Genomic DNA, 144,179 nt, shown 5'->3' with positions numbered 1-144,179 from the left:
ATGGTGACTGTCTACCATCTAGACCAGTGACAGACCTGGAAAATGGGATTTTCATGACAAAACACCTGTTGTTTGAGTCAGAAAATGTAATGGCAATAGGAGGACTGCAGTACTTCATGGTTAGGAGCCATTGGACAGACAAGGGTTATTTTGGGATGGGGTTACTCCTTGGGTGTGTTCTGTAGCTTTGATTAGACGTGATCTTGATTTCCTTATTTAGGAATTTTAGCTAGGAATTCTTGTTATCCTTTTAAGTCCATAAACCCTTTGTTGCACATGATCTCTTTTCACAGAAAAAAAGGACAACTATTCAGTCTCCTTCTGGTAGTGAACACCAGAACAATGTCTTGCACAATGCATATGCTGTCAGGAGAATTATATTATATTCTCTCCTGTTGCTTCACTTTGACATGTCTTTGGTTCACCTAGATAACATGATCTTTTTTCCACATATTTCTCCTTCAAGAATTCACTGCTTGTCACACTTAATGATTTATGCACTTGTCAAACTTTTTTTTTAGGTTGATAAATACCCTGAAAAGATAAGGCACTGGCCTTTGAAAATATGGTGCCAGTAATTAAAATGAAGAATGCATTACAGTAAAGGGTAGATATATAGATCTAAAAGCCACACTGGTACTTCTAGTGATGGGAGTAATTGAGAGTTTCATTTTAATAATTCATTATAGCTGAGATTAATAAATGGTATGAGGTAAAACTGGTCTTTGAAGACCAGGGTATAGTTAACAATTTATTTTAGTATATCCTGAAAGATGCTGCTGGAATTAGTGTATAATAACTCAGTGCAGTCTTACAATTTCCAAGTTAGTTTTGTAGGAGGAACACACTTACTGAGTGAGGATTAGGCAAAGTGAGGTGATCCTTCTGGAAAGAAGCCAGAAAGGCCCAGTCCCCAGCCATACCTGCAGTGGGTCAGTTTGCATCCCTCTCAGTTTCTGCACAGAGGGAGCACAGGGGGCTGTGGGGAGGACCAAACACCTGCCCAGCCACACCTGTGGTGATGTCCCTGTTAATGACACAAGTCCCCCAGGGCAGGCCAAAAGGAAATCCTCTCCTTTTTCAGGGGGAGGCCAGTGCAGAGAGTGGGGGAGGAAATCACTGATGTATAGGTGAAATGTGGCTGGCCAGGGGAAAAGTCCCACCTACCATCTCCATCAGCAGGAGCTGCTTGAGGAAGCACTCTGCATGTGCAAAGGTCTGGGTAGGTGCAGTAGTCATGATCACTTTTATCCTCCTTGCTCCATCTCCCAGGAGTTCCAGGAGGTTTCAGGATGGCTTCACCCCATATTGAATAGTTTTTAGGGAATCAGATTAGCTTTCAAATGGAAGGGGTGCTTGTGTCACTGGAGTCCAGCCATGCAAATCTAACTTGCAAACACTGTAAATCCTCTTTCTACCTGTAATCTCATGGGGTTCACTATCTTGTTGTCTTTTCAAGTGCCTTGTCAGAGATCATTTTCCAGTTGGACCCTTTAGTTCTTACCATGTCCCACTCACACAGGAAATCTGCCAGTGTGGAAGCTGTGAGCTTCATCTGTTTAAGTTCCTTGGCTCAGCAAACCTACTTGAAAGGATTAGCTCTGTGTAGACAGCAGAACCACTTGTCATGATCATTTCTTGGGCTTTGTTTTCTTTAAGGATCCTTTAAGCATAATGGCTGCGTTTGATGAGAATTTTTCTCTAGTTTATGAAAAGACTACACCAAATAAATGATCATGCTCTCTGCTTAAGGTGTGAGGCCAAGCAGTGCTGAGCTGTGGCTGGTAGGCAGGCTTGTGGTCTTTTGTTTGACTACAGAATATCTCATGATCAGAAGCTGGCCCTTGACCTGCCAAAAGGTAGAAATCTCCACCAGCTAAGTCCAGTTTAGCTCCTGATGGAGCAAGATGCCTTAAGCATGTGAACAGTTGTCTGGGTTCTTTTTGTTCTGATATTGATAGGGTTAAACTCAACAGCTTTATCTTGTTATACTCGGACTCTGGAAAACCCTTATTTCCTGTCTGTATGTTAGGTGGGTGAGTTGCACTGCAGATGTATGCTGCAGCTGGGTTGCATATGCTGCATTCTGCCTTGACTTTGCAAAGATGATTATACATGTGGAAATTATTCAGTCTTTCTTCTATTTGCTTAGCAAAGTATATTTTGCATACCTTGTGTATACTCCTAACTTACTGTTTACAGCAATTGATGGGCAGAGCCAAGCATTCCATCCACCTTCTGAAGTCATGGAGTGATCCTACAGGAATGGTTAATTGATTCACACATAATGGAAAGTAACAACTTTCTATACTTCTGTTTCTCATTTCAGTTTCTAGGATAACCTGAAATTATATGGGAAGCTTTTAAGGGAGAGCGTTCCCCTCTCTCCTTGAAATGCCAGTTTGCATCACTGGCTGTTGCATTTGGTGGTTTGGTTGGTTATTTTGTCATCTGCCAGAATGTGATTTTATTCCCCTCGTTAGCCTTAGCATTCTGATATCACTAAGAATTTCAAAGCAAATAAGGTTTTTCAACCCAGGTTCAAACATTTCAGCTTTCTCTAAATCAAAATTTGTGGAACACTAAAGGCTATGAACTGAAAACTCTGTAAAACTCAGTTATCAGTTAAGAGGCATGGCAGTATTCTTAAGAGAGTTTTTAATATTTTTTACAGTTTAATACTGTCTAGGTCACCTGATAAACTGAAAGCAGCAAGTACATTAAATATAGTGCAATGACTTATACAGACCAAGGCCAGGGTTTCTGGTTTACTCATTTTATTGGTTTAAATCCCTTGATAGTTCCCCTGATTGCCAGAGCAGGTACCCATAGGCTACACAGTGCTGTCTTAGCTCTTGAGCATGAAAATCACACTGTTCCATTCTGTTCCTGGACTGTGCTGCTGGTGCATTATTCAGATTGGGAGTGAATTACGATCTGATTTGCCCTGGCCTACATTGCACTTCTTGCCAAAACACTGAGTAAGCCAAGGAGGCAGGTAACAGCCTCAAGTGGCCCGCTCTCCTGATCTCAGGATCAATGATCAGCTTTTATTGCTCAGTTCATTGTGTTATCATAGGCTCATTAACCCCAGCTGCAGTGTGCTGGAGCTGTGCAAGCTTGGGACAGAGCTGCCCCCAGGAGTCCCCAGCCTGAGCTCTGTGCAGCGATGCTCTCTCAGCAGAACAGACACTGAGCTCCTCTCTAGGTTTCTTTGCTCTCTGTTAGGCTCACAATATATAGTATAGACAATAACAAGGAGAAGAATGTGCAAGAAAAACAGTGATGCCACTTTTGAAATTAAACTATTTATACCCTGTTTGTACTTGGCAAATAGTGACTCAGCCACTGTTTGTGTGCAGTGCTTCTGGCCCACAGATGGTACCACACACTTTGTTTAGTGTTATGGGCTGATGTTTGGACTGGCTCCTCTCCTTGCTTCCTTGGCATGCAGATCTTAGCCATTCCATTGTACCACTGCAGTCCCTAGTGTAGGTACATATAATTTTGGTTCTCTGCCAAAAAGAGCATTTCGTCTAAATATTGCCACTAAAAAGCCACCTTAAACTTGCAAGCATGCTGTGCTGGATTTGGCTGGGATAGAGTTAATTTTCTTCATAGTAGCTGGCATGGGGCTATGTTTGGATTTGCTGCAAACACTGTTGATAACACAGGGATGGTTTCTTTATTGCTGAGTGCTGCTTACACAGGGCCAAGGCCTTTTCAGTTTCCCACGCTCTGGCAGTGAGTAGAAACACAAGAACTGTGAGGGAGCACAGCAAGGACAGTGGACATCCACACAGAAGGCCATGCTCACTATATAAAGCTGTGGGAAGAAGGAAGGACATGATATCAGGAGTGTCACTGTTTGTCTTCCCAAATAACCATTACATATGACAGAACTCTGCTTTCCTGGAGGTGGATGAGCATTTGCCCATGGGAAGTAGTAAAGCAATTCCTTGTTTTGGTTTGCTTGTGAGCTTAGGTTTTGCTTTGCCTCTTTAACTGTCTTTATCTCAATCCAAAGTTTTCTGATTTTTACCCTTCTGATTCTCATCCCACCAGGGGAGTGAGCAAGCAGCTGTGTGGGGCTGAGTTGTCATTTGGAATTAAACCTCAACACAGACATGGAATGGCAACCCAGTGGAGATTTTCACCACCCCTCTGCATATCTTATGAGCCTCTTTGCTCATTTGATTTCTCAGACCGTTGATTTGAACTCAAATTTATTTCTGTAAAGACCACAAATCAAGTCCTGTCATAACTAGAGAGCATGGTGTGTTATCATTACTGCTTACCTCTGAATGAACCTGAAAAGCAAGGTGATCAATACAGGTATAATTGACAGTGTCACCAATTAATTCTTCCTGAGTGACTGAAGGCCTCTTCAGCTGGCAGCCTGTCAGATTCAGAAATAGCAACAGTCTCAGGAATAGCAATGTAATGTGGCAGACTTTGTGTGGGATGAAAACACCCTTTTGAGCAAATGTTTAATTTTATTGTTTCAATTATTAGCAGTAGGCTCTTCTTTAGCCTGCTTTGCTGCATATTTCAAACTTCCCCATCACTAGATGGGAATGCCCTGTGCAGTCTGTACCTTTCTGTGTATAGCAAGGATCAACCAATCTTGGCTAAGCCCTGCTTCAGCCATTTGCTTAAGCAGGTACTTAGACTAAAGCATGAGATTAAGTCACACTGAATTCAAAATTAGTCAGATACTTAAAGGCTTAATTCAAAAATTACCCAAATAAAATTCATCCTTTCTTAGTTCTTAATCACACAAGTTGTATGGAAATCTCATCCAAGCAGCATCTGGGCTGCTAAAAATTTAACCCATGAAGAGCACAGTATATTATTTGTAGAAGGTTTTAAAATATTTTTGACACATCTTAGAATGAGGGCTGGCCTTAGTAACCATGAAGGTCATTCCAGCTAACTGGAGTTAATTCCAGCAGCAATCTCTGCGTCTTTATCAGTGGAACAATGAAACCAAGAACATAAGGGGCTTTTCAGGAAAGCGGTTTCACAGTAAGCCATGTTGCCCTCTGTAAGTTTTTTAGTTGATTTTGCATTTAGCCTTTATCCCTCATTCCATCTGTTGAACACAAATCATTTGTGGCCAAGGCTTACAGAGAGAAGGTCACTTTTCCATAACATGAGTGTTTTAAAAAACCCTCAAGATTTTGTCATGTGGCTTCAGTTTAAATGTAGTTCCCAACTAATTAGTCTGGTAAAGTATGTATATTTGCAAACAAAGAATAGCTATAATAATATCCCAGGGGAGATCAGCAGAGGAATTTGGGGAATGGAAAGGTTGATAATTGCAGTTCCTGTGCTATAGTTAGCTGGAGCAGACAGATGCTGCCCTTAAAGAGACCTCTCTTGGTGCCAGGAGTGTTACATACAGGACAAAAGGCAGTAGATCCAATTGCAGGATTAAAGGGCAGATTCTGATGTCCTACTTCATTTTATTCAGTCCTTTCTCAGATAAAGTTATTGTGTGGCATTTCCCAAGGAAAAACTAGAAAATTCCCAGGATTCTTAGGCAGATGGAGACCTGGAAATTTAATTCCTTTTCTAAGAGGGCTATAATTCTTATTTCTCACTCTCTTTCTCTCTCTCTCTTTTTTTTTTTTTTTTTTTTTTTTTTTTTTTTTTTTTTTTTACATCTTTGTCTGACTTACTAACTACCAGTATCAGTTATCAGTTAGGTAATTCTGCCTGATGTGCCTGACTACACAGGTATTCCTGTGTGTGCATGTAGGTGCCTTCAGCATCCCCAAGAACTATGCATTTTTTAACAATTGTCATTCCTTGGAAAGTAAAAATAACTTTGCTTCTCTTTAAAAGCAAATAAACATCACTTCCTCCACCAACTCAATCCCACTGATAGACTCGTAACTACCATTTTGGCTTAATTTGCATTGAGCTTTTACTTCATAACACAGATTTTACCAAGCATAGGTCGATTTGTTTGCAAGCCCCAGACAATGAATGGATGAATCAGGTGGACTGATTTCAGATGGGTGTAAAGGCTCCATAGGACTGAAGCAGTAGCAACATCAGAATTACTCAAGAAAATATTTCCAGAACTTGCAAATCCTGAGGCTTTCTTTTTCTATGTGTGTGTGTGTGTGTTTTCTGGCTCTGCATTGAGAACCAGTGTGCTGCTATTGGCTGCAGGCTGGATGTCCAGAGGTGTCAGCTTACAGTTTACTTTGCTCTGAACTCACCAGATGCCTTGACACTGGTGCAAAATTGAAGATGTGTTTGTTCAGGGAGGCAACAAATTAAGTATTCCAGCAGGCAGTCTTGATGACAGAGGTAGAAACAGAGAGAAATACTTCTTGAATAGAGCCAGCAGTAAGCCTTCAATGCAGCTTAAACACAGCTGCCCCCATCATAGTCAATCTAACTTGGCTTTTGCTCTTGCAGTCTGAGTGTGCCTCAACAAGACATTTGTCTCAACCCTGTGCTTCTTAATCATCTATTTTATTGGAATGCAAAAACAGAGCATGTTGGATTTACTTCATACTGTGGTTTCTATAGCAATGGAAGAGGGGTTCTCACTCACTCCCCGGTGCAGCTGAAGCATCCTCACCGGTGCTGATGGCATGTGAGGAGTTCACCACGAGCTCAGTGCCCTTGGCTAAGGCTTTGGATCCTGAATTTGCATTGCTGCAGCACTCACTCGAGTCTGTGTGCACTCCTCCAGCTCCCAGGCACTGTCTGCCCCCTCTCTCCTCCCTCCCTCCTTGCCAGGCCTTGGCTATGACCACAATAGGAAGTGACACTCTCCCGATGGCCACATCAAACCTCTTTAAGCGCTGGAAGCTGAATGTTAGCCAAGAGGGCTCCCCTGCCTGACAGCCTTCACCCCCTTCTTTCATCAAGCCTGAGTAATTAAGTCTTCTGGCAAAACAAAGAGGTTTAAGGATGTAAAACATTCTTTATTTCCTCCTTCCTTAGAAAGTGTTTGGTTGAAGTTGATTTAATGGTACAAATGTAAGGTTCTAGTTATCATATTATTCCTCTACAGGCTTTATACATAAAGGACACCCAAAGCAGGGAAGCATTTGGAGCAGATGAGTGTACATGCAATGTCCCATTTGCTAGTGCTGGTCAACAAGCACTGCTGGATAGTGTTGCTTTCACATACCAGCTCCTGTAAATCAAACTGGCAGGAGCAGGCACAGATAAAGGCTATTTTGTGGCTTCTATGTGGTTGCAGTTTCTGGTGACTTCTGCATGGGCACAGTGAGCAACAAGATGGTTGGGTTTCTGAAGCTGTGGAATGTTTAGCAATGAGAGACGTGACCACGGGCTGACAAAGAAATGTAGTGGTGTGAAAACATGACAAAACTGAACAAGACAACTCTTAACCCAAAAGCAGCATCATGTCTGAGCCCTGTTTGTGCTTGGTGTGCCAGAGGGGGAGAGGGAGAGAGGAGATGAGGCTAAGGCACAGTGATCAGCCTGCCACAAAGAGCTGTACTGGGACATCACAGACTTGTGGGGAGCTTCACTTCTCTGACATCAGCCCCTACTGTATAGCAGGAGACAGGGATGGTTTTGCTTCACAGTTCTTCAAAGCCCAGCTTCTGTCCCAAGCATACCAATGGGTCAGCTGGGGCATCATCCTGCCAGCAGGACCTGCAGCTCCAGCTGCTTTGAAGGAACGTGCAGCTTCCTTAAAGGGACATTTTTCCTACCTCCAGCCTGTGGATGACTTGGAAGCCCTGAAGCCTGAGAGCTGATGAGCCTTGTCATTTTAACTTGGCAGAGCTGCAGATACTGTTCTGAATCACCTCAGAGACATATTTTTGTTTTAAACTTGCCTGCCTGCTTTACCTCCCCGATGGCTGATGGCTCTCACAGGTCACAGAAATCATCTGCTACAGCAGCCAATACCCAGTTTGTGTCTCTAGTGCCTCCAGTGCATCTCGTGCAGCCTGGCAGTGGCTCCCCTCACTCACATCTGCAGTTTGCAGGGCAGGCAGAGAGCTGATCACAGAGGGAGAGCAACAGCAGGCAGAGGAGTCACGCTTGCCTCCACTTCTGTTACAGCCAAGAAGGATGAGAAACATGCTTCTTCCCCTCAGGCAGCTGGAGAAAAAAGAAACCACAGAGGAGCAGAGAGCAGTCCCAGTACAACATCTGTGAGCACTGAGCACCGCCTCTAGTGGACTGGCACACAAGCACATGAAAACCCTGTGAGGCAACTTTGCATCAGTTGCTCTGTGGTTTGCTTTCACATGACAGGAATTAAATGCAAGCTGACACAAGTTTACAGCCAACAAAATTATGTTTTCAAAGGCAGAAAAAAATCCCTCACAGAAACAGAGCGTCTCATAGATGTGTCCCTTCTCACACAGCTCCCACCTCCTTTAATTGCTGGTTCACAAGTATCTTAATTAGTCCTGAAACCACAGGAGTGGTTGTGTTCTTTGGCCTGAATCTGTAGCCAAGGGATGGGGATTCAGCTCTTCACTTATCCTTTCAGTGTCACTGATGCATAAGCACTTCTGTCCTACAGGTGTTTATTTTTCAATGTTCCTGTAGCATTGTGCCTGTGTTAGAGCAGCTTCTTGCTGCAGTTAAATGAGAGCAGCTCTCAAATTCTTTATTAAATGTAACTTCACCTGCTGCTTGAGGGGTTAAATTGTAATATGCCTTAGTACAATCAGTGGTGGGGAGGAGAAGGGGAGCCTGACTGGGCTCCTGCTTTTGTTTGGGATCTGCTCTCCACAGCACATTCACACTGTGCCCAAACAATGCCAGGCACCTCTGGAAGTTCTCCAGAGGCAGCCCGTGTCAAAACTGCAATTCAACAAAAGCCAGGGTACACAGCATGCATGTCTCCTTGGTGAATAAATTCAGCTTTTCCCAAGACTAAACAAAAGTTTAATAATTGCTTCTCCAAAGCTAAGAAATAGGTGGGCCTGAGAGGAGGTTGAGTAACTATTAAATAGTTACTCTTTGAAAGTTGAAATGGGATTTGGACAGGCAAACAAAGTGACACAGTGATGCCAAGTGTCTGAAGGAAAATCTTTGGTCCTTAATATCAGTGCTCAGTGCCTGCCATGCTCCTGGGCTGCCTAACACAGGCCTTACATTTCAGCTGGGAGGCTCTTAAAGCAGCCAAGTATTTGCAGATGGATGTACCCAAAGCAGTGAAGTCCTGAGCTGCCATGAACTGAGCTCACGTGTGAGCCCTGTGGTGCATGGGTGGGTCTGCAGCAGCTGTGGTGCAGCTGTGCACATGGGACTGACCACAGAACAGCAGCACGTGCTGGTGCTGCCACTTCTCTTTTCTATCTTCTCTTTTCTATCTCTTTCTATCTTTTCTATGCTTCTGTTTAGTCTGTTGGTCTCTTTCCTGGAGCAATGAGCTTCCTCTGCTGCTTCCGAAGGACTGACCTGTTCACCTGTAAGACAAATGCTGCAAGCAGCAAACTGGGGGGCATTTCAGTGCAGCTGCTGAGGCTTTGTCCTCTCTTTTGGATCAGGCCATGCATTTCTGAAGGTGTCAAGATGTTATGTTCAGAGTTAATACCTTTGTTCCTTGTGTTTGTAGTCCAAAAACTTTTTTGAGGGCTGGTTTTCTTTCTCTGTCTTCTCCTTAAGAAGCTGCCTACCTACAAATAGTTCTCTTCCACTGACTCTCTGAGAAAGAAACTTGGTTTCAGGGAGGGAGTCCAGGTAGATGAGGTGATGTTTTTGGCTCCAAGACAGGAATTCAGGGTCTTAGCAGCTGGTTGAGTGCCTAAACCAAGCTGAATCACCCACTAAAGCACGAGGAACAGGATTGGGATCCTGCCTGGGAACACATGTATGCCCATCTCCTGCTATTCCAAGTTGCCAAGTATTTAATCCCCTGTGGGCTGGGACTTGAAAAGGTTGTATTTGACCTCCTCTGAATGGGAAATGCTCCTGACAGGGTACAACGGAAGCAAAATCAAGTTCAAAGAAAGACAGGAATGTGGCTTGCTAGAGCTGGGATTAGACTGTGTGGATTTATAAGGATGTATGGCACCCTGCTATTTGATCATTACCATGCTACTATGTGTGGTGAAAAACACCTGGCTATGGTCACCTTTTGCTTCTGCAGCACTGGGGCACCTCCCACCAGTGTGTCAGGAAGCATTACAGTACAAAGGAAAAGAGATCTCAGACTTTTCAGCCTGGATCCATCCTGGTTTAAATTCAAATACTGATGTTTTAAAACTTGAAATTCCCTTATATTTTGGAAAAGTCCACATTTGAATATTGTGCTTCAAGCCCCTTATGCTGCTGCAATGGTCTGAGTGAGGTTAAACAAACAAACCAAAAAACCAACCCAGATTTAAGCAAACAACAACATTGAGCAGACTTCGTGTGCAGTGAGTGGCTTTGTCTTTTCTGTACAGCCAAATGTCACAACTGCAGGTAAAAATATTTATCTCTGTACCATACATGAGGAGACCATGAGGAATCATTGCATCTGCTTGCTGTTCTCTGTTCAGCAGCACTGGGGAGGGTAAATACCCTCAGTGTGCAGATGCCCCAACTCAGGCCATTGAGAGAGAGCCTCCCCTCAGAATATTATCTCCCACCACAAAATTGCATTGTTAACTAATACCAGCTGAGATGTTTCCATAGGGAAATAAATAAATAAGGGCCTTCCTCCCTTTCCCAGCTTGCTGCAGGGAAACCACCCACGATGTGTTTGAGGGGAAAGAAAAGAAACAAGCCCCCTAATGTGCAAATGCAAAGAAACTGAACATGATTGATTCCTGCCTGTTGAGGTATGTTGCTAATAAGGGCTTTGTCTGCCAGCTTTAGAAAAGGCACTGTCTTTAGAGCAAGAATACTTCCCTGTGCCAGAGGGGTTTCAGCAAAGAATAAGGGGGTGAAAGCAGAGCAGCCTAGTTGGGGTTAAGGAAAAGCAGCCAGTGTTCCTCTGTGGCAGAGGGTGAGGCAGGGGATGCTGATGTGGCTCAGGCAGGGCTGAGGAGCTGCCAGAGCTGCCTGCTCACACACCCAGGGAGTGCCATGGCCAGGAGGGCAAGGGTGAACACCCACGGCTGCCGCAGCTCTGTCTGCTGTGTGCAGTCTTGTCCTGGTGTTAATGTGAATTTACAATCTGAACTGGCTCCAAAGCCCTGTTTAATATTAGCAGCCAGGTCCTGTGGGGCACCACTGTGTGTGGCCCTGGAGAGACATGCCAGCAGATGGTTCCTATCCTTGGGAGCTGTGCAGCAAAGAGGCAAAACATCCTAGAGGAGGCACAAAAATCCTGTGTATTTCTAGTCCTTTGTATTTCTACGTGGGGAAACTGAGGCACAAAGCAACAGCCACTGCAAAAGTGTGAGAAACAAATCCTCTGCCTCCACTAGCAAGGAGATAGGGAGTGCAGCCATATGAAGGGACAGGCAGTGGGAAGCAGCAGTCCTTACCTGGGTCTTAGAATCATAGAATAGTTAAGGCTGGGGAAGACCTCTAAGATCATCTGGTCCAGCTGTAAACCCAGCACTGCCACGTTCACCAGTAAACCCTGTCCCCAAGTGCCACATCTCTAAATTTTTTAATATTTCTAGGTATGGTGAGTCAATCATTTCCTTGTTTCAATTCCTGATCATCCTCACAGTGAAGAAACTTTTTCTAGTGTCAAATCTAAACCTGCCCTGGTGCAATTTGAGGCCACTTGCTCTTGTTCTGTCTCTGTTACTTGGGAGAAGAGGTCAGCCCCTGCCTGAGTGCAACCTCCATTCAGGCAGTTGTAGAGGGCAATAAGGTCTCCCCTGAACCTTTTCTCCAGGCTAAACACCCTCAGCTCCCTCAGCTGCTCCTTAAAAGACTTGTGCTCCAGACCCTTCACCAGCTACATTGCCCTTTTCTGGACATGCACCAGCACCTCGATGTTTTTCCTACAGTGAGGGACACAGGACCTGAGGTGTGTCCTCATCAGTGGGAAGTACAGGGAGACAATCACTGCTGTTACTGCTTGGCTCTTTAATCTCATTGTTCTTTACAGTAAATTGTTGTCTCAGCCTGTGATCTGTTTGCTGCTGCCCACCAGAGGGGAGTAAGGAGGAGCAGCTCATGGTTTTCTTTTTAATGGGAGCACTGAATAGGGTGCACCGTTCCTAAACCACAACACAGGGACTTTATTCTACTCCCCATCTCAGTTTTCCAGCTCAGGGGGGATGGTACTCCAGGGTTTCAAGCACCCTGCAGGCAGCTGGGGTCACTCTTGATGCTCACTGCTGGGTCTGGCCAGCTTAGCTGCATCAGCCTGGGCATGCAGCATCTGGGAAGTGTCAGTGTTTAATCCTCATGCCTCAGTCCTAGACATGGCCTCAGTGGTTTACCTGATTCCAGTGTGACTTTTGCTGGTGATGCTGGAGGTGCTGGGTCCCCACTGCATGCAGGCAGGTGGTGAGGGAGACGAGGGACATCTCATGCTGGAACTTTGAGAGCCTACCATGTGCAAGCCAGAGGGGACATGTTTCCCACCTTGCTCCCCACCATCACATTGTTGTTTCCTCATCAGTTTTACTGGAAAGGCCCTGAGGAAGAGGCAAGGCAGAAAGTGCAGCTGAGGACTTATCCTCTCCAATAAAAAAACCCTAGTCCTATGGACCCCTTTAGGGCTGAAAAAACAACTGACATATGAGGTCTGCTGACTCTGATGGATCATCCACTCTGATGGATCCTTACTGGGGGCAGGAAAAGTATCAAAGCCCCTCCCAGAAAGAAGAATCAGCTGCCTGCTTGACTGAAAGCAGGGAAGCTAAGTGGTGGGTGCTGCTGCTCTTCCTGAGGGAGGTACAGCCAAGAAGAGGTGCTCAAAGCACTGGGAGAGCAGGGAGGTGAAAATGGCAGGGTCAGAACAGAGTGACTGTACTGACACTCTCAGCTCCCTCTGCTACAGTGGGACTTGTTCCTTTTCTGAAGTTGCAGTCATTAGTCACCAATCTTGATGGCATCTCATCTCTTATACCGATTTCCTGCCCTAGCTGCTGATCCAGCCTATAATCACTTTGTTTTTTCCCAGGGCCAGGCAAGAAGTAGACTGGAAATGAGTTGAGAGCTGAGGTGAAATGAGGAAGAAGTATGAGCCCCCAAGGAAAAGCATTTCTCAGTTAATGAAGTGTGAACCCAAATAGCAGGGAAGGGATGAAGAGCAGCAAGCCACTCTGAAACATAGTGAGGGCCACAGCCATCCTGGTCAGGATCCACAATGTGGGGCAAAGGGGCAAGCCTGGTGCAGCAAGATCATCAGAGGCATGAAGGTCACATGCCTGCCTGTGTTCCTGTTAACTTCTTTTCCACTTTAAGAAGAGGTGAGATAGGAGAAAAGTTGTCATACAGACTTTTTTTCAGGTGGGAATTGCAATGTCACCGTAGTTAATTGTAGGAGCATTGCTGGGCTGATGGATGAAATCCCAAAGCCACAAATCCCACTGGCAGGCAGCTGAGTGTGTGGGAAGAGGTAAGCTGGCATGCAACTCCTGCCTGGTGTCTGTTGGGTTCAGGGTGTCTTTTGTGGCTTTTCTATCAGGGGTCTGACAGCCACACTCATCACATGCCAGGGCCTAAAAGAAAAATGTGCCACTCATTTTATGGTCAGGGGTAGCCTCTTGATCCAGCACTGCACTCACATATTGTGCATATGCATAATACATATGCATGCAAATGTTGTGCCCCTACTCCTAACAGCAGTAACTGATCTCTTAGTCTTTTTGGAGATAAAGTAAATCATGAGATTAATTTCCTCTCCTTTTTTTGGGATATCCTTGTCAGCAGTAAAGTATATTAAATACATTGTAAGCAAAAGCCCTCATGCTACCCAGGAAAATATATTCATTTAGGGAGACACCATGCCAGCAGGTTTTCAGCATGTCTCTTTATTGCTGGCTGGTTCTTTGTAGGCATAGAGAAAGGTCATGACCATTGGCAAATCACTTGAGCTCCATGGAAAATCTTTTTTCATATAAACAGCATTTTCAGACAGGCAGGATGAACTTGCCATCCTTCTTGAAATGTGGAATGCTCTGGTTGTTGAGCCTGGGACATTGCTAGAGCAGCAGCAGGATCCCAGAGCACCATATTCAACCTGGAACTCCCCACTCTGAGCTCTTGTCCAGGCCAGGGCACCCTTGGGCCAACCTGGAAACCTGCTGACCCCTTCAGTGTAAAGACACATTCTGGGTTTGTCCCAGCCTGTGTTAGTGTGAAACCCTTTCAGCCACCACCACCAGTGTCAGAGGGTCTGGGTCTAGGGAGCAGGGAGTATCCAGCACTCTGGGAAGCTCTGACCCATAAAAACCAAAGCTCCTCAAACTGGTTACAAGCTTTGGCAATGCAGTGGCTCTACTCAGAGCTGGAGTAGAGCAATGTCCCTGATGGGATTTCAAGTGCACATCCCGAGGTTTCATCCACTAAGGTATCTCCCTGCTCCCGCCTCCTACCCAGCCTTTGTCCTGCTTTGATGGCTTTCACAGCCTTTTTGGGATGTGGGGTTCTGCCTGTGGACTTCTGCCACCCCCGGGGTGGGAGAGCCGTGGTGCTGCTCACAGTTTAAAGTGATTATGTCATTCTGAAAGACCAGGGTGAGCAACAGTGAATGATGAGAACCACAAAGGCAAAACCCACGTCTCTGCTGGCTGGGAGTGAAGCAGGGATGAAAGGGGAGTACTGCCAAGATAAACCCTGCTTCCTGCAGGCCCAAGAGCTGTGTGGTACATCCTGTCACATGGACAGCTGTCAGCTTTCAAGAGGGCAGGAGAGGTCATTGGCAACCCTACAGAACACAGGGTAAACCCTTCCCATGCCTCTCTGTTCTGGATCTTGTGGGAACATAGCAGAGGGAGAAATAATACATCAGTCGATTGACAGTTCCTACAGACAAAAAATAGATTTTCCAGTAAGAAGTGTATTTCTGTGGCTTCTTGCCCATTTGCAGAGCAGACAAGACAAATATGACCTAGTTTTCACAGGTGCTGGGCACCCATGAAATCCCACTAGCTTTAGCAGGTGGTGCAGACGCTTGGTTCCTCTCAAAGACAAAAACCAGGTCATAAATCTCCCTGCCTCTACCAGTGTCATCCTCAAACTTTTAAATTAAAAAAACTTTGCCTTCTATTGTTTCTGGAATCTGGAAATTAATTGTCATTAATGCAGTTTAATACAGTTTAATAGTTTAAGGTTCTGTTGCTCAGACTCTTTTGTCCTTCAGGTGAGTCATATGATCAGAAATCTGGAACAGACTGTATCCCTGCTGCCTTAAGGGAAATTAATCTGTTTTTGAAATTCATTTTGCAAGAGTTGTGAGCCTCATTGAGCTCTGCACTGCTGCAGCTCCCCTTTGGTGGCGAGTGGTATTGCTGGTGAGCTGTTGTGTGACTGTATCCACATCACTACTGCTGCTAAAACAAGTCCTGTGAGTAAATGTGTAGAGGGGACAGGGCAAGTGAAATGAGATATATTTTCACTTTGTGAACCTAGATGGAAATTTTCCCAACATTTCACATCCATAGCCATATCTTTCTTTTCCTCTCTTTTTCCTTCTTTTCTTTCCCTGTGTGTGTGTGTGTAATCTACAGCGCTTCCTGCATTGCTTTGCCCCTTCATCTTTGCCTGTCAACACCTCCCAGACAGAGGACTTTCCTGACTTCTTTCCCCCCACAGCTAAGTAACCATGAGGAACCATGGCTGGGCCTCAGGCACTGCTCCCTGAGCCGTGTGTGGTCTGTTTGGTATGTAGCCCTTACAGCCTCCTGCATTTGCTCAAAAGCAGCTGGTGAGCAAAGAGCACAGCAGCACACACTGGGCTGCTGGGCTGTGCCTGTTTCTTGCCTGCTCTTCTGTGTATCATGGGATGGTTTCTTATTTGTATGTTCTTTACTTCCAGCATGTGTGCACAGACATACATGCTTATATGAAAGATAGTCATGTTTAATGCCTTTTCTGCATCTTGATCTGAAATTCAGAAAGCAAAAATCTCAAGAGTAATTTCTCCCTTGGTGTATATTACAGCTTGTCCAGATACAGCTTTTCTTCACCAGCTTTTCCCTGTCACTTTCTTCTGCCATCTTTTATCACTACTGCATTGCTCTGTGCCCTTGCAAAAGGGTACCCTGTTAAGGATGGAGCTATTATTCATTAATAACTAGTATTTTTTGACATTGGTAACATCTGCAGCATGGCAGATGACTTTGATACAGAGAAGAAAAAAGGAGAATTTCCCCATAACCTTTGTAGCCTGCTTCTCTCTCTGGGAAACAGAAAAAAAACTGTCAGGGTTTCTTCTTCACAGTCAAGATTAACACACAAACATCGAATGGCTCAGATTAACAGAGGATGGATTATCATTTCCAGCACCTTGCAGGATCATGTCCACATGTCACATTAAAACACCTGGACTCTTGTAGCAATCTGATATGCACAATCACACCCTTCTTCTAGTCTCTCTGTTGAAATACAGCCCTACCTGCGCTCACATGGTGAGCATTGCTCAGACCATGGACGTCTCTGTCTACCAGGCACAGACTGGCATGGGGAGCCAGGGCAAAAGTGGTACTGATGCTACACAGCTCCATTAGTTTTTGTCTGACATCAAGGCTGTTGAAGAAAAATGCCTAGACTTCAGCAACAGCTTGAAGTGTCATCTATTCATGTAAATTTTCTAAAACACTTACAGGAAAGCAATTATCTTACTCATGATTTATAGGTAACAGCACATAACTCCCAGGAGAGAATTCTGTCAATTTTGAAAGCTACACATTAGTAAGTTTACATGGGAAGTGTATGAGGGAGGGTTACAAAATATGTTTATTTGTAGTTGCAGGAAACTGGCCTTGGTGGTCCATCAAGTCCCTTCCTTACACTGCTGGTAATCTTCAAGAAATTTACCCTGTAGCTAGTGAATGCCCCAGCAGCTTGTGAATGATGAAGAAGAACATTATAGTTGCCTATCTCTGTAGCCAGTGGGAGGTGGCTCTTCTGGGGCCTTGGCTGTGAGGCTCTGAGTTGTGCTTTCTTCTTAGTCTTTACTGCAAATTAAATAACTATACACACATAAATCATAAAAAATGCTTCTAAAGCGGACTACTTTCTTTCCTCTTCATAACTAAAGTGATTGCAAATGAGCAAAATGCAATCCTTGGTTAGGGATACAGCTCAGCTCAAATCAAATCAACCAAGTTGTGAATTGGCAGCATATGAAATGAAGTCAACAGCTGATCAAATCATCAAATAAGCACATACAAGATTTGAGTAATGAAGCCACACAACATATGGTGAATTTTATGAAACAATAAGCACTGCTCCTCCTTACTTCAGTTACACTTGTCACTTTCCCACACATACTTTCTTTCTCTTTGCCTTCCTCAAAATGTTTGGGGTTCTTCTCTTGGAAGTAGCTGAAGAAGGTAACTGTTCAAGTCAGCAAACATCACCTTTTGATGGTGGATATATTTGGGGTGTAACCAGCTGAGGAAATAGTAAGAGTCTGAAAAAAGAGTGGTTGGAGTTACTTCTTGTTATATGCAATATGATAGTTTTATTAGATAAGCTTATTTCACAAGATGGAGGGTCAGAGTAGCTTTGAGAAGCAGGAGAAGAAACCAAGGGAAACTCCCTGTTTCCTCTTCTCAAGAGCTTAGAGATGGTCCTGACCACAATTGCCTAAGACAACTTCTGCCTTGGCTTGGCTCCAACCCCTGAACTGCTCTGGCACACCCAGGGCTGTGTGGGCTGTCCTAGGTGCCATGAAAATATAATTGGCATACACGCTGCAGTTTGACTTGATGTGTTTGGTGTGGGGGTATAATGAGATATCTCATAGTTATTAAGCTAGAGAAAGGAGGTATGTTTCTAAAAGCAAAGATGAGCTGTGTGAATACAACATTAATACAGTACATCCTCAGTTAAATTCTTACTGGCCTAAGAGTGGCTTGCTATGGTAATACCTACTTCCCCACTGAAAATTATATTAGTTGTCTATATATAAAGTTTATTTTCTCATTCAGATGATCAGAACTGCCCTCTGTGTGAGAGAGAGCTCGAGCTCAAGGATTTATGATTTCTCAGGAAATTCAGAAACACAGCATTTTAGATACTGTATCTCCACTGTTGTACTACTTGTGTAGTTTCTAAGCTCTTGCTGTCACAATGAAGAACAGTCTTGCAGAGGCCCCTCAGCAGTCCTAGTGCCACAGAGGTTTCTTACTCCTTCCAATTTGCATGTCCTATTTGCTCAACGTGACATATTTATTACTAGCTTCAGTCTTGCATGGTCAACCTACCTTACAGACTGCGCAGTGCAAAGCAGGAGAGAAAACTTAATGGAGGCAAGTCAGATGGCACAAAATATTCCTCCAGGTTTTTTCTGGGCTGAGGGAGAGACATTGAGTGCAATTTTGCTTCCTGTGCACATGGGCTTGGACCCCACCTGCCAGTATTGCTTGCTGCAGAGATGGGCTGACAGCAGTTTACCAAAAGAGGCTACTGTTATTTATACTACAAGAGGATTGCTCAGATTTGAGACTTCATTGGCTACAAGTGCTTCATTCAGTGGCAGGATAAAGGAATGAAATTCAGGTGAGAAGACAACTCCTGGAAACTTTGTGTGAAAGTAGCATTGCTACACTGAGTTAGACCAGGATTGGCATCAATCCTGGCTCTTACTGCTCCTTCACAACGCTGTCGGTGAGCTCAGGGCTCTGGATTGCTTGTGGTAACCACATGTTAATAGGCAGAGAGCATTTCACTACTGTGTTTGCTGTTAATTAACTGTAGTGGTGCTTCAGTGATGCAGAGAAGCCAGGACTAAGTGGCAGCACATCCTATGGCAACTGCCACCACTTCGAGGCCGCTCCCTCCCAGGCTGCTAATGCTGTCCACTGAGGTGACCCTGGCAGTTCTCTCCACTGACCAAGGAATGCAAGATAACTAACACAGAGCTGCAGTTTTCTTCCTAGTTGCATGAATTAAGAATTTTCCTTTCAAGAAAATTCTGTTTTCTGTTGTATGATTCAAAGGATTTGATTTCTTTCCAGCAGATACAAGATTCTTCAGTGTGTATATTGATAGTTATTTGGTACACTGGGGAGGTGGAACTTCAGGGTAGAAAGGGAAGCTTCTTCCCAAGAAAGTCTGAAGCAGCAATATAATAGAGAACAGTGTGGTATTTTATACCTCACTTGGGAAGCAATTGCTCTCATGACGAAGAGTCACTGTAAAACCCAACTCTGGCTGTGTGGTGTCTTCCCTGTGCAGGTGCTGCTGCTGTCCCTGTGGTGGGGGAAGAAAAAAGCTGAGGCATCAGAGCCTGCCAATGCTTTACTTGAGCAAAATCATCTTTTTGGTTTTCCTGTAGCCTTTCTGTGTGACTCTGGCAGTTTGTTTGGCCCCTGAGTGCTACCCAGATATCAATAGGTGATGTGATGTGGGCAGCACTGCCACCAGGTGAATACCCACGAGGCCAAGGAATTCATTCACCAAAAAGAGGGCTTTCCTTCTGTTCTGCAGAAAATCAGCTAGAAGGTATCTCAGAAGAAAATTTAGTTCCCATGAAACACTTGGGACAAACTATTGCAGTTTTGGAGTCTGCTAGGATCTAGTCAGGGTCTGAGTTTTTACACTGATGAAAAGTGGCTCAGGAAAAAGCAGAACATCTTTCTTCTCTGTCAGCCCAGCACAAACTGTTCTTTGTTTCTCCACCTCTGCTCTTTCCCTGCTGCACAGGTGTCCTGTTCTTGAGCTGCAAAGGAAAAACAAGTTTTGTTTTCTTCTTGCTTTAATTGTGCTTTCCGAGTGTTTGTGTGTAGCCGAAGGGCAACATACACCTGCTTGTACAAACTTCAAATAGACCCATTTGCTCTCATTGTTTAAGCAAGAGATTCGAGGGATGTCAAATGTGGGCATCTGTTTCTCAAAGGGAATAGTGGTGTCAGCTTGTCATAATTCGCTCCTGCTCCTGCATCCTGCGTAGCGAAGCGGCAACCCACGCACAGCTGGAATCCTTGCCAACAAAAGAGCAACAGCAGGCAGGTGAAATCAACACAGTGCCTCATTTGGGTCTTTGAGCTTGGACTCTTAACAGGATTCTGGTGCTCTGTGACCTTTTGCTTGGTTGCCAGACAGAGGTGATTTTTTTCTTTTGTATGAAAACAAACAAAAAAATCACCTTACTTCAATGGATTCACTGTCAAATTGTTTTCCATGTGTGCAATATTCTGTTTATTTGCTTTTGTTTTCTTTTCCCAAGGGGTTAATTAGGACATGTATCCTTCCTGGACTATATTTTTACTGTAGAGAGACTGAAAACACAGATTTGTTTTTAACTATGACATATGTCATATGCCCTGAATTGCCGCTGGCAGAGCCAGAAGCAGCTTAGGAGAGCAGCCAATATATCTCCCTCCTGATGCAAAGTTCCTCCTTGAAGGGCAGTCCTTGTGTTCTAATCAATATGATTTATAAGAACTTCGATTATGTCCCTTGCTAACACCTGTTTCTCTGTTATTCACAAATCCTAGAGTTATCTGGAAACCCTGAAGATTTTGACAGTATTTATAATTTTGGCAGTCCAATGAACTCTGATTCTAGTTGCAATTAATGCATATTAAGACTCATACATTCAGATTTGTTTCACCATTTTGCTTTTAAATGCTGGAAAGGCTGTGCTGCTCTGCCACAACATGTCTGTTGATAAATGAAGGATTATATCCTTTGAGTTTTATCTCATACCATGAGGTTCAATATTTCCTGATTCTGTAGAAATCCATATGTCATCTTGCAGCTTATAGAGATGCTGGTGAGCATCTAAATATCCCTGCCTCAAGGCCCTGGTTAGTGCAAGGGCTTGTGCAATCTGTTGTATTCACTTAGAGCCTTTCTCTTTAAAGAAACAAAACTAAGAACAGCAAAAACAAGAAGTAGGGATTAAAAAAGAGAAATCAAAAAATCTCCAGAAAGGCTGTCAGGTCACAAAGAGGTAGAGGAGGATGAACTTATAGCTGTAGTCTAGATCAGAAAACTCAGTGGGTTTTGGCTCCAGGGCTATATGTAGGGCAAACTGTTTGGCCTCTGCTCCACTGAGGAAAGGATTTGTCTCAAGGCTAATTTGGCTGCCCTCATTTGCAACACAAGGACTGATTTTGTTGCAGCAAACCCAGACTATAAGAACTGTTAAGGTGATGACAAATGGAAGACTATGGAAGAAACCAGAACCATTCCCACTGCCAGCCAGCTCTAGGTCTGGAGATCATCCAGTGGGATGCCATGAGTGTCAGTTACAGTCCTACTAGCCAATGACCTCTTCCTTGCTGGGTCAAGAGATACTTTTTATGCCAAGAGAAGGGGCTGTATTAGGACTGTACATGGGAATGTTTCTTTAAAAAGGGCAAAGGCAGGCTGCCATCAAAGGGAGCCCATTCCATACTGAAATCTTAAAAAGACCCAGCAGAAAGACAATGTCAGTGTAAGGATTTCTGCAGTTCCATATGCAGCCTATAAAGACCACAGGCTCTACTTTCTGGCTCAGTCAGCAACATGGAAGATAAGGGTGTTATATCTCCATTGAAAAGATTAATGTCAAGCATGAGGATTAGTTCTCTACAGCGCAAGAGATTAAGTTTGGATTTTGCAAGCTTTCCCATTATCAGCTTTCTCCCCAGACAGTCCCCATAGGCCTGTACCACCCTCCCTGGACAACACTGAATTTTGGGGAGTGTCTCTCATTCATCTCTATTGCATTTCGCCCCAATTCCACATTAAAGAAACCATTGCACTGAAACTCTTCTTCACTGTACAGATTTACTGGGCCTCTCCCACACCCCATCAAGGATGAAATCTATGTCCTGAATCAGAAAGGGGAAAGGAGCAAGTTTTCTCTGCCAGGTGGAAGGCTAAGGCCACAAGTCCTATTGTCAATCCAACTATGCCAGTAAGAGGTGGTAACTCTTCCTCTGCCTATAGCCGTCACTGTTCATCAGCTCACCTGGCAAACTGGTTTGTGTGAGCACTCCTGGTCCTGTTCCAGGCAAAACCAACCATAATAACGCACAGCAACCTCTTACATTTTTTAAATTAATCCAGGTCATTTTGCCTGAAATGCATTAAGGGGTGCTCTGACTGGGAAGTCAGGGCAGAAATCAACTTCTCACCCTCTCTGAACCAGCTGAAGGAAATGCTTCTCCTGTATCTGCACTACCAAGAGCCAGGAGCAAGACACAGGTGTATGCCAGATGGAGAGCTGAGGGGATGTGACAGGGAAGGATGTGCTGACAGCCTTAAAATATAAAGTGCCTATGGCCTGACTTCACCCAGGAGCGTATGCTCCAGCAGCTGCAGCTGTTTCAGATAAGCCTGGGTTCAGGAGGTTCCTCGATTCTTCTGCTGTTAAGATGGTTTCTAGCAGCGCTTTTTTGCCTCACTGGTTAAATAGCCCCCACTTAAGGCAAGGCTGGGTGCAAACCTGCCCCTTGCTGGCCAGGGTGCAGGGTCCAAGCCCATGGTGCTGTTATCTCCTAGCATTTCAGCATCGCTCTTAGCTTGGCTCTGTTCTTTGTTCTGGGTCTGTGTTCCACTGGCTGAGGGAAGTGCGTAGAGGAATACTTCTTCCTGTTTGTGTTAAGTACTTTAACTTCTTGAGGCAGAGACCCTGAATAGGAGGAGCTCTACCTGTTGGCAAAGCTGTACTTGAAGGAAAATCAGGGCTTTGTTTGTGAATCTTTGAGTTGCTTTGATTGCTTAGTAAGGCTTCATATCATAATAGGATCAAATAGGCTTTGCAGACAGTAAAACCAGAGTCACAGAAGAGAACCAGATGCCTAGGTTTTCACAGGAACACATGCCAATGCAGAGAACATGAATCCCAGTGTAGAAAAGGTCAGGCTCCCAAAATAATAAACCAATTTAATTATCTTTTCATTAATTATGTATTTCTGTGCAAACTTGGGAGCAGTTTTACTCTGCCTTAAATTAACATCTTGGCAAAGGGAAAGTACTTCATGCTGTAAGGTGGGTGGCCAGCTTTGATTCAGTGCCTCTGTTCCATCTGCCTAAGAAAGAGCAAGGGCAGAGTATAGCAGCTGTTCCCACTCCCATCAGGAGGCACCACCATTCCAGGACCCTACTGCCCACGCTTGCCCTCTTTGTCAAAATCCTCTGATTTATCCTCTAAAAACAGAGGGAAGAGAAAGGAGGAGACTTTGTATCTTTATTTATCACACTGGCTTTAGAACACAATATTTTTTAAATCTTTGAATTTATTACATTGTTATTTCCCACAGCAACTCTACATCAAGACCCAGCATTTAGGCTGATGTTAGGCAGCCAGGGACATTAGCATGACTGACCTGTGTCTCCTTTCAAATTACATCACTCTCTTTGCATACTTAGTCTGCAGGACCCCACATATCTGTAACATGACCTGGAGCTGCACTGACAGCATACAGTTTATGCTCTGTCCCCACTGAGCTGATGATGTAGCAATGAAATCTGACAGCTAAGAAAAATGCATCCCAAATTGAATAATCAAGGAGGTGTCAAAGGAAAGGTTCTGTTTTATTATGACCTATAAAATAGTAGGAAAAGGCCCCATGCATTTTTCTCAGTCTTTAATAGATTGCTTAATGGGTTGTGCTGAGATAAATATATGTGTGTATAATGATAGTTTAAAAGTTATTGTGTCCATACAAATGGTCCCTCACAATATAAAAAAAAAAGAGTAATAGATTATATATGAAAATGCAAATATTTCTATATCTTTCTTGTCAGTTTTTATTTTGCACCTTGTGGAAGCTTCATTTAATCTCTAGCAATAACTAATTTCCCCTGGGTTCTTAGCCTTGTCCTTCCTGCCTCTAATACCAGATTGTCAACCCAGTCACAAACAGTTAAAAGCAGTATCATGGGGTGAATATAATAATGGCCAGTAACTGGGCAACTGCCCATTTAATCTGATTACTGGCCTGTGACGCACTGTAGCCCGTTAACCTTGTTTTGATCAGCTTCCTGACACTTGTGGCACAAATGAAGTGTGACATGATTAAATGAGACTGATCAGTTTTGCTCACCATGACAATACCTGGCAGCTGCTGAGCTGAGGATTCACAAAGCACTGAAAGCTTTGAAGTCCCATGATTTAGCTGCTATGATTGCTCTCCTCTGGCTGGAGGGATGGCTGTCCTCTCCAAACACATGTAGTTCAGTGAGGACACGGCCACTTTTCCATGGTGGTTCTCTGTAGATCTCTGCAGGGCCCAGCTCACGTCCCAGAAGCACAACTGCAGAGCAAAGGTGGGTTTGGTACATACCTGATTCAACAAGAAAATGATGAATTTAGCAGATGAGAGAAAAGTGGGACAGTGCAATAGAAGAGAGACAAAAGTAAACACAGCTCTAAGAATATGTTTGGTATTCAAACTATATTTTAATATGTTTTTGGGGTAGTTTTTGGCCAGATGATTTAAAACAGAAAATATTAATCATGTAATTATCCAAGTACTTTGTATTAGGTTATTTCTAAAGGCTTGAGCTGCATTTAGGGGGTAGGCTTTTTGCTCCAAAAGGATTGTTTTCTTTACTTGAAGCCTTGCATATTTTAGGAGCAAAACAACTTTTACAGTCATCCTGATCCTGTGCATAATGTTTTGGACTGTCTCCCCTGGGCACTGGAGGACAGTGCTTTTGCTGAAGAGCACACTGGGTTGCCTGCTGTCGGTGGTGTTGATGCAGTGCTCTGAGCAGCTACAGATGCTACATGTCCAGTAAGTAAATGTGCTGATGTGCCCTTCACATAGTAAAAAACAAAAATCTCAGCTAACCTTGCAAGCTCTCTTGTTTACTGGAAAAGGCTGATAGAGGAAAAGGAAGGAGATGCAAAGAACAGCATTACGTTGAAAAGGAAATAATTACCATGGATGAGATATGAAATCAAGGAAAGTCTTTTCCTCACTGTCATGGCCATTTATTTTCACTAATCCATGTGCATGCAGGCACAGGACATCATGGGAGATGACTAAACACACATGGGAGAACTCGCTGGCAGGCCAGGGGAAATGCCATCTGAGGAGACAGTAACTCACTCTTCAACTTTGGTAATTTTGTGAAAGATTTCAGGGCCAAACACTCACATATTGAGGACTGTCAGCAAACAATGGATTTGAGTGAAGATAAACAAGGCATGTAAGCTGAGTCAGAGACTACTGTCAACTAACCACTTGTCTGACCTTAACTGCTCTCTAATTACAGTGTCTAGGTCCCAGGTGCCTTAGATAAATGCCTATAATAATATAATGCCTGTTAGGGGAGGACTGGCAGGGATTTGTATGTAGTCACATCAGGTGGAGAAGGGGACTAAGGGCAGGCATTAAATCCTCTGAGACAAAGTGCAGCAGGTCTGATGCCTGCTGCCAGCTCCTCCTCCCTGCCCACTGCCCACAGTGACACTGCCACGGGGCCCAGCAGGACTGGGGGGCACCCCAGCCCTTGCTTCCCCTCCTTGCACCCTTCCCCTCTCCCAGTGAATGCTGCCTCAGAAGAAAAAGCCTCAGATGGCCCAGGCATGGACAGGGGCACTTCATTGCTCCCATGACACGTTGTTAGTGGGCTGTGGCAGTGCAGGGAGCAGGCAGCAGGCCACGAGGTTGTTTGGCTTGGCAGCAGCCACCCCACATTATGGCACTTTTAATGTATAAGCACAGGACAGAATCCAGCTGGTGTGTGCCAGGCTGCTATGCACTGCCAACCACAGCATGGAAGGGGTGGCCAGGGAGACTGGGATGGAACCTCTAATCTGTGAAATCCAGTCCCATCTGATGGTCCCTGGTGGGGCATGAAGCCCTGGCAAGATGACACCAGGCACCAGTCTATGCTTCTCTTCTGGAAATACTGTAGGAAAAGAAGCCCTGAATGCACTTTGCTCAGGCTAGAAAAACTAGAGCCGGGGGGCTTCCCAGAGCCTCTGCCCCATGGTCTTTCCATAGGGAATGACTGGTCTCTGCCATGCTGGTAGGCTTTGGCCACCTGAGACCTCACGCTGAACACTGCCTGAGTGCATCAGCTGCCTGCCTCCCCAAAAACAGGGAGGCTGTCTCATCACCTAAGGCAAGTAGCCAGGTGCTGCACCACACTTGAAAGAACATTGTTATAGCAACCTTGTACAGAGGGCACAGTCATGGGTGGTGTCTTCCTTGGGCTGAGTAGGGGCAGCACCCTGGGAAACTTATCCACACAGGCAAAGAGTAGCGGGGAAAAAACTGCAATAAAATGCTGTTGGCTTCCAAAAGGGAACATGGATGACATGGATGGAATAAGATATCTTCTTGGTCAGCTCAAACAACTCACATGCAAATGGATACCAGCACTCTGCTAAGGCAAAGACTTTCTGGGCTGCTTTTGCAGTGTGAATTTTTCCATTCCTGGTGTAAGTCCCCATTCTCTCTTCTGAATGCAGGTTGAATTCAAAGATTAATTGTCTATTTTTAATACTCCCTCTATTTTTTTTCCCGGGGTCTGCTCTTGCATTTCTCTGATGTTTCCCATAGGGATAGTCCTCAGTGATTCCCTACTATGGCACTTATGAAGACACACTGTTAAATAGGAATCACAGATGCTATGAAGAATTCCCAATATCACTGCCAAAAGGGAGCTGGAGGAGGTAAGAGTTAAGGGCAATAAGTTTGTTCCAATCCTACCTGCTGCAAGAAAGAATATTTTAAATGTCATTTTCCAATCTTTTGAGAGTATCTCTTTCCTGAGAGGATTTCTGGGAAGCCCTTAAGTGCCTTTGGTAATTCTTTGCATTCCATTTAGGCCATGCATCTCTGACATGGATAATCTGAGAATTCTATCTCCTTCTTCAGAACAATAGAGCAGATTCTAATCATTGGTTTAACTATTTATCTTCTATTTGGTACAGGATTGATGCAAGATCTGTAATAATATGCCAGACAGAAGTTATCTTGACCTGGAGATGTTAGATTGCCTGATGTTAATAGCTGTTTCTTAGCGTTGCTGTTGCCTGGCTTCCTGTTTACTTACCATTTGCTTTCAAGTATCTTAACAGACTTGATGTGGTATCAATTTATTAACTCCTTCCTCCTCTACACAGAAAAGAAAAAATTGTGTACTACTTCCTTAGATGAAGACAGAAAATTTGCCATGAGAGGCTCATGATAATTGCTATGATCTGTCTCGGTCTTGATGAAATACTTATACAACTTGTGCTGTTCTTTTAGAGTCTCCAACACTGCTTACCATAGGATTCTCCTGATTAGTTTTTCTTTACTTATCCATTTTCTATGCTGTACAGTCTTCACATACTGTACAGAACAAAAACGTATACTCAAATGTGTTTCCAAGCTGGAACTCTTTTTTTTTTCTTCATGAAGAAATTAAGAGTATGGACAGCTATCTTTTAAATTACACCTCTCAGCTTGTTTCAGACCAGCTAAATTTGACTTGCTAAATCTCAGTGTGAGTCACAATTTAGCCATTAAAAAGGTCAAACTTGGAAATAATTGATTGACTAAAAAAAAATTTTGTAAAGAGTGTTCATAAAGATAAATCCTGTTTTCATGCCACTCCAGCTAGTTCAGACACCAGCATTTCAAACAGTTCTGCTCAGGCCTGACTTCTGCTGATGTCTGCAAACTCAGGGAAGCACTCGCTGTGTATATCACTTAATTTTTACAGGCTAACCCAAAAGAATGCCTATATAGTGCTCTAGTCAATATTGAAAGGCTTCTAAAAACACACTAAATAAAAACTCAGCTGCTACCAAATAAATTGATCACCCTTCTGGCCATCTAAGTGCAGGACAAGCTCATGCTAAGGATTTGTGCAACATCTCATGGAAAACTGTAAGTGTAGCACAAAGAGTAATTAAACTATTTCATGGGCATTAGTACCATCTTCTAAAAAATGAACCACTTTGACTTTGGGTCATTTTATTTTCAGATCCAGATTTGCACTGGTTTCATATGAAATTTGAAGACAATGGAAACTTTATTTTGTTTTCAGTTGAAGTTTGATGCACACCTATGAGACAATTGGGTCAGCAAAGCTGATTCAGATTCACCTGGGTCCAGGCAAGGAGATTCACAGATATCTGAGTATGTGCTGCTGAGTGGGGAAACACGAACCTTCTCCCCTGCAGTTTCTTTCCTTTCTCCACAGCCCCTGTTGTTATGCAGCTGCATGTGGAGAAACAGGGATTAGTCTTGTGCTCTGCTACATCTGCTCCTACACCTCCAGTTAGCCTGGTATCTTTACTCCAGCCTTTTGTGCTGAGGTTTGATGGTAAGCCTGCATGATAGAACAGCTTCCCTGATGGTGATTCTGTGGTGTTTCCTATTTCCATGAAGTCTGTTCATTGTCTCTTGAAGTCAGCTGGATAGTCCTTGAGTGGATATTCTCACCATGCCCCTGTGTAAAATGAGCTTCATGTTACCACGTGTGGATGTGTGGCTTTGCAAAGTGCTCTGTTAATTCTGACTGGAGTATGAGAAAAGATGGCTTCTCATCAGCAAGGCTGAAAAGAACATTTCATAAACATAACTATCCTTTACTGTAACTCAAACCTATTCTTTTTGTAGGACAAAGAAAGAGAGGAGAGGGTTTTTTTTTTTTGCTGGGGAAGTCCTGTTGGCCAATGCTGTGCCAGTGGGAACTGCTGGCTGGAGAGTTTCAGGTGAGACTGGAGTTTCTAGGGCTCAAATTCCCATTTTGGTTTTTGGCAAAGTAATTCACTTTGTTCTTGGCCCTGCTGACGTTTCAAGCAGCTTCTGGACCTGAAAAGTCTTTTGTGCTTCTGACAGGTGAAACAAATACCAATGAATGCATGAGAGAGGTCACTTTGGATTTCCATACAGACAAGTTTTCTTTTTTATTTTTTTATTTCTTTAATGAGATTTCAGGAGAGAGTGAGGGAAAGTGAGGGATAGAACATTATGATGGAGCTTGTAATTGCTTATAGAGCTTTCTAATCTACCTGTATTAACAAGAGTGTGATGGAAGAGAGGCAAGGGGCTCGCTACTCTCTGTAGAGTTGTGGGGAAGGGCAGGGATGCATGCAGGGGTAGAGAAAGGCCCTTCTGACATTGCATGCATAATCTAATCTAGGCCATAATAATTTCCTACTGGCTCAGCATCAGTCACATCGTTAGCCTAATGCTGAAATTAGATCTTGTCTGTCACTGACATTTGTTTTCCTATCTGGACCATCTCTGTGCTGCAGTACTTCCTGGCTCAATTCATGTGGGACCAACAATCCCAGTTATGTCGATCCAGACATAGCAGAAAGCTTTTACTGAGCACTCCCTGCAGACAAGAGAAACCATCAAAGTGAGTGTTTCAATATGCCATTGCTCTCTTGTGTAAAATAAGAGCAAATCCCCATTACAACTTGGGGTCTTATTCCCATCCAACACCCTGCACTGGTCGCAAACAAACAGTCAGTAATAAAAATATCACAGAATCATACCCCTTATTGTCCTGGGTTTGGCAGGGATAATTTTCTTCAGAGTAGCTGGCATGGGGCTATGTTTGTATTTGTGGTGGAAACAGTGTTGACAACACAGGGATATTTTCCTTGCTGATGAGCAGTGTTTACAGGGAGCTCTTTTCTGCTCCTCACACCCCACCAGTGAAGAGTCTGGGAGAGCACAGGGAGCCTTGAGGGGACACATCCGGAGCAGCTGAACACAGCTGACCACAGGGATGTTCCAGACCACAGCACCTCACACTCACACACAAAGCTGGGGAAGTACAAGGAAGGGGGTAGATTCAGAGGGATGGTGTTTGTCTTCCCTAGCTCCTGTTATGCAAGACAGAGCCTTGCATTCCAGGGGGTAGCTGAACCTGCCCATGAAAGTGGTGAATTCCTTGCTTTGCTTTGCTTGTGTGCATGGCTTTTGCCTTACATATACAAACTTTATCTCAACAGATAAAGTTTCTCACTTTTACCCTTCTGACTCTCTCCCTCATCCCACCAAGGGAGAGTGAGTAACTGGCTGTGTGGGGCTGAGTTGCAACACAGATCTAAATCCATACCATACCTGTGTCAATACTGTGTGCAGTCAAGCTGAGATGACTGAACTGGTGGGACACATCCATGTTGCTCCTCTTCCTCTAAAGGCTCCTCTCTAGGAAATAGAGATGCACTATTTCTGGCCCCTGCATCAGATCTTGGGTCACACAAGTTTATGCTGTGATCTTATATATTAAACAGGATTTAGCCATTATAATTCTCAGTTAGGAAGTATCCAAGTGTTCAGAAGCTGGGAAATGGAAGATGCACTTTCCTCAAATCAGGGCTGCTAGAACCACCGCACTGAGAATGCTGCATATACTGAAGTTCTCCTTTTTCCCAAAATGGGAATGCACACAAAATTATATTTCATTAAGGGGTTCTTGCAATAACCAGTGAGCTTTTCATCCTTCAGAAAATTAGAGAAACCTGGACAATTTCTTGTGTGGGTCATAAGTTTCTGCTGAGCCTCCTGTTTTTCCCAGGGTGCAAACTTCTTGCTGTACTCACAATGATTGTACCCCAGGGGTGGGAGAAGGGATCTGAGCCCCAGTTTAAGCAGCCCCTCTTGCCCCAGGAGGGCTGCAGCTCACAGGGTGTTGGCTCTGCATCTGTATAAGCTCCAGATATTTCCAATGCAGTTGTTTCCACTGGAGCCAGACATTGTGGGCTTTTTTCACATTTAATTGAGAGAACTAGGCATTTCTGGGAATTTAGCTCATCCTGAAGCAGACATTTAAAAAGCCAGATGAACCCAGAAGTGTTTAAGAGGACTTTATCTGTGAACAGATTAAGGAACATTAGCTACTGAAAAGACTAAATTTTGGACTAACTCGAAATTCCAGATTATCATTTAAAAATAAAACATTTAAATACACATTTAATGTAAAAAAGCCAAACAAAAACAAAAACAAAACAAACAAAAAAAAAAAACCAAACCAAAACAAAAAGAATTTCAATGTACCCTTATTAACAAATATAAATTATTAATTCACAGTTTTTAAAATACCATCCAGGTTCCCACTTAGGAACTGCACACACCATGTAGGTTATCTTCTTCTGACATCTTGTTGCCTTGCATTTCAGGAGAGCTTCGAAGAGATAAGATGCATTCCTTCCTTCACCTCTTACCTAATCACAAAGTAATTTTGTGGTCAAGACCATTTAAAGGAGTCTGATTTAGAACCTCAGGGTTTAATTCCAAAAGAATTAATTTAAGATCTGGCACTCAGAAAATTCAGTTTAGCTTAGGGCTTATTCTCCTATGAAGTTTTTAGGATCCTGGCTACTCCATTGCCTCCCACCTTGTGTTTTTAATTACTTGCCTGCTTCTAGTTACATTTCCTCTACCCTGTATACAAAGGCATCAGTGCAAGATAGCACCAAATATTTTGTGAAAATATTTAGAAAAATATGCACTTAAAAGGCAGCTTTCATGATGTGTTTTTCTTTCTTAAATTTAGCAAAAGACAGGCGCTCTACTTCTAAAATAGACATTAAACCAGAGGCAGGAAAACTTTCAGACCTTCAGGTGACAAAGACACCATGGGAGGTGTAACATTTTACATTAGCAGGGGATTTACATGCATGATGCAGTTTTAGGTCATTTTGCTGCAAATTACAGCAAATTTTCATTATCTAGACAAATAAATTTGACTTCTATTATTAATTTGTTATATTTTCTTTAAGAGACAGCTGGAGCTAAACCACTAGGGGATATGTATTGATCCAGGCATTCACCTATTGATTAGCTATTTTACTGTCAAATAATCCCCCCTGTTTAATTGTCTTCATCTACTTTAGATTCTGGAAGCAGCCTGAAAATTTCACACACTGACCTTTGCCTCAGTGGAAAGTATTGATATGCTGATTGTCCTAGAGGTGATTGGACGACTTGGTACAGCATAATCATCTTGCTGTTCTACATGCTGTCTATGATTACGTCTTTCAAAATCATTGGCTGAAAATATTGACATTTTAGGTAATGAATAAAACTTACATTTTGAATTAAAGCCAGCCATTCCCCCCTTAAATGCAATGGATTTTTAGAGTCCCTCCAGAAAACACAAGTACTCAGAAGATCAAGTATAATGCAGCTGTGACCTGAGTAGGTGAGAGGTGGGGGGTGAGGAGCTTGTAAACAAGAACTATGTCTGGCTTTGTAGCTAGAGGACTGTAACTATAGAATTCCCTAATTCATCCCCACATCTATAAATAGTTGTCTTGGTTTGACCACAGAGAGCAGCCAAGCCCCACACAGCCACTCACTCCATTCTCTCTAGTGGGATGGGGAAAGGAATCAGAAGAGTAAAAGTGGGAAAACTCATGGGTTGAGACACAGACAGTTCAACAGGGAAAGCAAAAGCCGTGCTCATGAGCAAAGTGAAATAAGGATTTTATCCATCACTTCCCAAGAGCAAGCAGGAGTTCAGCCATCCCCAGAAGAACAGGGCCCCCTCACATGTAATGGTGACTTGAGCAGAAAAATGCCATCACTCTGAATGTTCCCCTTCCATCTAGATTTTTATGCCAGCATGATGTTATGTGGTCTGGGCTACCCTGTGTCAGCTGGGGTCAGCTGTTCCAGTCAAGCAACCTCAGCCTCCTTGCTGGTGGGGCAATAGAATATGCAGAAAAGACCTTGACACTGTGCAAGCACTTCTCAGCAATAACAAAAACTTTTTTCTTTGTTATCAATGTTTTCAGCACAAATCCCAGACATAAACCCATGCTATCACTGTGAAGAAAATCACCTCCACCTCATCCAAAACTGCACAACAGGTGAAATAGAAAGGATACAATATGTTGAAAGGTGTTTTTCTTTTGCAATTGATTCTGCAAGTGTAGCCTCCTGTCACTCCACAGAATAGGATTAAAAGATGAAACAGGTATCAGAACTTTCCACCAGCATTTCTGATTTTGAACACTGTCCTTTGTATCAGAGTAGCAGGAATTGGGAATTTACTTGGCTTGAGCAAGTGGTGTGGAATAGTATAGATAGACTGGTGCTGGCAAGTATGGGGAGGTGTGTGTGGGGAGGTGGCTGGAAGAGGGAACGCTGCTCTGAAAGTGACCCAACTGAAATTTAACATAGCTCTCAGTGAAATAAGGATGAGGAAAAACAGCTGTGTGCCATCTGAGTGACAAAAATTAGGGGTGAGATCCTGCACCTTTTGTGATATCAGGGAACACAGAGACATCACCCAGTAGTACTCCCAAATTGCCATCACAGTAGGCAGAGTCGTGAGCTCAGCCCCTTGCCCTGCTGTCAGGAAATGCTGCTGCTGCCAAGGCATTCAACCTCCCACCATGGCTCTGGCAGTGTGGGACACCTTGAGACCAAAGCATTGAACTATCAGTCCTACTTGCTCAGGTTATGGACAAATTGACCTCACAAGACTTTTCATCTCTGTTTTCCGAGTCCCAAACACGGAGTGTTGTTAGAGCTGCAGCTCAGGCCAAACAGGAGCTCTGCAGCAGAGGGCCCTTTGCAGACTGGGCAAAGAAGGAAATGAAAATGAATGGGCCAAAGTTTTGGGACCTCCCCTTTCCATAGCACCAGAGCAGAAAAGAGAGCTATGAGTCTCTAACTTGCTGATCCCAGAGCCTGGCAGGAGAGGAGGAAGAGGGTTCCACACTTAAAATAGTCTCATTCATACTAGCAGAACATCCCAGATTTGGTCCATCATAACATCCTCTTTCTGCAGGCTCATTAAACCCCTTTAGTGCACACAAAGTATGGAGTAGCTCACATCTCTAGAGACCAGAGAATTAACCATGTTAATCATGCCTGAGGAAGCTGTGACAGTGTGCTCCTGGGAGCACAGAGGCAGGCCAAGGAGGTTGGGTGGATCCCTGAATCCAAGCCTGGCACTGCTGGAGCATAAGGGAAGATGCATGAGTGTACCCAGGTGCTTCCTGTCTCTGCAGGCTCTGGAGCCCACGGTATACAGGGGGCAGGAGAGGCTTCTCTCACTCACTCACTTCTTTCTCTCAGCTCCAGCCTAGTTCAACTTGCTTTCTTTGAGAAGGCTGTCAATGTAACTGCACATGTCTGAGAACTGTCTCTTGCTTTTGATTTGATCCTTATGTTTTAAACTGGCACAGTGATGAGGACCACATCCGTGCACACAGTTCATGCCCTTCACATGTCAAGATGAAAGAAGCAAATCAGTCATTTCAGAGAATGCAAATACCTGGAATGACTCCTTTAAAAACTTATCTCCAACCCTGTTTTGCAGAGAGAATATTATTTCAACTGCCAAGAGAACTAGAGATCAGGACATTACAAAGCCCTAATGAAGATGAATTCTAATGGATAGATGGATATAGGCTGATATGCTAATATACCTGTTTAACCTGATAGATGTTAATGCTGATGACAAGTTCATAAATATATTGGATCTATATTATCATTTTGCTGCAGTGTGTTAAAATTTTGATTATTATTATATTGAATCCTTCAAAAAGCTGTTGCTAACCACAGCTTCAAACTCCCAGACTTGCTAAGTGGTCAGTTCTGTCATATACAAAATATTGCAATATATTATTATAAATTTTATCCTTAATTACAACAGTCCGACTTTTCATCATTATCAATCCTGTCACTGGGCATGACACATATAAATTACTAGTATTAATTTGTTCAGAGTCCTATTTACAGATTGAAGTCAGCAAATTTAGATTGCACCTAGAGACATTGAATTTTTTGCCTCAAACCAATGTCAACCCCCTAAAAAATCAACTTCTACCTTATAAGAATGATTGTGAAATTAAATATGTGTTGTATACTGAGCTGATTAGAAATGATAAATGAAAATCTGAGCTTCAGCTTACAACATGATGAGCATTGGTACTTCCCAGAGAGGCCAGGTTCTCTTGGGGATGCAGATCCCCTGCAATGTACTTAGGAATAATAATTTTTCCCCCTTGATAAGAGCTGGCAGGTATGCCAATGTAAATTGGAGACACTCCATGACCTACAAAAGAACGATTTTATACTCAGGCTTGCTGCTGCCACATCTGGAGTGCTGGGTCCAGTCTGGGCTCCACAGTACAAGAGGGTCATGGAGCTCCTTGAGCAGATCCAGTGGAAGGCTACAAGGATGATCTGGAGACTGGAGCATCTCTCTTACAAGGGCTGGAGAAGGAAACTGTTTAACCTGGAGAAGGCTGAGAGGGTTTTTCATCAATATATTTGTACTTAGATATCTGAAGGTGTGTTGCCAAGAGAATGGAGCCAGGCTCTTCTTGCTGGCTCCAAGCATTGGCATGAGAGGCAACAAGCAGAATCTGATGCACTGCTAATTCCACCCGAATATATGGAAGAATTTTACTCTGTGGGTGTCTGAGTACTGGAATGGATTTCCCAGAGAAGTTCTGGAACCTCTCATGGCAGAGATTCAAAAGCTGTCTGGACACTACCCCAAGTGTTGTGTTCTAAGGAAATCCTACTTTAACAGAGAATCTGGACTGTGTGGTGTCACCAGTGGTCCTTCCAAACCTTACCCATGTTGTGATCCTGTAATTCTGTGATCTTGTAGGAATACCAATAGCCTTCTGTGATGAGTTTGTCTGAAGAAAAATTCCCTTTCTAGCCTTTAACCACAGTGCACAAAGCTAAAAAAAAATGTGGCTTTCTTCTAGTGGATCCTATGACAACTTGTCGTTACTTCAGCATCATTTACTATGAAGCTAATCTGTTTTTCAGAGTATATTCATTGTTTGTCCTGATTATAGGCTGGTACCCTGCATTATTGGTAGCAACACATTCTGAGCAACCTGAAATTATTTATTTATTCTTTATCTTTGTGGTGTAGTTTCATTGAGAGTCAAAGCATGGGTTGACAAGAGTAACTTGCTTGAGGCCACACAAAGTCTGCAGCAGAGCTGGGATCACATCTTGTTTTGAGAGACAAACCCAGAAATCTCCCCTGCTGAGAGGGGAGAAGGCAGTTCATGTGAGGATAATCAGAGTGTGAATTGCTGACCTGAGGCCTGTGGTCCTATTCACTTACACATACTCAGACTGTTTGTTGGCTGATCTAGTTTGAGGTTAGTGTTCACACATATGCCCTCAGAAGTGATAGTGTGCCTACATGTAAGGTAGCTAGAAACAGGATTTAATTAGAATATAGGATAGGCTGTGGTGATCAAACATAGGGCTCAGCTAGATCTGGCCATCCCCTTTCATCCAGTTTTTCCTTTATTTTCACACATTTCTTCCTCCTCAATCCACCTCATAGATTCCCTTCTCCCTTCCTGTGTTCTTTGCCCTAAACATTGTGCGGTAAGTCTTGCAGGTTCCCAAAATGCAGTTCCCATTACATCCCTTCATGTATCCTATACCACAGGCAATAATCACCTTTAGTTTGCAAGGCATCTGGAAGACAGTTTCTTGGCAGATTTCACATCAGCTGCCAATGTTTAATCAGTTTTCTCTGATGTGCCTGGGAGCAGCAAGTGTTGTGCAGTCCATTTTCCCTGATGAAGTTTCTGAGGTTTTCTCTGCTTTATTCTCCCTGCATGTTGTGTTAACAGGGATTACACTTTAATCACACAGCCCAACATCCAAAAGGTAATGAGGAATCACACTGGACCTTTTATTCTGTGCTGGCTAAGAAACTGAGGTGTACAAAATGCTTTTACAGACAAAGAGCTTCCCACTTAATCTCAGCAAACTAGAAGATCCTGCTTTTTGGGAACTGCTAAGGAGGCTCCCATGCACCTTGCTGTGCCTCTGCACCCCAGTTGCTGCATGCAGTCAGGGTGAGTTGGCTGGAGCCCACCAGGTGGTGAGATGATGACGCTGGGGTGTCACACTGGGACCCCAGGAAGGAAGGGCAGCAGCTGGAGATTGGTGTCCCAGCAGGCAGAGGAAATTCCCACAGCCACATCCCTCAGGAGTCAGAAAACCTCTCTCCTTCTCAGACCCCCTTCCCAAGCTGACTTCTTTGTGGGAATTAGCTATCAGTGGTTAATATACTGCTGAAAAACTAACAGAAGCTGCGTCTAACTATTGAAGTAAAAGCCTTATTTTAAATAAAAAATTAAATTCAACATTCCAAATGCTGTGAAATCCCTATCAGCCAATCTCCACAAGCTCCTCTGAGTATGTTAAACATGAATAGTAAGAATTCTGCTTGAAATATTATTATTGTGCAGATTAGCTGAGCTCAGTTTTAGAAATCATTTGGCAGCTCTTTACTGCTATAAACTGGCTTAATTCTTAGCTAAAATACCTTCTGCATTAAGCCTTCCTCTTCAGCTCTTAAATACATGCTGCATGCTTTTTAGAGAGTTAAACTTCATTCTATACACATGCAGATCTACTTATGTACTTGACACACACACACAGGGGAATACTTTACAACCAAAAGGTGCCACTTAATGACTGCCCATGATTTTTGCATGAAAGCAGAATGGCACACGGTAGTGTGGGTTTCTTCCTGGTCATCATATATTGAAAAATGTTGTTCCTAAAACAAGGCCCACTCCTGCTCCCACTGAGCCCAGTAGGGTCAGGATTGGGCCCCTAGATTGAAAATGCAATATAAATGTCCCAAATGCTGCATTCCAGAGCTTTACTAGAATAGTAAAACCCCACAGGCTGTTCTGATTTCCCTTTGCACTTGGCACTTCCCCCTGTACTGGGCCACTGGTGAGGCCAAACTTTGAGTACTGTGTGTCCAGTTCTGGGCCTCTCAATTCAGGAAGGACATCGAGGTCACTGGAGTGTGTCCAGAGAAGGGGCAACAGAGCTGGGGAAGGCTCTGGAGCACAAGTCTTGTGAGGAGTGGCTGAGAGAGCTGGGATTGTGTAGCCTGGAGAAAAGGAGGGTCAAGGAGAATTTACCACTCTCTGCAACTGCCTGAAGTTGCCATGGTGGGGGCTGGCCTCTTCTCCCAGCTAACCAGTAACAGCATGAGAGGACACAGTCTTAAACTGAGACAGGGGAGGCTTAGGTTGGGTATTAGGAATTTCTTCACAGAAAGGGTGATAGATGTTGGAATGGACTGCCCAGGGAGCTGGTGGAGTCACTGTCCCCTGGAAATGAAAGACTGAATGTGGCACTCAGTGCCAAGGTCTAGCAGACAAGGTGGAGTTTGGTCGTAAGTTGGAGTTGATGATCTCAGAATCAATGTGATTCTGACTGACTGGCTATGAAATACCTCGTCTTCGGTTAGGGAATGAAGTTTTAGAGGAGCATGCACCAGAAGATGCAATGGGAGTTTTTTTGAAAGCAGTATACCCCATTGTCATTGCAGCAGGTGTTGAGCGAGCATTCCTGCTCCTGCGTGTCCGCAGGGGCGCAGCTCTGACCCAACTCTTTAGGTGCTCCTGAAGGGCTCCCTGTCCGCCGCTGCACGGCGAGCGGAGAGTTTGTCGTAAGACAGGCGAACGCCACCGCAACCCGGCCGTCAGAACCGGCCGGAGGCGCCTGAGGGGCAGCAGAGGTGAGGAGGACGAGGCGGCCCCTCGGCCGGGGCGGCGGCAGCGGCGGGTGGGCACGGCCGCCCAGGGGCGGGGCGGCGGCGGCGCCCCCCGGGCCCTCCCCCGGGCCGGCCCCGCACCGCCGCTCCCGCCGCAGGCTCCGTCGGGCCGCGCTGGCGGAGCAGCCCCGAAGTTTGGGGCGGCCGGCGCGGGGCCATGTGGCTGCTGTGGCTGCTGCTGGGCTCGGGGTGAGTGCGGGCGGGGGCGGCGCCCCGGGGCGCTGCCCGGCAGCGAGGGGGCGGCTCCGCTCGGCGGGGGAGGGCGCCCGGGCCTCCCCGCCGCCCCCGCCTCCCGGGCGGCTCGGGCGGGCCGGGGGCGCCGCCGCCCCTCCCCGGGCCGCTCTGCCCTCCCCGGGCGGGCCGGGCCGGGATGCCCGCGGGGGGGCGCGCGGCGTGCGCGTCTCGGCCCCTCCGCCCCTCGGGGCGTGCTCGGGGCGCTCCGGCCCCGGCGAGGCGAGGCGCGTGGAGGGGCAGCGGCGCCGGGCCGGGCGCCCTTGGGCCCAAGCGGGCGTCGAAGTCGCCGCCGGGCCGAAGGGGCCGCGGCTCCGCTGGTACATCCCGGGCGGGCCCTTGTCCTTTGCGAGGCCGCGGCGGGTGCGGGCCAGCTCCGCCGGTGGGCCCGCGGCGGGATATGGCCGAGTGAAGCGCTCGGCTCCCGCCCGGCTTTGCTTGGGGTCCGGAAAGGGGATTTCATACTTCTTGTTCGTATTCATCTGTACAGGAACACTTTCCCCCTGCCACGGTCGGCATATGCCTGTCAAAACTGGCAAGTTGATGATGTTTTGTGCAGCTTTGCTGCAGGTGTGAATTATTTCTGCAACATGATCTTAGCGGGCGCTTTTCCAGACAGTGTAAGTAGCCTGGCTGCATGCTGTGTCTGTTTCCGAATCACGCCTGGGCGATGAAGTGATGACACACAGTGTGTAAAACTCAGATTATCAAGCTCAAATTATTTTCTTTTCTTCTCTTTCAAGAGTATTTGTTGTCATGAAGAACTCGTAAGTTTCACTGCTTCCGTGGTAAATGTTCGAGTTTGTTGTAGATGGGTAGGAAGGAGAAGAGTTACAGGACTTGCACTGTTTTGAAATTACACAACTGCAAACTTTGCTTGTGGCATTCATAAGTCTTTGGAGGTTTAGGTGTCTTTGCAGAACTATTTCCACCGTTCCAGGTTTGGGAGGCTTTAGACGAAGCTCAGGTTTGTTTATCTGAATTGTGTTGCCTTCTTCCTTATTAATTTCCATTCTACTACTGCCAAAAGTTCTTCTAATTATTCACGGCAAGTTACATGTTTCCATGTGTTGAATATACCACCCTTAGATTAACAAGGAGGGTTCCCATCTACAAGATACTGATCTTTACATCTGAAGGTTTCCCAGCCACCCACAGCCCATGTTGCTGCTCCACCTTGGCTTGGGGGCAGTGACCAAGACCTGTTTCTTGTGTGGAAGTTGGTACTTCAGCTTTTTGACTGCTGACTGCCATTCTTGCACAACATTCTTGCAGTTACTTAACCAGAGGCTCTGGCTTACTTTGGGGCGGATTCAAAGAAATTTCTGAAACTATTTTTTTCATGTGTTCTGTTTTTCTTTTGAAAAATAAAATAAGGGGTCTTCAGGGATTTGTTTTTTAGATGTTGCTTCCTCTGTATATTTTGGCACCCCTGCAAGCTTCCCACAGGGAGCATAAGTTTGTCTCTGCTTGGACTTCACTCTGTTTTGAATTTTACTTCTGGTAACTCCTGATATAAAATATAAATACTTCTTTTCCTATTGAGTCTTTTTTGGGTACCTTGGCAAACCTTGAAACTCTAGGGATGAATTTCAGTTTACAAAATATAAACAGCGTATAGTGTCCCTGTCTAAACAGTTGTTCTGCTAGCCTGCAGAAGTTACTGTTGACTTGCATTGGCAGTGAATATTTAAAAGGCAAAATTAATCTTTTATTTTTGCCTTTGTTCATAATATTGTAGTTGTATCAAATAGTGCTTTTCATCCTGAAAGAGCCTATCTGCATGGGAAAGGTTTTACTTTGTTATGACACTCGAGTTTGAACACACACCAGGCTGGTTAATTTCTGTCAGTAACTAACTGGTAATTGATCAGAAAGAGACCACTGAGCTGAAGTTTCACTGTCTGTTCCTGGCACAGGAGCTTCCTGATTACCTTCCTTTCCTTTTCTAGTCCCCACCTCATTTCAAGTCTCATCAAGCTCTTGGGCAGCTCACACACCATGCACACCCAGTTTCTTTCATCTCTCGTGCTCTTGCCAGTATAAGCAGGTCAGGCTCAGCTCTCCCCCTCCTGCTGCCCTGTACATGTCATGGTGTGACCCATTTTCCAGAACTTTACTTTGGCTCAGAGTCAGCCCAGGAGTTCCTGGATGTAGGTTAGGTCCTGCAAGGATTCCTGTTTTCAGCTCAGACTGTAACAACATTATTGGGTTAAGTTAATATAGAAGAAGGTCTGTTAGTTAGCAAACAGACATCTATGTTTATCTTCTTCCACTGCTTGCATGAAGTAATGCAAGCTGATCTACACACAGTTACAGCGAGTTTTGGAAGGATTGTTTTAGAGAATTGCAAGTAACTATAGCTGAAAAACCATAAAATGTAAACAGTCCCTAACAGAAAAAATGAGTTCTGTAATCCTGACTGCCACTGTACTGTGTATTCAAGGCAATTCTTTTGTTCAAACAAACCTAAATCTACTGAATGTGTTTTGAACATAGATTGATGTATTTTTTTTTCTTCAATCATTTTTTTCCTGTCATCCATTAAGGAGAGAAATGATGGCAGGAGTCACAAGCACTCAGGTAAATTAACTGCTTTTAAAAGTATGATTACAAAGTGAGCAGAAAAGGGACATTGTTTCTTCTGGCAATTACAGACCTTTCTGTTTTAACTGAAGAAGGTTTTAAAACCTTAGTCTTAAACTGACTGGAGAATCAAAATGCAGTGCACAGCTGGAATTTCTGAGTATCATCCCCAGGTATCACAGTTCAGTATAGGACCTTTCTGATGCATAAGTCAAATACATTATGTGGATATTATGCCTCTTAAGGTATGCTTAAGGTTGCTCTGTATTAAGGGGAGGCTTCTGTGTCTTACTCTCCAGTCCTTTGGTCTAATATTGTTAGAATCAAACCCATTTCGCAGACAGCAATAAACGTGAAGGGCCGCATGTGCTTTCATTACGTTTTGCAGCTTCACCTCAAAAACTTGCAAAAAACCAGAACATCCCTAAAATCAAGTAGGGGTAGGAACTATTTGAATAGTTATCACATTATCTGCATTGTGTAATATCTGCTAACTTAAAACTTCCACATGGTATTAAGGAAATAGCCATTATTTCCTTACATGGGTCTTCGTTTGTGCTGACATTCAGAGGTATTGCTAATAGTGGAATTTCTTTGCTGAAAACCTTATGTACAGTGTAGCAGGAGTAGTCAGCACTATGAGTACTGGTCTCTACTGTTGGATAGGCAGGGTGAGAAGAAAATCACTCTCTACTTGAAGACTCATGTCTGTATTGTGTATTCAGTAGGTCTGTATTTTTCAGGCATTCCTCTTAAAAGCTCTTAAACTGAGTCTAGTGCTTCATAACCAGTGTTTGTATTTCTTGGTGTTTAAGCCAGCTGTGGGCATGGGTAGCACATCAGTGTGGGAGTGATGGAGAAGGTTTCCCATAGTTGGCAAGTCAAGAAGCTTCCTACTTGGGATAATAATAAATAACAAACACTGGATATTTGCTGAAGATGTGAGTCTGCCTGTGGTCAGAATGAGAGCAGCCAGGAGTAGTCACTTTAATGCAAAGCTCCACAGCCATGCTGAGGAGGATGTGGGATTTCTCACAGGAGTCTGTGCCCACGCACAAGTTATCTTGAATCAATTTCTAGATTTTATTGGACATTTGATGTTTGAGGCTGTTGTCAGACTTTACTCTTGCAAGTACATTTTTGTGCAGGGACAGAAATAAGCAGAGGATGATTTGGTGGGAGTGTGTCCTTGGCTAGATTTAAACAGATTTCTCTACTCACTGAATGTGGGGAGTTGCAGAGCCCAGGAGCTTTCAGCCATCCCATCTCGCTTGGGATAATTGCTGCAGACTGTCTGCAGTTGCCAGATGGGGAGGATGGAAGCACATCTGCAATGTTGCAGTCACTTGTGATAGGAAGTGGAGATTGTTATAAAGAAAATAGGTAGTAAAAATGCACCTTTTGCACAAATGTGAAATAAATTGTTACAAGCATGCAGTCAGTCTGCAGTGCCTGATACACAGACCAGCAAGCTCCATACTTCTTTAGAGGAAAAAGTTTCCTGGTGATACTGTAATATTTTTATTGTGACAACAGGAACCTGCATCCTGCTTTCATTTGTACACTGATTATCTACTAGGTGAGGAATAAAATGGCTCCCTTTGCTATAAATCTGGTAGACTGTAACAGGGATATGTTCATTTGTTAGATAGCAGTGATGAATTGAGCTGAGATTCAAGCATCTCTGTGTTTCAGGGCAATGTGGGAAGGCCTAATTAAAAATTAATTTGCCACCTGGATAAAGAATTGTTTTATGTTTTTGTTTGTTTTATTTATGTTTTTTAAATTTTAATTTATTTTTCCAAGCTGGTACATTTTACCAGAGTACTGTCTGTCATATATCCTGTTCTGTGGTTACTCTCTGTCCGTGTGAGCAGAAATGCAATAATGGAGTAGCCTGATGAATCTGTAGCGTGAGATTGCTCTGATGGTAGCAGTGCTCTCCATTTCAGTCTTGTCTGTTGTGAAGGCTGATGAGTTTTATGAACTGCTAGAAAGCCTTGTAGGCTGTTCAGCTGTCCTGCTTACTGCAGACTGGAGCTGTGGATATTCTACCTTTGGTACAAGGCACTCTGTGATAATTATTTCAACTGGCGTTTTCAGGGTCTGAATTTGAAAACAGCTTCATTATCAGCTGGCTGGTTTTGAAAATGAGGAAGGGGAAGTATCTTGGGTCTCAATAGTAGGGTTTTGGCGTTTTTATCTTTTCAGGTATTAAAATATAATTATTTCTGCTCTGGCAGGACCTCGCAAGGGCTATGTTGAAGATGCAGAATGGAATATTTCAAGTGGAAAACAGTTTTTAATTATGTATTTTAAGGTAGCTCTCAAGTGAAACACAATGGCAGGTTGCCCTTTTGCTTGAAATGTAAATAGATCATGCTGGAGGTAATTGTACAGTCAGCCATTAGGATAATCAGTTTATCATACATTTACTGGCCGCTACAGAGTTTTTGAAGGGGAGCTCATATATATTAAGAAATCAAAAAAAAAAACCCCCTAACAACAAAGAATGAAAATTAAACAAATAGCTTAAGAAAAACAAGCAAACAAAACAGCATGGCAGAAAGCATTTGTTTAAATTAGTTTATCTCTGATAGGGAAACTTTTGATTTATATGATCAGTGGGGTTTTGCATTTGCATGGACTCTGTGTGTGTCCAGATACTTGATTATCTGACTTGTAGAATCTTGTAAGCTGCAGTAACTTGATCAGATGTTTAGTTTCTTTCATGCAGCCTCTTGTGCTAGTGAAACTGCCAGACTAAAAGGCATTTAGGCCAACCTCGCCTTGCATGCAGTGCTGTCTATCAGGACAGAGAAATCCTTTTAGGGGAGAAGATGGTGTAATAGTAGGTGGATTGGTGTGTGGTGTGTGTGTCTTTTAAGTTGCACATGGGAAATGCTGCAGCAATGAGATTTCTGAATGGAGCCATTGGTCTCTCCTTGTTCTCAGTTGCTTATGCAGTTCCTCACCCACTTCTTGGTTGCAAAGGAACTTGTGGAATTGCATACTTATTTTAGTTACAGCTTATAGAAATGTGTACTCTTTGAAAGTTGAAGAGAAATAATAGGTAGCTCCTGTTAGTGTGAGAAATGTGTTGAAGGATTGGGGAATCATGTGGGTGGATATTCACAAGGGCCCAGATGAACAAAATGAAAATGCTAACTTTTTCCTCTCTTCCTTAAGCCTTCTTCCAGCCATGGGCTTGACAGCTGTGAACTTGTCACAATTAAAACATATCAAGCAAAGCTGCTCTTTGTCAATGTGTAAATGGTTGAGTAAGTTGCTGTGTCACATGTCAGAATGAACAGGGAGCTGAGATCATGGATGGAAGGTGATGTGGCTGTGAAACTCTGCTGAAATCTGGAATCATTTAAGATTGGGAGATAATGAAATCTGAGATCCTGATACTATATCCTCTTAGCCAAAAGATTTCCATTTTAGAATGGTTTTGATCTCTCTCAAGGAGGCTGTGAGACTTAATTTATTAAAGATTGAGAAGCACATAAGTTGAATATGGTTGAAGTATGCTGTTGTGTTATGAAATAGGTTGATTCAATAGATGCAAAAATACAATTTTTTCAGGTTTTAGTGCTATTTTTGTTCTTTAGTAGGGATTCTGATTAGTTTTTTCCTTTTAAATTAAAGGAGAAATCCCTAAGTGCCACACCTTGCTTTGGGTCTCTGGTGTTATTATCTTTCATCTGCTTAGACAGATTCCAGATGGTTCCTAGGGAATGTGATGGAGGAGATTGCTGGTTCAGGGTTCTCTTATTAAAAGTTTTAGGTGTAAACCACTTACATCACATGAGGTATGTTGGTCTATTTTGAAACTGTTAAGTTGGATGAAAAGTTTGATTTTAGGTAACATTTTCCTATGAGGCTTTATCTCTATTTTGATAAAATGTAATACTGTTGCTGCAGCAAGTAGGTTGTGGTTCCATTAAAAATTAAGATGTGAATTCTGGCTACTAATATCACTTTGTGCTCAGATTCTTTAGTGGCTAGGAGTAATTTCTCTTGCTTTATGTATTTTGGATGAATTTATCACTTCAATTGTTAATGAGTCAGATGATGCTTATAGCTCCAGACAGCACACCGTTGCCAGCCATATATCTCTGTGTCAACTGAAGACTTGTACTCTTCTGGGCAAAGCTGTTCAGGGTCTTAGTGCTGCAGGATCTACTCCAGGGTGTGTTACTGATCAGCAGTATGACTTTGGGCAAGATAGAATTCTTTCCTTACTGTACTCTCTCCCCTTTTACCTGTTCAAACATTTTTTTTTTTTGGACACCAGTTCTCTTCCCATCTTTCTCTGATGTTTTCTCTAGTGCTACCCTAGTTTTTAGTCGAGAGCTATATGCCACAAATATCAGGCATATGTTTTTACAGTTAAAAATAGTGATTTTTTGCCTTAAAGAGATGTTCTGCCTTGCCTGGTATGGATTTGATGTGCGGTAAGTAGATTTTTCTTGATATGATAATTTTTAGTCAAGTATTCCTGGGTTTTTTTTCATTCTTTTTGTTGTTGTTTGCATAAAGGCATTAAGATTCCTCGAGCACAGGAGTGTTAGGTGTACAAAGATGTGAAGCATGATAGAGACATACAGATTGAGATACTAGTGAAAATCCATGCATTTGTCAAGTTGCACTTTCTCTCCCTTTTGTGAGGCAGGGCAAGGGTTGACAACTTGAAGGCTTGTTGCTGGTCTTGTTGCTTGTCTGGGGTGCTCTGCACAGGTAACCCGTGGTTCAGACTGTGTTGAACCTGTTAAATAGTGGCTGCTTGACAGGGAGTGAGGTTGTTGCTTGCACATGGCTGCAGAAGGTAACACTTGAGCTTGCACTTTGGAGTTTCAAGGCTGCTGATTCAGTCTCAGGGCTGGTATTCTGCCTCTGTCTCTTGATGTGAGAAGTTATGCTAGGAGCTACTAAATGTTTCTGCTGCTCTTTGTATAAGCTTAGCTAAAAATTCTGCAGCTAAAGATAGCCATTATTTCTCAGATTGTGAATCTCTCTCTTGTCAGATTCAAACTCTTTCTTTTTCCTTCTTTGCCTGCATCCTTGTTCTCTTGTTGTGAAGCTGCATGCTGATGACTAGTCTTTGCATGCTTCTTTTCATAGATGATTTGTGTTGCTTCCTTCCTCCTCTCAGTATCCTTTTCTCATTTTTTCCTTTGTGCCTCTGTCCTCACAAATTGAACCCATTGATGCATAGAGCTAGCCACAGATTTCCTCATCATGCCTCTGTACTTAAGAGAAAGATGCTGTTATGTATACTTATTATATCTATGCCAAACCTGCAGTTAGGGATTGTCATTTTTCCCTTGTCTTTTCCTATTTCAAGTGCTCTGCTTCACTCTGCCACTGGTGCTGTGCTTGCTTTTCTTCTCTCTGTCTGCCCTATCCATTGCTTAGGTATGCTGTGTGCTAAGGCTCAGCTTTAGGCTGTGTGGGGCTTCACTGCTGCTGAGTTTGAAAGGTGGAGTTTAGTAAGGGCAGACTACTTGGGACTTGTTCTTAGTTTCTGGTACAATTTATGAGTGAATTGTGCATCTTAAGCAAATGAGCTGTTTCTCAGGGATAATTTATGAAGGACAGGTAATACTTACTTAACACAATGCAAGGTGTGATTTATAAATGGCTAAGTAGTGAATGCATTGTTAAATATGTGCAGTCGTAGATGGGTTAGAGAGTTAGATATGTAGAGTTGCTTCACCTGCCAAAGCACATCAGTTCTTCATAAACACATAAATTGGTGGAGTCAGTATATGTGACCTTCAGAGGGAACACACTACAGTCAATGAGTTTGAAGGGCCAAATAAGTCCTCACTTGTTAGCCAGCCTTCTGCCAATGGCACAAATTGCTCTTGTGTCTGGGCCCAAAACTGTCAAGTCTTAAAAACTGGGTGGAACTGCACTCTCCTAAACTGAATAGATGGTTATCTGGAACCTGAAGTGCATGTTTTTTGTCTTGAGGAGAATAGCTGTCCACCAGAAGAGTTTGGGGCTCTGGTGCTGATGCCAAACTAAAGATACCAAACTAAATCTTCCATGATCTGATCAACAGTAAGAAATATGTATTCTCAAGGCCTTGGCATCATGTAAAATCTTAACATCTTTGCTTGTTTGGGTAACTGGAAAGGCACAGTACAGATGCTGAGATCAAGATCTGCTCAGTTTGACAGAAAGCAGACTGCTCATGTGAAATCCTGTAGTCTGGAAGAACTTACTGATCCATCACTTTCAAAAGACCAAGATGTTAAACTAAGTAGACATAATTCAGAATTGGCTAGGGAAGAACAACAGTGTTCGTGGTGATTTCTGTCTTTCAAACTCAAAAAATGCTTCTTTTTCCTTTCAGCAAGTTTTTGAAAGGTAAAAAGAAGGTGGAGAGGGAGGAAAACAATCCATATGGCTGAATTTCAGTACCTGATTGTGAGTGAAATGAAAGAATGGAGTTGCAGGTAGACTTGTGACAAAAAACCAACCTAAAACATAGTGAACTTTTAAGTGAACAGATCATTCATTTTACTATATAACCAGCTTTCCAGATGTTAAACTTGCCCTTTATTGAATTGAGTCCTGTTGGAATTCTGATTTACATTCTCTACGAAATGTTTGGTAGCTCTTTCTTAAAAGGTGAGACCTTTTTAGGCATTTTCAGTCTTGTGAATGTACTGGCTTTGAATATCAGCTAGTGTGAAGGTAATAGAAAAGTGAATCTCTCAGCTTACATTCTTAGTCAAACCACAAGCATTTGTCCTTTTGCAATCAGATGGAGGACTTCCCTCTGTTATCTGCAAGCTTTATTTAAATTTCAGGAACCTATTCTTTTTATCTCCTCTGAAAATGGAGCTACCATGTGCAGTATACAAATCCGGAATGTACTTCTGTCCAGAGATTAAAGTGGTCAGTCTAGAACATTAGCAGGGTACCTAGAAAATAAAAGAACATTGATAGTAAAGTTCCTAAGAGTATTTATAAACAATACAAGTTGGCAGTAGCAGTTGTACCCTGAAAATCTTCCATGAGGAATGTGAGCTTCTAAATTTGAAACAAGTTTGAAGTAGAGTGTTGTCAGATTTTTTCCCTATAGGGATTACTGACTGCGTCATATTTTTTGAAATGTTTTTCATTGCCACTTTTCTTTTCAAACAAAGAGTCCAGAATAGTTTCAGTGATTTTATTGCATACTTGAATTATATGTCCATTAATGTTAAGAGCACAATAGCCATTTTCTTCTTTCAGGTTTTCATAAAAGGAGAGATGAAATGTTGTGCAGTGTAATTTCCTATTTGCACTGCAATTTGAAGTGATTGAAATGCCTGCCCTTTCCAACAGCTGAGGTATTAGACATTTCACAGAATACTCCTCATTCAGAGATGCTGTATGTAGGCTCTTTTGAGGTAGCATGTAAGAGAGTGTGTATCTCTTAGTTCCATCAACAGAGTCCACCCCAAAGCAGTGGGTACTCGATGACATTGGTTTGCACAGCTGTACCTTTTCATCAGTTTCACATTTTTCAGTATGGAATAGAAAGGGTTTGCCATTCTTATGCAAAATTGTGTATGTTAGTTAAAGAGGAAAGGCCCAGTGTCTCTTCCTGCTGTGGCTTTGAACATGTTCAGGCTTTCAAAGCTAAAGGCTCTTTACTTATTAATGACTTCTACATGAGATAGATTTCAGTGTCTAATCAGATTGAATATCCTTAAAATTTCTAATGGGATCCTTGAAAATCTGCCAATGGACTATATAGGTTTTCTGATTAATTGTTTTAATTGAGCTCTGCCTTGCTATTTGGTTAACAGTTTTCAGGGTAGCCTCAGGCTGCTTACTTTCCAATTTCCTTGTGTTATCTGTAGATAAATGTCCACCCCATTGGAGCTTAATGGCCAATTAGCTGAGTCAAATAAAATCTGGGAACACAAGCAACAGTGCTGATCATTGGCAGGATATTCATGTCCTAACTGAGGTTGAATCCAGAGTTGCTGACCTGCTGACTGCCACTGCTCCTTGGGAGTAGTCTCATGGGGAGACTGTTCAGCCTGTAAAGCATGGTTTTGCTAATTTTTCCCTGCAGTGTTGGTGCTTTATTTGTTTTCTCATCAGTAGTTGCAAAATAGGCAGATCTCTGTTGTGAGCAAACTCTTCAGTTGACAAAGCAATCAATGTAACTTCCTTTGGGCCTGTGATCTAACTTCCTTAGATCCTGTCAAAATTAAGCCTGTATACAATCAAAGACTCCTCAAGGCTGGGAAAGCCTTCCAAGATTGAGTCCAGACCAAACATCAGCGTGTCAACTAAAGTAGCACTAAGTGTCATGTCCAGTTGCTTCTTGAATACTTCCAGGGGTGGTGACTCCACCATCTCCTTGGGCATCCCATTCCACTACTCACCCTTTCAGTGAAAAAATTCTTCCTAATGTCCACCCTGAACCTCCCGTGATGCAGCTTGAGGCTGTGTCCTCTTGTCCTGTCACTGGTTGCCTGGGAGAAGAGGCCAAACCCCACCTGGCTACAGTCTCCTTTCAGGCTTTTGTAAGAGTGATAAGGTCCCCTGACCTCCTTTTCTCCAGGCTAAACAACACCAACTCCCTCAGGACCCTTCACTTCTCCTTGTTGAGCCTCACACAGCTGGCTTTGGCACATTGGTAAAGCCTGTCCAGCAGAACAACACTCCTGCCCAATTTAGCACTGCAAACTGGCTGACAGGACCTTTGGTCCCCTCATTCAAGTCATTGATAGAGGTTTAACAGGACTGGCCCCAACACTGAGCTCTGGGGAACATCACTTGTGACTGGCCACCAGCTGGATATATGTATGTATATTCCTTAGTGGGCCTGGCTATCCAGCCAGTTTTTAACCCAGTGAAGAGTGCATGGTTCAGACTGCTAAAATATCAGGTGGTTGTCTCCGTTTTGGAAAGGAAGCACGTCTGCTAGGGGATATCTCAAAGGAGCAGTGACATTGAGGAAATAGAATGGTCTTTGCACTTTTGCCAGTCTGGCCCTTGAAGATGGGATAAGTTTGGTGTTTGCAAACACAAGCCTTCCAAGCTACTTTGCATATTCCTGTAAGAAAATTACCTTGCCACAGATTGAGTTACTGTTCCAGTGTTGTTTGCTTTGGCTTAGAAGGACTGTGTTGGCCCATTGTGTTGGAAAAAATGTGTTACTGAAATGTCATAGTAAATGTTTTGGTTAGAGAACAGTTTGAGTGAGCTCAACTGTCAAAATTAAGCCCTAGGTGTAAGCTGCTTTTCCAAGAGCTAGTCATTGCATGTTTCCACGGCAGAGTGATTTTGGATACTTTGAAACATACAGATTTCATAATCTGTTTTCGAACAAGCTTCCCAAGTTGTTCCCTTTTCACACTAATGACAACCTAGCATTAAACAAAGTGACAGGTAGGTGCAAAAGGAAAACAGAAATTGAACCTTACCAGGTTCTTGTTGGACCTGTAAGTGTAAATAAGGGGGCAGTTAGTTTCTGTATCTAAAATGCTTTGAATTTCTTAGGTCTAGGGGATCACTTATCTCCTGAGAGTTACTATGTAAACAGTCTAGTTGGTAGTTGAAACTGTAATTTCCCAAACTCCTTCCTGCTTATGTGTTACGGGGTGGTCCTACTGATTTTAATCAGAATTCTGGAACTGGGTATTAGCTGCATGCCTGCATTCTCAAAGATTTCTGATTATAAAAATATAAAAATTACTGTTGAGGAATTAATGGAACTTGCAGACAACACCAGGCTGGGTGGGAGTGTTGACCTGCTGGAGGATAGGAAGGCTCTGCAGAGGGTCCTGGGCAGGCTGCTTTGATGGGACAAAGCCAGCTGTCTGAAGTTCAACAAGGCAAGGTGCTGGGTCCTGAGGCCTTTGAGTCACAGCAACCCCATGCAGTGCTGTAGGCTTAGGGGGAAGTGGCTGGAAAGGCACCCTGTGGAAAAGGACCTGGGGCTGCTGATTGGCAGCAGCTGAACACGAGCCAGCAGTGTGGCCAAATGGCCAAGAAGGCCAATGGCACCTGGCCTGGATCAGCAACAGTGTGGCTAGCAGGACCAGAGCAAGGATTGTCCCCTGTACTCTGCACAAAGGTCACACCTTGAATCCTGTGTTCAGTTTTGGGCCCCTCACTGCAAGAAAGACATTGAAGTAGTGGAATCAGTCCAGAGTAGGGCAATGAGCTGGTGAATGGCCTGGAGCACAAGTCTTGTGAGGAGCAGCTGAAGGAGCTGGGGTTGTTTAACGTGTAGAAAAGGAGGCTCCTGGAGGCATCTTACTGCTCTCCACAACACCCTGAAAGAACATTGTGGTGAGATGAGGTAGACAAGCAATAAGACAAGAGGAAACAGCCTGAAGTTGTACCAGGGCAGGTTTATATTGGGATTAAGGAAAAAAAATTCTTCACTGAAAGGGTGATCAAGCATTGGAACAGATTGCCCAGCAAAGTGATGAAATCACAATCCCTGGAGGTGTTCAAAAAACATGTAGATATGGTCCTTAGAGATATGGTGTAGTAGTGAACTTGTCAGTGCAGGGTTAATGTTTGGACTCAGTGATCATTGAGGCTTTTTCCCTCCTTAATGATTATATAATACACAGATTGGCTTTAATATTAATGGTTTGCATTTTTAATGATATTTCTTTAAAAACAATTTCATATATTTGGCAAACAGATGATAAGTATATATCTTCAGGTACCCATCTTCTCAGCATCCAAGCAATGTGGAAACATAAATTATGGATGTTGACAGTATTCCCATGGGATAGGAGAGCATTAGCAATCATTAGCAGATAAGGAAAACTGAAGCCAAGGGAAGCAGAATAATATGATTATGTAAGACATCTGTGGCAGGGCTGAACTCTCTCTCCAGTCATCTCAAGTTCCACACAGAAAGCTGCTCTTTCCTGAAAGGCATCCTGTGTGCAAGGCTGAACTATGTTGCAGGTACTGACATTCATCTTCCCCCTCCTGAAGCTCATGTCACCAGCATTCCTGACTGACTGCAAGTCAGCACACTCACAAACATGTAGCCATCGTGGTGTTTGAAGGGGCATCGTGGTGTTTCATACCAGCTGGATGACATATGGCTGCTAATTTGTAAAGCTGCATCTGTGTCTGCCTCAGCTCTGGCAGCTGCTGTTGAGGGTGAAAGCTGTACAAGTGTGAGAGACTTACCTTTAAATGCATGTAGACAATAGCCTGTCTGCTTGCTAAGTCTGATGAAAAATTGTGAAGGGGCAGGATAGGTAATGATGTGCAGTGAATGCTCACACCCTCCTTTGTGTGTTTGGTTTTTAATGGTATAAATAGATAATGGCATCAGTTGGAAAGGCCAGATGTGAAGTATGGTAGGAGTAGAGTGAGTTCTCTTTCCTAGTACAGTTTTATGTGTTAGTGATAGAGAATATTCCTGTGTGGTGGTATTACTGACAGCCTTGAGTGGCTGGCAAGAATATTTTAAATCCAAGACTAAATTCTTGGCTTTCTTCTGAGTTTCTAGTTGAATATATTTGCATTGGCAAAAAAAGTTGGCTGACTTAAAGACATGTTAAGCACAGACTTAAAGTATCTTGAAATAGTAGGGCTTGAATACCTTGTTTGCTTTCTCAAGGGCAATTTCTGCCACTGAACATACATTGTAGATCACATTTTAAAGTGGTTTTTCTGTGGCTCCAATACTGCTTCCATTTACTTTGAGCAGCATTTTTCTCCCCACCTCTAAAAAGGTAGTAGGATGTGGTTACTAAAATTACTGAATTCTGTACCTGGAGCGTTCAGTGTGCCTCTCTGAAGCAGGAATGTGTTACAAGTCAGAGTGATGTATGACCATGTACAAACAGAACTGAGATAACGTGCTAGAGATAAGTGATCCTCAGCAAGGCGTGATGTCATGGAATTGTTTGCGGTCTGCCTGGCTTTGTGCTGTCTGCAAAATGGATATAGCACTTACCTACCTCAGTTTCTTTAGTTTTCATAAATGCTGGTAAGTGCTCAGTTCCCCAAAGTGAGTGTCATCAATAATTCATTATCACTTTATTGCTGGAGCTGATTTCTGATTGATTAGCTAAGTAAGACTCTAGGAAGTGGTAGTTTGGTAGTTGCCACTGTCAGTTCCACTTCTCTGCTTTTGCCAATGTTTTATGAGGTTGTTGTGCACATGCCTTTTCCTTTCTCCTCCATGAATGCTTTGCCCTCAAGCCACAATAAAATTGGAGTAGCTTACAAAAAGAATGGGGCAAAAACCATCAGGTGAGGTGGTGGATTTCTTTTTGCATCAGCAAAGCAGCGAGTCCAGGAAGGGCTGAAACTCAGGCTGAGCTTGGAGGACTCAGTGCTGCATGTGTGACACGCCGTCACTTTGTCACTTTTGCTTCTTTTCTTTGTTCAATAGGTTACTCCTGGACTGCTGTCTTTTCCTCTTGCTGGTGCTCTAAGTGCTTACAGGTCTGCTGCTTTTGTATAGTGCTGTTGTCTCTAAGCTTGTGTGAGAAGACTGTTTCAGTTGTCCCTTTTGTATCCCTACTCTGAATCAGATGTGAGTTACTTCTGATCATTTTTCATTATAATGGCAATATGTAGGTTGGAAATGGGTAACAGTTGTATATGTTTTGCTTTTTTATGTGAGGAGTTATAGGTGAGGATTTGAAAATGTGCAGGTTCTTCTTCCAGTGTTTCCTGATAGGAAGAAGTTAGTCCCTCCAGTCTTCTAGGGTGGAGTAATGGCAGATTTATTTTCTGGATGCTAGAGAGGGGAACTTTAAAATAGATGTCCTGGAAAATATGTGGTGCTTATTTTTATTAGCATAGGGTAATCTCTGTTCCGTGTAAGATGCAAGCTAAAATACAAATGGGGAAGCAGGGCAGTATCACACTCTCTTATATAGAGATGAGAGATGGGGAAGTAGTATTCATTTATCTGTATAGCTTATCATCTAGGACACTGCAAGCATCTTTCATCATTTCCTGGATTAAGGTCCAAAAATAAATAGCTGCAACTGGATTTTATTCATAGGTTTTCTGATTACTTGCTTAAAATTTAATATATTGCCTTACCTTGCAGAATCTGAACTGTTTAACACTTGTGCAGGGTTTGGCAATGCCAAATGTTTTCAAACACTGTGCTGCTTCCTAAAAACCAGTGCACAGCCTGTTGGAACATGTCTTTCATCTGAGTCTGCTTTGCCAAGGAGGCATTAAAGGGAAATACACAGTTTGTTTTTTGGGGTGAGTTTTTGAGTTTTTTATATAACCTTATATAGCTTCCAAAATTATTCACTTCTATCTTAAATACACATCAAGAATTATTTTGTTACTATTTTCATAAATTCTTGGGAATTTGCATCATGATTCTTTGAAAGAACCTAGATGGGTTTGTTTCAGTGCAGTAACTTTTTGCCTTCAACTGCTGTGGGTATAAAAATTAATTGACAATTCAGTTCTCAAGAGATCACAGAATATCCTGATTTGGAAGGAACCCACAAGGATCATCAAGTCCAGATCTTGGCCCTGCACACTCTATGCCTGAGAGCATTGTCCAAATGCTTCTTGAACTCTGTCAGGCTTGGAACTGTGACCACTTCCCTGGGGATCCTGTTCCAGTGCCCAAACACCCTTTATTTGTTTTGTTTTAGTGTGTTCTGATGTCTTTGAACTTCATTAAATGGACTGGACTGGAAAGAATATGTGTCAATCAGCTGCTTTGTGGGATTCCTTAAAGACCTACTGCATTCTTGGCTTCAGTTTCCATTTACCAAGCTTCCTTTAAACAGTATTGGTTTCAAAAATGAAATTTCAAATGATGACATTTCATTAAATTTAAAAAGTTCATCTTTTCAGCCTGCTGCACTTTGTTCTATCTGTAGTCACTCTTGCCTTTCTTCAGGGTAAAAGGAGGACACAAAAGATGCTGCTACTTTGAGTAAATAGTTTTCCATGGAGGAGTTGTCAAACTGAGAGCTTTAACTTGAATGTGTTGCAGCTGAGATGTTTTGCACAGCAATGTATCTGCCTTATGTTCCTAAATCTGTTCTTCCATGTATTAAAAGGAATATTTATTGTCTCCCTTTCTAGGCAGCAAATTGAGAAAGGGAAAAGAGTATTTTTAAAGTTTGAGTACAGTGGCTTAAAACTTTACTTTCCACGAACAAAAGTAGTCCTTGAATCTGTGCTTTTTTTTTTTCTTTGTGAGATTTTAACAGCTTCAGTGGAGCAGCTCTGATATAAAGGTGCAGCAGAAAAGAAATTAAGACTTAGGAAAGGGGTAATTAATTTCCGGTTTGCAGAGGCACAATGAATTTTGTGCTTTTGGTTTGGGAATACATAGGGGAAGGAAACTTTTTCTGTCTTACATTTAAAGTTTTACTGTGGTTTTGATCTTGCCATACTAATTTTTTTCAGTGCTAAGTAAGTGTTTGATCACAAAGCATCTCTGTCTGTGTGTGCTTCTTGTTGCCAAGATGCTTCTGAAACACAGAAGGTATGAGGACATTCTGGAAAAGTTGTGTCAGCACCCTTCTGGAAATTGCTGTGATTGACAGTCTGTTGTGTCTGAGTGTGATGAAGAATGTCAGCCAGGTACAGGGTTATCTGCAATACACTGAAAAATTCATAATGGCCACTCAGATGGTGACAGTGATCAAGCTGCAGAGTCACCTTGTGGTAGCAGTCTCTGTGAGAATGTCTTCCTGCTCTTTGGATGAAGCTTCCAGACTGCAGAAGGATACTCTGTACCATTTCTGATCACATGAGTGAACTTGGTGATTGGATAAGGCGAAAGGAAGCAAGAGCTTTTATCCTCAGCTTAAGGATGTCTGTGTTTGGGGTATTGTATTGTGGACACTTTCACATGACCTTCTTTTGAGTTCACACATGGAATGAACAGATGCTGTTTGGTGGAGGTAACACTTCAGTTAAGTTTGTGCAGTCATCAGCTGTAATGCAGTCAATACTTAGCATATTCCTTTTAATTATATTTTGTGGAAAATATGGCGAAAACACAGCCATAGGTCAAAGAGCTAATAGAAAATATTAAATTATTCTGGTTGAGCCATATCATCTACTTGGTGTATGAAACAACATGATCTAGGACACATACAGCTTGAACAAAAGTTTCTTGGTCCTGGGTGAATTTTAGCAATCCATTATATTTTCCGTGTTAGTTTTCCCTTTACACTTTGAGATTGTTCACAGAATATGGGTCACTGTACATGGTCAAAAGTAATGCTGGTTTTTGTCTTAACCCCCTGAATCAGAAATATCCATACACGAAACTTGTAAGGAAGCAATGAGTGCATAAATATTTCCTTTCAATATTATAGACTATATTGTGATTGAATATGTGAAAATTAATTGCATAGGAGATGAAGAAAATTTGAAAGACTACAGTAATCACATTCAGCCTTTCTTGAGTGATTAAAACCGAAGTTAAATTAATTCTATTTATTAGTTGAGCTTCACCCCCCCTTTTTTTTTTCAGAGGGACTAACCCTTGAAATAAAGAGAAGTCCTGTTGCTCAAGTAGAAAGCAAACACAATTGAAGTGCTTTCAGTATAACAGACAACTATACAGTTAATTTTTCCTGCAGCCACTCCAGTTACATGGCTGTTAACAGTTACATTATGAATGAGGTATTCTGAAGGAAGCCTCTCCTGACTCTCAGCTATCCTCTTTGTTTGGGCTGGTCACCAGGGTCACAGGAGTCTCATTCCACATGAAGCAGTATGAGATGCAGACAGGCTTTCTTCCAGACTTGAAGAGAATGCGACTGAGTTGTCAGTGTCATTCACAAAATTCAGTTCTTCTAGGTCTTGAATGCAAGGAGTTCACTTTCTGTTACGATGAATGATGAGCATCCTCGTACATACTGATGAACAAAGGCCTGTCTGGAATGATTTGGGCTGCGAGGTGCTTGCTTGGGGATCTCGGAAAACAGAACAGCCTGATGTCTTGTATAATATATGGGGTCACAGGTTAGCCAGTGACATCACCATTCTCATCAAGTTGCTTATGCTGTATCCTAGACAGTATGGCTTATTGTCTTTTTGTGTTGTGTAATGTCTCCTCCTAACAGGATGGCACAGCTATCCTGTTAAATTGAGCATTAGTGATAATAACAATGAAAGCATCATTTTTTTGGAAGCATCTTGAAGGATAGCGACTTTTTTGTGTTTAATAAAAGGAATGTTAAAGGTGGTCCCAAGTTCATGGTCTTTATGATATAAGCACAGGATTTGTCTTCTTGGCCATATACTTTTTGCTTTTGTGAGACAGAATTTTTAGCTAAAGTGCTGATCTCCACATACTATAGTAATTTGTCAGTATTGGGAAATAAAACTGAAGGGAAAATTTAGGAAAGATAATTGCGTTAAGTGAAAGCCCCCTCCTACTTTTCTTGTAGGAGGAAAGTCTTCTCTATCTTTAATCTTTTATTTTTATTTGCTTTACATCTTGTCTGATGCAAAGTATGTGAAATCTTTCTGAAGTGTTCGACTAATTTTCCAAAGTTATAGCAGGGTCTGTTACCTCAGTGCTTTGTACCTCACCTGTGAAGCCTGTTATCCTGGTGCTAATGGGGTGGCTTCAGAGAGTAGCAAAACCTCAGTGTATGGATGGTTGGAGTTTACTGGGCTTTCCAGCAGTGAAGGTGGCTGTGAAGGGAGCTGTGACTGCAACTCACAGAACAGCAGATCTGAGCAGAATGTGTCACCTTGACTTTTAAGAAAATTACTGCAGTAAACTGGGAATCACAATTAGAGAAATGAGTCTGTGAAGAATCTCAAGTGCCTTTTTAAGAACTTAATTGCTCCCAAATGTCTTCGATTCAGGTTTCCCCAGGAGTAAAGTTTTGAATGTTCAGCAAGATTCCCATTCTTTTAAATATTGGCCTGTGTTTTTAAAGAGAGGGTATGTGTGACAGAGGCTCTGGTGCTGAGACTGAACATCTCAGTAAGTCTGGAATAAGTTTGCTTAGGTATTTGGTTAAGAAAATTGAACCCTAAATGAGCAGAAGCAAGTAAGAACTGTGAGTGGGTTGAGACATTGTTCTGCCAAGGAAGAATCAGAGTTGTCATAACAGCAGTGATGCACTGCCATGCTGACTCGTGGAAATGCAAAGGCTGGAGGCTGCTTTGCTTTTGTTGCTTCTGTTGCACACTCCTGTTAAGTAGGAGAGACCTTGGCTAGTGTCTGCATGTCTGCACTGGTGGTCTCTTCTGATGGCAGTGCCTGTCAATCTGGCACTTTGTATTACATAACAAAGTGTCCTTTAAAATATCATTATGTACAGTTTTCTTTGTCTTTTGAACTTGCAGTGTGTGAGAAAGACAGGAAGGTGCAAATGTGTATGTGAGTAGTAGTGGGAGAGCCACAATTTGAGCTAGCCAGTTGCTGATTTCTTGGGGCTGTGAAAAAAAATTGAACATTGTTGTTACAGAGAAAATATGTTCAGGTTGTCCTTGTATTCCAAAGACATCTCCTGCTGCTTGTTTTGTCTTACCAAGATTTGATAGCTCCTTGGCAGAAGTCTTGGCATTGCTTGGCACTAGCAATTCTCTGCTAATCAACTTGAAAAAAAATGACTGCTGAAACTCAGAAATGCACAGTTTTGAGCTGCAGTGTTTTCATCATTATCAAGTCAATACAGTTTGATTTTTCTTACTTCTTTCTTTCCAGAGATTTGGGGAAAACTAGAAAAGCTTTCATGAAGTGTGATATCTTTATTTTAATTCTCATTAATCAAATAGTCTCCAGCAGTAAAAACATGATGTGTGACCCACTATGCTAAATTTACACCCTGCAATTTTCAAACATTAGTTTCCACTAAATTGGCAGAGTGACTGGAACCAAATATACCTGCTTTGCAATTATATCTGCTGGCTTGGTATTTATGGGAATAGCCAACCAGGCCAACAAGAGTCAAAATGAAAATTAACCCTTAATGGCAGCATGCTGGAACTGCTGTTCATTACTGTGTTGAGCAAGGTGCTGAAGACCCTCTACTCTGGCCAGCCTCAGGTGCCACTGCAGTGATAATGCTTAGTTTCCAAGAAGCTTTAAGAAAGATTGGCAGATTTATGAGCTTAGTGCACTCTAAATTCCAGTTTGGCTTTTGTGTGAAAACAAATGCTTCCTGCCTTGGAACCAAGTAGTATACACTTTAAGAACAAAAAAAATTATTACTGAGTATGCAGAATGCATGTCTTTTGTCTATGCATTTTGAGTGCTCTGGCTTACCGAGATATGAAGATTTTTGTTTTGTAGAAAATTTTCATGAGATTCCTGAGATCTTGTGTGTTTCTCCTGATCCCAGTCTGTGCAGTTCTGTGGGTGATTCCCCAGCTCATGGGTTTTCTCCACAGCTCTCACAGCATTTGCCAGTTTGGCATGCTCTGTCTGGACATGTCTTTGCTCCAGCTTCTACAGAATGTACATTTTGTAGCATTACTAAATATGATGGGTGCCAGAAGGAATGTGCACCTTTCAGTTTGTTCAGCCAGGAAAATCATGTGTGGGGTTATAGAGTGGGGCTTTCAAGATCTCCTGGGTTTTGATTTGGCTCAGTGGAGAATACCTGATGCAAAAATGCTGAATGAAGCCTTAAAGGTAAGAATGGTTTTGTAGTTAACCAGAAATGTATTCATTTTTGTTAGCTAAATTTGTCCCCAGGATTGACTCATCTGAATGAAGCACGTTCAGGTTTGGAAGCTGCAAGAGGGCTCAAGTGAGACATCCAAAATATTTGAATTAGGGGCTGAAGTATGTAATCTCTCCTAACTGGAGCATACTGGGAAGCTTTTTTTACAAGACTCTTTACCTCATAAGCTCTTTGAGTAGGGTGAATAAGATTTTTATTTTTTTTCCTTTTGAGACCAAGATAGGTGTTCTTCAGTCTTTGCTGTGCTGTTAAATACATCAACTGTTAAAAAAGCCAAACTCCAGGATTACCTTGTTGCACTCAACCCCCTGATTTTGCTGCTAGCTCAGAAGCAGTTTGGGGTATATGATGTGTGGAATGGCATCTTGCTGTGGCAGTATTTGCTGAAAAGAATCGGTCACCAGTGCCTTGCAGGAAGATTGCAAAGCCCCACTGTGCTCCCCATGTTAATGTCCTGTTGTGTGGAGGCACTCTGTACATTTCTCTACAGGAAAACATCATTGCTCTTGGCTATGGCTTCTGGTACAATAAATGAAAGACATAAGGTGAAACTAAACTCCAGTGAAAAGAATGAGATCCTCAATTCAATATAATCCATAGATCTGCCTAACAGCATGTTTCCTATTGACAAAATGCAAATGATATTTATTTTTCTGGTTTTGATTTGCTTACAGAAAACAGCAGTAGTCTAATCCGTGCAGCAAACACTGAGTAACTATCTTCTGGATAATTTTGTATTATTGCTGTATAAAGCACATCAAAGAGCTCAGTTTGAATGGGAGAAAATCATACTTTAAGTAAGTGGTTATAAAAGCTGTTATTTTTCACTTGAAATTATTATTTTCTAGGTCTCTGGTAGTGGTGATGGGAAATTTCCAACTTCAGATAAATGACCATTACTTGTATACATCTGTCATTCCTGTGCCCCATCTTCTGCCCCCACTTAATTCTCTTTGAGGCTTACTTAGTGGAGGACGTGTGACCAGAGGCACAGGAAAAGGGCAAATACACAGTCTTCTATAAAAAGAAACCTCTCAATTCTAAAGTAATGGCAAAATCTCTTAAAGTAGACCTGGGACATGACATTTGAAGAGGCTTGTGTCCTGTGGTTAAATTTGACCCGTGTGTTAGCAGGGGTCTCCAAAATACTGAGAGTGGTGAGAGCTCCTGGACAGTCTGGTTGCTGTGGCTAGTCCATGTCTTATCATGGTTTCATATATATAGGGTAGATGAAAATTGGCTGATTATAACCCAGCCTGGTAATGTTCTGAAGTCAAGGCTCTGTTTTGGCTTGTTTTGTTGAAATATTTTTTTCTGACAGAGTCCAGTTCTGCATTCTGCAGCTGGTAATCAATGAGTTGCCTTTCTCCTTAAAGGTTCTGGGCTGTTCTGAGTTCACTTTGCATCATGTTTTGTCACCCAGTACACGTGGTATTCATGTATTCCCACTTTTCACTCTCACACTTACCTCTTTGTTGGATTTGCATGTATTTGAAGAGGTTATCATATATTTCCAGGTGATGCTTCTATTTAGGAATACTATCCCATCTTTGGTGTCTATGTGCTGTCGCTACCACCTAGTAACTATTGCCTTTCCTTGACTCTGTCTTCTGGTAATTCTCCTAATTTTAACTGTTGTTTCAATGTATTTAGAAAAATATTCTTGTTCCTCTTCCAGATTTTTTTGGAGTCTCAGCAGAGAGGTTTCTGGTTTCCTTGTTTTCTTTTCTTGGGGCAAGACTTCAAAGCAGGAGTTGCTTTCCTAGGATAGGGAAGTCTGCAGATCTGTCTCTTGCCTAGATGAAAATCATGGTTATCTGTCATCAATCTCCTCACACTTGGAAATTAGCTCAGTGTTGTTGAGTGAAGGGTTATGAGTTTTTTCTTTGTTGTTAAGGACAGTGTTGATGTTTTGTTTAGTTACTCTGTTCTACATCCTGGCCTTCCTTGGGCTTGGTTCCTCTGTGGAGCCTTTCTCGTATCTGTCCCTTCCAGGCTTTTTTTGAGATGTAACCTTTTCATGTAGTGTCAGAGCCCAAGTTCTCCCTTCATTACCAGTATCACAGCTTATCTTCCCCTCCTGATGTGCTGTCACATCCTAAATGCAAACTCTCTCCGTGGCATGGTCCCTCTGCCTCTCTATCATCAGGAAGATGATCATTACCACAACTTCACCTTGGTTTACTTTCTCCACCATTATTACACAATGAGTTTCCTTTCAGAGCCCTGCGCTTTTTCTCTCTAGCACACCTTTGGAATTGCCAGTGCCCGGTGCTGGGGGATACTCTTGGAGCAGGTACTGGGTGTGCAGCTGCAGGTTGTGCCCTGGGTGGGAAAAATGTTGGGATTCCCAGACAAGGAAGGGGCTGTGACCTGGTGCTGCCCTTTGCACAGCAGAGGGCACAGGGACCTGTGGCACCTGCCAGGTGAGCAGACACTGGGACACAGCAGGTGCCAAGGGCTCTGCAGGAGGACCCCAGACTATGGGCAGCACAGGCTGAGGGTAGGAAAGCACAGGGATTCCTTTGTTCAGGCTCCCTCTCCAGAGGCACCAGCTCGAGCTAGTTTTGTGTTATGTACCACAACTAAATTAATTAAAGGAGCCAGAGATTTGGGACTTTAGCATGGGAAACCAGAGTTAATGTGGTAAGGAAGCCTTGTCTGACAGTGTGAGTGTGGGTTGTGCAAAGAGTCAAGTGCACTCACTGTGTCACTAGAGCCACCCACTGTGTAGGGGTTTCAGTCCCAGCACTGAAAGTGTCTGGTAGTAGGAGTGTGATTGCCAGAGTGAGTCACAGGAGAGTTCCTGTGACACCAGTAAGGTGTCGGTGTGGAAAACCAGCCTTCACCATTTACATGTTTGCTGGGACACAGAATGGCATGTTTGGTTCTGACAGGCAGCTTTCCTTACTGGAGGAGACTCATATACAGCTACCAAGAAGAAATTAGTACTCTTGAAAACTTCACTGCTTAAAGATGTAATTGTGGCATAGTTGTTAAAGACAAACAACTTTGTGAGACTAAGTGATGCTTATTGCAGTTGAAAATGGCAGAAGCATTTGCTTTAGGTTACCTGACTTAGCCTGAGAAAAGGCTACAGTGCTTTTTGTGTTCTTAATCTGGAGGTGGAATGCATGTTCCTTTCTCTCTCTTCTGCGATGGCATAAGCTCTTGAAACTTTGTGGTGGGTTGATTCAGAAAGCACTGAGAACTGCAGACTCTAGGCTAACTTTTTTTTAAAATCTTGCTGCTCACCTGTGGTGGAGTTTATGCAACTGGATAGTAAGAGGAAGACAGGAATTTATGGCCAGGCTTATAGAAAGATGGGGCTGTTTGCTCTGATTTAAAGCAACTTGAACTGTTGCACATTTATGCTTATCACAGCTATGTACAGAAAGCAGCATAGAGTAGTTTGACATGGTGTTTCTGCCCTTCTGCCCCTGACCTGCTATATCATTCCATACTGTCATCATTGCATGGACTTGGATTCTCTGGTCTCTATAGGTGCAGAGGTTGTAATTTTGTATGGTTGGGTTTGTTTTTCCTTCCTGGCTGAAACATTCTTTTGCCTACCAGTTAACTATGCCTGTTTATTGTTTGTTTGAATGTTTGTTTTTCCTGTAACACGTAGCTCTTGATTAAGCTGCATTCACTTACAAAGGTTGATTCTATGTTCATCTGTGTGGTGAGACATAAGACTACAGAAATATTAAATATTCTTAGAAGTGCTGAGTGACTACTCATTGAAGAAGAGGCAAGATAATACTTTGTTGGCATCCTGCTGAAGCATTCTTTCTTCCCTTCTGTGTTTTTGTATGCTGGGATGTAAAAGAGGAGGGAGTGTGTCCAGTATCGGCTACCAACTCCAAAGGACTTCAGTGGTTTTTCTGCCAACAAGTTACAGCATGCTTTAACCACTGCCATGGTGAAATGTTCCTAGAGCAACTGACATTATGGAGTTGTTTTTTTTTTTTTTCAGAGAATTAACACTTTTACAGCCTCACTTCTGCCAGTCCTTGTGATTACTTCTCATTGGAGCAGTGCTTTAAGTGATTGTCATGTGACACGACAGAACAGCTTGAAGAACTCTTGCCTGTGGGGAAATAACCTAATAGTGAATTCAGTTGTTTTCTCCAGTCAGAACAATTGTGGGATTTTTCTTACATCATATGTAAGGCCTAGATGAATTTGCCCATCTAGTAAGGCTGAACATCCCAGAATTGCACAGCTAACCAACTTCTCTGAAGGCCCCAAAATGCAGGTAATTCAATACACATTTTTAAGCAAGAAAATGTGGTTAACAGCAACCTTTTATGATCTCTTGCATCTGCACACTGCTAAAAAAGTCCTTGCAGAAACAAGTCTCAAAGGGCAATTAAAAGCTTTTGATCTTTGAAAGTGAATATTCTGATTCTGATTGGGAAACTTAACTGTGGTAGGTAGGTTTTTTGTTGGCATAGATTATCATGTGAAGAAATTTAAACCTAGCCCTTCCCAATTGTTAGAAAAACGATAAAATACCCATAGTAGTTCTTGTTTAATGGAAGGGGGTTTTTCACCACTTCTGTTACTCCTTTAAATTTGATGCTGAATGAATCAGACTCAGTCTTGCTACTGTCACATTTCAGGCATGATCTCAGTATTTTCTGGGCAGAATGTCAGCTTGGCCTGTGTTTTTGGGAAATTGGAGTAATGTGATGGATCACATGAGCTTATTATCTCCTTGTTTACCCCTACTCCCCATTTAATTTCTGGTTGGTACATCTGTTTGATACAAAAACTGATGCCAAGTAATTACAAGTGTATTGTTAAATGAAAGACAGGAATAATAAAATCTAAATTCTGTCCTAAGATCTGTTGTAGGTTTTTCTGCATTATTGTGCATAAATCCTTCAGTCTTCTCTTTATGTGAAGACAAAAATAATGTTTTCCTTAAGGTGATGTTATAGCAGCATGCCATAGAATCATATAAATGTTTAACTGGAAGGACCCATCAGGATCGTCAAGTTCAACTCCTGGCCCTGCACAAGATGCCTCAAGAATCCCACCCTGTGCCTGAGAGCATTGTCCAAAAACTTCTTGAGCTCTCTCAGGTTTGGTGCTTCTCTGGGGAACCTGTTCCGGTGCCCAGCCACCTCTGGGTGAAAAAAACTTTTTCTTATGCTCAACTTAAACCTGCTCTAAATACAACTTCAGGCCATTCCCTTGGGTCCTGGCACTGGTCACCAGAGAGAAGAGATCTGTATCTGCCTCTCCCTTTCAGGAGGAAATTGCAAACTGCAGTGAGGTCTCCCCTCAGTCTCCTCTTCTCCAGGCTGAACAGACCCAGTGACCTCAGCTGCTCTTTATACAGCTTCCCCTCAAGGCCCTTCCCCATCCTCATGGCCCTCCTTTGGACACTCTCTAAGAGCTTTATATCATTTTTATCTTGTGGCACCCAGAACTGTCCCCAGCACTGGAGGTGAGGCTGCCCCAGCTCAGAGCAGAGCAGGACAATCCCCTCCCTTGCCTGGCTCTGTGCCTGATGCCCCCCAGGACAGGGTTGTTCCTCCTGGCTGCCAGGGCACAATGACTCAGATCCAACTTCCCAGACCAGGATCCCCAGGGCTCTTTCCAGCACTGCTCTCCAGCCTCTCATTTCCTAATCTATCCACACAAACAGGATTGTTGACCTTCAAAGGTATTAAAAATAAAATGTTTTTATTTTTCCTGCTTTGTTAAGGAAGCGTTAAGTGGGTAGCTCTAGCTTGGATAAGAACAGCATAAAATCTCCATCTGACTTTCTTGCTGGGGAATGCTTGTCTTTTGAGGTGCACCCAGTTCAGTAATCTCAAATATTCCATCCTGCTTCCTTTTTCTTTTTAAACCTGTGCTAGTTTGGAGCTGTGTTCACTCTACATAGTGGCCCACAGCCTCTTTCCCTTCCACCACGCTAAGTGTGCCAAGAGCCCGCAGACCTGGGGGATGTATTTTTGGTGTGTTCTCAAGCAGCTGCACTGCTGCTGAGACAAGCAAATGTGGAAGCTTTAGTGAAATGCCCAGTCCCCCAAATATAGAATCCAGCCATGAACAGTGCAGGATTAAAGTAAGCCTGTTCACTTTGGCTCACTTCCTGCACATGTTGTTGCAAGGAAAAAAAAGCAAATGGTTGTTTATTAGGGAGTGGTTTAGAAGATTATATTTCATTAAGGTGCTTGCATGGCTAAGTGCTGAAATGCAGCCACCTACTACAGGGAATGTGCTAGTTGCTTTAACTAATGCTGTAAGGTATTTGGAAGATACTCTGTTCTATGCATGTTGTGTTATTTTTGGTGGGACCGTGATGGATTAATTGATCTCCACTTCAACAAGGGCAGGTTTTGCAGTGAGGAATTATTGGGTGAATGATGGGCATTGGATAGTAGTCAAAGTTCCTCACCCCAGTAGTTTTTCTGTCTAAATTAAAAGAAGCTATCCATTTTAGTGCTCTGAGAAGGTTGGTTTTCCCGTTGTCTTTGACTTGCCTCAGTAATATTTAGTGTTTAATTTGAAGTTACCATAGGAGTTTTCTGATCTTTTGACTAGGACTGATCCATTTTAAATCTTGAAAATGCCAGATACTAAATATACTTTATCTCATGGATGATAATTGGAAAATTGAAGGAGGGGAAGTCAAACCTGATCAATAAGCAGTTCCTTGAATAATCTCTAATTACCTATTGCTTCAGTGGATAAACATTTTTGGGCACTTGTATTGCAGTGGGACTGTCAATCTGCCTTTACAAATAACTCTCATAACTTCTAATATAGCTTAAGCACTCTAATCATCAGGTAGTTTAAATGAGGATGGGGAGGATAGGGATTAAAACTGTTCAAGGGGGTTTAAGTTGTCAGATAATTAGTGGCAGGTGTCCTTCACTTGTGGCAGATGGCTTAGGTGTTGTCAGAGGTTTCACTCCAGAGCAAGAGCACTCCTGTCTTTTCTTTTGCTTCCCAAAGCCAGCCTGAATGTGTGCTGGCATGCTTTTCTTCTGTTCTGGCAAGGACCTTTGCAGTGGTGCACAGGAAAGCAGATCAAACTGAAGATTGGCATTTTTGCTTATTTACATGATACACTTCTGAACATTGAGCTGCAAGCAACTTTTGTGGTAATTCCAAAAGTGTTTATTTGAGAGATGGAAAATAAACTTCACCCTCATTGATGTATTTTCCTTACCTTTTTGGTACTGTTAATGAGCAATCTTTTTATACCCTTGTGTTTGAATTCAGCATTGGCACCTTCCTCTTCAAAGCTTGTGCCTTGTTTTCATTTTAACAAGAGGTGAAGTGTAATAAAGAGTTTGAGCAAGTTTGTCCTACAGTCTCTGGGTGGCTGCATGGGTCCTGACTTTCTCCCATAAGCACAGATTGTCTCTGCCTTCTGTTTCAGTGCAGTGAGCATTAATCCAAGCCTCCCTTAATGCCACTGGTGTGATCTTGCTGACAACACACTTCTATTGCCAGTGAAGTTTGTGCATGCACATGTTAAACTGAAGTTTATAGGCAAAGCACTTTCTTTGTGCTCAGCTTTTGAATTTCCTCCTCTGAGTGCATCACCTGCATTAGTAGATCTCTGTAAAGTAGGCATGGAGTAAGTCACATGCTTCATGTCAACAGAAATAAGTATGAGAACAAACATCTGTCCTGAGGGGTTAAATTCACAGAAGCAACTGGACCTGAATGTAAGCATTTGGAAGTAGTTTTGTGTTCCCTGAGGAATCAAATCCTGTAATAGTCTACCAGTCACTTGGCAGTGCTTATTTGCAGTCTTTTAAGATGATAGAGGAAGATGTAAAAATGCTTGCTCAAGTCTGCTAATATTGCTGGCTTTCCTTTAGTTATGATGTCTTTTACTGGTGTTCAAATATTGGCAGGTATTGAAGGTATGTCTTTTGGATGCCATCTTGCTGCAAATTCCAGTTACTGACTTGCCATAGTCTCTCTCCATTTGTTTTCATAACATGTTGCAGATTTCAGTAGAGTTAAAACAGATTTCTGATGTGCTTAAATCAGACCTGGTGTGGATTTACACCTGGCAAGGGTTTAAGCAAAAATTAAAAATGAATATGGAGTATAATGTGTGCATGGTGTGGCAGGAAGGTATCATCAGTAACCCTTCAGCCTCAGAGCTACATACCAGCCTGATCAAAATAATTCTCTTCACATATGAAAAGCTTTAAGCAACAATCCATTGAAAGTATCCTGTGAAGATCCCATGATTCCCACAAAAAACATGCCAAAGGTTTGGCAGTGGAGTTCATGCTTCATCCTTGGAAACAGATCCTTTTTGCCACAAGGCTGATGTTACTGGCATTGTTCATGAGGGCAATGAACACATTAAGTGTCCTGTATTTCTTCCTCAAAACCTCCTTGGCCAGGCTGATTGCCTGCTCTTACTGATTATACTTTCTGATACAGAGTGTGATCAGTAATGATCTGTTCTGTAATGTGCACAATTCTCTGGAGTGCTTTCAGGTAAAGGTGGTTTTGTGAAGGATATCCTTGACTTGCTTTCTTAATACAGTGTGAAGTGTTTGCTCAGTATGACTTGTCCTTTCATTTATTTTTTCTTGATTCTTTTTTGGGGAATATTAAATATTTAGATACCAGCATTTTTGGAAGTGGCTGCTAAAACAGATTGATTTTCCTTACTCAGTCCATTTCAGAGTGAAACACGAGTCCGTTTTTTATATTCAGCCCAGATGGTATGCTGCTTAAAGTGAGCAATGTGTTACAGTGAAAATGGACTGCTTTTCCCCTTCTTTCCTTCCTCCTTTACTTAACCGAACACATCCATGTAGCTCCGATTTGGGTTGAATTCAAAATTAATCAAAGAGGCTGCAGGGTAAATATGTCAACTATTGGAATGCCAGCTCTGCCAGATTGAAGGAGTTTCTGCCCCTGCCAACAGGCAGTGCAGCAAGTTGGCTACACAAAACCTGACATCTTTTTGGACCTTGTTAGAAAAACGGACACGATGATGTGGTTTGGTCCTTTCCATGTCTGAGGGCTGGGAACTGAGGGCCGCACTGAGCATTTCTTTGAGGGTTTGTTGGTTTTTTTTTAATCCATTAGGAGAGACTTGCAAAGTGTGAGGGAAACAGAAGAGAGTAATACCATTTAAAACAGTTCCACATGTGACATTGTTTTGACAATATTTTATCCACCAATGGATTTTTTGGGCATGGAGTAATGCATGAAATGAGTTTCTAGATGCATTGGCTGTTACTCTGAAATTGCTCTCTGTAACATGCAACTCTCCTAGGAGCTGATGAAAGTCGTGCTTTGAGAAAAGTATTGGCTGCTTTGAAACTGGACTGAATCAGAGTTCCCATGTTCCTGTTCCACAGCAAAGCTTGGGTAGGGCTGTCTGCAAGTGTCTTGACCTGCCACTATCTTGTGTTAATTCGGTGAAAGGGTTAGTAATACATCCTTGCTTTAGAAGGATATTGAGGGTAAGGTTGTTGTATGACAAAGGAAATCCTGTAAACAGCTTTCTGGGTAACAAAATTTGATAACTGTTCCTGGAATGTTGCTTCAATCTAATAGGATATAATTATGGCATTTATTTAAAGGAGTTGTTAAAAGGAACAGTGACTTGATAATGATTTTTAGGAAAGTTGGTTTTTGTTCATGCTTTTTGAAACTCTAAAAATTTGTAAAATTGGTTAGCTTGCTCTAAAATCTTTTCATTAAAAGAGTGTCAAGATCATGGCTGAAACTTTTCAGCAAGATAACAGCAGTAGCTGTGACAGGAGCTGACCTTAGATTATTCTGCACAGGAAGTGTTATAGTGCTTGAGATGCATCCAGTTATGTTTTTTTCTCAGAGCACCAGGGTACTTTGTGGGGCAAAGGCAGTTCTGTAGCTGAGGCAGGTGGCTGTGAGACCTGCTGTTGGTTCTTAGCTAGCAGCTTGGCCAAGTCAAGAGGAAGTCTCACTTAAATATTCACAGAAGGACTTTTCATTTTATATAGATGCTGCTTCTATGTGGAGGGGGAGTAGGCTGGATGAGAGATATACAAGGTTAGGTAAGAAGGTAGTGCAGAGCAATGGAGAGAAATACCATGAGATTGGCACCTTTTTGATGTTGCTGCCTAAATGTACTTAGTTGTTCACGTTCTGAGAGAGCAAAAGCCTTGGCAATTTCTAGTTCTCTTGTCAAGCTTGAATAAGCTCTGTTTTATATCAGAGATTTATTCTTAGCCAGAACATTTCAGTTTTGTAATACCTGAGAACTTGTAAATTCTTAGGAAAGTTAAGAAAACTACCAGGAAAGTCTCCCAGTAGTGCCATACTGACCTGAAACTGCTTTTGGGGGGAACTGTGGAGAATGGAGTTAGATTCTAGTGTTGAAGTTCTTACATGCCTTATGACACTTGACACTAGTACATTGAACTCCTACATTGCCAAGAATACTGAGGTATCTTTCCTATCTTCATCTGACAATGGCATCCTGTAATTTTGTATTACTGTGGTAGATTTTCTCCAGTTGCAGACAGAGGTGGTGTTCATGCACTGGAGTGGTTTGCTAATAAAAGGTTGTGGGAGCTTCACCCTGCAGCTGTTTAGGTGTGGGGATTTTCCTTTGGTCATTACTTAGCAGGTACAGGTCAGTGATACAAAGAGTGAGTTGAATGTGTTCGGGTACTGTTGTAAGGGGAAAGGAATGGCATAACCAACACCAAAGCCCTCGCTGGTTGAGCACAGAAGTGCAGAACTCAGCAGTGATTCTGTAAGGCTGCACTAGCCTGGGGATGCTGACTGGCAGCACTGTATCTGTTCGGTGTTTCATGGCAGGAGTAGCCAAGGACAAACTGTTGCCATTGCTAATTTAAAGTCGGGGATTCAGGCATGAAGCAAAGTTGTGTGTAGCATTTCCCCAGGAACTGCTGGGGCAGCGAGGACTCTGCCTGGCTGGGCTGGAGCTGAGCCTGTTGCAGTGTGCTGTAGGCTGTAACAGTGTAGAGTGTAAACCTGCTGTTTCTCCCTGGGAAAAACAATGATCGGGGCATGAAGCTGAGGTTTGAATGACACTGCTAAAAGATGTCTAATTGCCAGCTGCATGCCTTAGTATGCTTTTTGGAGGTTGTCACTCTCTTTCTTTAAGGTGCTACATACAGCAGAAGAATTACAGGTGTCTCTGGAGACCTTATTTCCACCTTTTTTTCCTGAACTACATTGTCTTTTAACAGCTCAGGGCAAATTTCTATTAAAGCATCTGCTCCATGCTGGCAGGTTCTTGAAACATCCCCAGGAAAGTCAGACATTTGCAAGAAATAACATTTGAAAGGAAATGCATTGTTTGAGAGAGACATAGGCTTAGAGAGTACCTCCCTGAAGCATTCCTCTCTGTCTTTTGAAATAGTGATGTGAAACTTAGCAGTTTTGCCTGTGCCAGGGATGCAACATTTTTATACCTTGTGGGGGAGGAAGGGAACAATCTACATTTGGCTGATTCAGAAGTTTCTGAAAAGCCTCATACACTAATCATGCTATATATTTTGGTGAATATGTTCTCCAAAAATGTCAGTACAAAGCAGATTCCTTCCTGGGACTTCAGGAATGAGTTAGGGAAAAGGTCTTACCTGAAACTTCTTATGCTGGCAGTTGTGATCTGCTCTGTGCCCTGTGCAGCACTGTAGAATTAGGCACTTGTCGTGTTGTGTTCATAATAGTTTTCCTCACCCTTGGTGTTCAGGCCTTCCTGGGAGGGGAAGGAGTTGGACTCCAAGAGCAGCAGGAAGCAAGATGGCATAGGGATGGGCAGTGGAGGGAACTGACTACAGCTCTGCCATCCCCTAGAGTTCCAAAACTGATGTACTTATCCTCAAAATAGATAAATAATAGGTAAATGGTTAAGCTTTGTGTCAACTTAGTTTGTTCTTCCTGGTTCTAAACCATGAAAGTATGCAGGTTGGCAGGGGGGACATGTTTTTGTGACTCCTCCATCCATACCTGGGAAGGTTTGTATATCTTGGGCTTTTTGCCTACTCAAGTGCATGTTGCCTGAGACTAGTCTGGAATATGACAGGAAGACAAGGGGAAGAATATTATTTTTCTCGCTGTCTGCCTTGTCTTGCAGCTCTGTGACAGGTCGTGCCATTTTGATGCTTATTAAAGCCATCGAGTGTCATTATCCTTCCTTCACTGAAGCTAGAGTTTCTGTGATATCTGCATTCCAAAAGACAATGCACAAAGTGTGAAAAATGGTAGATTAAAATGTCTGACTAGCACTGTGTCTAACCTTGAAGGCAAAGCTCTGGGTTTCTTTCTCTCACTGTTCTCTGGATCTCCAGTATCCCACTACTGTGCTCCCTCTACCTGGCAGACTCAGTGTGCCAGCTGCCTTACTGGCCTGTGGACAGATGTGTGCCAGGGGACTGTATTGACACCAAGAAGCTCATTTCTAACTTTGATCAGCAGCACCATGTTTAAAACTTAATTGAAATCCTAGTATGAATCACTCAGTGTGTTACCTTGTGAATAGCTCTCTGCTAACAGCAACAAAGTATTCTGCAGGCTAAGTATTAATCTGACAAAAGCATGGGAGGATAAAGCTGAATTCACGTGGCCTCATCCATTTTACTTCTGTATAGACTGACCCTGTGAAAAAGAAAGATTTGTTTGTTGTTTTTTTTTTAAACAACCATTGCTTTGGCCTGAGTATACATAGAGGCTGCATGTGTGTTCAAGAAAGAAAATAGCAAGATAAAATCTGCAAAACATTGTGTGAGAATGGAGAACAGGTAAAATGAGAATTTAAGAAAAAGAAAGTGCTACCATGATTAGGATACTGATAGGATAATGACAAAATAACTAGGGTCAGGCTCCATTTGTTTCTTCTTCATTCAGCCACTGATAAACAGCTTGCTCAGTGACAGCTTTTGCTGCCTTTGTTAATGCTCAGTGAACTTACCTCTCTTTCATTTGCCGCAGACAGCCAACTGTTGCCTGGGAATAACTTCACCAATGAATGCAACATTCCTGGAAACTTCATGTGCAGTAATGGGCGCTGTATCCCGGGGGCCTGGCAGTGTGATGGGCTGCCAGACTGCTTTGATGACAGCGATGAGAAGGAATGCCGTAAGTGACCACTGCTGTGACCTTATCCTGCTTTTTATCACAGGGCTTGGCTAACGAGTGCTACTGCTGTGTTGGAGGAGGAACAAAGCTGCTGCCACTTTCCTCATTCAGATCTCGTTGGAAAAAACACTTAGGTTTTATTGTTTCAGGTCTTTAATGTTCTTCAGTGTCCAGTTTTGATACAGCACTTGGGGAGGTACCTGAACTGATGGATAAATTGAGATGAACTTGACTTATGATTCTTCCATGATGCTCTGTGGTTTTTAGGGATCCTGCATGTACTGCTTCAGCACACTGGTGTAGTGCTGTAAGTTGACCTTCATTACCATCAAACCTAGTTCCTTCCATTTTAGAATTGTTGACTGTATCCTGTGATTGTTGTTCTCTCCAATCAAAATGCAATTCTTAACTCTATGAACTTTAACAGTAACTTTCTAAAAAATAGGCTAAAATAATTTGCTAATTGGTGTTTTTAAGTTTCAATCCTTCCTGAAGAACTTTTATTTCTAGAGAGTTAAAAAGTCTGGTCTGGTTCTCATCTGTGATTTCGTCTTTTCCTTAGCATTAAGATTTAGTTAATGTTACTCAGCCATAACATGAAACTTTCTAGCCTACATGTGTTAACCAGGCAGCAAAATTATGCTGTAGCATAATGCTGTGATTTGAAATCCAGTTGAGAGTGAAAAAAATAAAATTTAATATGATTCTAGAGCAATTGAGAAATTTCTGAGATGTTACTGGTATTTATGTAGCAAATGTGATTTCTCTCTGTGTGTACTTTACAGAGGTTTTCATTACACTTAAACTGAATTTATAAGAAGCTTACCTTTCCCAGGACATTTTCAAGACAAGCATTAGCTTTGTTGATTGAACAGAAGGAAAAAAGAATAGCTTTTTTCAAATTACCTGACTAGAAATACATGTGTTGTTAAATGTTCTTGCTTTTTTAAACTTGATTCCTCTTCTCTAACCCCAGTAATCCATCCCTTTTAAATAATGGGCCTTTAATAACTGTGCCATGTAAATCTCCATATATAGTTTTGCTTTAAGCCAGTGAGCTTTGCTTGCTTTCTAAAGAATTAAAACTATCTGTATGAAGTAACTAATGCTCTACAGTCTTTATAAGGCATCAGGCTTGTGTTGCAACTTTGAAGACAGGTTAATTTAATTTTCTTTCACACTTCAATGTTAACATTAAAAGATAGGCCTTTTACAAGGATTGGTCAGTGTCATGCATATCTGTTTAAACCCTAACAGAAATTATATCAGTAGGAGCTTTGGCAAGGATAAGAATATCTGAAGTTCAACCTGTACCTTTCAGTGAGGTGTTCCTGGTGACAGCAGCAGGTTCCTCATTATTTGGCTTCTGAATAGACTGCTGGCATGACTTTGGGTGTGCTGCTGCTTCTTTTTAAAACATGCTGAATGACAGTACTTGCTTGCATTTATGGGATACACACGAGGAGATTCTGTGTCTCTAAGACTGTTGTCACTGTTTGTCTTGCATAAGGTTTTTTTCGTTTGATATAATGAGATGATGTTTATGAAGTTTTTCTTAATGAAGGCTGGACTGGGTATTTACTCAGGAATCAGTAAAAAGAAAATGTGCTTTGTGACTCTCTGTTCAAAAATTTCTTTATCAAAATCAGTTGGGTCTGATGAGTTACAGACAGTAGTGAACTGACAATAAAATATAAATAGCTGTAAAATGGCAGTTCATAAAAGCTGTTCTTGTCACCACAGACTCAAATAAACCTCAGTGATGTAGACTAGGCTGCAACTATGAATTTTAAGTTGCTGCAGAACTGTTCTTCCTGGGGTTTTTTTCAAATACTTTTATCCAGCTTGATTGGCTGACAGTTTCCTGGATGAACATCCTTTTGATCCTATACAAATTGATGGAGATAATTAGACTGTTCTTTCCTCTTGTCCTACATCTATCTGCTATTGGATCACCCTCACAAATGTAAAATTAGCATACAAAAGAGACTTTCAGGGAGAGCAATCAATGTGAATCCTATGCTGGCCTGCTGTTAACAGGCCAGATAAGCCAAAACAGAATAGAGATAGTGCTCACTTGAATCTCCACATTTGTAGTGTTTCTGACCAGTCTTTTGCATTATAAAGTAATCAGAAGTTGGATGTGTTTATACAGACCAAATCTGGTGTTAGACTTGGTCCTAGCTCAGAGATAAGGCATTGAAAAGTAGCATTATAGGTATAAATGCTTAGTTTTTTAATCAATTAAGTCTACACTTTGTTGCATTCCTTCCATCTTAACGGGGCTCTACTTCCTAAGACTTGCCTTGCAGCAAAATTAGAGTTCTTTGTTTTCTGCTGTGATATTGCTTTGCAGTAGCTGAGCTGTTGGTGCTAAACACAAAGCCATAGGAGTTGCATTAGCAGCATGAGATGGCTGAGTTCCCAGTGTGTTACTACTCACAGCTGTACTTTAGGCTGCTTTGTGTGTGATTCCTCAAGAAGTAATTATTTCACATTAAAATGTCTGTGTGTGAATAGGAGCTTGGTTAAAGGGTTCATTTGTTGTGAATATGGGTATGCTGTGTTGTGGCATGACCATGAGGAAGTAGTTGTGCACATCTGTGTGGTTATCTGGAAAGTCCTTCTCTTCTGATTTATCATATGGTTGAGTGTGGATGTCCAGCAATAATTTATCAATTCTGTTGCTCTAACATTTCATCCTGTCTGTCCCCCTTTTAAGCAGGAAAACTGTCAACTCCAGGTCTGGTTCTCATATTTTGTGGCAAGCAAGTGGAAGAGTGGTGCTCTGGATGTGAGGAGGAAATAAGATGCAAAGTAGAATTACCTGCACATTGTCCATTCATGTGTTACCTCTTCCCTGTCTTCCTTTTGTCCCTTTTCTGTTTCCTCTCCAGGATAGTCTCTGTTAATCATGTCACTTTGCTTATGGGTTTTCTTTCGTCTCCCATACTTGCCAGAACCCACATGCCATCTGTCATCTCCTGTGGTTCCTCTGTGCCCTTACCTGTCACCTTAACACATCCCATGCCAGCCATCTTTGTGCTGTTTAGTGCACAGAACATTTCTCATACTCTTGCCTTCTCTAATGGTGATGTGATGACTGAAAATGTTGCCTGTTTTTATCTGGGGAGGAGGGTTGAGGAAAGCCATGCAAGCGAGGGAATAAGCTGAGACAGTGACTTCTCATTGTTGTACATAAGAACTGCTTCTTGAAGAACTACCTCACTTTGTTTTTCCCTCCAAGCAACTAATTGAGCTTGAAAAAGATTAATTTACCATATCAATGTGAACATTTTGTGAGTACTTCCAGTTCTCTGTAGTTTGAGTAAACTGCTATCATCAGTGTATCTCCCAGTGGAGAACTGTTTTGTGGTTCATCTCCCTGTCTTCTGGTTCTCATTGGTTGGATTGCTCCTCTGCCTATGTAATCCAGTATCTGTCATTCACATTTCTTTTAAGTGTTGCTATTACTACTGCTTTTCACCATGTGGATGATTTATAAAGGAAGCTAAGGCTCTTCTTAACAAATGCAGAATCTTTACCAACCATCTTTCCTGTGAAGTTTGGAGGGATTGATTGCATAGGTCCTTAATCCTCCTCTGGTTGCATACCAGACATTATAGATACCTGGGTTAGTGCTTGCTCTGGTCAGGTTGGGAGCTGCATGTTGTCAGCACTCAGTTTTTTCTGTTATCAGATATGGAAGATACAAAATTTTCCTAAATAGACAGCCTGAATGATAAGAGCCCAGAAATGTGTGCTTGCATGTTTCAAAACATTTTGAGGTAAATGGATTATCTCTATTGCTGACTTTTATACCTACCTGTTGACCTATTCCTTTGGAGCCAAGACCTGTGTCTCACTCTTGGAAGGATTCTCATCTTGAGATTTAAGAGTGCGCTAATATTCTTAATTAAGCTCATAATTTACTCTGTCATCTCTGTTTCCTCTTTCCTTTGCTCTTTGTACATCTTTGTATTAGATTATTACAGAGGGAGCATTGTGAACACAGAATGGTTTTTGTCCCTAATGAGCAGCAGCTAGTGGGGAGATGGCATGTGCTGCCTTTGTCAGCTAACGAGCAGCAGATGGTGGGGATTCAGAGCATGGCACATCATCCACACTAAGTGCCTGGCATGACAGCAGCCAGAATTAGAGACATACCAAATACCCAGGAGTCTAGATTTTCCTTTGTCGCTCTTCTGAGGGATGCCAAATTTGTATGTTCAGCTATGAGCAAATAGTGGCACACAGTGAATCAGTGACTATCTGTGTTAATCCAAGGCCTAAAGAGTGTAAGCTGTGGGCTAGAAAGAAGCTGTATGCAAGGATAGCCTTGGGGCAGCGTGTTCTCACCTTCAAAACCTCCTCTTGCTCGTTTCTGTTTCCGGTTGGCACTGTTGCTCATCCAACACGCACATAAAGGTAAAGCAGGTTTCTGAGTCGATGGTAAAAGCTGTGGTTTGGTTGTACAGGTGTCTGAGCAAAGGGGCATCATCCATGCTTGTAAGGATGTGCTGCCAGCACACTCCTGGGCTGGCTAGCAAGAGCTGGTCTGTAGGAACATCCGGAACTGTGGTAATAAAAAGCTCATTTCATCACCAGCAATCCATCGTCATCAAACCTTGCTCTGATCGTCCTTCAGACAGAGCAAGTCTCCTCCATGGGGGAGAATGTCTTTATTAAATGTAGTGCTGCATGAAAATGGTCCATTATCATTAGGATTCCCCAGACAGGTATTGAAGCTACCTGCCAAGCAGACTTCCAGTAAAGGTCAGTTTTGTCTCTTTGCCTGAGACGTGTGCTTGCAGAGAACCCAGTGCAATCAGAACTGAAGGTTTTGTAATACCTGCAGTCCTGGGTTGCACTCAGAATGGTGTGGTGGGCCAAGCTTTTCTGCAGTTTCACAGCAGCAGGCTAACTCTCAGGGTCCTGAACACTGTGACTTGCATTTGGGCAATCTGAGAAATCAGTTTAATCCAAGAGTCCAGTAGATTTGCTAAGAACATTTCTGTTTCTGTGTCAGAGAATTTAAGCCCTTGGCACCACTGCTGAAGCCAGGGTCCTGGTGACAAAAACCCTAAGAGCTCCTACACCTGGTGGGCTGCATGCTGTAGTGCAAGATGAAGGTGTGAGGTGGGAGTGTGTTCTGGTTACAGTTGTGACCATGCTTCTGTTGCTCGTTTTGCAAGCATTTTTAATTGTCTTTGTAAGGTAAGTAGAATAACATTTGAGATAATCCTGTAATTACTTGTTCATTGCTGATATGTTAGCATATTAATCTTTGATTTCATCCTCTCTTGTGTCTCTTAACTATGTTCTAGCTTTTACCCTGTAGAGTTGGAACTGTGTATTTATGTATAATAAACATGACCTATTTTGTCACATTCCATTCTGTGTCTATCTTCTCTATGTTGAGTATGTTTGCATTTCCATTTAATCTGTCTAAATGCACACAGGGTTTTGTATAAATGCTTTATAGTCTCAGAAGATTTTAGAGATCTGGTTTTGTCAGGGTGTGGAGTGCTGGGGTGGCAGATGTGGCACGACTAAGCCTGCATCATTCAAAGTGTTTGTATTTGCACGCTTGCTCTAAATCTTCATTGTCTGCACTGGTGGGGACTTAAACTGCATTAGCAGTATATTGTAGTTGGAAAGTGCAGCCCACACTAACCATTTTTGAGTTTCCCCGAGGTTTGCTGTATCTTATTTTTCTTATTTTTTCCATCTCCAATATGAAGCTTTCTTACCAGACAAGTGTTTACTGCTCCCTCTGGTGTTCACTTGCAACAGGTGTTGGAGCTCCCTGCGCTGAGGAGCAGCCTAGTTTGTAATGATCAGTTACATACAGCCGTGGAGGAGAGAGAAAGGATTTCACAGGAATGCCAAGTGAAGCCCACGCTCTGCAATTAGTAGCCCGGGTTTCCTAGATCATGCGAAGAATATTTCCCTGTGCTCTAAACCCTTTCATTTGAGAAACTGAAACTCTTAGAGAACAAAGGCAGATTAGCTAGGCTTTCTTCAGGTGAATTTTGACTGACTTAATTGCACTCAGTTTCTACAAAAGAGATAGGTTTTTTTACCAACTACATTTGAGGGCTGGAAAGTATTTAAAAAAGAAAAAATCCCACTGAGACCGAAGTCGTGTCTGAGGAAGTTGGTCTGTCAGTGGAGAAGCTCTTGAGTGCCAAAACTCCTACACTTGCTGGCACAGGCTGCAGTAGAAAGGAGGTGGATTGAATGGGGACTGCAACAGCTTCAAAGCCATGTCATATGCTTGGAAGCCTCAAATGAGGACTGTCAGACTGCCTTGTCCTGCCCTCTTTGATGTAGGGTATATTTCAGGAGGCGGCCTCTAGATTTGTTGCTGTTTGCTGCTTTAAAAAAAAAAAAAAAAAAAAAAAAAAAAACCAAATGTAAAACATGGAGTTTGCCCTCAATCAAGAGCACGCTTTGAGTCTGCTCTACAGGAAGCTCACAAGTTGATATACTAAGACACATGATGTGTGCATGCTTTTCCCTTCGTAAGACCCAAAATTATAATAGAGGCAAAGGCAAAATTGAGTACTAAATCATCATTGCTAACAGCTCAAATCATTCTGATGAGTCTGAATTTAGATGTGTCTCCTCACCATGTGTTAAGGTTTGCTGTGAGAGCAGTCAAGATCACGACTTCCACGCTGCTAAGAATAAGGAACCGGCTTTAGTAGCCACTTTAAAAGACAGAGAAAAAAAGTCTTGTAGAGACAATGAGTTCTGAAATCTTTATAAGGTATTTAATAAATGCTTATTATGATAGTACAGTTACTACAGCTGAAGACATTTTGCTTGGATTTAACCACTCAACAGGATCCGTCTAATGAATGGCTTTCATGTACAGGAACAAAGGGCACAAAGTAATTCTGGCTCCTATCTTTTAAATACCAGGCTTTCAGTTCAACAAGCAGAGCTCAGTCCACTGAAGAATGAGATGTGGTGTTTTGTTAAAAAGAAATGTCTACCCCATTCAGAAGGGATTGTCTAAATCAGTTAAGATCTAGAAATATAGCAGTGGGCCCGGACTTAGGCAGGACTAATCCTACCTATCACTAAAGATTACTGACTTTGAATTAATATTCAGTAGCCTCAGAAAATTATTCTTAAAGCATCAGTTAAAGCCAGGTGTAGACTAAGAGTAATTCTACAGAAGATGAAGGGCAGGGTGATGTTTTGGAGATGCTTTCAGATTCCTGGGATTAAGATTCAGCATTGCATACCTGCAGTAAGTTTTTGGAATACCCCATAATGTATAAATGTGAAGGCATCTCAGCTGCTGCAGTCTGTAGCTTCTAGCCAGGTGCATTTTTAGCTTTGAGAAGTTCCCATTGCTGGTAAGTTGTATTCTGTCTTGCTAGTGAACAGCTTATACACAGTGTGAGCTAAACAGCTGTGAAGTGGTCTTGTATCAAAGCTTACTGCATTTTGGAGAAGATAAGTATTCATTAGTTGCTAATTTGCAAGTAAGTGATTTAGTGATTTGCTAATTAAAAAAAAACTAAGTCAACCCAAAAAATCCTAAAAGGGGAACTCCTTGAAATTTTGCATTGAAATCACTTTTTCTCTTCTGAGGATTTTGTTACAACCTTATGATTGTAACACAATTCAAACGTATTAGAGCTGAACTTGTAGTCTTTAGTTCATCAGATCTGTCTGCTGCTTTGGGAAGTGGAGTGGCTGTGATAAGGTTCAAAGTACTTACCAGAGGGTTAGGTGGCTGTGAACTTCGGTCACTGTCTGTGTGTAGTTGTGGAGGTGATGACAAGCCTCTGCTGCAAATGGATATGTCCCAAGACAGAGGAATGGTCGATAGAACAGTGGAGCTCGCTGTCAAATACTGATGGATTTGAAGTGCTCTCTGATCCCCTGTGAGCAGGAAGGAAGGAAAGTGATACAGGCACAAAAAAAAAAAAAAAGGTAAATAATAAATATATTAATATAAAAGCAATATGTTAAAAAGACTAGTATAATTACAGCAGACTGAATACTCCATAGCTCTGAGTAGTGCTAACATCTATGTGAAAGGTGGGAGTCTGAGGCTTGTGCATTTTAAATTATTAGAGAGAAAACAAGAGGAGTCACAGAATCTCAGTATCACAGAATGATTGGAATTGGAAGTGGTTTCTGAAGGTCAAAGTCAACCCCCCCCCCTGCTAAAGCAGGTCCACCTGGAGCAAATTGCACAGCATCATGTTCAGGTGGCTTTTGAATATCTCTAGATGAGGAGTCTCTGAGCAGCAGTCATATCTCAAAAATCACTAAATGCTTTCAAGTCATTCTCTGTGTTTCTTGCTGCTTCTTGTCATCTCCTGGTTGACCAGGATTCTTGCAGGTAGGTAAAAACATCAGAATTCTTAAGCAAAGCAGAATATTAAGCAATGCATGAAATGAGCATCTGTATTAATTGGAAGATGCTGTAAGACAGCTGGTGATCTTTTTGCCACTTACTGAGATGGTTCTCAAACTTGGAATATCAAACTGAAATTAGCTCTTGTTTTTACTCATGATTAAGCAACCAAATACTCAGTAGATGTAATAAGATTTGTGATTAAGTGACCATGGTGAATGTTTCATTTGAAGCTCAATTACACATGAGTAAGGGTAAGTCCAATAGCTGCTTATGTTTCATAGCTTTTTATGCAGGGAGATCAAGAGGGTTTGTGATGTTAATTATTTAATCCTCTTGATGGGGGTCAGTAAATAGCTTGGTTGAAGAGCTTGGAATTGGGCAGGTTTAACAGCTGAGTGGAATCAGGAGCACAACTGAAAGAAAAAGAGCAAGTAGGTAGTATCCCAGAATGGAGTGAGGAATTGTAGCCTATCAGATACACAGATGTTCCTGAGGAGCACTGCTACTGAAGTGCCTTAAGGGCAGTGTTCTGTCCTGCCTGTTTCCATCCTGAGTAACTTAATGAGTCTGAAATTGCATTTACTTTGTCCTTTACCATGAGGTTATTGCTCAGGTTGCTTAGTGAGTAGTGAGAAGCTGCTTTACTGAATGTCTGAAAACCTAGGTTTTTGTCTGTGCTCTCCTCTGACATTTCTGCTTTGTGATGATTTTGAAGGACTAGAACATAGACTCCCAGACCATGAAAGTTTACTTTAGGGCCTTACTGTCTGGCAAGAATTAGAGGCCACTGACTTATGGTAGTTCAGTTCTGAAGTGCTTTCTTTTTTCACCCTTTTAGAAGAAAGCCACTTACTCTTCATGGAGGCAGACTCCCTTGGCTTTTTTTGCTTTAGCATTGTCTTTTCTCTCTTACTTCTAACTATAGTGTAAATATTATTCATGTAAGTGGTTGATAGTTTACTATATTGGAGGCAACCTCTGATGCTTCCTACTGGGCTAATTTTACTACTTAAAAACCATAAAATTGCTTCCTTTAAAATAAAGCACATTTTAGCTTCTTTTTCTCTGTGTTTGCATTAGCAGTTTAAGAGTAGCAACTTTTTCACCTGCCTTGTTAAACAGGGAGCAAAAGCAAGAGTGAGCCAAGGGCTTTTTTAGGTGCAATGAATGCTCTGCAGTTGGCTGTGTTTTATATCATATCTCAGTAAATTAAATAGTTGTTTTGTTTTGAATTGGAGATGTTCTGGCCTAGTGGACTGTTGGGTGCATTTTATACTGGTAATATTACTCAAGTGCTAGCTTTTTTCTAGATTAAATAAAGCAGGATAAAAAAGATAGGAAAAAGCTAGCAGAGGAAGTGAAACTTCTCTCTGTTGTTCTGCAGGAGCCTTGTTCCAGAGCTCTGTGAACCAAAAAATGATGCATTTGCCTTCAGTGCTGAGGTAGTTGAGTGACTGCAGGTAGCAGTGGCTTTCCCATTGGGAACAGAACTGAAAATACTGTAGGGCCCAAACAGCAAATAACTAATGCAAAATAAGTGTTAATAGGGTTAGGGTTTATATCATTTCTTGGGGTGAAAGGAATCATATTCTGGTGCCATCCAGCTTGTGTTATATAATATTGCTAAATCAATCCTTCTTTGTTAATTAAAGTTAAAACCTTAATCTCCTTCACATAAAGCCTTTACTGAAATGCTGCATCTCACCACACATTCATCAAAAGAATCTGGTTTTAGAGTGCTGTCTGATGTGGCTGTGGCATCCCTTACCTAAATTACCAACAGCAGAGGAGTTTAAGGTGGTTCAGTATCAAAGTCAGGAAAATACTGATGGCTTTGCAATAGTGCAGCATCTGCATGCAGTGGTTTCTGTCTGGAGAGCTGCTCTTGTCACATGTAAGTAATCAAGTTTTAATTAGCTGAATAAATCATTTTCTGTTGTTGAGTTGAGATGTGTAGCTGTGAAGCAGCATAAAGTTACTTTGCTTGATTGCTGCTTGGAGACATTCTGAGGCAACAATTTAGTTCAAAGATGCTCAAGTCCTGTGCAGTTTACTTCTATCTGTACATTGTCACAAAATGTCAGCTTTTGTATCTGCTACATCCTGTTCCCACATATAAGATTATAAAATAATTGAGAAACATTTTAAAACAAAAATGTTTGTAAAGTTGCAAGAAGAAAATAATCTATCTATTGTCCACGTGGTGTAGAGTGTCTGCTGTGTGCTCTCTTTGCATGTTGCATTCAGTAATTAGTGCCCAGTTCACTGTAAGGAGCTGTGAAATGCTTGAGGTGTAGATAAGCTGCCTCAGCAGTAACAGTCATAGAATCACATGGAATGGTTTGGGTTGGAAAGGATCTTAAAGATCATCGAATTCAGTCTTCCTGCCGTGTGCAGGGATACCTTGCATTAGACCAGATTGCTCAGAATCCCACCCAAAATGGCCTTGAACACTTCCAGGGATGAGGCATCTGCAATTTCTCTGAGCAGTCTATTGCACTGCCTCACCTCCCTCACAGTAAGGAATTTATTCCTTATATCCAATCTAAATCTGCTACTGCCTTTCATCTTAAGTCCTATCACCACATGCCCTTGTAAACAGTCCCTCTCCATCTTTCTTGTAGATCCCCTTCAGCTACAGAGGGGTCACAGTGTGATCACCCCTGAGCCTTCTCTTCATCAGGCTGAACAGCCTCGACTCTCAGCCTGGTCTCAGAGGAGAGGTGCTCAGCCCTGTGATCCATTCTGTGGACTCCCTCTAACAGGTCCATGTCCTTCCTGTGCTGAGAACCCCAGAGCTGGATGCAGCACTCCAGGGGTCTCACAAGGACAGAGTAAGGAGGCAGAATTCCCTCCATTGCCCTGCTGGCCATACTACTTTGGATGCATTTGGCTTTCTGGACTGCAGGTGCACATTGCTGGGTCATGTCCAGTCTCATCCAGCAGAATCCCCAAGTCCTTGGCAGGGCTGCTCTCAGTCCATTTACCCTCCAGCCTGACTTGACACCAGGGTTTTCCTCAACTCAGGTGGAGCACCATGCACTTGGTCTTGTTAAACTATAGTTAATATTGGTAATTATAAAATTCATTTGATGTCTTTGCTGCTCCACCTATGAAAAGAAAAATCACCTGCCCATTGCAGATCAGTTGTAACCTTCTAAGCAGGTTCCAAGTTGTTGTAGCCTTGAGTATCAAAATTGCTTTTATTCAAGAACATTATCTATATACAGCATAAGGCTTTACAGCATATGCCAAATCTGATTTCTTTTCCTCTGCTATTGTACATCTCTGCTGAGAAATAATAAAATGGATCACACTTTTTTAAAAATAGTACAATTTCACACTTGGATCCTAAAGATAGCAAAATGTTTTTCTGTTACTGGTGTAGAGCTGTGCCTGCAAACTGTCACATCCTCAGTGGAGTGTAGTACTGGTCCTGATGGGAAGCTAGTATTTTTTTAAGAGCTTTGAAAGAAGAGGGTGGGAGGATTGGGTTCTGTGTAGCATAAGGAGCAACTTCATGCACTCACACGTACAACTGCCAAAATAGTTTTTTTGAACTTAAGCAAAGCAACCTGGAGGGAACATTTGGCAAACTTGTACTGTGACCAGCAGCTCTCTGCTACCATCTTCAGCATTTGCTTCGTGTTTGAACTTTAAGAGATGAAAAGAATATTTTAGTGAAGAGCATTTTCTTCCCATGGGTAATGGAGTCACAGGATGATCCTCAAGTTCATGGAAATTCAGTGACACCTCTTTTTAAATACCACAGCAATTCCCTTTTGTGTAATGTAAATACAGATTCACATTAATCTTCCAGTTCTAGGTCAATTCTACCATGAGTAGGTAACAAATGAAGGATGGAAATGGAGTGAATTGATCCTTTTTTCCATAGGCTCACTAATTGGTTTGAATGGCAGTTTTTTGGGGTGTTTTTTGTACTTGCTGTATTGAATCCAGACAAGATTTGTATGTGAGTAGCCTTTCTTTAGCCACAGTTTTGCAAGCTGCTCTGTGGTTTCTTGCTGTATTTCATCCCTTCCTGACCAGTGCGTGGTCTCTGTTTCTTCCTTTCGGGAGACATGGGTTTAGGGGGACTTGCTTGTTCCTTTAAAAACAACCAACTTCCTCCTTTTCCTTTCACTAATTGTAAAATAAGGTCAAACAATCCTCATGTGCCTGTGTCCTTTTTCACTTCTCTTCTGTCATTTCCTGATATCCCTGTAATTCTTGATTATCCTGAGCCTGTTTTAACCAAGCGTAGCAGAGAAGAATATAGAATGCAAGGACAATGCTGTCCTTGAGACCTAATAATTGAGGCTGAAATCACTGAAATTGTCAAATAGATAGCTGCTGTTAGATAAACATAAAGCTTCTCACATACAGATCTGCCTGAAATCTTGAAACTTGTGCAGTAGAAGGAGAGCAAAGGAGAAGAAAACTCTTTGTAACAGTCATGTAAGGGGACTTGGAATTGCAGAGGAATGCTGGGATAATGCAGCATATGGCTTGAATGTGCTGTTCTGATCCTGGTATATGTATCTACTACTTGTTAGGGTGCCAAAGTACTGAAGAAAGTGATAGCTCTTCATGTTTAGGATATTTCCAGAGATCCTGCAGAGTGGGAAGGTAGGTTTCTGCTCTGGAAGAAATGATTATTCCATAGGAACATTATGAGCACTGACCAAGAAACAGTTACTTGAAAAACTTGGGAAAACTATGCTGAGGGACAAGAAGGATGCCAAATTAAAAATAAAGCTGAAATTCCTCAGCAGAGTTCTCCAGAGTCAGTGGATGTGACTTGGACTAAGCCTTTACTGGTTTCTCATTTTTCCTGCACTTGTGTACAACATATGCAAAATGCATTTTTTTGTCTGGAATTGAAACTTGGAAAACTAAGTTTTTTTTGGGAGCAAGACTTGTGTCTAGTAAGCAACTGACTGAGTGGCTAGTGAATCACCTTGGTGGCTGAAATGCTCTTTTATATTTCTAGGATCTCTAATGTGGGTATGAGTTTGAATTGGGATTTATTTATATATCACGTCTGTTGCAAATATAGAGAATTGCTTTTGGATTTTGTTTATTTTTTCCTTCACTCCACTTAAAAAAAAGAAATAAAATCAGTGGACTATAGAAAAGGGAAAATTAGAAACAATTTGAAGGTGTTCAGCTCTTTGTTTGTTTTTGGTCTGTGGTTACTAGTATGTGTTTTTTTAAGAATAGTTATTCTAAAACAGAATTTTCTTGTTCTCTAGCTGCTGTCTCTGAAGGAGGAGGAGAAGATAGAAAAATGTCTGGGGATAAAATGTTTAATTAAACATTATATAACTATCTAAGTAATACTTATATTAGATAATTGTCCTAAATGGTTTCTCCCTCTTTTTTGGTGGTGTATCTATATACTTTATACAGAAGAAAGAGTTCATCTTCCAGAATTTGTTCCTAGTCATTCCAGCATGATTTTCTTCCAGATGTGGCCAAACATTAAATATTACTTATGGCTTTACTGTGGTAGTTCAAGGGAATGTCCCAGATGTGATTTGTACCCTTTGGGGGCCAGAGCAGCTGAGGATGTTGTGACCTGTGCCTGTCATACCTGAAATGGGGCTCTTGCAGGGCTCTCAGCCACTTCTGGCTGTTCACTCTGCTTGTGAACGTGCAGCTGCATGACTTCTCCTCTTTAGAGGGCCAGAGATTCAGGCTGAGTCATCAAAACCAGAAATCTGTCAGGAAGAATAGGCTACCAGAGTAAGAGAATGGTCCATGCTAGAAATGTTAGAAGTAAATAATTCTGAAGCCTTAATTTGTCAAGATTTTCAGAGAGAACAAAGAGCATCACTGAGTATGATTTGCCAGAAAGTTGACAGCCTCTGAATTCAGACCCAAGTGACTAAAGTAAACCTGCTTGGAGAAATGGGATCCAGTAAATGTTAACAGAGACAAAAGCACAGTTGCTTCCCACTTTTCTTATTTCTTCTTGAAACTCTTGGAACTTCTTTCTTTTGTCCCCTCTGGAACTGTTCTGGCTCAAAACACTTCTCTTAAGTAGGTTGTCTGGAAGCACTTGGGGAATGTTCACTTTACAGTTTAAGAAAGATGTTAGCTTTTATAGAAAGGAAAACAACAAAAGCACAACATGTGAAACATTGGGCACCTCTTCATGTACGTGTGCTATTATCACTCTCTTCCAGCAGCATCTTGGCTGGCTTGTTAGTGCATTAATACAGACTGCTTGCTTTGATGACACTGAATCTGTTGCTGAGGTTGTTTTGATGCCTTTGTTTAAAGACTGGGAGTATGATGGTGCCTCACACCTTGTGGTTATTGAATTATTTAGCTGAGATCAGTCTGTCTCAGAACTCTATCACAGAAGCTGCTCTTTGAAGTTGCGTGAAGAATTGTAGGGCCTCAAATGTCTCTGCTGATGGTTTTCTGTTGCCAAAGGTGAGAAGCACGGTGACTACTTCAGGGTAATTTATCATCTTTTTCTGCAAACTGATGGCTCACTTTCTTTTCCCCATGTGGACCTTGGATGCTCTTCAGAAAAAGTGGTAGTTGAATATATGAAATTTAGTGATATATCTTACTTCATACTTCATAATTCTAATTGAAAACTACAAATAGAATGAAGAAAAACATGTAAGAGAGGAACTGCAGGAATTCAATTTTTAGAGGACACTAAAGCAAGTGAGAATTACTGTAGTTGTGGTTTCAAGCAATTTATATGCAATCTGTTGAGCAGTGGAAGAAGGACTTTGCTACAGCTGTACTTAGTGGTTAATCCTGGAAGAGAGGATTCCTTCCAAATTAATGCTGTTTATCCCTATTAGAGATCCTTTTTTTCTTTTCTTTTGTTTGTACACTGATACACTTGTCCTGGCCTTGTAAAACTGTGCAGGTTGATGTATTGATCTGCCATAGGGCCACATTAAAAAACTTGCCTCTTGCTGTGATACCCAGTCTGTTGTATTTCAAACCTCTGAGTTGTAAGCACATCTTAGATTTGGTAGATTTTGTGTAGGAGTAGGAAATATTTGCTTAAAATGCCAGCAAGCTCTGGATCTGGTTTCTTTCCTGGTGTTATCCCATCAGTGGTGGTACCACATTGCACATACACACCTTCCTGCAATTACCAGCATGCTTCTCCTGCAGAGACTGCCTTTGCTTCAGAGTGGACTGTCTGAAGACTTTAGTGTCTTGTGGTGTGGTCCATTGAGTCATGAGATAATTTGAAAAAGCAAAAATGTAATCTTTTGTCTTGTAAAATTGCTTTTTTTTGTTGGGAGTTGTTTTGTTGTAGGCTGGTGATAGCACAAGATTTAACCAGTGATTGCCTTGAGCATCATGGTGGAACCATCTGCACTACTATGGCTGAGGGCAGTGTTCTCTTGCTGAGAAGAGTTGCTGAGCAGTAAAGTAAAAAATGTGTGGTAGTTAAGATCTTAATGAGATTTTGTAATCATGTGTTAAACACATTTTGGTGCTTTTGTTAGCATTTAATGTTTTATGAATAGTTGTGCTGTGCAGCAGGATACAGTGGTTCTTTTGCACCCAGTTTTATATAAATCATGTTAAATAAAGCCAGTGTTATTGGAGTTTTCATCCTGAAAAATATTTTTATGAGGGTCTCCTGTGTTTCTTAGTCTCACAAAGACACTGGTTTACTTGGAAGGCAGCTAACATCAGTGCCAACAGCACTGCTTGGAGCACCTTTAGCTGTACTGCTACAACAGGATCTCCAACCGTTGTAATTGTTTCCTCAGCTCTGCCCGCTTCTGTCTCCTCGCAGCAAAAGCCAAGTCCAGGTGCGGTGCCACGTTCTTCCCCTGCGCCAGCGGCATCCACTGCATCATTGGCCGCTTCCGCTGCAACGGCTTCGAGGACTGTCCCGACGGCAGCGACGAGGAGAACTGCAGTAAGTGGGGGGCTCTGTGTAAGAGGGGGCACTGCTGCTTATTTCAGATCATTGATGCTGCTTGGAAAGGAAACTTGCAGCAGCATTCAGTTTCTGAGGCAAATATTCTCCCTGTCATTTATCACCCGGATGATCCTTGCCTCTTCACTTCATGAAAATGAGTCTGCCTTTTTTTTTTTTTTAAGGTCCATCTCAGTCTTGCTCTGTATATAATGCCTGCATGATACTTCAAGCCCCTGAAATGAGTTTTAAGCTACATGTTCTCTGTACTGGAATGTAACTCAAATTGGACAAATACTAAATATAATTTGAATTGTTCCATTTTTATTTGCCTGTTTCTTGTCACTGAAGAATGTGATGTATTTGGCCATCAGCACATCTGGGTTTCTCTGTTTGTACATGTTCTCAAACAACAAAAAAGGAAATAATGGCATATTTAGTGAAACAGGTTTTTGGAAGGAGAGGCAGATTCTTAAAGCCAGACATGCCTGCCAATGCACAGCAGCAGGGAAGTTGTAGCAGAGAGATGATCTAAAATACTGCTTGTTTTGGGCTAAACCCTCTGTGTGTGGCTGCACAGATCCATTTGTATCTGTAAGTCTAGCATGGATATATCATAGCAGTAGGGAAAAGTTATGTTGAATCCAGCAGCTCTGTTGTTGCTATTGAGAGCTGGTAAAAGCATGGGTCTCTAGGTGAAAACTTGCAGCAAAATACTTGCTTATTCTCCTGTCAGAGGCATGCTGAGATTTTGTTTTCAATGACTTTTAAAGGTCAGGAGGAGGACAACAGACAGCAGCTTTCAAAGATAACAAAAGGGGCAATCTTTAGAGTGATCTATCACTGTCTGCTTTATGGAGGACCTACCTTTCTTGTTGGTGGTTGGTGTGCTTTCCCCACAGCATGAACCTCTCTTTTGTTGTCCTGGAGAGTTTGGTTTGGATCCTGTGAGGACTGTATGACTGTGGCAGGCAGTCAGTACTTCTGTGGAGAAAGGAAAGCCAGAGAAGTGTTGAAGGCTGAGGAAATTACTCGGGGTTATGCTTGAACAAGTGGACTAAAAATAAGCTTTGTCAAAAGTGCTTTGAATATCCTTAAGGTGGTGGACTGACAAGTGGCAGGTCTCAATTGAAAGTGCTCCAGCTTATTGAGTTCATTAGGAATGACACATTTTCCCATGAGCTTGTAGTGTGTAGCTTCCAATGGGACCTTACAGCTACTGATCTCTCCATTATTCTATGCCATTGAGGCATTTGGTGGTTTTTAGCATGTCTGAATTTCTAATTACTGCTTATGAAGAGGAACAACCACGTAGGTTCTAAGATGCCCTCAAAAATCTGTGGTATGCGAGTGTGCAGCAGTTTCCAAACCAAAGGAGTTTTAGCAAGTTTGTGCTAAACAAGCTCTTGGGGAGCTGGAGAAATTGGGGGTGTTTGTTATTTGTCCTGCAGGTTATGTGCAGGGCAGACTTTAAAGTTTTATTTATTTATTATTTTTTAAATTAAAAACTCATTAAATGTAACTGTTACTTTAAAGAAGAATAAATGGAAGCCAGTTAGTATTTGGAACTTTAATCCCCTTTGTTATTGTGACAGGCTAGTAGTAGACAGGGCACCTCAGCAGCCCTTTTAAGATTTTCAGGTAGAAAGTTTCAGTCACCCCATTAACAAGAATTGCTTGGAGTTCAGAGAAGAGTGCTAAAAAGTATTAAAGGACAGAGATGGATTTATGAGTAGATATTAAAACCAGCTAAATTATGCACATCTCAGCCAAGAGGTGACTGTGTTGAAGGATATGGTTATATATGACGTATATGAAGGGTGCAAACATTGTTCCTTAAAAAGCTGAAATTTGAACAGTGAGAGGCTGGGAGATTTCAACACTGCCATTGTATCAATTCAAAATAGTGAGGAGAATGGGGAAGAGAATCAGAGGTAAATAAACCACTGCCTGGCAGTTTTCAGTCAGAATTGTTGTCTTGTAATACAAAACTTCAGCTAAACTGAGTCTTCTGTAATGGGAACCAACAGGCCGTGTTTATGGTAGGCAGTTCTACCCTCCATATGTCTTCAGTGTGAGCAAATGTGTGGAACAGTGATCATGATTGGGCTCTTAGGAAAATGAACAGAAGGCTTATCACAACTGTGGGTGGGCTAAATCTCTGTTAATTGTAATGAATCTTGCATAAATTAGAAGGTTCAGCTCTCCCTGGTTAGAGAGTCAGGGCTGGTTTGATTGCCAAGTTACTCCCACACACCCAGCAAATTGACCAGCTGTTGAGTTGTGACCTGTGGTTGATGCTTATCAGCTATTTAACTGCCTGGGCAAGAGAATTCCTCATGAAAGATATCACTTTCTCTTTTTGCAGCAGCAAATCCCTTGCTTTGCTCTACTGCCCGATTCCACTGTAAAAATGGTCTTTGCATTGATAAAAGCTTTGTGTGCGACAGTCAGAATAACTGCCAAGACAACAGCGATGAAGAAAGCTGCGAGAGCCCTCAAGGTAGGCATGGGGTTTTATTCTCTTCTTCAATATTATACCAACTCAAATTAACACAGAACAGGCTCAGCAGAAAATATGGTTCTATTGGCTTGCTCTGTGTTGGCTAGCACTGCATATAGAGTGAAATGTGTAGAGAGCGTGCACGTGCATACATTGCATTTTCAGTGCTCTGAAGAGTGGTATCTTTTTCAGGATAATAAAAACACACTTTTGCAGGAAGTGCTTGTAATCTGTGATCCACTGTTCACTGAAGTTGCTGGGAGTCCATTTAGTACTTCAGTGAGATGGATTGGACCTGGGAGGATTGATAGTAAAACTCGAGTTGGAATTGAATCTGTCTGTTTACCAGATGAGTAAATCTTGTGTATGCTTAAAGCTTTAGGTCTTCATTGCTCAGTTATCTTCTGAAAGATATGTTTAACTGCAGGACTGGTCTACAGTGAAAGCATTTATTCCTACCTTTCTCCTGAAAGGTTCTCAGTTTGGTTTTCTGTAACTTAATACCACAGTATTTTATAAAACATGGAGTACATATGACTGACTTGAGGTTAACAAACAGTGTGTATTGGGTATCTGCTGCTAAACATTTTAATGTCTGAGTTACTACTGAGAAACCAGAGTAGAAAAAAGTATGGGAAATGGTGGATATTTTCAGGGGAGACGTGGTGTGCTTATAGAAAGCAGGACAGATAAAGAGAGATAAAGCAGCATATGAAGGAAGATATAATTACTGAAATTGAAGAAGAATTATTTTACTATGTACCTGCACTGGTGAATTAATCCTTTGTGGAAAATAAAATAATCCTGATCTTAAGATGCTGATAAATATTCTTGAGAACTCACAGAGGAAGAGGAAAAACACACAACAGCAGTGCCAACAAAACAGAGTTTATAGCAGTGGTGTGTGACAGACTTTTCTGTGTCATACCTCTGCCTAACCTATGAGCTCTTTCTTTGGCTCCACATGTCAAGGTTGGAGGGGTCATCTTGGTAACTCTTCTGCGTGCTGAGCTACATCACAGCCTGGGAATATAGCTGTGCTGGGATCAGAGCCGTGGAGAGGGTCTGGCCTGCTCCTGCTCTCTGTCGGGAGCGGGACGAAAAGGCTGTCGAGAGCCTAGCACGTGCCCAGGGCTGGACTGTTCTTCACTACAGCTCTAAGGCAGCCTAATCAGATTAATGTGGCTGGTAAGGCTTCTTTTACTTTCTCTCTTTTGTTTTGCTTCTGAGGCTTAAAGCAGCAGTGCTATTCTTCTAGGTTGGGATGACTGCTTCCTCTGCAGATTAATTGGCTGGATTGCCTCCAGGTTGTTTGTTGTCATGACAATCTGCTTTTGGAACTGACTGTCAGGCTCAAGAGAAGAAAAGAGCTGTATTTCATGAAGCTGTTACTTTTGTCTCCATATTTGGTCCTTCTGAAAATGTTAGATTAGTAAAAGGGTAAGCAAAGTAATCTTTCTGATTATATGTGGCTCAAACAAGGAAGAAGGAATTCTCTCCATTAGGACAAGAGCAGCCTTGGTTGCAGGCTTATTTGAAAAAAAATGGTCCAAGTATGAGGTTGGGAATGAGGAGTTCCCAAAGTGAAATGCTGGTTGTGGGAAGCCTGTGTAATTGGCTTCTCCCTTTGGCAGCTCAGAGCCTCCCTGAATTGCTATTTCACTATCTAAATGGACAATGCATGGGTACCTGTCTTTCAAAATTGAGATTAAAACAGTGTGATGTGTTCAACTTCCCATCTGAATATAATGACAATTCCCTTTGGTGTTTGCAGCTATAGGTATGTCTGTCCTGGCTTGCAAACACACCAGCTACTTTGTGTTAATTGGGAGTTAGATGCTACTGTAGACAGTGTTTAATTTCTCACAATTCTTTTCTACAGCAGATCTAATTACCGTAATTACACTGTGTTCGTTTTAGCACAGTACCCAAGGATCCTGATCACCAACTAGAACTCAAGTGCTCTGGGTACTTAGAGACAGAGCAAGGCAGATCTGTGTGTTGTTATGAAATGAAGATAGAGGGGTTTCTTCCCACTGGCTATGTTATGTCAAATGTGGTAGCTTAGTTCAGTGTGATTGAGTGTAATCTGACATATGAGATTGTCCTCATGTGCTGTTTTTCTATCTGTAAATGTGTTGATTTAGAAGTCACTAAGCTTCTGAACCACTGCATGATAGTGTTGTTATCACCATTTACCAGATGGGAAAGAGAGGGCATAGATCAGCTAGAGGAAATGCACCCAGGGTGCCATCCTGGCTGGTAGGAGTAGAGCTTCAGCTGTGTTTGTCTGTTTCAGGGGCATGCCATTAGACTTAATCAATGTTTGCAAACTGTTTTGAGATACTATTATAACATGGGAAATAGAAGTGTGAATTATTAATTGATACTTTGCTCTCCTTCTGCTCTTGGGTATACTGACAAGCTTTTTAAATTATCACCTCTTCCTGCTCTTCCACGAACTTCAAAGGCCTCCTTTATCCTGCTGTCATTACTGCAAAGCTCCAGTAGCATATCAGCTTGGTTTGTGTCAGATACTCCTCCATGCATAAGGATCCTTTCAGCGAAGGGTCACTGCAGACTAGGAAAACAGGAGTGTGGCCTCCTACTGAAAAACATATTGACCCAGCTTTGACATGGAACACTTCAAAATGTGCCATCCTCAATTAAAAACAGCTTTGCTAGCATGATGCAAATTGAGATGAACCTGAAGATGTGCATTTATAAAGATAAATTTTAGTCACAAATAAGAGAAGATTCATTTAAGAGGAGGGAGGGCTCCATGATTTAGCTGTGAAAATGAGAGGAAAATCAAATTTTGGAGGACATTTCTGACCTCCTTTATCCTTACCACTTGTAACTGAGTGCTATGTATTTTACAAAGGTTTGCATGTTGTGAGGAAAGCATCAGATCGAAAAGCACCAATTTAGCAGCAAGTCAAAGAATTCTTCTCTAATTCCTCACAGAAGTTATCTCTATCTTGTCACTGCCATGATAAACTTCAGAGCAATTCTTTTAATCCCATCCCAGCTATACTTTGCTCATCTCAGTTTTCCAGCAGTGAAGTTGCACGGCAAAATATTTCCCTTAATCTGGAATGTGATGTATTTATCAAGGTATGTGCTTGAGTCTTGGGATTGGATGAGGGATATAATTGCTTGGATTATCCATACCAGTCAAATATATTAATTACTTAAGAATTGTTCTTTTTAGGGCATTACTCCAAGTTTAACAACATCAGCAATGATTAGAGATTTCTGCTCCTGTTTTGTGTTTAATTAATCTCAATTCAGAGGAAAGTTTCTCTCCCCCACACACTTTTCTCCTATGCTTCTATTTAGCTGACAGTGTTAATCTTAATCATTCATAGCATCTACTCTGGGTGTACTCCTTAGGCCTGTCTGTTGCTGAGGAGATTTCCTGTTCTGTGTCAGGCATCCACTCAATTGGAAAGGAATTACTCATTTTCAGTATCTTTCAACAACCATGTAAATTTGTTCAGCTCTAGGACTGTGTTTAATTTATTCTCTTAATTGGTTTGGGGTTTTTTTAATCCAAATGTGTCCTCACAGTGCTTCTTTTCCTCCATTTCGTGCTTTTAGTTAAGAAGACTTCAACACTAACAAAAGCATACTAGGTAGTTTAATTCAAACTTGTTTTTCTTTCAAGACCCTTCTTTTCTTTCCATCTAAGTTGCTCAATACCTTTACTACCATTGCCAGGGAAAGGGAGTTTTATTGCTGCTGGTCTGTATTCTACTCTGTCAGCTGCTGTTAAAGAGAGGCTCTTGACTTCAGTAATATTTCTGAAATTCTAGCTCTGCATGTTTGTAAACAGTACCATTGTGGTCAAGTTACAAACCAATTGCTTTGTGAGTGTTCAGAAGTTAATTCTTGTCCTGTGTATTTGGTAATGTCCACTTCTGTTCATGTGGATACCTCCTCCTTTTGTTTTTTTGCATATCTTTTCATTGACTTTGCATTAGGATTGTTACATACTGCAGTATTCCAAAACAAATTTAGAAGCATACACAATATTAGAAGTCTCTGTTCATTTCTCTCTGGCATTTATAAATTGCTTATATAAAGCTTGTCAGCATAGTAAAAAATAAAAATAATGTGTTGAATAAGAAGAAAATCATTCAAATGTTGACTTCCTAAAATGATTTTTCACATGATAGTATGAATTCTGTAATGATAATTTCTGTGGATTAAGTTATAGGCAAAGCTGGAAGTCAGCTGGCTGTAGAGGTAAGCACCAAGGCCATTGCTAATGTTTGCATGATAGAGTTGCAATGCAAAGTGGGGTTTAGAACTGACAGCTAAGTGGAACAGAAATACTCTAAATTTCAGTGAAATACCATAAAACCTAATTTATGAAACACAAGTAGCTCCCTGAGCATCCCACTTCCTATGGAGCTTGTAACAAGCCCTTTGCACGTGGTAAATTAAAATTCTGAAATTCCCAAATGCTGTGGTATCAGTTAGACATCCCAAGGCTTTGTAGTCTGATCCTGTCTGTATACAGGATTTTATTGAGTCTCTCTGACTCATTATTGTTTCATTCTGTAAACTGAAGCTCAACTTGCAATTATTGTGCATAATCTTAGCCTGGATTCAGCCTGCAGCAGGAATTTAATACTCAGAGGCAGACTGAATAGAAGTGGAAACATAAGGAAGGATACAAATAAAATGTCACTGAATGTTTTATTAAATGAAAGCTTTGCCTGGCCATATTTAGCTCTCTAATATCCTTTTGTTATACTTGCTAGATGGAAATGGTTTTGTTAGCTGTGAATTTTCTTTCCTGTGTTCTTCCATTCCCTGAATCCACACTCCCTCTTCTTTCCTTTTTTTTTTTTCTCCTCAAAAATATTTGAGCAGGGTTCTTGTCAAGAAAAAATTTGTTCTGTGTGCATGGGGACTAACAGGTAAGGTGAGCTACAGGAGGCAGGTGTCCATGTAGTTGGCACTGACCTTTCAGGTAACTGGTGAGTTCATCTCTGTGTTAATTTAGACACATGGACTCTGTGCTCTGTGCTGCTTCCCAGAGCAGGCTGTCATTTGTAAAATGGGTTGTTGATCACTTGATAAGAACAGCTGATAATAACCCTGGCATTACTGTAGATGGACCCAAATTCATTCAGACACATGATATCTTCTGAGTGGGATTGAGAGAGGAACTCTTACTTTGCTGTGCCTGGAGGCTTTGGAATTAAAGCAGTTTAAAACAGATGTGGGGATCTCAGGGAGAGGTCCAGACAGCTGGTACAAATGGATTTGAGTTGCTATGTCTCTCAGCTCCCTGAGCTTGTGAGTATGACAAGATTTTGTTGCAGAACAGGCAAATATAGCTGAGGAATAGTCTCCTTGTAGGACCAGCATGTTGCTTCTACAGGCCTGTCACTTTGGCAGAAAAATAAAAGATATGCTGCCAAAATGTTATGCTGCCCCTGTTTGGAGAGCAGATGTTCTATTAAGAGCAACTGTAATGTGGCAATAGACAAGCAATGACTTAAAGTCTTCAAATGGACAACAAACTTACTTCAAAAGATCTAGATCTGGGAGGTGTCCAGACTCATCACCCAATCTCCTGTTCACCTTTGGTAGCTGCAAGCTCGAAGCTACTAGGAGATGATGACTTGACTACTGTAAAATTCAGTTTTATGATCTAGGTCAAATCTTGGATGGGGTTTTGGTCACTGGGAGTCACCATGTTTATCAACAGCTTTATCAGGGACAATAGGGAAGAAAAATAGAATCTGGCAACAATTATCTTGACCTGAAAGCAATTCCTTGAAGATAGTAAGGATGATAACTACCATTGTGCCTCCAGCTTGTGTTAAGTATGTTCTGTAGACAGATGTACTTCAGAATGCCTTCCCTCAAGGCACAGCTTATTCCCATCATGGAAGTGCCAGTCTCACTGGAGTGCCTCATTGGACTTTTACTGGAATACCATGATTTTAAATTTTGCTTGGTAGGTTTTTGGAGTTTTTTTGCTGCTGGAACTGAAATTGCAGTTCTCAGGCTACTTACAAAAACAGGAGGTGTAGGGATGCTTTTCTTTCATCAAATGGCTGATGAGAAGAGCTGGGAACTGAGCCTGAAAAAGCATGGGGTCTTCTCACCTATGCTGAGATGAAATGTGAGCTCTGAATGCTTGTGTCCAGATATTCTTACCTTCACTTTGTGGCATTTATGTCTAGTTAAAAGCTCCAGAAAGAGGTGATGACATGGATATCCAATTTCATTGCCTGTGCTTCAAAACTTCAAAAACAGGTTATGAAATGTTGCCGTTGAGGAAGACAAATGTGAAATGAAGGACATTTTTTTCCCCATTGATCTTGAGGCTCATTAAATTCTCTTGAGCTCTCATTAGTAAAAATAAATAAATTCCTCTGAAATACATTTTCCACAAGTTAATAACATTATGTTGGTGTTTGAAATACACTGTATGTATTGGCATGTGATGCCATGGCCTGGCTGCTGAATTGCATTAACTTTTCATTTGTGTCAGTGTGATTTAATTGTGCAAAAGGCTCCTGTTGCTGGACTGTAGGTGCCAGACCCAAGTCTTTTTGCTGTCAGTGGGGAGAATCCAAATAAAAGACACAGATGTTAATCTTTGACTTGCTGTGAAACAAAATCACTTCCAGGTAAGTTGACCAAGTGCATCTTCTACAGTTATTGTAGGAAATTATTATAGCATTTGTATTTAAAATTAAACCTTTTGTTAGTGAAGTTTCAGTACAGAGACAACCTGTTTTTTATTGGAAAATGAGAGTTGCCATAGCAAACGTGTCATAGAAGAGCCCCAACAAAGGTTTCCTGGGTTAAGTACTGAAGAGACACTCTCACTAGCAGAGTGGGAGTTAGCTTGGCTGTGTCTTCTGTTTCACATTCTAACCCTCATTCATCAGGCTGGCCTGTCCCAACCTGTAATTCTACTTTCAAGCCCAGCTGGGAGCCAGTGTGCAAGGCTCTCCCACCAGGTCTGGCCTTATCAGCCCTGCACTTTTAGTTAAACCTTGCTGTTTAGCCTGATTATTGCCATTAATCTCAAGTAAGTAATAATGCTTTAGCCTCTCTGGCTTTGAGACCTGTGTGCATTAACCAGGTCTGCAAAAAGTGTGAGGTTAATTTATGCTTCAGTGCCTTTGTTAATCTTGGTCTGGCATTGCATGTCTGTAACCACTGGTTAGAAATTATTTCCCAAGATGAGCTATTGAGGATAGTGGCTGCATTCAGCAGTTTACACTGGGAATTGGGCACCACTGTCCCTTTCTTTCTGTTTAGGAGTTGGACTGTGTTTTTTGTGCAGCAGTGTAATTGGCAAGAAGACCAGTTTTGTTGTGTATACCTGTGATGGGGGGAAAAACAGATCTCATCTACTTGAGTGTCAGACTTTGGGGTAGGTTTATCTTTGTTTGATTTTTTCCTCCTGCAGCTGCCAACAGTAAAGTTGGAAGATGTGGCTCCTAAAATGTCAGACTGCAACTGTCCCCAGCTGTAGCTAGTTTTACATGTGGTTAAGATCTGTATCTTTTCACTACTTCAGTTATATCTGGGAATAATTTGTGGCATGTGTCAAAGCTTGTATGTCTGTTTTGCAAAGCAAAAGCCACAAGCAGTGCCAACATGGCCAGGTGTAAAAGGGTCTCCATTCAGATGCTGTGGCAGTTTAGTACATTGCCAATTATGTGATTGACCTAAGCAGTGTGTTTTCAGTGTAGACAGTCCCCTAGAGCAAGCTCTGCTGACAACTTTTACTGATATTTTCCCAACAAGGATAAGTGCAGTGACTCCAGGTTGCCAGATGTCCCTTTAGCTAGAATCTGTGTTGCTGCAGTGCTCCTGGTTCATAGGAAGGAGAGCAGGTAGAAATGCAGAATTGTCCCTGGAAATGTAGGTCATCCCATGAGTGCAGGACCTCAACAGGCCTTGGCAGTTTGTGTCTATTGCTTTGAGAAATCCTTGATTAGGGTAATTCTTGTTTTTCTCTAAGTGGTTTCACTTCACTGTGCTAGGATAGCTGCAGTTTTATTCTGCCTTACATTTTATATCATGCTATAGGACAAATAAAGGTATGGAAAAACTGAATTGTGGGGGGGATACCAAATCACTGAGATGCTACTAATGTCAAAGTGTATCTACCAGACCTTACTGATCTTCATTCCCACTCCTTCCAAATGCTGGTCCCTGCAAGGCCAGTGGAACCATTAACTTTCTGCAACTGAAGCTAAAGACATTTGTTTCTTTATTGTAGATCACACTAAAGTTGCTATGCCATTGTGCTGTATTCACTGTGCAGCACAAATTGCTTGAGGGTGACTTTAAAGCCCAAGCAAGTTGCCAGCTGGGGTTTCAGAGAAAGGTATTTCATACTGCCTGAGCTAAAACTAGCAAATGAAACTTGGTAAGTAAGTGGATTATCATGAAAAAGGAAGTTTCTTGCCAGGCTTTAGATTAAGCTGAGATTCATCCTCAGCCAAGCATTTCAGTACCTGTAAATGTGTGAAGGATGAGGGTGTTGAATTCTAGATTTTCTTTCTTTGCTGCTCTTGCATTAAAATTTGTGTCCCAGAGTCTGATCATGCTTCCTAGCAAAGCTGGGAACTGCAGCGGATTTTCTTCTGCCTGCTGAAAATTGTGAAGTGATGAGAGACATCACATCAGTATTTAGTCTTTGTGCAGTTCCCTGAGCTGCCAAAGTAACTCATGCTCCCATCTCACATTACTAGATTTTTGGTGCTAATTTTCTGTAAAGTATTGTGTTAAAAAATCCATATTAATAAGGGATGTTAATCATAAAGTAATTATATGGTTTTCAGTTACATAAACATCAACGTGCAATGCGAATTAGGAGCTGAATAATTAATTTTCTTTTTATTTGAAATATAGAGTCTATGCAAACAGAAAAACCTGGAGTGTGAGCAGGGGGAAAAGTGTGTAGGGTATGGTGCCATAAAGTGCTTTTAGCATCTCTATTCCAGTTCAGATGTCAGAACAGGTAACAGCTATTCAGAGAGTTCACAACCTGGGGAGTGGAAGCATTGGGTTCAGAACTCCTGTTGATGCATATACCCTGTGATTAGTGTTTCCATTAACATGGCTGAAGGCAGGGACACTTGGGAGTGCCTGTTCTCATGTCCTGAGCACAGAGGTGGCAGTAGCTGGAGCTGCTTGATGCTCACTGCTACTGGTGTGGTAAATAACCTTAGGCAGTTTGGGTTGTGTGCCTCATCTCTGTTTTGCATGGGAGAAATATCAAACTTTTAACTTTTGGTATGTGAAAGGTGAATTTTTAAGGTATGTGAAAGATTATTAAGAAATTTCAAGAAAATAAATATGATTAATCACTTCTGAATATTATCAGTCACCTGCAGTGCACCAGTCAATCACTGTAGGGTCTGATCATTGGTGCTGTAGTACATCCTCTGAGGCTTCAAAGCAGAAGCTTTCAAAGCTTCATTTATTCTAACAGCATTTACTGTGCACTACAGTAAATGCAGTGAATACTGAGTTCTTAAGTGGAAATAATTTTGAGGATCTGGTGTTTTTGTTAAGAGGTTAGGAAATGTGTTATGCTGCACTAAAATCTGTGGGGATTAAAAACTAACTTGTTCCATTTGTTCAAGTATTTCTTTGTAGATTGTCATTTCCCTCTGCCTCCATGCTGAATAGGAAGAAAACACCAACCTTGATTTAGTGATGGTTGTCAGGAAAACACTTTTTGACTTTTTCAGGTGGTTTTTCCATGGCAAATTGTGTTTATGTTTCTCTAAAGAAGACTAAGGACTATGCTGCAGCACAAGTTCTAGATCTCAGAAATTCTATGAACTACAACTTGAACTGTTCTGTAAGTCAACTTTGAAGTCCATAGTGGCTGAAGAGTGGCTGACTGGTTTGTGATGATGTGGTTTGGAGTTTGTTTGAGGGAAAGGGAATATTATGTGCAATTAAAATGGAAGTTCTGCAAGGTATCTTGTGCTTATACTTGTAAGAAACCATAGTTGTAGGAATACTGTATTGGTGGTCCTTACAGTACATGACCATCAAATTCAATTTTCTTTTTCCATACTCTAGAATTAGAAAACAATAAGTATGTGACTTCAGGAATGCAATGCTGTGAGGGAAGTTGTGTCCTTGCTTAGAAACTGGTCAACTGTGATCAACCACAAAAAGGGGGATTAGAAGACCATATGTTCCATTCAAAACAGAAGAAATTCCAGGTTGATTTTCTTTGCTGCTTTACTTGTTATTAAAGCTGATTTTTTTTGACCAGATTGGATCAGTTGTATTGGGGATAGATTTGATAGACAGGTTCTTCAGTGATGGGCTCAGACAGCAGGGTGGCTACACAGGAATGAGAGGATGGAAGCAGCTGTTCTGATAAAAGATGAGGTCTCTTGGCAGTGAACAGAGCTTACTGTGCAAATAGTGGCTGCACATCACAGGTAGTGGCTTAAGCCATGCTCCTACCTTTTTTTTTAATTGCATTTTATGAAAGGGACAGTTGGCCATGGTCTTGTCAATTGCTATTGTGTGGGAGGTAGCTCATAGGCTGAGGTGGTAGTAACCTGCTGTTCATATGCACACACAATCAGTTTTGTGATTAATTAGCTACCAAGGTTTACAATCCTGAGCCCAAATTCTTGCTTTTTTTCATTGAGTTTATAGCACAAATGTGATTGAGTCACTGAGTGTTTGTGGAAACCACTTGCTGGCCCCTCCCTTGTTTTCCAGACTACCTTTTACACCTCTTGATATATAAATCCCAGTTGATGGTTAGTTGGCAGCCTTATGAGATCAGGTTCTAGCCATGACTGATAATTGCAAGAAAATACTCAGGGAGTGCCTTCCTGGCCAAGGTGGATGTAATTCAAGATCTGTATGTGAAGGAGTGCTGGCTGGAAGTGCCTGAGAAAATGTGCAAATGTGGTGCTGTGAGGCCACATTTTGGAGACAGATCCTAGCAGATGCCTCTGCAAGCTGCGTGGCCTGTGTGAGGTGGAAAAACACTGTGCAGTGAGTTAACCTTTGAATAATGAATTTCCCAGCAAGGTACCAGAATGCTTTTGATTTGTATCTTCCTTACCTGTACATCAGCAATGTGGTCAATCTTTCCAGAAAGCCTGGTGTAAAAGCAGAGTAGAGGAAACATACGGAACCTGTTTCTCCTGTTTCTGTGTGCTCTCATTCATCATTTCACCCTCACCATAATCTCTACTTTCTTTTGTTGGAAAAACTGTTCAGGTAAAGAAATTAAGTTAAATGTGTGCTGCTTCCCCCTTTTCTTTTCTTAATTGCCTTTTTACCTGCAAGACATCAGGGGCTTTTCCTCACGTGTTTCTGTTTGCTTGCTTTGGGGGTTTTTTATCTTCAGATTTTGCATCTTGCTCTTTTGTCACATTTGTTTTTGGCTTTTCTGGACATGTCAGACAAGGAGAACTATGCACTAAGCCATATCCAGACTTCGCTCTTACCTCTAGTTAAAACATCACAAAGTTTTGTTGCCCTATTCAGGTAAATCTCTCCTACACAATAGTTGTTTTCCTGTTGAAGTGTCACCTTGGAGGGGTAGGAGATCATCTAGGCTTAAAACATAAATAAATATAATAAAACCCTCAAAACGCACAGGCAGGAGGAATCACACATCTCTCTGAGAAGACTGGGTATATGTTCCTTTCTGTTCCATCTCTGGACCACATCTCTCCAATGTGATTGCCAGACAGTGGCCCTCTACAAGAACATTGCCAGCTGGCATTTCATACTAGTCTCTTCTTTCAGCAGAGATTTAATGTAAGTTTGGTGGTGTCTGCAGTTCACAATGAGGTAAGAAAAGGAGTCTGTTTCTGCTCTGGTTGTAATATAGCTGTTGGAGCAGGAATTTCCTTTCTGCCTTTTTTACTGTATTATTTGTACTGCTTATATTTTATGGCCATGATTTATAGCATATGTCACAAATTTCTCTGATGCTGCTAGCAGTTCCCTGCCTGTGGTTTGCTAGGTGGGGGCAGTGTCCTGATGCTTTTGACATTAGGTGTGTTTGTTGGCTGCAGTACCTTCCCATTGGACACCAAAACCGAGCCCTTGCAGTGGAAGGAGGTGGTGGGGGGAGTGTCTTGAAAGAAGTTACTGCATTAAACATCTGCTGGAGGAGGAAGTTTCCATAAGAACTGGGTTAATAGTCCTCTTCTGGAGTGTAAGCTGGGGGCAAGCCTTTGGCCAACCCCAGCCACGTGCAGCATGAAGCAACAAATGTGGCTTTGCAGAGGTTGGGATGCAGAGCAGGAATTGTTGCCCGCTCATACATTAAAAGGGAGGAGGGGGAGGAAGCCTCTGCAGCTGGGTTGAGTGCAGGCTGCTGCCAGAAGTTGTCTAGAGGCATTCTTCACTGCTGTGCATTCTGTGAGTGATGCTTCAGAGAAAAATCTCCCCTGGCTTTTTTCAGCCACAAGTCTTTGTGATGTGTAACAGGGTGGAGTTCTCTGCTGTGCTCTTCCCCAAGTTTTTCAGCTGTGAGAGATGGAGGAGGGGAAAAAACTGACCAGACTTCTTCAGCTTGTTCCTTTCCAGGGGCTGCAGGACTGCCTCTCCAAAACCATTACTTTATTCTTATAGCAGTTGTCTCTGGAATTGCAATCACATCATATTATCTCTTCTCCTGATAGTTAGGACAGGCTTCTTTAGCTTTTTCCTTTTTCCTTCTATTTTTTTTTCTATACCCTTTTCCTTTCTACTTTTACTATACAGTGAAAAAGCCAAAGAAGTGAAGATGGTGCTGCACACCGCTGCCCTTTTCACATTGAGAAAGGAATGTGTCTCTTTTATGTGTGCTATGGCTCTGTCCCAACAAGAAAGCCAAAAATTATGAAGTGGATTTTTTTCCAAAACATATGTTTAGATGCTCAAGTAAGGTGAACTTTCAAGTAGGTTCTGTACTCTTAGGCAAATTTGAAAAGATCACCCTTTTATATAATGTCTATGTGGGTTTTCTTTAAAGGAAATAAATAATGAAGCACCAAAGATAACTTAATACAAGCAAAGCTTCTCCCTGCTTGAAAGAATGCTGACTGGAGCAGATACCACAGAGTCCGTATTTCCACTTATTTCCTTGTTAGATGCTTCAAAAAGGATCACCATATCTTGTCAATTCAGTTTGCCCTGTCCTGTACCACTCTGCTATGCTTTGTTCAGTCTAAGTTTCAAGGCCTCAGGCTGTGAGGATTTAATTACTCTTTCTGGGGGATTATTGTAATTGCATCTCTCACAGTTTTTCCTGTTCTAACTTCACCTCTGCTCTAAAGCCAAGGAAAGCTCAAGTGTTACATAGCCTCTGTGGTTTCAGGGCCTCTACAAGCCTGTAGTGCAGAATAGCTTTTACCTTTCCTTTGACTTTTGCCTCCAGAACAAACTCTCTAGATGTTTTGCTTTCCTGAGTAGGATAATGAATTTATCTCAGTTGTTTTGGGTGAAAGCCGATGCTGAGATAAGTGAGGTTTGCCCTATACTGAGCTGCACTCTTTCTGTGAACTGTGCATTAAATGTCCTTCCTGCTTTTAATAAGCACTCCATCCCAGCTGAATTTTTTTTATTAAGGTCTCATGGACCAGTTCTTGCTGAGTCTTGCTAAATAACTCTTGAAGGAAGATTCTCATTATCCAGGGGTAGGATCATGTAGCGCTGAGCTTGTCTTTTAGCTTGTTAGTTTTCCAGTGGTAAGATCAGCTGCATTTAGGCCCATTTTGTCATTAGGAAGTTATTAAATTGCTGCCCTGTGGCTTCATCTTCAAACATTGACCTTTCTGCTGACGTTTTGTGCATGGTTCAACCCAGCCTGATCTCATTCTGTCCTCTGCATTCTATCTATTACAAGGATTTTTTCCTGCAAGTCTCATGTGTTTGCATAGGTGCTTCATTTCAGAGGAGTACAGGAGGAATACAGATGTTATGACTTCATTTTTTAATATTTATTATACTGTTTGGGCTTTTTTGATCTCTAGAACTCAAAACAATGATCAAACAAGGATTCTCTTTCATTTTTCTTGGCACTAGTTTCTCTCTCCATGGATGGAAGTGACGGAGGTTGATTTTCAGAGTCGGTGACTGGTAAATCACATGAATCCATCCTCAGTCCAGCTGAATTTATTACCTATTTATGTTTTTGATGGATCACAATTTCTAAGCCTTACTTTTGTCCTACATAGTTTACATTTAGTGTTCCAGACTGAAAGTGTATCTTGTGAGCCTGGGGGTAAATGCTTGGATGTTTCCTCCTCCCTATTTAGCTTGTTCTTTGGGCTAGATCCAGTTCCAGCCTGGCCCAGGGAATGGCCAGGGCTCATTGCAGGAGATAGGGAGCTCTGCCTGGTGTGGGTAAAGGTAGCTCTGCTGCAGCCTCAGCAAGTGCTCAATGACATCTGTTTTCTTAGGCACTTTCAAGCTGCATGAAAATGATTTCAGGCAGCAAAAAAGCATTTGTGCTAGCCAACCATCGCATGAAAACAGATCTGGTTAGGAGACATTCCATGGCAGGGTAGAAGGAGAAGAGGAAGAAAATAATGAAACTGTCTATACAAACTGAGGGAACTCAGTGAGGTGGAAAGGGAGATCTCCTTGGCCATAATAGTGAAGTCTATGAGTCCTACTTTTCCTTTCTTCCACCCCACCATTCTGTCTTAAAACTTCCAGTTGTTGCTGCTGCTTGTTAGAAGGTATTTTCCTTCTGTCATTCCTTGCTCTGTCTCACACTGATTCACTGGCAGTGCTGTATCAGCCCTTCTCTCACCACTGCTGGTTAAAATCCTTGCCTTTGCCCTTCAGACAGAGTGTCTGAAAGGGCAGTGGATGTTCAGTGGCCTTCATTTGCTGAGACAGGGGTGCTCTGCTGAAGTGAAGGAATACATTACTCAGTGCAGAATGCAAAAAGGAGTGGATATTGCTTGTGATGGTTATTCTGTGGGCACTCTGTTCTCTCTGACTGGGGAAAATTCTCTGGTGTCCCCCACACCAGCTTATTTGGCATTTTCTGGTGAATCTGAAAGCGGGGGCTGACTGTTGCACAGTGTCTCACAGTGACATGAGAAGCTCTAGGTTTTTCTGCTGGGCCTTGTGGCCTTGGCAGTTTGGTGTCACCCCTCCCCTGGGCAGTTTTCCACTTCTGGTGGTAAATGGTGTGTGGTATGGCTGCTGTTTGGCTGATGTGGTTTTCGTTCTGTTGGTGGAGAAGTGGTAGTGGGAAAGGTGCAAAAGTAGATGTAAGTGGGAGATGAGGTACTTTACCACTATGCAGTCAAAGAAAGAAGAGAGAGAGGTCTGTTCTCTGGCAGTATAATGTGAGTGGGAGCATTTTCAGAACCTGTCTTTTCCCTCTTGATTTCATGCAGCACCTTAGCCATCTGTTTTGTCAGCCCTGGAGAAAGCTGCTGCTTTCTCTCGTTTCACTTGCATAACCAAGGTTGTGAAGGTTCATTCCTTGCAAGGACAAAACTCCTGTCTGTTGTCATTTAAAACCATTTACTATTATGAATTATGATGCCACCTATGTTCTGCCCAAGTGGGCTTTATATGTTTGGTTCATTGAGGTACAGCTGTAACTGCAGCAGGAGTGCTTAGTGTTGGTGTAGTTCTCATTCCTACAGGAGAGAGGGAATTTCCCACTCTACAGACTCACCATCATTTCTTACAACTTATCACTGCATCCTTAAAATGCATCCAATTGGGCTTCCAAAGCTCAGGTTTTTCAGTCTGTCTTCTGTTAGGTAGATCCTACTGTCAGTTTTTCCTTGCAAACTACCAGTAGCTGAATTCATTACAGAGCTTGCTCAGAAGAGATATGTTCAGAGAAATCCAGAAATGGGTGTCCTGAGAGCTCGCACAGAAGAACTGCTTTGTGCTGTGGAAGTGGCAGTTCTGGGGTTTGTTTTTGTTTTTTTTTTGTGGGGTTTGTTTTTTGGTTTTTTTTGTTTTTGTTTTTTTTGCTTTACAGAGGAATTGCATTGAGGGTGATATGGCATGGATTAAGGGAAATTGTGATCTGGGTCCTGTGGAAAGTGCCAATAAACTGCAAAAAAGGTATTGGCACTTTAAATACAGGACTATATTTCTGTGAGAATCTTGTGCTTTCATCTGAGACAAAGCCTGACTCTTTTAGCATGGTGGTGTGGCAGCATTCCTGATAAAAGTGAGGATTCATCTTGCCGAATTCCTCTTTCGACTGTTGGCAGTAGCTTTTTGATTCCCTTTCTTCCTGTCTTGTACTGTCACATGCATCTCAGGAAACTCATTTACCCTAATCCCATGTTTGACTCATGAGACTCAATGAGCTAATAGCTTGAGAATAAATTGCTGTAGCAATTGCATTCATAAATATCATGAAAAGCCTCCTTAAAGTGGTATTTGATTGCTTGAGACAAAGCTTTCAAAACATTAAAACAGTTTAAAATAATCACTTGGCTAAAGCAATAACATTCTGTGGATGCATTTCATTTTTCACAGCCCTCTATTTATTTCCTTTTTCAAAAAATGGACAAGAAACCTGTATTAAAAAGTGATTAAATCTGCAATCCAAGCAAGACACAGAAAATTCAAAATTTAATGCTAATGCAATTTTTTCATTTTGCAGATGATTGTTGCCCACTCACATGCACACAACTATCCACATCATTAACATTGACAAAGAGCTGACTGTTAACTTTGAGATTCCTGGTTTCCAGGAGTTTATTTCTCAATCTTATTATGTAAATGTGGTTTTGTTAACTTGTGCAGTTGCCAGGAGAATTAGTGTCTGTCTATAGAGCTGTATGAGATGCATCTGAAAAAGCTGGGTAGGACTATCTATACTGTTGTAAAAGAGTCATGTTGCTTTGATTTATAACTTATCTTTAAAAGTTTAAAGCATCCTGACAATATAAAGCAAACGAATCTAACAGTGTCGTGCATTGTTTGCCAAATGAGACAGTGTCCTGCATGGCATTCTGTGCATCCCACTAAGGCTTGGGGGCTTACTGCTGCATAATTGCTGGCTTTCTCTAAGAAAAGGGGTGTGTTTTGAGACTGTGTGAAAATACATAGAACAAAAACTTCTGGCTATTTGGTTAAAAAAAAAATTAGTGTTGGGTCCCTAGTTCTATATAATTGTATGTTAGGTTCTAGTACTATACAGGAAATGTTTGTTGGGGGAGTGATGTTTGACAAAGCCTTATTCCTGTTACATCTGGAGACCTGATGTATTTGTTCTTGATTGTATGTCTGATTCAGCATGAGGGGAATGAGACTATCCCATGAAGCATCCTACTGCTTGGAACTTTCCTGGCTGGAAGGCAGCTCTGGGAGTTCCCATGTTAGGTAGTTCACCTACCAAAAAAGTAGAGTTGGAAGGTTCATTAGAGTCTAGTCATGGGTGGTAGTCAGGCAGGAGCTGGTAGGGACAGGTGATGTGCATGGGAGGATTTATTTACACTGAGAGAGTAGTGTTCTTCTGTGAAGCTACCATGTGTAGTACATGGTGCCAAAATTATTTTTTGTGAGTGCTGTCAAATGCTATTGGAAATAGCATTCTCAAATTGTCCCATCCTTCTGTGAAAACAAATTCCTTCTAGCTTTTCATGGTGGGGGTGGGGATTCAATCAGCAAATGGTTCAAGATCATACTTTAAGTCACATAGGTTAACATGTCCTTAACCTTAAAAGGTTGTCAGTCCATGAATTCTGACTTTGAAGCTTGCAATGGAAGCAATTGAGATTGCTGTTCAGGATGAAAGTGAATGTCACCTATTAAAGAGAGACTTATATGTTTGGCAAAACCTTTCCTCCACAGGTCTGTGTGATGCAGAGAACATGGAGAATGCAGCTTCTCACCACTACTGGACTTGTAGTTTGATTGTTGCACAGTATTTCAGAAATTATATATATAGCTGGAGGTGAGGGTCAGTTTTTTAAAATGTGAAATCTGATCACTACAGTGTGGTTTTAACCTTAGAGTGAAAAGTAGTAATTTGATAATTGCTCAATATAACCTCTGCAATGTCTTTACAGCAGAGTCTGGTTTGAACAGTGCTCTTCATCTTCACACCAGCAAGGTAAAACAGTTGCATTTTTTGTTGTCCTGGCATCTATGGCCAGATAGGGATGAAGGTAAGATTCATTCTGAAGCAGTGAACCATCACAGGTTTGTCACACCCCAAGTGCTGTCTCACTGTCAGGGGAGGCTTGTGAGCTGCAGTATGAGTGTTCAGTGGTAAAACCTGCCACCCTCTGCAACAAGCATGGTCTTGGCTTACAGGGAGCAGCAGATCCAGAGCACTTGTGCTACTGGTGGGCTCATTTTCCATCATTTTCCAATGCATATTCAACTCATCACTGTGGGCTTTAACGGTGAAAGCTTTTGTTTTGCTCCTTGTCCAATACAGAGATTGATTTGGAAGCTGCAATAACATTGGAGTTCTTCCCATATTTTGCCCCAGATATTTTGCTGTGGATATTCCTGTTTCATCACACTTCTATGACTTGAAAATAGGCCACTTCAGACACTTTCCTGTGTAAAGTTGAGCTAGACCTTTCTCAAGATGAACCTTTAAAATTAGAAACTTCACACTTGAATGTCACAGTTGTGTAAAATTTCCTGTGTTGACAACTACATGGCCTCTGTCATGGATGAGTGGAATGTCTTGTGCTGTTGCTAAGTAAGTTTGTGCCTGTTTCAAGAGATCCTGTGCTATAGGCTGTGTTGTGGCTGAGCTTTTCTGGTGTATTACAGTCACTCTACAGGGATTGTCAGCCTTTCATGTAATTGTGTCATGCCAAGGCTATGCTAGTTATAATTTAGTTTCTGTTCTGCTGTTATTGGTATCATGTAAGTGCTGAGGTTTTGTGTTTAAAAGTTTTAGAGCAAAGCAAAGATAATTTTTCTCTGGGCTACACATAGAAAGCTCTGGAATAACATGTTTGATTTTCTATCAGAATAACTTGCCATAGCCTCTGTCACTTCAGTGGGTAATGTTTTCCCTTCTGGCTCCCATTACTATAATTAAATGCATTCAGAGCATTCTGTTTCTGTCTATTAACATGTAATCATGTGATTGATTCTTGTATGCCAAGTAGATCTTTTTTCCAAAGGAAATATTTATTTACATGGCTTTTCAGATCAGCTATGTAAATCAAGTGCTTACGAGTGGCATTTTGATGTGCAGCTTGAGCACGGGTATTTCCTGCTTCTCTCCTCTGCACTTCTCCCTCATTTACTTCCACAGCTTTCTGTTACTTTAATGGTTAGTTCCCTCACTACCATGCTTAGTCAGATGTTCAAAGCTCTGGTTATTTAACTTGCCAAGAGAAGATGTTATTCTCTCCTGTGGATTTTTTTTATTGATCAGAATTTAGTGGGAGTCTGACTTGCCTTTTTGAACAGATCACTTGTGTCAAGGAAAGCTGCTGACCAAGGATATTTTTAGACATTGTTAATGATCCAGAGAATGTACTGTCAAATATTTTCTTTCCAGTCTATTTTATTTCTTTGGCATCTCATCAGGTTAACATTAAGCTTTTTGTGTTTGCATCCTTTCGTACCATAAATTCTTTGCCTTCTTTGTTATAACTGTCTATGCAAATCATGTGACTCTCTTTCTCTGCTCTCTATTTCTTTTGTTCCCTGATCCATGGGAATAATACTGCCCTTGAACTATAGTATAATTTCTAAAAGTAGCCAGTAACTATAAAAATGAACAAACCTGAAACACACACAGAAACAAACACTGTTTTTCATCCGTGAAGAATTAAAATGTATGCCCATGGATAAGGCATTGATGATCAATACTGTCTTTCTTCAAACTGCCCTGTGCCAGAGGATAGGACCGGTAAGAGACCATTATTCCAGCATTGTTAATGCTGGGAATGTGTGCAGTTCTGTCAGTCAGAGGTACAGGTTTGGCCAGTATTTCTGTTGTTAACCACAGCATTGAGTTTAGGTCAGCTGAAGAAAGACTGATAATGATGCCTATGCAGTATAATGTTTTCAGACACAGGCGTTTGTTTCAAAGAAATTTCTTAACCCAAACTAGTACTTTGCATTATGGCCCAGGTATTTTTGATTTCAGGCTGCAGACTTGTGCTGGGGATGCAGTGGCTCAGCAGAATGTCTCTAATCTAGGAAAGGTATTGGAGCCCCATCTGTGAGCAGATACTGCATGCCTCATTTACTGCCATCCTGTGCTGAACAGACTTCACCTGAAAGCAGGAGCTGTCTTAATCCTCAGAGATGTAAGGAAGGATCTTTTAATGTCATTTTTTTATCCTGAATCTTCCAGTCCATTATGGCTTCAGAATTTATTGTTGTTTGTACTCCAGACCAATTGCAGAGTAAGTAACATCCAACTGCTTGTGTTGGCATAGCCATGGCTGCATTGACAGACTCAGGAGTACTGCTGATAAATCTTGTTATCTTAATCTGCTGTTTCATTGATATTATAATGATTCTACTGATCCCTCTGTAACAGAGTATATTCCTAGGGAAGAAGGGTTTTCTAGGTATATTTGTGGAGCTTTTTGAATGCATCCTCCAGAGAAGGAAGAGAGCTGCTGGAAGGAGTCTGACATTTAGTCACACATTTGACAGTGCAATTCAGGGTGCTCACTTGACGAATACATGAAGGTATTCCTTGCTCTTGATCCTTCTCAGTGTTACCAAGAAGATTTGCACTGTTGGTAATTCGTTTTGCAAATCAAGGAAGATATAGTTTTTATTTTAAAAAATACTTTCATTTTATTTCTGCTCTACTTTTAGCTAGAGGAGAAATATAGGCATGATCTGTCTCAAGGCTTCCTGACACACTGTAATCATCCCAGAGATCTTAAAGATGAAACAAGGCATCCTTGACACTTGGGCCATCTAATCAAAGAATTGAGAGGTTGAATTTAGTTCCTTGATCATCTGGGATCCTACTATGTGACTTACAGCAAGTTTGTCGCAATAATTTTTCCCCCAGATTTTTAAGATAGCAGTGGCACTTCCTTTATCTTCAAAGGATATAGTTAGTGATTATATAAACTGTGTTGATTGTTTACTTAATCATAGAATCCTACACCAGTTTGGGTTGGGACTTTAAATATCATCTAGTTTCAAACTCTCTGACAGGGGCAGAGACACTTTCCACTAGTGCAGTTTGCTCACAGCCTTATCCAGCCTGGCCTTGGACAGGATGGGGCATCCATGACTTCTCTGGACAACCTCTTTCAGTATAACAAATTTCTTCCTAAAACATAATCTGAATGTGTTCTCAGTTTAGAGCTGCCCCCTTTATCCTGCCCTTGTAAAAAGACATTAAAAAGGCAGCAGCCATTAGTGTCTTGTCTTTTATATCTAGCAGGACAGAAACATACTGTCACAAGTTCACTTGAATACTACTCAGGAAGAAGTTGGGAATCCATTTCTTCTTTGGACATGCCTTGGAAAGGTTGGGAGTTAATTCATGCAGTTCCCCAGGGCAGCAGCAACAACATGTTTTGGAATAGGGTGATCCTGATTGGATCCTGCTGTATGTTTGCAGTTCATTTCAAATAATGTTTCTTCTAGTACATTATTTCACTTCTAGCAATGTGAAGTTTCCCAAAAAAGCTTTTAATACTTTGTTACACTGGCTGCCAGCACAACTGCTCTGAGACTTCTGCATGGATGAAATGGGCATTTTTCAGTTTGTGGAAAATGCTTGTATCAATCAGCAAGTTGAAGTGCAACAGAAAAAATGTAGTTTCCCTTCTGATCAATACAGTTTGATTGTAGGCATTAGTCTTTGTTTTTTAGTGTGACTCTTTTATGCCTTGTTAATCCTCTTGAGCAGCAAGAAGAATTTGATACTGGAGATCCATTTCACCTCAGAATTCGTGTAAAAGAACACTTTAGAGTTATATAAAAAAATGATGCGGTCACAAGAAGATATTCACAAAATAAGCATTTACATTATGATTTCAAAATACTTACTCTGGCCTCTAAATCTTGCTGTCAAATGCTTTTATCTTTCTTCATATTTTTGCATTTTCATTTGAAATTAGTCCAGTAATTAAATAGAAGTATCAGAATATGATTAAGTCACTCTTTTGCTTTGTGTGTGCAAGTAAATAATGATGAATTGAAGCCTGTAATTTGTCTCTTATTCTCTCTGTTTTGAGGGTTTTTTGTTGGGTATTTTTTGCTTACACAGGTAATTTTTGTCTCCTGAGAAGATAAAAGGCTTGTGGATAGCCTTTTTGTAGTCTTGACATATAATTTTAATGACTCTAGGTATGTTATCCCTACTTCTGATTTTATGTAGGTTTCTTTTTCATTAAGCTTGGTGTGCATTAGAAAGTCAGATTTTAGTTCTTTGAAAGACTGTCCTTATTAATTAAATCCACTAATTATCAGGAAGAGATGAGTACCTTATCACTAAAACAGTGCAATTAAAAGTGTTTCCAGAGTGTGCTTCCTTAAAAGATAGTCATGCTCATTCATAGCTGCTCTTCTTGGAAATAGAGAAATTTTTGATGCAAATCAGTGATGAAGGCCAAGACATGAAGTAAACACGAGAAGGCACCTGAGGCTCGTTTGGTAAAATAACTTTTGTTCTATTGCACAGGTTGGGGAGAATTTTTGCTGGTACTAACTAACCGCAGTTAGAAGCATCTGGTGCTCTACTGAGGCTTTTTACTTGGAAAGTAATTTGTTGGCATCTTCATAATGACCATGTTCACACAGTCTGTGTATATGGCAGCCTCTGTTCCCCTGAAGCTGCATCATCCCAGCCCTGTGGAGTTTGGGGGATGACACAAGTGCTGTGGAGGTGCTAGGGAGAGAAGACTCATTGCTTCTTGATTTTTTGACAACCCAAAGCTGGCACACTCCTGTGCCCCCTCAACTCGGCCAAGAGCTGCTCTTGTTTGTTAATTGCTTATAATGGTATGTGAGAAGACACTGTTTTGTTTTGGCAGCTTCAGAAGTTGAGTCTCGAAGGCTACTTCTAAGCCATTAAAACTTAAACCCATTTACCATTCTGAAGACAAATCTGAATTTTATATGGTTCTGTACATGCTGAAAAGAATTAATATAAACCCCACATCACATAAGATATTATGTGGGTTATGCAGTTCATTGATGTGAATTCTGTGTTCAGTGCTGCTCATTCAGCTGCTGCTGTTCAATTTTTGTGCATAGTTAAGTGAAACGGTCCTCAAGTTACCAAATGTAAAAGATATCATTAATTCATTCACAAATAAATGTGGTAGAAATGCAGTGTCTACCACTTTAAATCATCATTTCAAAGAAAAGGCCAGTCAAGCTGAAAATCCAGCAAACAGGGTCAGTATGTTGTGTAAGGCAAAACTATCCATTCCCTTAAAGAGTATAAAGGCAGTGAGAGGGACAGAGGCTGGAACAGTTATTAACATTTATGGTAGTCAATGAGCAATAAAACAGTTTTCTATTATTGCATTTCTTCATGGTGGTCACACTTCCAAACCAGTATGATGTATATATTGTATGTACAGCTCTGTAACACTGAGCTAAGCAAAAATTAGAGTAATGCAATAATCAACTCTGAGGAGGAGATCTGATGCTGGTGGTGACAGTGGTTTTTCACTTACCTAGCTGGGTGCTGAGGGATGCCATCTTGAGTTCCTCTGGGTTGTATGGTCTCAGAATTGCCCTTTTGCTTGAAAATAAGTATATTATTACAAGTTTTGTACCAAGATAAATGTCGGGACTTTTATAAATTAGATTTAGATTTTTTTCACATCTATAGAGATATCAGGGAAGGGAAGGAGAAAAAAGTGGTTCAAGAAAAAATTCATTTAAGACTTCATGAATGCCAAATTTTGAGTAATTTTCTTTCTAAGTAGATCTGCAGTGCATGTCATTACCCACCCATTTCATTGTAACACAATTAAATGCATACCCAGTGCTTTAAGGGGAAATATGCTAAGAGTTAAAAATGTGCTAAATGTTACCCTCTTGCAGTCACTCCTCTCATGGGCCGGGTGAATTTTATAAATAGTGTAGAGAAGACCTGGTAGACTATTTTCCTTATCTTTCAATATGAAGTATTAATAATTTAAAGATAGAAACAGCTGTTGGCCATAAATGAAGTCCAGTGATGAAGGAAAATGAAGCTGTGCAATTTTTTGTATATGAAGACATGCCCAACAGGATATTGCTGCCGACATGGAAATTTTGACTCAGCCATACATTTATGTACACCTCAGATATTCAGCTGACAGCTCTTGGATCACTTGGGCTCAGCAGGAGGGGAGGAGGCTGTGTCCCTTCCATTGTCTAGGTAGATTTCTACCAAGGATATCTGTTCTCATCCACATGTCTTACCTGGAAGCTGTTGGCTAACCTGTAGTCCATAGGACTGGTTTGTCACTCAGATGAAGGCTGTTTTACTTCAGCTCAGCACGTTAAACAATTTACATTTGTGTCACTGTGAACAGTAAAATGTCTGTCATTTCAAGCCTCAGCAAGTGCTTGGAAGTAGCAGACTAATATTGGAGCATGAAACTGTTACCAAGTGCTGATTGAATTTGTTGTGAGTGCTTGACAGCCAGTCTTGAAATGTTGATGGTGGTGGTGTTTTAAAAAAAAAACAAATTAAAAGAATGGCTTTGTAGATGTTACCCAGAGCAATTCTGCAAGACTAGATGATGTGGGGGAATCAGTATTGAGATTGTCAAAATGTTAAGGACCTGATCTGAGTATAACATACTCTTTTAAATTAGTAGTAAGTCATCTGGTATTGTAGTAATTAATCTGGTGTAAATGAGATGAAAATCAATATCAGATTAGTGGCTAATGGGACACCACTGATTGGTGTGGCTGTGATTCCAGGGACTGGGGAGACATTCCCGTGGCCTATCCAGATGTTCAAACTTTTCTTTGTTTTTTCCCCTGTTTTCTACTATGCTTTTTCTCTGTGCTTGAATTTGCAAACTCTCAGAATCTAGAAGTACAATTGAAGAGCTCTCCTTAGGAGAGAGCATTTCAAAATTGCCTTGTAATCTCTGCTAGGAAATATAAACCTGAAAGCAAAACAGATGGAGAAAATTTATATTTATTAAATAGATGCTACAAACTCAAACCCTCCTGCCTAATATTGATGCAGTTGGTTTATACTGTTCTTTGTTGAGCCCCAATTCTGTCTGATTTTCTCACACGCTTGCTTTATTGTTCCTTGTTCCTTGCATTCAGGTTGCAGTGCAGCTGGCTGACAGATGAGGGGGAATTGCATTTGTTTTTCTTTGAACAAACTGTATTAATTATAATGCCTCCCACTGGGCTTGCAGTTTGCTTTAAGTAGCACATATCATTAGCTTTTAGAAACCAACAGGATCATAAACTTCATATTATTTTATCTTAAATGGTGTATGATTTAAATGCACAGTACAGCCACGAGGCAGAACCTGCATTCACAACTCTGGGTAGTACAGAAAAATGTGATTTTCTTCCTGAGGAGAAAGCATCTGTATTAACTAGAAGGGGTAGAAAGATAATTTTTTTTTCAGTCAGCAGTACAGGTTAATTGTTAACTGCTTGTCCAGAGCAATTAAAAGTGAACATTAATGCAGTCTTAACAAATATGTTCTTTCTTCATCTATGTGTACATGTATTACTGGAGAACAGGTTCCTGCTGTGTTTTCTCCCTGCCACAAAGCTTTTGGTAATGAACAGCAGGCTTCATCCAGGGATGTGCTGTGGCTTGAATAGTGGAGGTCTGTATCTTCTGTTTCTTGCTTTTCAGCCTAGTTCAGAATATTCTACTAGACAGATGAAAGCACTTGCATCTTTTTATCATGTTTTAGTGAACAGGAGTTTGTCACATTGAAGGGGTGAAAGGAAAATTCCAGGACACCTGGTTTACTATAAGGTCTCAAGAAAAATAGTATAAAACACGTAGTATGTGCTCTCTAAGGGTGTTCATTAGTTACAGGAGAAGGTCAGAGCTTCGGGCTATTTCCATGCAATTCAGTCTGAGTTAGGGTTTATTTAAGCCACCCCCTTGAAGTGTTAAAAATTCACAGTATAGGATGGATAGGAGCTTTCCTGTGCTGGAAAAGAAGGAATTTGCCTAAAGTATTTAAGATGTTTATCAAACACCATGTATTGTCATGCAAATGCTTATGCTTTATGGCATGCATTCACCAAGTGTAAGTAAATAGAACCGATTAAGGTGGTCTGTAGGCTTCAGATGAAAGGAAACTTTCCTTATTTAAGCAAGTGTTTGCCTTATATGATGTAATGCAGTAGATTTTTTTTCCCTCCGTCCCTTATTTAAGAGCAGTGCAGTATAAAGGATTGTTAAGTAAGGATGTACAGTTCATTAAGTGAAATGGTATGTATCCTGTCAGCAGTGAAACAGCAAGCAACTAATAAGCAATTAATAATTATATTTAGAGTTTCAATAAAGAAACTATGCTGAAGACATAGAAAGTTTGTTGGTAATCTATCCCCCATATGCTGATGGTGATGATGGAGACAGCAGAATGAGAAGGATGTGGTTTTGAATTATCTGTGCCACTGTATAGCAAGTAGTTAGTCCAAAAAGGGACCTGGATTAATGCAGCTGAAGTGTTCTGTATCTGCTTCCATTTGGGTGGAGCAAAGCACTTTGGCTTTGGTTTCACACATGTATCTGACTGAGATGCTCTCAGCTGGAGTTCATTTACCAAAGACTCCTGAGGTGGAGGGCTCACATGCACAAACAAGATTAATTTCCACCAGAAATGTAGCATTTGCATTCACTTACCTCAGAAAGACCCAGGATAAGCTGATTTTCCCTTTCATTCTCTACCATGGTTAGTTAAGTCTTGGTTGGAGAATGGAACACCTTGCTGATCTCATCCTAAAATGATTATGAGCAAAACACCTTAAGAAAGAACCTTGACCTCTACTTGAACTCAGGGTATATGGGTGGAAACACTATTTTTATTACATTTTATTGCTTTGTAGGAGAGAACTGGAGAGTCTTTGGGCAGATAAGGAGAGAAAGAGGAAGGATGATGCAAAAGAGGCATGGGAGGAGGCAGTTCTGTATTCCATTGTCCATAAGTAGGATTCATGTATTTATATTGTGCACTGCATAGAAAAGCATAAGCAGTCCTTGCAGAAGAGATGAGACTTGGCATCTCCTGTTTCCTGGGTGAACTCTGTAATTATTAGGCCACAGCCTAAAGGTTAGGTGGGTTCAGTAACTTGGGGAGATGAAAGAATCCTACAGCCCCAATTGCTTTTGTTATCAGATGCTAGTGAAGAAGGAGAATAGAAGAATACTGATTTTGTGTTAAATGTCATAATGCTGTGGTTCTGTTACAGAATTAGCATGCAATGAAGAACATGCATAATATTTGTTCTGTACAATGAGTGTCAAGTTTGGAGTGTTTGTGTAAGATGCAGCATTAAAAAGAGGGTGTGCAGCATTGAATATGTCATTGTTTTCTCCTTGATCTCTACAGATCTTATTCCTTCAAAACTGGTTCAATTATTTTCCTGGATATGATCTCTTGGTACTCATCCTCAAAGCATCATGGGTTTATTCTCAAGGGCAGAAAACCTTTCCTTTTCTGAAATTTGGCAAGTCACTTTCAAAAGAATGCAATTTTTCTGAGTCTGAAAATCTGATTTATTGCTTAATCCCCACAGAGGATGTAGAAAGTGTCATATGTTATACATTCTATGGTATTTTTGTCTAGACAGAGTATTAGAGTAGGGTTGCAAAGATGCTCAGGAACATCTGCAATTTTTAAATGCAAGAGGACTGTATTACTAAGTACCTTCTCAGCTGCCAGTTGCTTTTCATTGCATACTTATGTTTTTTTAATAAATACAAATGTCTGTAGTTGCTTCCTACTAAACAGCTTTGCCCTGTTTTCAACTACTCAGATCTACCACTAAGCAAGTAATTGCTTTCATTGCTTGGGTTTTGCCCAGACCAGAATCGCTGTCTCCATCTGACATACAGCCTTTGAGATTCTTGGTCAAAAATCTTAGTGCAGAAAAAGGATGAAGACATACACAGATTTTCCTTCACAGAGGTCTGGAAATCAGTGGGTGGGTTTCAAATTGCTGACAGCTATCCCAAAAATCCCCATAGGACATAACTCAGGAGAGAACCTCTTACCATCATTGTGGTGGGTGTGTTCTTGGTCTCTTCCAAACCCCTGGTGTGAACAGGAGGAAACTCTGCTCAATGTGAGTCCTCACTCTCTTGTCTGATGGGAAGTGCTTTGAACTGATACCATGTGGCCTGAAAGACTTGTCTTTTCTGTCCCCTTTCCTGTACCTCCCATTGTCCCCTATGAGAGCTCTGACCATTTCACTTGGAGACCTGACCCTGACTCCTGTGTCCAGGTGGCTGAGTGAAATGGTCACAGTGATGAGTCAGAGGAGAAAAGTATCAATCAAACATGTAGATGTTTGGGGACTGCTGCATCAGGTCCACTCTTACTGAGCTGACAAAGTTAATGCTGAGCAGGCTTTTTCCCTAAAACAGGTTGATTTATTTCCTTCAAATATTCAGTTGCCATAGACCTCAGGTATGTTTGGATTAAACTTGTTAAAGCAGTACTTCTTTGTGAGCATTGTATTACTGAGAATTATATTTAAACTGTGCCATAAGGGACAAATTCGAGTCCAGCATCCTGCCAGACTGAGGATTTTCCATTATACTGAGGTCATTCTGCTAACCTTCACTGGCTTCAAGGGAAAATAAGCTCATTTTAAACCACAGCAGTAATTAAATCTGCATGCTTACTTGACTGATTTAATGTTTAATTAAAGCAGAAGTATTGTGGTGGGGTAGTTGAAATAAATGACTGTCAACATTTGTAAGGCTGACAGAATCTGATTTTTCTTCTTTTCTTTTTTTTTCTTGCTCTTTTTAGGAGTCAAAAATGCTTCTTAGTTTAGTATGTAAGTATGCACTGAGAAATCCTTAGGACATCTGAACTAGCATGAACTTTTTGAAGCGTGTTTTCTGGAGTTTGAATAAGAGTGTAGAAGACTTCCATCAGATAAAGGTGCAGAGTACAAAAAAATAATGAATTTCACACCAAATAATTCATTGTGTTTTTGTGTATACATTGGTGTAACCCTTGCTAGCCATTAGCAGAATGGAGTTCCTTTGGTTAAGAAAATTTGAGACTGGTTTACAAAGAGCTTTGCAATTTTATATGGGTAAAAGTACTTAACTATAGTCAGTATGTGAAAATGCATGAGTGAATTCATGTTTTGCTTCACTTTTAAACTGGACATAGTAAACAAGTTGGGATTTTTCCTCATTGAATTGCAAATTATCTGTAAAACAGAAATCATTGCTTTCTGATGCTGTACCAGTCTAGTTTGTTTAAAACCTCCTAGATAATAATACACATGTGGCTCACAGGTTCACAGCTACTCACAGGCAGCTCTTAGTCTACTGAGACAAAGCAAACTATTCATTTGGTTTGCTGGTTAGGGATCACTTGTCATAGGTCTTTACAACACTTAATGGAAGAGCTTTCTTGGTGGTCTTGGGCTCTTGACTTTTAATGCTTTTTCTTATTAATTACCTTTTTGATTACTCCCCAACCACCTTGATTTTTGTTGCAACAAGATATTGAACTAATCTACAGAAATTGAAATATTTCGACAGAAATTGGAAACAAAAGATTGTAAGAGGAAAACTACCCACTGAGTCATTGGCTTATAGAGACTGTGTCCTAGCAAAGTTCTTGTGTTTTTGAAAATCTTCTATCTGATTAGAAATTTGCAAGGTTTCCTGACAGATGGAAAACAATAAGCACAGCAAGATTGAAGCTTTGAAGTTAAGATTGAAAACTTGTTTGAAATACAGACTTTGTTTTGTTTAAAACAATAAAGAAATATTTTAGTGGGCAAACCCCCCTAACATTGCCACTGTTATAAGATACTTAGTTGTAAGATACTAAGGACTTAGGATTTTAGGATTAGGTTTAAATGAAAATAATAGTGGAATAATAAAAATAGTAGATTGAGTTACATGGGGCTATATGGTGTGGGCTCCTGGAATGTCCTCTGGTTTGCTGAGATGTGTCACTGACCCTCTTTGACTAGCAGCTGTGTACTGGAAATTGCTGGGATCCCCATCCAGGGGTTCTGCATCTTCTCTTTGTTGTCACACAATGGAATTTATGTACTTCTTTAGTTGATAGGAAGATTTTGTATTGTACAGTGTCCTTCATTAAAGACACTCCCAAATCAATAAATTACAATTGATTACAGAGATTACCCTAGAAGATGAGGACATTGTGTGCTTCCTGGGATAAGTAAGAATTTTTCAGGCAATTATTTTCTAGACAAATTTTGGCTCTGCCCCTACCTCTTAAGGCAGGAAATGTTTGTTACTTTTTCAAAATCAATTCTAGAACTGGACATCCAAAATCATTAGTCACCCTTGAAATATTAAGCACAATGCTTAAACTATAGTCAGATAAAATTCCAGGTTTGAGATTGGCCTGAGCTTACTGTGGCTGATAGTCTCTGACTCAAGGGATGGCATGAGAGGCCAAGTGGCACTGAGCAGGCTGAATATTCTATGGAAAGTATAGCACTGCCAAGCATATGGTACATATGCATTAGAGCAACTCTCTCTTATTTTAAATGATAAAATGTATGCTACCCCTCTATGCTATATTACTAAGAGCCATTAAAATAACATTTTGGTTATGGCACCATCTGAGGTAAAAGCACCATGCTTTCAAGAATGACTGGTTTGAAAAATTTTAATTTTCAATTAAGCTTGAAAGGACAAAGTGCAAAATTAACTAACTTGCAATTAATTTCTGTAGTAATTATGTAAAAAATTCCAGGCATATAGAAGATGAGAAGCATGGCATAATTAGTTGTGGAGGGTTTTACTGCTGTAATTACAGTGATAAATATGTATGAGGCTGTTTGGGGAAGGGAAGCACAGCAAGCAATTGTATTTAATTAAACTTTTAGCTGGCTTAGTTATGGAGACTGCTCTTTGTTTTAATCCCTTCAAAACTGCAGTGACACTCCCAAGGCAGGGTAGTTACACCCCAGAGTGTGAATATTGTATTTTAGGATTTATTTTTCCTAGGTAGAAGTCTCCCAGGTCATCTGTCACTTTATGAATCACAGGTAACCATTATGTTCCAATTTTACAGCTCTTGAAACTTTTGTGAGAAGCCCAATGAAAGCAAACTGCACCATTTGTTGTTTGTGTATTTAAAATGTTCACAGAGAAGGATGTAGAGTTGCACAGGTGAGCATGATGCAGAGGAGCCATCAAGCACAAGGCAAGAGTGGCTGCTAATCAGTGATGTTAGGATCAGTCAGCCTTTAGCATCCAGAGGTCTTTGTTTACAGGGTCCTTATCTACAGGAACAAAATCAGCTGAAAAATTAAAGCTATTTGTAAAGGAAGCAAGGAGTGATGCAGGCCAAGTGTCCATCTGTGGTTTGTTTTGCAGTTTTATTCAGTGTTTTTTAGATATTTGGTATGTTCCACTTAGACTAGAATCCAGTGTAATTTGGTCCTTTCTTTTCCTTTTAATTTCCTATTTTGTGTTTAGACAATTTTTCAAGCTGAGACATAAGCATATTAAATCAGCCTCCATCTTTAACGTGTGAACACTCTATGTAGACAGCTTGTTAAAATACCACAGAGTGCTGGGGAGGACAGGACTGGGTTGCTCAAGGATAATTAAGTGCACCTTAAGAGTAAAGCAATAAAGCTGCCTCCTCTTTGATAGTAAAGAAAAGGTAAATAATTCATTAAAGTCTCTGTGTGTGTGGAGAGCAGAGTATGGCTGACAGAAGCTGAGAACTCCCAATTTCTGATCCTGGCTGACAATCATTAGCTTTGCAACTTGAAGTGAATCGTTTTATTAATTTAAGTCTTGCTTTTTAGAATAGGTTTACCTATCTTGTTGGATTACTGTAACATTTATGTGATTTGTCTTTAAATACTTAAAGGAATAGTACTATAAAAAATACTACAGTTGGTCATTTGCATCTGTACTATAAAGGAGTAGTAGTAAATGGTTTTGTTTCTTCCTCTTTCAAATTAGATAAACTTTCAACCTTTCTAAAGAATGATTTTTAAAATTGCAGCAGATGCTCGTGTGTGTAAATGGAAACATGCCTCAGCTATTACAAATTATGCTCCCTAGAAGCTTTTACCCAGCCCACACAGTCCCCCAGCTTTTGTTTAAATTTAGTCATGAAGCATCATTTTACTTACTTTCTCTTCTTTCTGAGGAGTGTTTTCTTAAATTTATTTTGAATCTTTTCCCTTTTACCCTTGTTCACCTTTAGTTCTGATCTGCCCAATAATCTAAGAATTAGTCACTGAGCTTATTTTTTATAACCCGTGGCTATTATAAATACTTCAGTCATATCTCCTCTTAATAATATTTTCTCAATACTAAATAAAGCATGCTTTTTTCTCTCTTGATATTTAAGCCCTGTTTCCCCCATTCATCATCTTTGTTTCTCATGCTGTACTCTCCCTCAACCTAATTCTGTCTTCAAGTAAGCTGGCCAAAATAGACTGCCAGTGTTCAAACATGGTTTCATTGGGGTTTTGCAGAATCATGCCATAATACAGTTAATATCCTTTCTTTGTGATAAGCCAGTTTTCTATTAACCTTCTTTACCACTGCTATGCATTAGCTGAAGTTTCTGTCAATAAAGGTTCGTTCTCATGTGACACATTAGCTAATTCAGTGCCTTTTAAACTATGCTAAGCTGTACTAATCATTATTATTTGCCTCCAGTCTTTTCAGGCAGAACGAGAACTATAAGTATGCCACCAAAAATCTCTTCATTTGCCCTTGCATACAGTAATTATCTTGACATAGTGGTTAATAATTATGATTCTTGCCTCTTAATACAAATTTTAAAGTACATATTTCTTTCTTGCATTGTACACATGCTTTTCATGTCAAGAATTGCACAATTCAGTATGACTAGTTTAGTCAGTCAGCCAGGGTCAAAGGGAAAATAAATGTTTCCACAATCTCTCTGGAAACAAGACTACATCTTCAGCAAGAATAAAAACTGGCACTCTCACATTCATTAGGCTGCATTTGTCAGTGCTGAACAAACAACCTTTCATCAAGTGCAGCAATTTTCTTCGTCCTGTAATTAAATCTATTTTTTGTTTAATTTATTTATATGAAAACTTGCTGAAGTGAGACCAAAAATTTTATAATGCATATGTCAAAAAAAAAAAAAAAAAAAATTCTGGAGAAAGTCCCAGGTGTTTTAATATCTTGATTTACTGTCTGAAATGTTATGTTAAGTCCATCCACGAGGATAAGGTATCCAAGTGTCCTCTGCACTTCAAATGAGATGAGCTCCTCCTTCCTTTCTGAATGCATTGTCAGCTTCTAAGGTTTATAGAATTTATTGATTTTTCAGTGAAGTATGAACTCCTACTGAACTTGGGAGAAGAATGGGATCACGTAACAAGTGATATTAAATTCTTTACAAGAGGACCTCCATTCTCATTGTTAGAAGGCGTTTCTTGTCTTTTTTTCTGTTTATCTGAAAACAGGTTTGGTGAAACAAACACAGATTTGTCAGCTCAGGAGAAATAACCCAAATTTAGGTTTTATGGGGTGTTTTGGGTTGTTTGATTGGCAGGGTGAAAGTGGTGTTATTTCTGACTGCAGCCAGTGTTTACATTCAGGACTCTCAGAGGTCTCAGGATATTTCCAAAGCACACCTAGACCATTGTTAACCCGATGGGATCTGTTCCAGTGCTGCATTCTCCTTGCCACTTTGCAAGTTGCACCTCACACCAGAGCTACACATGTAGGTAGTAAGTTATTGTGGTGCTTTGCCTTTGGGGGTAAACAGTTCAAATTCAACCTGGTTTGTAGATATTTAAATATTTGTGGGACTTTTTATATTCTTCAGATAAACTTTTGAGGAACTCTCCTGAGGACATTCAAGAATGATAGTTCCATCAGAGTGGTCGGTGTAACTGGAAATCTAAAGGCATGGAGGCATGTGGTGCTACTGCTGTTTATTCACTGACAGAGGTGACAGTTCTAATCATTTAGATGTATGAGATAAAGCTCTGATTTCTCACATTAATAATTTGGGACTCCTGCCTGCAGTGTTTGAAAGCCCTGTACTTACATTGTTAGAGCAGGCATGCTTTTGATTCTCATTCATTTCAAACTTCTCTATTTAAAAATATTAAAAGCTTCCTTGCAATGTTTTCTTCAGCCTAAACAATCCCTTCTGGTAGTTGGTGTCTATATGGGCATCTGATAATTCTACACCAAGCTCTGATCCACCTTTGCTTTTTTTTTGTGTGTGATGTCCTGAGCTGGATATATACTCAAGCACACACCTTGCTAGAGCTAGTTTCTGTTGGGGTTGTATCTCACTGCCAGTGAACATGCTGTTCCTTGCTGATACCTGATCCTGCTGACACGTGATCCTGACCATTTCTGCTTTTTCTAAGTAATTTTCAATTTTGATCTCATCTAGCAGTGTTGCTGTTGCCTCACAGCAAGCTGAATAAGAATTCTGTGCCATTCAGGTAATTACTGAATAGTTCAGGTTCAGAGCAGAGCCTTCAGGACCCTCCTGAAAAGCTTTCAATTTTCTAGTGAGCCACTGTCAGCCACAGCCTTTGGATGTTTCCCTCCCACTCCCTGTTTTCAGTGTCATCTTTTCTGATCAATTGAGATTTTTATCAGGAGATGAAAAGCACATGTTTATCTTCTTCCTGCTGTTAATGCCTTCCAGATGCTTGTTAGTGTCCCATTTGTGTACACTAGCTTTCAAATGCAGCTTTTTTCTTTTTCTTCTCTTTGCCTCATTTGCTTTTCTGTTTTTTCTTCCTCTCTCTTTCTCTGGCATTTAACAGTCTGGGTCTTGTGATCAGGAAGGCCAGAAAGGGCTATGCAATAGCTACTTTCACAGCCAATTGCTGTCATCTCTGCTGTTATACTTTGCTTTCTTTTCCCCCCCCCCCCCGTTGTATGTATGTACAAATAATATTTAAGGAGATATTTAGAATTTTATTTGCAGCCAGGTACAATGTTTGTTAAGACCTTCCTGAAGCTTCTGAGGCCACTGTTTGGCAAGAGTTTCTTGAGTTTACAAAGTTTGTGGCTAAAAGGAAACGTTAGTTTGTATGTCAAACAATTGTGATGCAAAGTCAGGATAATTTTAAGAGGCAAAGCATCTTCTAGTGTAATTTCACACAGGTTGTCTGTTGGAGCCAAGCACTGAGCTTCTTCTTGGTTTGGACTGTCTACCCACATCACTCAGTTTTAGTCTTCTTTTCCTCTCCAGTCTCCTTTTGATTCCTAGAGCCAGAGGGTAGCCTGCAGCCTCTTGTTGGAATGGATTTGCTGTTGGTTTCTTCTGTGGCATCCTGGAGGCAGTCTTTGCAGGGGCGTTGAATAGGTGTGAATGAATGGGTGATGTGAAAGGTGATCCTAGGAAAGGGATTTAGGTGACCTGGAAGGTATTGTCTGTCTCTGTGGATTTGGTTCTTCTTTTACTCAAGATCACAACTGCTCATGATTTCTGGGTTGTTAGTATCTTGAACCAGCAAAGCCATGTGTATCTGACAACATCTCTTCCTTACAATTCTAGAAAAAAAATGGGATTGACAATATTAATATGTGAAACAGGGCATAGACACTGTACTAGCACTTTTTCAAAAATCAGAGCCATTAAAATACAGTTCTTGAACAATTAGACTAAATTTATAAACTGATTATAAACTTACTCTACAATAGATTTAAATCACACTTAAGCAGTATTTCTTGCCATGTATACCTGACTGCAGGCTCCATAAATCCTGCACCACATTTCTTCAAGCCTTATTATCCTTCTTATGCTCCAGCTGTTCAAAGTACTAATCAACACCCAGGAAAAAGTTAATGTGCACGTTCTAGCTGAGCACTGTGTGTCTCTTCTTGCCAGCCTCCAGAATAAGCACTATAAAAATGTAATTCAGCTGTCCTGCACAGCATCCCACGTTCAGCTTTTTCCAGACATTCTGTTGAAATAACATGCATTTTTTCAGGCATGTAGGTCACTCAAGATAAATTAATTGTTAACAGTTTTGCAATGGGTGTAATTTAGTTTCAGAGTTGATAGATGATAGTAATAAAAACATTTCATCCACAAATTTTCATTTTAATTAGTTTACTTTTTGGCTTTATTTTTTGGGTTTTTCTGCCTCCTAGATATTCATATGATTCCAAGGAATGTTAGCAGAGTATGTCATGCAAACTTGGATTTGAAACACTTACGGAATAGGAGAGGCAAAGCCACCCATGGCCTTTGCCAAACCTGTTTCCCTTCATACTTTTGACTTGGAACTGTACTGAAGACCTTTCAAAATTAATCAAGGTAGGGCATGCCTTTGCACTGGCAGGGAGCTGTCAGAATGTCCAGGCTCTTACCTGGCTCAGAGCTCCAATTAACCTTTGCAGAATACAGGACTGTGCACTTGTGCACAAATTTGCCAGTGTTGCCAAGGTTATTTGGTAGAAAATAGTATGCTTTAGTTAAAGAAGTGAAGATGAAGCTGATGTTACAGAATCAAGGAATCACTCTGATTGGAAGGGACCTCTTGAATGTCTCTAGAGAGGGAGATGCCATGATTTCCTTGGACAGCCTGTTCCAATGCTCTGCCACCCTCAGTGTAAAAGAATTCTTTCTCACGATGAGATGGAATTTCTTGTATTTTAGTGGATGTCCATTACTCCTTAAATATTGGAGACTGAGTACACTTGGGTCTTGCTGGTTGAATTTCACAGTTCTGTTAACTTCTCCAAGTTAACTTTCAAGACTATTATGTACTGCTCATTAATGGTGCACAAGAGATTACACAGCAAGCAGAGACCCCAAACCTGGACTTATATGCAGTTGGGGAGTACTGTTTGAGTCTGGAGTATCTCTTGGGAGATTGAAGGAAAGAGCAGGTTATGCTTTAGGATTAGTGGCTATTATCTCTAACTTAGGCACCTTCTTTGAACTGAACTAGAGCCTGGGAGATGTGTGGTTGTCATGTGTCTCAGCAAGAGCACCAGGAAGCAGATTCTTGATTTATTTTATAAACTTGATCTACCAAAGAGCCTTCTGGTGGGTTCAGTTAGAGATTTTCCTTCTGCAGAGCAGGTTTAATTTAGTGCTTGGAAGGGGCCAATGGTAGCACAAGACCCTAAAACTTGCAGTGCCCCAGACTCTTCCTGAGTGGCATCTTCTGTCATAAAATGTTACAAAAACTCCATAGTAACTAATTTCATGGTAACCTTCTTGATGGCGACCATCCATAAGGAGAAAGAGGAGACTGACAGGACAAAGTTCTTCCTCTTTATGTTCTACCCCTGCTTTTGGGCCTGGGTTTTGCACTGGCTATGATTTAATCAAAGTATTCAACTATCTTATCACGTGTCCAGGAACTGCTGCATAGATCAGTGCTGGAGTAATCCTAAATTACATTTGAGTAACACTTTAATTTCCTCGTTGGGCTCCATCTAGCTGCCAAGTCTGGACCTTTTGTTTCTGTGCTTTATGGCAGGTTTTGGCTTTGCAGGTTCTTACATTGCTGCCAAGTTAATTTTAGAACTTTAGTTGCCATGACTACTACTAAGTATTTCTTAGTTCTCTACTTATTTGCTCAGTTTGCTGCTTTTCTTTTCTTTGTGTGTGTGCAGTGCATGGAGTAATTATCCTAGCCTGCAGAAGATAAAAAAGGATGGCATGTGAGAGGTGAGGCTCTTGATCTTCAGGCTGACTCAGCTGCTCTTTTAGAGCAGCTGCAAAGACTTGAAAGCACAGCTCTTGTAGCGCGTGGTCAGGATGAGGATTTGAGTCTGGGAAGGAAGGCACTGGTAATGCACTCATTCTGGTGCACTGAATGAGACATGCTGGCACTGCTGCTAATTCTGCTGACTGCTACTGTCCTTGGGTTTATCTGTGTCTTGCTGGCTACTTGTATAACTATATATAGTTCCAAGTCTTATGCTTAGCTTTACATTCTTAAACAATAACCATATGTGAACAATAAATGCTGTTTTGCTCAGAACTTCTGAAGTGCATTATACAGAGAAATTCTGTTTCATTGCTCAGAGCTCAAGTTGTTACACTAATACCAATAGTGATGTAAAATATATATATATATATATCTATGTACAGCTAACAAGTTGATATCAAGAGGTCCTACTGTGTTTATGCAGGCAAGGTCATTACTGTCTTTCAAGTCACCTGAAAGAACAGGTAAAGACAGAGCATCCAGTGGCATTTAAGAGTTCTGGTTAATATTTGTAACACTTAAACTTTTCAGGAAAGTGTAGTTCTTGTTAATATGAAAGAGCTTCGGAGAATGTCCTGAGAACATGAGAACATCACTATCTAGTTTTCAGGTGAGGATAGCCAGGCAAGGAGCCAGGCAGAGGTGGAGAAAATCACCTGATGGGCAACTTCAAGAGCTGGGAATAGATCCACCCTTTGCTCCAGTTTCTCGGATTGAGGGCCTTCTTTTTGCTGTGTTTCTGATCTGTGGGCATTAGGGACACTTGTGATTAGCAGGGAGTTAACCTTGGTGACATTTGAAGCCAGGATGTCTGTGTAGATGGCTATTGTCTGTCTTTGTCTATGAAGCCATCACTGTTATAGACATATCTGGAAGAACTTCATCCTTGTGGCCTCCCAGAAACCTTATCCATTTACCAAGTACCTGTTAAGCAAAGATGTAATCATATTGTATTTCTCTGGCCAATTCCCATAGATAAGGTCTGTTTAGTATGTGTAACACCTCCATTAGTGAATCTCTCTTGTGTGCCTGAAACAGAGAAAGCCATAGCAGGGCAAAAACACACTCTGAATGCAGTTGAAAACAAATCCTTGTCTCTGGTGTCTATGGGAACTGTGAAGCTGTTCAGGAGGGGAACAATGGTAACCTAGCATGAGACTTCATGAGGTTAAGGTGCTGTGTTGTCTGAAAGAGGTCTTGTTTGTAACACTGAGAAGGGCAATAGGGGATAAAAAGATAACACAGTTAGAAAAACTTCACTAGAATAAAGACTATTCTGAGAGTTCAGTGCACAAAAATATATGTGAGACTTGTTTTGCCACATAAAATCATGAAGGATGAAAAATCTTATAGGAGTTTTGGAGACTTAGCTGGGTGCCCTAAGAACTCCAAACACAGAAAGTAAATAGTGTGCAGAGGCTCTGTCTGTCTGCATTTGATTTTTGTTGTCTTTAACCTTCCAAGCTGCAGCTTTGCACTTTAACCAGTTGGAATTTAAATGTGTTGTTACAGTAGCATCTTTGTTGGAGATGGACCGTGACTCGTGCTCATTAAGGCTACAGATGTCTGCTCAGATTATTTATTTCAAAAGCTTTTTCTCCAATGAACTGTGAAAAGCCAGGCTTGAGCAGAGGATTGTGAAAGATAAAATAATAGCCTCTCATCCCTGTGTCTGGCAGACTCAATGCAGTTGCTCTCAGATCTTTCTTAAACTTTAAGACAGGAAATTTGTTCACAGTCAATAAAATAGACCTCTGAGCACAACCTGCTATGTTTCCTTTATCAGTATTTTCCTAAATTATTCACAAGGCTTTTTACACTCCAAAAATCTCTAATCTGTGAATTCAGCATTTCCCAGATACTAGGGTTTAATAGGCATAAGTGGCATTGATAAACTGTTTATATGTGGCATGATAGAAAACGGGTCTTCTTAAGGGAAAAAAGGAGGAAGTAATAAATACTCCATGAATTTAAATTAAATTTGCTTGCCCATTCAGTCATTTTCATAAATTTTCACTTAGTAGTACAGCAGATAGAACTTTTTAAACCTTCCTGGATAATGCCTGCTTCTCCTGGGAGAGGATAACTGAATTACCAAGAAATTCAGTTCAGTGACTTCTGTGATGTGTAAACATTTGCTGAAAGTTATTAGAGCAGAGCTAAAGAGTCATGGATTTTGTTTCCTTAAGCAGTCGTGCATGTCCAGCTGAGTTTTCAGGTGTTCTCTGTATCTCACTTTCTCCCTTTTACATCAAGTGCAAAATGGATAGAGGTTCATCAGTCAGTCTCACCTCAGCACCCCTCATTCCCTTCCAAACAGCTGAATATTCATCAGGCTCTACAAAAAACAAACAAACCACAGAGTGTTATCAAGGAGTTCTAAAAAGTTACTTATTCCAATATGATCAGGTATATAGGAAAACAAAGTAAAAACTTGATGTAAAAGTCTCCTGTATGCAAAAGTCTCCTGCCTCATTAGCCACAGTAATCCCAAAACTCAAGAACAGCATGTTAACTGCAAAGTTACCCCAAATCTCTGCAAAATATGTCTATGGTTGTATGAAAATTGTTGTTAAACTAGATAAGAGATGTTTTGTTTCAGACTGTTCTAAAGCTGTTCATCAGATCTCATCTGACTTTCGACAAAGCAGTTTTACTTCAGCAATCTAGTTAACTTTTTTGGATTTATACAACTAGTTCTTGTAAGACCTAGAAGGTGCTATCCTAAACAGGTGGATAACATGAAAAGTTTGGGAAAAAATGTTCATTGATAATTCACATCTCATTTTTCTTCCCTTTTAGTAAGATGGACACTATACAGAGAAGAAACTGTGCTGCTGCAGAATGAGCCTATGGTAACTAATTAGTTCTCATCAGGTCTGCAAAGGCATCCTGTTTTCAGCCTTATGCCAATGCACTGCAACCACTGAGCCAAGTTGAATGAGAGTCTTGTGGTATTTTACTGAGATATCATAATAGATTTACCTTCCTTGCACTTGCTGCAGGTAGTAGTATTCATCCCTGGGTCAGTTCTTGCAGATAAACTTCTTGATGTTTGCATAAAAATGATCTGCTTGTCATTATATTCCCTGTGCTGGCCCTTGTCTGTGATACATGATATGAATTCTTTTCTCAGCTGTTGAATTTAGGGAGTGTATTGAAGGAGCCAGAGTAATATGTGATGAGCTGTAATTAAAATTACTAATGCATGTCAATTCCTTTCCTTCCTCCTGCTTTCATTTACATTCCTCATGCAGACTTGGTTTGCCTTGCTGAGTGAGCCGGAGACCAAATGTTGACTGGAAACAGTGATTTCTGCTTTCTCTAGCACAGTTACACAGGGAAATAAAGTTAGCAAAAATCCTCCCTGAGGTGTTGCACTAAGTATCAGGAAAAGTCTGGCTTGCAGCAGCCTGCAAAGCTCTGGTTTGTGGTTGTAGTGGCATCATCAGTGGAACAGCTCTATCTGAGTGTAGTTTTCATAGTTGGTAGCAGGGCCAAAAATCACAGAATAATTTGGATTGGAATGAACCATAAAGACAATATTGTTCAAACCCCCTGCTATGAGCAGGGACACATCCCACTAGACCAGGTTGGTTAAAACCCCATTTAGCCTGGCCTTGAGCACTTCCAGGGATGGGGCAGCCACATCTTCTCTGAGCAACCTGTTCCAGTGCCTCACTACTCTCATAGTGAAGAAATCATGTTTTCTTAGTTCTGATACGGTCTTTTTTCCCCATCTCATCTCATCTCTTATGAAAGTATCTATGCTTTAAAATTGAGATGTTTAAAGCTTTAGCCATTTTATGTTGTATTATCTTATTGACAAATGCAGAAGCTGGTTTTAATGATGCTGGAAATTGTGCTTTAGTGTTTAACCATGGAAGTAAACCACCAAAATCAAATATTGAGAGAGATACCTAAGGCATCTTGATGAAAACAATGGGTGCTTGAGTAAAGGCCTTCCATTATGCTGAGCACAGTCAGTGTATATTTCCTTATCTGTTGTTAAAGTATTATGTTAGTGGCTCTGTTGCAATTCTGAATGACTGAAAAACAGTTTTGCTTGATAAGGAAAAGAAAGGAAAATCATATGCCAAGACTTACTGTGCCAGTCTTCTGCAGTAGGAAGTTAAGAATTTGGATGGATCATGCTCTTATAATTGTGTGGATTTGGGGTTCTGTTTGTTTGGTTTGGTATGGTTTTTACTCAGCCTCATATTTTTCTTGAGGTAGATGAATGTCAGAATAGTCTGTCTGTGGCTATAAGGAATTACAGGGTTCACAGAAAGAGGAATTTCTGCCCAAAAATATATTGCTCAATGGCTGCATGATCTTGTGAACATGGGACTTAAATGGTATCACAGGAATGTAAAGAAAAAAAGTGTTGTGCCTTCTACATCTCTGATTCTACTGAGCTTTGCCAGGTGCAGCTGAGGTACTGTGGTTGTGCCTTGGAACTGGGTGTCTGACCTCTGGAAACAAAAGCTATGACTGCTAGGTAGGGGTGGGGGAGATACTCCCATGATAATGCTCATGCTTCCTACTATGATGTGTATTTTCCTCTTTCTCAATTTGTCTCTCCCTAGTAGTTTGTGTTGGCACTACTGTGTTGAGGAGGGACTGAGGGATACTCTGCCAATCTGCAATTTGCATGCATGTGTTTTTAATAAGCTCATTTTTCAGAATCTGAAGGAAAAAGGAAAACTTTATTTTGTCACACAGCGTAGGCCAAAAGCAGTTTTATACCGAATCCAGTCTCAGGCTTCCTTTTCCTTCTGTCTTGCAGAGGCAGGCAGCGGCCAAGATTACGTGACCTCCGAGAACCAGCTGCTTTACTACCCGAGCATCACCTACGCCATCATTGGCAGCTCGGTGATTTTCGTGCTGGTGGTGGCCTTCCTGGCCCTGGTGCTGCACCACCAGCGCAAGCGCAACAACCTGATGACGCTGCCGGTGCACCGGCTGCAGCACCCCGTGCTGCTGTCCCGCCTCGTGGTGCTCGACCACCCGCACCACTGCAGCGTCACCTACAACGTCAACAACGGCGTCCAGTACGTGGCCAGCCAGCCCTACCCCGGGCCCCTGGAGCTGGACTCCCCCCCGTCCTACTCAGAGGCCGTGCTCGACCAAAGGTATGTCCAGGAGCTCCTGCCCAGGAGAATGTATCACTTGTCTAGTAGTGGTCGCCTGTGCCAGTCTGCAATGAAAATGTGGAGACTGAATTTGGAGTTTCACCAAAAAAACCCAGCTAAGTTGTAGGTCATAACTGCAAAAATACAGTCCTGGTCATTTACGAGAAGTATATAAAGGTGAGATAGTTCTTCAATTCTTGTATAAAGAAATTGTATAATTCTTCTGTTCTGCACTGCTTTACCTTTTAACAGGAGAAGAACAGAACTCTTCTTAATTTAAATGGCTGAAAGTGCTTTGAAGTTTGGTGTGGGTGTGGCTTGTTTATGATGCTTTTGTAGTAATATAATTATGACACTGGTTTTATTTGTAGATAATTAACCTTCATTTTAAACTGTCTGTAAAGTCTTTCCAAACAAAATTTGTAAGCAGACATCCTCTCTACATAAAAAGGATACAGTACAAACCTTAACAATTCAGATTGTTCACTATCACCCTGTTGGTATTTTTAGTATGAACTGTGGGATTTAAGAATAGTCTGCAAGTCCCTTGTCTTAATGTTGACTTTCATAATAATGATATATTTTCATTATTAAGGACAAATAAATGAGGAGGTGTCCAGATTGTAATCACTTCTCACCTGAGCTGATAAAACCATCAGCAGTTTCAGAGCTAATTGCTCCCAGGGCCAGTTATCAATCTGCTCGACCCTTCAGTCCCTTTACTTGCTTGCTATCAGAACCAGAGAGCACTTTTCCTAAATGCAGTTCTCATCTTGCCTGTGCCTAGCAGTTGCTCTGCATGTGATCTCATGACAGCCAAAGTGATTTGTCAGTGTGGAGAATTCAGTTTGTTATTTATTTGTTGACTGTAAGCCATTAATCTCTGTCACTTAGTGGAAGTATCCTTGGAGCTTTTTTCTGTTCACATCATCATCTATAGGTGTAAATCCACCATTTACTGTTACTTCTTTTAGTATTTTCTCTGGTGTAGATGTTAAACAGAAAAGTTTTTTACCTCTTGCACAGTTGTCTTTGAGCCAGCTTTGTTGGAAGTCTATAGGCATCCAACTCATCATGTGGATTGTTAAACAGGTTGTAATTACTATGTTGCACCTTGGCCAGAAGCCTTGCATCCCAGTGCTGGTGTGGATATTTTGAAATCACCTGAATAATATGAGCAAGTTTGAGATCTCTTGATACGTGTCATAATTGAAAAGCTAAGAAATACTGTTTAGGTTTTTTTTCATCATTGGAATATTATGTACTATCTTATGTCCCATTGTTTTCAGTAACTCCTTACTCTGTTGTGTGTCTTACAGCAGACCACCTTGGTTTGACCTTCCTCCACCACCTTATTGTTCTGAATCTGAATCCCCTAGCCAGCCAGACCTTCCTCCTTACCGCTCTCGGTCGGGAAGCTTGGCCAGCACAGGCACCCCCACGGCAGAAAGTGCTGTGGGCACATCTGGCAGCTGGACCAGGGACATCCATGGCAGCGTGGATGGGCACAGAACTCTGCTGGAGAGGACAGTGGATCACAGTGATCCTCTGCTCAGCCACACTGCTGATAGAGAGGTGTAACTGCTCCAGTGGTTGGGATGGCCAGAGGGCATCTACTGTGTCTGTGTGGGTAAAGCTGCTGTGGCTAATAGGTTTCAGGGGGACATGTGCCTGAATGATGACTTGCTTTGAGTTCACACTGAGTAAATATTGGAATTTAGCATTTTGGGCTCATCAAAGACTGAGCAAGGAGAGCTAAACCTGGAGTCATATCAGTCTCCACAGTATTTCTGTGAGCAAGTTCTGGTTCAGACAAGTAAGAGAAACATCAGTGCTTTGTCAAAAGAATTGATGTGATGTATTTATTGGACTCCTTACTGTATATGAATGTATATATGTGTGTGTATAATATTTACAGAAGTTGCACATGAGAACTCTGGCAGAAGGACTCTTGTTTTCAGACTGCCTTCCATCCTGCCGACGTGGGAGCTGTTTCTTCTTACTGTCTGGTGCCAACTGGTGGCCACTGAAGCACATGAGATGCAGTCTTCTGCTTGGAGGTCTGGTGCCCAATGCCAGCCACCTGGCAGTGCCCAAATTGCAGAAAATCTCCTACTTGACCCATCTCTGTATGGCCTGTGAAGGTGGTTTAAGCTTGTTATGATGCAACAGCTCTGGCTAAGAAGGGTCTTTTTCCCCAGATGCCAGTATCTAGGCCAAATTTGCATGGGTTATCTCAGCAGCACCACAAAGGTTGGCTTGTCTGTCAAAATGTCAAGGCTGAGTACAGAGGCACTGAAGCTTCTCAAAACAACAAAGCAAGACTTCTTTTCCCGTGTGGCATAATATTACTCCATGTGTTCCCCCTTAAAAAAACCCCACAACTAAATAACAAAACAAACCCCCAGATTGTTCCAGCAAAATCTTCAACACCAAAACTAGTGTGAGGCAAACACCCAGTGGAGAAAGCTTTAATGTCAATGAGTCGTTTGTTACATTTGCAAAATACCTGAAAGCAGGTCATGCAGGGCAAGCTGTTGGGCTTGGCATCCCATCTACAGCATGTGTGTGTACATGCATGGATACACATGTGTTATACTGTGTGTAGGTATGCACACAGTGTATCACTTGGGTTCACTTCTGCTACACCACAAGAACTCTAAACTGTCAACGTTTTGTTTTTGATAAACTCATTGGTTTTCACAGTTTGCATTATTCACATTCATTTGAATACGAATAATGGTTGAAATTCTAACTTCTGCAGAAAACCAGAATTATTTATGTCTGTTATGTCCTAAGTCTTGTAATGGTCTCACTGTGTTTCAGTGCACCTTGTTGAATCACTGTCTGAAAGCACCTCCAAAGGTAAAGGTATTTAGAGTGGCAAGAGGGAAGAATCTGAGAATTTAAATGTTACTGTAGTGCCATACTTGTGCTCAGTATACAGAACACAGTGCAGTGTCTTCCTCTTGTCTGGGGAAAAATTTGCCTTGAAAAATTATTTGTATTTGTTTATCCCACATTTCCCACTCTTTCTATGTAAAAGAATGGTGTCATTAAACAGACTTTGCTGTTTAAAGGAATTGGAGAGAGCTGACTGCCCACACCTTCTGCTTCTTCCTCCCCATCTTTGTAAAATAGATTCTTTTGCCCAAAGATTACATGCTCAGAACCCAAGAATTTGGAATGTAGGTAAGGGAACAACTCAAGTTTGGTCTCAGTTCTCATAAATACACCTGAATATTTAGGGAAGGGGGTTAGGGTGTTGTTGTTTTTTGGGTTGGATTTTTTTCATTTCCAGCTCTGGAGTCTATTGAGGCAGGGACATCTTGCAGATAGATTTACAAGCACAGGTCATTCCAGGACTGAGGACATGGTGGGGAGTCCTGGAGAATTCTAATGCTGATGGGCTGGGCTGACTTTGGAAGCAGATTAAGGGCAGCTTTCATTACAGGCTTAGGCAGCCTGTGGTGAAGTGCATTGGTGAAGATGCTCCTAGGTCATTGCACAGTAATGTACAAGAGGGGTCAGATTTCATCCTTGCTGAGAACTCAAGCAATGTAATTATGCTGTCCTGCACAAAGCAGGATTTAGCTTTATTACTGACTGACCAAGGTCATAGGCAGACTGTTGTCATTGCACAGAGCTATTCACAGACAGCTATTCTTTATTTTGCAGGTAGAGCACACTCAGGTATGTGAATGAGGTAATAGTACAGGTGCAGGGGCTTGGCCTCTGTAAGAGTTCTGTTATGCTGTATCAGAATCAAACTCAATGATTTTCTGTTGCAGTTTTAGAAACTTTATATTTGTCTTGAAAACATACCATTGAAGAGTTTTTAGTACTTTCATTGTAATTAGGTGTCTTTTTAATTTTAAAGTTGCCTAAAGCTGTATTAATGAATCTAAATCTTTGTTTCCAGTATCCCTCAAACAAGCCTTCCACAGGGGATTGTATTTCACCATGTGTATTCTAAGACACCAGAGGGTATGCAGCCCAAATACTGTGCCTGTGGCATCTGAAAAATGTTGTCTTGCATTGCTAAGAAGTAGGAAAAGAGTGAATATAGCCTGTTTCTTCTGTCTTCTGTGTCAGTCACTGTCATATATGTACATATATATATTAAAAAATATACTCTTTGAGGATGTATATATTCATTTAATCTTTGCATTAAGATAATCCATCTGGACTTCTAAAAAAGGAAAAAACATTCTTAATGGTTTTATGTTTTCCCTTCCAGCTAAGGGTGTATTTATCTTTGTATAGGAATCTTCTAGTTTTTGAGAACACAGCTTAAAAGGAGATTGTGCCTTTCTGTTTGAATGTTGATTGGAAAAGTTGTTACCTGCATTTCTGGGTGTTACGTATCATTGTCTAGATCCAAAAAGAGCAACAAGTCTTGTCTTCCTCTTCATTGTTACTTATGGGGACCACTGTACTTTAAGGACTACAGCAGTTCAGTATCTTGTTCCAAAAAGGCATGCTAAAACTTGGGGTGGCTCATCTTACTCCAGTTTTCTGGTCTGTAGAACAAGTTTGCTAGGCTGTTTTTTTTGGAAATTGCTGTAGTATCACACAGAAATTGTTTATGATGTGTCACTTCTAGTGTGTTAATACAGCATTACACTGCATTATTCAGTGAAATCCTTGGGAAATGTGCTGATGAAATTAAATATTTCATTGAAAATCCTGCAGCCTGTAAGGCTGAAGTTAAATGTTCATCCAATACGACATGGTAGGGTTTCTTTTCAGTAACATGTAGAATTGGAATTGATCATTCTATTGTATGCAATTGTTCTTAACCTTTTAGTTTGATGTTAGTCATCCAAGAGCTTTCCCTTCTGCTTAGTATTTAAACAATTGGATATTATTTCAAAGACTGTCTTACAAAAGTGAAATCAATTAAAGTTCTCTTCAAGAGCCAAATTCTGTTTCTACATTTGTACTGAGTGGTGACCACTGTATTGAGTAGTTCTCAGTGCAGCTATTAATATATTTGAACAAAAGAGTTTGAAGAACTCTATTTAAAGTAAATGAAGGCATGTTGGGAAGAAGGTAATTTAAAAATAAATAAACAAAATTCAGAGCTTCAAGTGTATGTAACCTCTGCTGAAATCAGAGTATTGTGTGTTTAAAATCAAGCCATTACTGATTGTTTGATAGTAATCAAACTGAAGTTCCTTGTAAGGTAAATTACCATTTACCTCTCTGGTATTGGAAATGGAAAACTGGCACTAATGCTTTTAAAAGAGAGCCTGTGAATAATTTTCTTGGCTCTTGTCTGCAGTGGCATGCACAAAGACACTGACTGCATTGCAATTTTTAAATAACTGCATTCCTTCTTCCTACTTTTAAGCCAGATCAGTTTTATTTACACCACTTCACTTTGATACAGCAAATAGGGCCCTTGTGATAGATTTAAAAACTAAGTGGAGGAAAGAGATGACTCTCACTTTAATTAGTGCTGCAGCTTGTTAATCTTGTGCTCTTTACTTTTAGACATCTTAGCAAAGACAAATGGTTTTAGTAGATAAGGAAAACAATTAACGATGAAAAGGATGGAAGGACACTGATTCTGGTTTTTAATGAATATTTAAAATTTATAAATGAAGAAAAAATTTAATGCTGTATTTTTAATGTGGTAATCAAATGACAAGTACTGTTTTTAACTGTTGCTTATTGGAAACTACTTTGCATATAATGCCTGAAACTAAAATGGTAAGACAAGGGCTTTTCTTGCAGGTCATATTAGATCTACAATATGTTTTTCTATCAATACACTGTTGTATTACACCCATGGACTAAAATATGGACTGCAGGAAGAATTTCAATACTGTGCTGGATTCTGCTTGAATGTATCCCAGTACAGGACTGTGGCCTTTATTTGTCTCTTTTTTTTTTTTTTTTTTTTTTTTCCCCTGATTTGAGGGGTTTTGTCAACTTGAAATGGAGAAGTTACTTAAATGCTTTAATGGAGGTACGTTGAAAGCCAGCCTTATTTTAAACTTTTGTAAACTGGAAATCTTCAAAAATGTATTCTGTATTCCTGAATAAAATTGATGTTTTAATACTGTTCACAAGTGAGCATGTCCCCGTCTCATAAAGTCTCAGTTGTTCTGGTTTTATAGCCTCCTATGTGAGGTGTCTTATGACTTTTTGTATTCCATGGTAAGTTTTGTTAACTCTTTGTGGGTTTTAAATACATTTTTTAAGCAAAGTGATATTGGAAACTCACATGTGCCTGTATGTATAAAAATCTGCTGGTCCATATTTATACAAATGAAAATTGCTTAATATCATAATTTCTCATTTTGCTGTACCATTTGTGTTATCAAAGACGAGGTGTCTGAACCAGTTTACTTACCTGCTTTGTTGCAAAGCTCTAGAGGCACAGCATAGGTTGGTGCTCTGTGCTGGCAGCTGTATATGGATTTACCATCAGAGCTCAGAGGTTTTCAGCACTGGCCTCTACTCCCCCTTTGTGCCTGCCACTTCCCCACCACTGGTGTTCCCAGCACAGTGTCCCCTTTATCTGCAGGTCTGTGATCCACGTGCCGGATGCGTGAGCCAGATTCAAGTGCAGATGCTCCATGGAGGCAGCGTGTCTGCCTGTGCTCCTGAGCCAGGACTCTGCCCCTGACAGGTGCCTCCTGCAGGCACCACCACTATCAGGGAACCCTACAGCTCCTCAAAGTCCTGCCACTCAAAGGATTACTGTAAGAAAAACCCCGAGGTTACAAAGTTATTTGCCCAGACTAAGGAGAACTAATTCAAATGTTGTATCTAAGTAGTTGAATCTCTGTAAGTATACAGAAGTTGACACATTCTACTTCCATGATTCTTCTCCACTTGCTCCCTTCACAAAGGCATGCCAGTTTTATTGTTATCCTCATTAATTAAATCACATGCCCTGATTCTCAGATGTAAATCTTTGTTTGGTGCTGGCAAGGTGCCCCAAAATAGCTGTGGATCCAGAATTCACACCAGAGGCACAAGGGAGATGGAGCTCTTGAGACTGCCACAGTGGGCTCTCTGCAGGGGAGGGAATATGGGGTCTCAGGGCTGGCTCATTCAGTCACATCCCAGCAAGAGCTGTGCTTGAGAAATGTTGATAATAAATACCAAACTCTCCAGCTAATCTCCCTAATTAATCTTTTTATTCAAAGCATACTCTCTGCTTTGATTTGTTTAAAGATCCTAATTTTTACACCTTAAAAATTAAATAGGCAGCAGTGATTTCTGAGTGCAACATCTTTTCTTGCTGGTTTGTAAGCAGTCTGTTAATCAGTCAGCCTCAGTTATCTGTTGGAGAGAGAACTAAGCAGCTTTTCACTGTTCGGGGAGCTGTAGTCCAAAATGATGTGCTGTTATTAATTGAAGCAAAGACATCTTCATGTGGAAATTCACAGCTCTTCTTTGCTTTTCAAAGCAAAGTTAAGGGTATGCATATTGCATAAAGCACTTTGGAAAATTACTGGATGGATCTCTCTAGGGCATTAACTTTTCTGTTTATCTGCCAAACATACTGTGTACAGATAAATTGAAACATGATTCTCTGCTCCCCAAAATCCCAATAGTATTCCTTACAGCCTTTTTGCAGGGACCACTGGAGAAGAAGAGATAGAGCAATTTTGGAGCTGATCTGACCCTTAGTATTTCTGTAGGAATGGGGACAAAGGGTTTCGGTAGGTGAAGTTGCTTTGATGCTGGATGCTGTGCAGAAGACCCCCATTCACTGAGAATTTATTTGGAACTGTCACTTCCCAACAGCCATTATGGCTTTTCTTTTTTTTCCTAGTTTCTTCTTACCTAAGGTTAATTCCTATCAGTTGCCCTGAGGTAAAATCTTTCATCTTTCATTATCTGATACCACAGCCTGTAACTCCTTCAAAGTTAAACCACTGTCATTTTTCAGCACAAAAGTACAATAACCTTCACCTGTTTAGGAACAATGGGAATAACAGCTTCACTTCACCCAAACCTCTCACTCCTCCAGGAGCACCCTGACAGCATCAATTTGACTGAATGAATCTGAGACTCTTACATTTATTTGGAGCACCTGCTATTTCCTTGACAGATGCGAGTCCTGTTGTGGCACAGTGATGAAGAAGTACGATGTTGTGTTTGACAGAGTAGATTTTTCTTCTCATTTGTTTGTGACAGTTATTTCAGAAAATGCTCCAAATGCTTCTCACCCAACACTGCATCCAAAATAGCACTATCTCACAGAGGTGTGGGGTAGGGGGAGGACAGTAAGGTTGGCTGTTTAATGTGTACATATATATATGTGTGTGTGTGTATATATATATATATATAACTGCTCTGGAGATTTCTTTATGTTCCAGCTCTTGTACCTGAATAAGAAATATTTACATGCTGCAAATAAGTGAATTTGCAGACTAAGGAACTATGGTTGATACTTGGCTGCCCTTTTGCTAATTTCTGTTTACTCAAATATGATGTATAGTCAAGAGCAAAAATTCTCCATGCATCTGTTGCTGTATTTATTGTTCTCCCTTGGCAATCTGTGCAGAGCAGAGGAGTTAGCAGAACCAATGAATTACTGAAGTAGATTTGGAGAGTGCTTTGCTTCAGAAATAAAGGAGCTGGCTTACATATCCACTTGCAAGGTGTCATGTTAGATATGCTGGTTAAGACATGAATTACATAAAATAAAATCGTACCTGAGCTTCTACAGGAAAAAAAAAAAAAGCAGCAAACCTGTGAATCTGAGAGATGCAGCAAATCTTTATCAACAAGGTCAGTTTAGGAGCTGGCTGCAGGTCAGCACTAGAAATTCCTGCACTGTGACCTTGAGTGCAGCTGCAAGTGTAGCACTCACAGGAAAAGCCAATGGTTGTTTCAGGTTTGGTAGCATGGGTTATCCTGTCTAGTATCTCATACCTGAAATATGTGAAAATCATTCTAGACCAATTGTCAGCTTCCTTCTGGAAGCTACATGGAAATAGTTCAGCTGCTTTGTTTACATCATGTTTCTCAAGCAACTAACCATACTCTCTCCCTTTTTATCCATTATAGGGATGGGAGGAAGATTTGCACCGTTTTTAGTAGGGACACCTGAGACAGGGAGAGACATCAAAATGAGTTTCAGGAATAACAGAATCTGCATCTTCCAAGATCCAGCTTCCTGACTACTGGATGGTGTTGTCTTATCCATGTATTTGAAATCTTTAAAATTCAATCCATTTTACAGAAAATTTTGTGCAGATCTAAGGAGGGGGAAAAAAAAACGATAGGTAAGTCTGGACTTGCAGGTAACTGTTTTAAGTTCTTTATATGAAAAATTATTGTAGTAATCAAAACAACA

General features: G+C 41.3%; 1 protein-coding gene across 1 annotated transcript; it reads left to right on the top strand.

Moving 5' to 3' along the window:
- Window positions 1–36,749: 36,749 nt before the first annotated feature.
- On the top strand, window positions 36,750–140,931 carry LDLRAD3 (low density lipoprotein receptor class A domain containing 3; the record flags this gene model as incomplete). The annotated part of the gene is made up of 7 exons (XM_079309978.1): window positions 36,750–36,796; window positions 38,375–38,709; window positions 72,957–73,103; window positions 89,282–89,407; window positions 91,776–91,910; window positions 134,506–134,851; window positions 136,171–140,931. 7 exons carry the CDS (start codon window positions 36,750–36,752, stop codon window positions 136,430–136,432), a joined length of 1,398 nt encoding a protein of 465 aa, XP_079166104.1. The 3' UTR covers window positions 136,433–140,931.
- Window positions 140,932–144,179: the final 3,248 nt, after the last annotated feature.

Source organism: Erithacus rubecula (genome assembly GCF_903797595.1).
Source record: "Erithacus rubecula genome assembly, chromosome: 6".
Taxonomy (NCBI): Eukaryota; Metazoa; Chordata; class Aves; order Passeriformes; family Muscicapidae; genus Erithacus; species Erithacus rubecula.
This window is presented reverse-complemented; position numbering and strand designations above follow the sequence as displayed.